We start from the raw sequence: 129,389 nt of genomic DNA, 5'->3' as shown, positions 1-129,389 counted from the left end.
AGAAGGGTGAAGGAAAAGGACTGGAGAGATCTAAGAAAAGGAGTAGATTTTGGGAAAGTTACCCAGAACCGTGGGTCATGGGTGACTTACTGTACAGGATGAGAAGGAAAGACTAATTGTTGGGGACTGCATTGGGCAAGATTCAGAAACCTGAGAGCTTAAAGGTGGAAGACAGGGTAATATGCAAGACAGATATTACTACTAAAACTGTACATGAGTTAATAAGAGTGAGAAGCTAAGTGTATTGTATGCAACAGCTGTGGGAGGGGGCAGTGAAAATAGACGGGAAAGACAATGAAAGATGTAGAAAGCTAAAACGGAGTGAAGCAAAGAGTAATTACAGTGAAGAAATGCTGAGACAGGAGAAATTAACGTAAATTAAGGCGAGGTGGGTGGTGAGAACCAAGGACACGTTGTAGTGCTAGTTCCCACCTGCGGAGTTCTGAGAAACTGGTGTCTGGTGGAAGAATCCAGGTGGCATGTGTGGTTAAACAAGTGCCGAGGTCATGTATGCCATGTTGTAGAGCAAATAACAGAAAAGAAGACAAAAAAGCTCTACAAACTCTTTATCAAATCTCAGTCAAAACGGGACTACAAATCTCACATGAAAAAAACTTGTACATTGACACAATGTAAAGAGACAGACACCCACTGGTAACAAAGTATGGAAAGATATCACATGAAGGAAGTTTCCAGTGCCTGGAAGAGATTACACAGAAAATGGGACTGAACTCAACATCCAATGAAAAAAGAATCACAAAACTACATAAGGTATTCAGACTTATATCGAACAATTATAACAAAAGAAGTTTTTCCATCAATGCCAAATTAAGACACTGTAGTACAGTAGTTACCACAGGCCTTGTACACCTCAGAACAACAGCAATGAAGGGAAGAACAAAAATCAAAGAGATGGAAAAACAGAAGGAAAGATCTACAGGCCAGTTCAGAGAGAGGGGATCTGAATAAACATATTGACAAAAGAACTGTACAAATACAAACAGAGGATTAAAAACAACACCAGGTAAAGAAGGACAAGGTTCTAGAGACACATACAAATTATGCACAAAAACAGACTTACCAAGAATATTTTTTATATCGTTATGACTAATAAAGGGAAAAACAACTGGGTATAGGAAAGCATGGAGGACCTCAAGAAACTAAACATCTCCACAGAAGACATCACAGACAGGAAAAAATACAGAGTAAAAAACTGGAAAACAGAAATTTCAGCAGATATTGAAAGAGAAGAAAATGGGGAAGAACGCTACAGAAGAGAGGAAGAAGAATCACAATGAATATATGAGAAGTTTTTGAAAGACAAATGAAAGAGACAGAAAAAAAGCCTTCAAAATTGATGGTGCTTTACTGCTCTCCTTAAGGGGGTATTAATTAACAATAATTCAATATAATAATAATAACAATAACAATAATAATAATGACACTGTCTCTGTCTCAAGAAACTGATCTTCGAAGATCAGCTGAAGTTATCTCCCATGTCTTACTCTGCCTCTGTCCATGTGAATAACAGTAAAATTTAGGCTTATTTGGGAAAACAGCATCAAAGAAATTGTTTATTACAAATGGAACAACAGTATTATAGATTGCACATGACAAAGATTTATTGTCACAAATTGATGTTATCACCACTCTTGATAAATCCTGTTAATACAGTACAATAAAAAATAATAACACCCGATAAATCTCTGTACACACGCCACATTACCACAAGTGAAAACTACATGGAGTGGAAACAGAGGGAGATACTACAATGCAAAATTGTTTCCATCTTATGACCTTTTTGTTGTTGCTGTGGTAGTCTGAAGATTGGTTTGCTGCAGCTCTCAATACTAATCTATCCTGTGCAAGCCTCATCACCTCCACCTCCACATATCTATTACAACACCCACCCATTTAAACCTGCTAGTTGTCGTGAAGTCTTGATCTATTTCTACAGTTTTTATACCCCTTCCCTTCCAACACACACACACACACACACACACACACACACACACACACACACACACACACACTAGCCACCAAGGAAGAGCCTACAGCTTTGATTCAAACCCCCCCCCCCCCCCCAGTCATACCATCATACCTCCCTAACTATGCTTTGTTCAATACTCCATCTTCCACAATCGCAACGAATTCCTCCATCCTCCATGAGATATATACATCCTAAACACCAATCCTGTAAAACTGTTGTCAACCTTTCTGCCACAACTCTTAGCCCTGCAGAGGTCTTGGTACTTTCTAAAGGCCTCACCTTTAGCCCAAAACCTAAATTCAAGTGTGCTGGACTTGTAAAGGACCTTCTTTCCTTACCTAATCTCTGTAGTGGAAATTTCTTCAATGTGCATTAGGGAGGTATGAGGGTATGACTGGAAGGGGGGGGGGGGGGTGTTGAATCAAAGCTGTAGGCTCTTCCTTGGTGGCTAATGTGTGTGTGTGTTGGAAGGGAAGGGGTATAAAAACTGTAGAAATAGATCAAGACTACGCTCCAGGCTGAACGCTGAAAGGCATAATCAGTCTTAAATGATGATGATGATGCATCCCACTAATAACAGCCAACAAAAACCTCACATAGAACCTTGCTTAAAACAGTTCCAGCCTCCCTCCCACCCTGAACCTCCCCTTCCAGCCAGTCATCTCTTGGTTATCTTTCAGGAATTCGTCACTTCTAACCCGGCCTTACTTTCCTTTCCTAAATCCTCCCTAATGAGACCAACATCACTCCTATGTAACACACAGCTACCCATATCCTGTAAATTAATCCGTGCCTTATCATCTTTCCACAGATAAAAGCTTCATCACAGTGTTCATGAATCATAGTGACTATGTGGCTGAGAGTCTTCACCAACTTTCTAACACCTCTGCATACAAACCTTACAACCATGATCACATCCTAGAATTCCAAGACTCCAGCAGCTCTCCAAGACCTTAAGTCCATCCCATAAAAACTACACAAACCCAACTACACAGGTCTCTCCACTTGTCCAACTGTGGCTGGGTACAATCCTCCCACTGAACATCACATGCAAACCATTGTCTGTAACCTCCCATCCTACAGTGAAGACAATGCTCACTTCCTTCACCGCCTTTCTGCAGTTCCTGTTTTGCTACCACATGACTCCTTGCTGGTTACTATGGATGCAACATCCCCCATGCCCATGGCCTCACTTTCCAAACATCCTCCTGATACCAAACCCATCACCTCTTTCCTAATCCCCTTACCCAATCACATCCTGACCCAAAATTATTTCACTTTTGAAGACCAAGTCACAGGGTGAAATGCCTAAAGCTCGCACCACAAGTATGAAGTGCTATTGATTTGCGGCTTTGACAGAATGGATTGGTAGTCAGGGACTCATTATTGTTACCCAATCATCAGATTGTAAAAATCCTTTCTTGTGCAGATGTACACTTTTTAAATGAAACTGTGCTTACTGACATTAACAAACTAAAAATATGGTAAATCAGAATGTCAGTGGGGTTTGTTGCAGGATTCTAGTACAAGTTGTCAATGAGATACAGTATTTTTAAAAGTTTCCACACCAATACTAGTTTGTGCCACTCAATCTGGGTAGTTACTAGGTATGATGTTGTTTGCTTACAGTGTGTTTGTGTGTGTGGGTAGTTGCTAGGTATGATGTTGTTTGCTTACAGTGTGTTTGTGTGTGTGGGTAGTTGCTAGGTATGATGTTGTTTCCTTGCAGTGTGTTTGCGTGTGTGTTCCTCGAGTTCATTGTGACTTGCAAGTCAGTAAGTGCGTGACAGTCCAATCAGTAGGTCGTGAGTGGACGATGGGATTTACCAACGCAGAAAAAGGTGACATGCTCATGGTGTATGGAGAGTGTACGAAGAATGCAGTTCATTCTTCTACAGTATATGCGGCAATAAATACCAATAAATGTCAAGCATCTCGGCAATCATTTATCAACCTCTTCAACCAGTTATATGGAAGTCATAGCCTAAATCTTAGCAACATAACAGATGAAACAAGTAGTTGATCCACATGTTACCTCTTGCACAATCGCATGTGGAAATGGCATTAATCGGGCAAGTGTCCTATGCATTCTCCATTGACATAGGTTTATCCCTTTCTATAAAGAGCTGCATGGAATTGATCAAGAGAATTGTGTTAACTTCCATACATGGGCATTAAGACAGGATACTCCAGATGTATCATGTATCTTGTTTAGTGGTGAAGGAAATTTTAACAATCGTGGCCTGGTAAAGTGCTGAAATAAGCACAATTGGTCTGTTAACAATTCTCTTTGGCTGTGGCAGGTGGAATGTCAGCATCCTTGGAGTGTAAACGTGTGGTGTGGGGCAGTGAACCATCAGCTCATAGGCCCATTTTTCTTAGAAAGAACACTGAATGTGCACAAGTATCACAGCCTCCTAACAAATCATCTTCCACGGATGCTAGAAGAGATTCCTCTGCAGACTAGGAGCAACTTGTGGTACCAATACGATGGCTGTACAACCCACAGTGCACGGAGTACAACATGGCTTCACAAACTGTTTACAAATCATTAGATTGGATGCAGAGGACCTGTATCTCGGTTGACCCATTCACCAAATTTCATGCCTGCAGACTTTTTTTCTATGGGGAAAGCTGAAATACTGTCTACAAGGGCATACCAAGTACATCTGATGATATGCAATGATGTATTACTGCAGCCTGTCGGATTGTCCCTGCTGAAATACTGGTATGTGTGCAGCAGTCTTTCCATACCAGAATGGGAGCATATACTGTTGCTGCCAGTGGTCATTTTGAACACAGCCTGTGATGGTCAATTGTCTCATTACTGGTCACAATCCACATAACTAGTGTATGGACTTGGACTGTTCTTTGGTGTGTGCTACCTCAGCTAATGTACAAGTGTTGGCGTGGGAACTTTTCAAAATATGATATCTCGTGAATGGCTCACACTAGACTCCTGCAACAAACACCCCTGATAGACTAATTTACCCTACTTTTAGTTAATACCAATAGGCATAGTTTCATTTAAAAAAGTGTATGTTTGCACAAAAAATGCACTTTCTAATATCACTACAATCTGTTGGTTGGTTACTAGCATAAGCCCCCAACTACCAATCCATCGTGTGAAAACCACACATCAATAGCACTTTCCATTTATGCAATGTTTGTGGTGCAGGTTTTAAGCGATTATCCCTGTACAAACAAATCTGTAGTACTGCCATGGGTACTTGCATGGTGCCATCCTATACCAAATTTTTTATCGGCCATCAGAAGTCCTTCCTATCCAGTCAACACCTAAAACCCCTTGTCTGATTCAGAGCAATTGAGACATTTTCATGATCTGGACTCATGGTATAGACTGCTTCTTCCATAACCTAAAAACCTACTCCCAAATCATCTTAACCCGATTATTCTCAACTCAATGCGCCATATCACTAGACGTCGATATCCATAAACACATGTCAAGTGGACCAACCACCAACAGTACCTCCCTCCACTTTGACAGCTGTCACCCATTCCATGTCAAAAAGTCTCTTCCATACAGCCTTGTCGCACGTGGACTCACTATCCCCAGTGGAAAGCAAGAGTTGTCTAAATATGGCAATAGCACTACCAGAGCCACAGTATCCTATCCGTCTCATTCATAAATAGATCTCCCGTGCCATCTCCTCATCTCACACCTGTAACCCTGTTAACCAGACAATGGTCAGCACTCATCTAATCACCCAGGCCTTGAAAAGCTCAACCACATTCTTCACTGGGGCTTTGACTATCTCAGATGGGGTATACTGTACTCAAGATACTACCCACTTCCTGCAAAGTAGTGTTCCACTGCCCGCACAATCTAGAGAACATCCTTGTCCGCCCCTAATCCTGTGAGTGACCCAGGTGCAAGACCTGTCCCACAAATCCACCCACCACCTCCTACAGCAGTCCAGTTGCAGGCATCTCCCACCATATAAAAGGCACGATCATGTGCAAAAGCAACCTGTTAAAAATCAGCTATGCTGCAATTACCTTACAATTTTCCATGTAGGGATGACAAGTAACCAACTGTTCACTCACAGTAATGTCTAGCACCAAACTGTGGCAAACCACAGACTTGACATTCCAGTTGCCAAGAGGCTGTACACCACTTCAACAACTGCTTCACTAGACATACCATTTGGATATTCCCTTCCAGTGCAAGTTTCTCTGAACTACACAGGTGGAAATTGTCTCTCCAGCACATCTAGTGCCATCCACCTGACCTAAACCTCTGCTAATTTGTTTCCCACTGTATCACTTTACCTTTTCTCTTCTGTACACACCAATCTTTTCCCATTCAGACCATGTACTGTCTTCTCCAATCACTCTGCCCCCCCCCCCCCCCCCCCTGCAGCTAGTGCGGGTGTGTACATTTGGGTGTTTGTGTGGTTTCCAAACTAAACCATGTGCATTTTAGATATGTTAGATCCATATACTTTACCTGAAACTAATTCTCTGAGGTACTGAGACTACTGCTTCCTGGCTCAGGGTTTCTATTTTCAGCTAACACAGAAGTATTGTCTACAAGCAAAAGTGTATGGGACAGGATATTTACCAGTGAATCATTCACACTGGACACCAAAAAGACTGTTGTGTGGCATGTAGACAACCCCCGAGATGGTGCACCAAGGCAGTGTGACTGCAGGAGCAGCCAGCAAAAACTCTACACAAAAGATGGTCCAGCACTTCTCAGAGCTTACAGTCAAAAATTATCAGGCAAGGTGTCCATATTATGCAAATTAACGTAGGATTAACAAGTGACAAATGCAGTTACCAAAGCAAATTAGATGATGAGCATGCCATCAGTATTATAGCTCTATAGGAAATGCATTTAGGTGATAATTCAGCAGCTACATGCAAGATTATGCAATATAAAGCAATATCAATACTCCTCTCAATTGTTAGGTGCATCCACAATAAATGAAAAAAGAAACAGCTCCTGGATTATGCTGGCTTAAGCAGTCAGAAAATTAGTGATGTAGAAGTAATTAGGATAAAACTCAAAGGCCTGGTTATTACATCAGTCCACAAATCACCTAACGGAAAGTGTCTGACACTAGTCTTACACACAGCAACTAGACAGCACGTATATGTTTAAGATTTTAATTCCAAAACACAACCCGGAGATACATAAATAGAGACAAAAATAGAGAACCATTGTTCGAATGGATCAACACACAAGATATTATCTAAGTTTGATGCCAAGGAATTTAAAACGTTTTGGGCAGGCAGATGGAAACTGATACAAAACCTGACCCATCCATCTTTTCCACTGATGAGAACAAATTACCACTGAATCACTCAATAGTAGTACTGAAACATTTTTCAAGGAGTGTACATTGGCTCACAAAAGTTATCATTGGTGCTGAAATATCAGTTACAAAATACATTGATAAACCCACATGGAAATTTGAAAAAACTAACTCGATACAATACACCCAGGAAGTGGAGAGCAACACGCACTGGACACCTCAAAAGGCAGAACATTGGGAATTATTGTAGATGTAGCTAAATGGAATATCTGAATGGAAGTAACAAAATAATGTGTACTAGGATGGGACAAACCTGCCCAAGTCCTCTACAAAGGATACCAAGGGTCTAAATAATGTTTTGATAACATTTTGTATTTAAAAATATTTGTGTGTATAAATTGTTCATGTTGATGTAAATTTGACAATTTAAGAAATGGTCATGCTTAGGAACAATGTAAGAAATAGGTGTTATGTAAAAGCCAGCGTGCTTTTGTTTGAAACGAAAATGGTTGTGGGGAGTGGAAAAGGTGCGAAAGGCGAATTGGCGTGCTACCTTGAGCAAGTGCGGGAAGTAAGTCACACAGTTTGTAGGCAGCAGTGATTGATGTAACTCCTTTGTGGAGCAGAAGCTTTGCCTGTAAATTTCCATAAAAATGCCTCGGTTGAAGACTGCAAACAGCTTACAGCATAGCTGCGAGTTGTTGAGCTACTGTATGTAAAACTGAATGAAGCCAAGAAGAGAAATTGAGCCCATACAGCAAGAAACTTGCAGGCCGTAGTGTGGGTAGTGTAGCCGTCATAGCTGTTCGCCACACCCAAGCCTACAACCACCAGATAAGATTTTTTTCTATTTTTACCTTTGTACAGCATGAACCATTAATTTAAACTGTGTTTTAATAATCATTCTTGAACTTTACGGAAACTGGCTCACCCTGTTATTTCATCCTAATCATACATCTGTATAGGGTTCCTTCCTGGTGTTTGATTAATCCGAGTGTCCTGTTTTACAGACTTTTGAAGTGCCAAGTTAATATAAAGAGGCACCATTTAAATTGCTTTAGTGTAAATATTAAAAATTTTTTCATAACTATTGCAAAGTATTATAGTTTGCTTACATAAAATTTAATCAGAGTGAAGCCAAGTTACTAGAACCTGTTAGATGGCTATACAGAATTAGTTCAAAGAATAATAGCTTTTGAAAGTAAATTCCACCAAGAAAGAGGTTTTCTTTAAGTGAAATGTTCAGTTAAAAAGTGTGTGCTTTAGTGTCTAAGTATTTAAGTTTCTTGATTATGGAAAGTGCTTTTCTAAAGGTTGTCCCCCCCACCCCGGCTAATTTTTTTTACCTTCCTTGAAGTTATCTACTGGGCTTTTTCTTTTTTAAAAACATAATGTATAAAGATGTAGCCCAAAATTGTTTAAGTGGTGTAATTTATTTGAAGAGCCAAACTAAACAGTAGCAAGAAAGTAGGCAAAATTCAAATTTCTGCTTCTCCAATACTTCACTATTTCATTGCCAGGATAGGTTGGTGACCATTAAGTACATGTTTTAAACCACTAAATGAACTTGGAAATGAGTTGTCCTAGCTTCAGTATATATTCAGTATATATTCATACTGTGTTTCTATCTAGCCACTGGGTAAGATCTTAGGAAAAGGAGTGAATAGTCCAATTTACTTATCCATTAGACGCAACACACGGTAAATCCTGTAAGAAGGATAACTCTATTGATTATCTTTTCCTATAAACAGGACTATCCTTCCATAGTGTATTTTATTTGGAAACTAAACTAAATTTTAGTAAGAGGGTTATATGTGACAACATAGAGACAGGGTTTCTGTTATTTACGTAAAAGCATACTAATATCATAATGGTAGTGTTATAAGGTCCTATTAATGTGTGGTCATGACATTTGTTAAATGTCTCACCACATTCCTATTGAAACTCTTTACTCTTCTTGTAAATAACACCTATGACAATTTTATACAAATGTCCACTAAGACTTTGCTCATCAATCAGTACTGTTAAGAAATGCTGACTAGCTTTATTTTCAAGAATCTCAAGTTTAAGTTATACGTATTGTTATCCTCCAATAAGAATCATTGGCCGATTCTTCATCTTTGACAGGTTCATCATGCCTGCAATGCAAAACATTATCTTTTGTATTAACATATGAAATCCAACTTTTTAAATTTAATAAATGCTTATACAAACATAAATGATTAATGGAAAATCTCATATAAGATGTGAAACAAATACTAACAAAGAGATAGAGGGGCTGGCCAGTACTTACCTCAGCTCAGTACAGCCGATAGATACACATAAAACAGAACTGAAAATTTACATTCCTAGCTTTCGGAACTTTGTTCCTTCATCAGGGAGGAGAGAGGGGAAAAAAGGGAAGAAGGGAAAGTGGATTCAGTTACTCACAACCCAGGTTATGAAGCAACAGGGAAAGGGCGAAAGAACAGACTCGCGAAATTACAGACCAATTCCCGTAACATCAGTTTGCTGCAGAATTCATGAACATATTCTGGGTTTGAATCTAATCAGTTTCATAGAGACCAATAAGTTTATGTCCACAAATCAGTACAAAGCATCGCTCATGGGCAACTCAGCATGCCCTTTTGTCATATGACGTCTGTTCAAAAAATTCCAGAACTTAGTCCACAAAATTTTCTATGCTTATCTTTTAGTTACTATGGATTGTCTCCTTTGAAATACTCTCCTCCACAATTGATACACTGCTCCCAATATCATTTCCACTTCCAGGAGCAGTCTTGACACACCTCTTGCTGGGTTGCATAAACTGCCGTTTGCGAATTTTCTTTTATCTCATCTACCATTGCAAAACTTCATCCTTTTCAACTTTGGAAATAAAAAGAAGTCTGCAGGGGTCATACTATTCTCGCAAGGAACATCTCATTCTCATTTGTGAGATCCAAAAAGTTTTTTTGGTCTTGACTCATGAGCCGTGGAATGAACTTGGCGGCAACACAATGCATTCCAAGATGCTGTGTCATTTCATAACATGATCCAATTGAAATGTTACATTCTTCTACAATCTCTCGGACAGTGAATCTTCGACTGGAACACACAATTTCGTTGACATTCCTGACACAAGCGTCATCAGGGGACATCTAAGAGCGTCCTGAACAAGGATCATTTTTGACTTTTGTAAAGCCATTTTTAAAACGTGTGAATAATACATAACACCAAGTATGGCTTAAGCACTCATCGCTATAGGCTCCCTGCATCATTTGGTGTGTCTCTGTAAAGGTTTTCTTGAGTTTCACGCAAAATTTAATGCAGATGCATTGCTCCTCTAACTTTGCCATCACAAAATTCACAAACCCAGATTCCATATTTCTTGATTTCCGAGAAGCATTTGACACAGTGCCTCACTGCAGACTCTTAAGAAAGGTACAAGCACATGGAATAGGTTCCCAGACATGTGAGTGGCTCAAAGACTTCTGAAGTAATAGAACCCACTACATTATCCTGACGGTGAGTGTCCATCAGTGACTAGGGTATCATTAGGATCGTTCCAGAGATGTGTGATAGGAGCGCTATTACTCATATTTTCTATGTGCATAACTGATCTGATGGACAAAGTGGACAGTAATCTGTGGTTGTTTGCTGATGATGTTGTGGTGTATGGAAGGTGTCATTGTTGAGTGATTTTGGAGGATAAAAGATGACTTGGACAAAGTTCCCAGTTGGTGTGATAAATGACAGCTAACCCTAAATGTAGAAAAATATAAGTTACTGCAGATGAGTTGGAAAAACAAATCCATAATGCCAGAATCCAGCATTAGTAGTGTCATGAATGAAGAAGTCATATTGTTTCAATATCTGGACATAACGTTGCAATGTGATATGAAATGGAACAAACTTGTGAGGGTCATGGTAGGGAAGGCGAATAATCATCTTTCGTTTGTTGGGTGGATTTTACTGCAGTGTGGCTCAGCTGTGATGGACATCACATATAGGATGCTAGTGTGATCTCTTCTTGAGTACAGTTTGAGTGTCTGGGATCCGCAAGGGGTCGAATTAAAGCAGACATTGAGGTAATTCAGAGGCAGGATACTAGATTTGTTAACAGTAGGTTGAAACAACAACATACAAGTATTATGGAGATGTTTCTGGAACTCAAATGGGAATCCCTGGAGGGATTTTGAGGAACACTGTGCTGACTGCAGAACAATTCTGCTTGCACCAACATACATTATGCATAAGGACCACGAAGATAAGAGACAACAAATTAGGACTCATAGAGAGGCATATAGACATTCACTTTTTCCTCACTCGATTGGCAGATGGAATGGGAAAGGAACTGGCTACAGTCGAATTAAAATTACTTGATAGTTGGCACTTCAAACGCCAATAAGAGTAGTCAGCGTCACACTTGAACTGTCTGCTGTTGCCAAACTCCACCAAAATTGGCCAGTCACTTCCAATTCCTGGTTCAGCATTCTTTCTTGATGTATTTGTATCCCGAATTATGAGCCCGACACTTTTATTATGTATTTCATGACACGCGATAACTACACCAAAAACAACACACATTAACAATGCTAATGAAAGACACACATTTCATTCATAGCACTAACCAAACACTACCGAATATCTCAGCACAAGGTGTAATTCAGTATCATACATATAGTTATCATATTCACAGAGATCATCTTACATTAGATAAGCTTTTCACTACACTGCATGAAACTGAAATTTTTAAGGTTGCAATTCATAGTTGCAACTGGGTCATTACATTCACATATATAAATACTTCATGCAGTGCTGTGGCATAGCACAATGGTTGGCAGATTAATCTAATGTGTAGCATGTCATAGGTTTGAATCTCATCAATGTAGCAAAATTTTTATTTCTAAATCTAACCAAAAGAGTGTGATTATTATTTTCATTCAATTAATTGGTTTAAATGTATTTTTTTTATTTTTAATACTTTGCTGCATCATTTTTCATCATTGTTTTGACTGTTCTGTTTGGTCTCATTTTTCTTCCTGTCATTATTTCTTCATTTGGAATCTGCCTCTGTCATCTATAATCCACGAACAAGTGCCCACACGGGCTGTTCACTGGTTTCTAACATGTCAGCATGTGCAGCTAGTGTAAGGATAGTTACAGGTAACAAATGACATGGAGAAATTTCAGTTTGCTTTCAGCCCTGAAATTGAGTTTTTGTTGTCTTGAGTTTACCCTTAAGGGTTAGCTTTAATCGCCATGAACAAAGCGATCATGATATTAGTACTGCTGCAGACTGTTGACCACAATTTTCTCGGCTGGGTTAGGACACAAGTTTACAGTCAGGGATACAAAACGGGTCGTCTTCCCCAGTTCAGTCACTGGTCACTTTAAATCAATAGTCAACAGAGTATCCAACATTTCTGACATACCTTGCACCAGCCACTAGAAAAATTGCTCTGTGTTAAACATTTAACATAATTTGTGAAGTGAGCCGCTTGTTTGTTGTCACCTGTAACCAAACGGTAGCTGGTAGCGAATGTGGCAACATTGTTGCAGCAAGTGATTGATGTCAACTATCAAGTAATTTTATTCAGACTATTGTAGTGAGACAGGGTACCTTCTGCCATGCACCATATGGTGGCTAGTGGAGTATGTATGTAGATGTGGAATCAGTCTTTCCTTCTCATCCCATCTGGAAAGTCTCCCCTGATCTGCAGTTCTGGGTAACTTTCTCAAAATCTACATTTTTTCCTAGACCTATCCTTCACCCTTCTTCCTTCCACTTCAACCCTTCTGCCTCAAGAATGAGCTACTGGCTCTGAAAGCTCGCCTAATTATAATCTTCTTTTATGTGTGTGTTCTGCCACCACTTAGCGAGTATATTGTTTATCTATCCAATTCAATTATCATTTAATCAAAAGCTGCATTTAACACACCAAGTCTCTTTTACCAATCATTTTTAATATGTCCTACAGAATGTACTGTCTATCCTGTCCTTTTTTGAGATTACTGTTTTGTTGTACTTTTCTACAGGCATCATCTTACTTATTAGGAGTCAGTTCCTTCATGTTGTTGTTGTTGTGGTCTTCAGTCCTGAGACTGGTTTGATGCAGCTCTCCATGATACTCTATCCTGTGCAAGCTTCTTCATCTCCCAGTACCTACTGCAACCTACATCCTTCTGAATCTGCTTAGTGTATTCATCTCTTGGTCTCCCTCTACGATTTTTACCCTCCACGCTGCCCTCCAATGCTAAATTTGTGATCCCTTGATGCCTCAAAACATGTCCTACCAACCGATCTCTTCTTCTAGTCAAGTTGTAGAGCTGCATGTACTCGGGAAAAATTACGGCTGTAGTTTCCCCTTGCTTTCAACCGTTCGCAGTACCAGCACAGCAAGGCCATTTTGGTTAATGTTACAAGGCCAGATCAGTCAATCACCCAGACTGTTGCCCCTGCAACTACTGAAAAGGCTGCTGCCCCTCTTCAGGAAAAACTTGTTTGTCTGGCCTCTCAACAGATACCCCTCCGTTGTGCTTGCACCTACGGTACGGCCATCTGTATCGCTGCGGCACGCAAGCCTCCCCACCAACGGCAAGGTCCATGGTTTGTGGGGGGAGTTCCTTCATAGTCAACAGTTAAGGAATGGGTGGCTGAATTCATATGTGGCATATGTCTCTGTAAGATGACTCATGAACAACTTCCTGGAATTACAATCAAATATGAAAATGCTGAGAAAGAACACAGTGTGATATTGCAAGATCAGTAATTAAAGAGATGTGCAAAACAGTTGATGCCGTGGCCGTACCAGAAAGTGAGTGGCATGTCTGTTGAAGCCTGACTACAACCTAATGTGAAAAACAATTTGGGACAATCTGACACACAACTGATTCTATGCACCAATCTGTTCCCGTGGATGAGAGATGACTGAAATGAAACAGCAGTTGCACAAAAATAGCCAAGGTGACTTCATCGGAGAGAAAGAGTGGTCATTGTTTTCTAGGATGCAAAAGGGATTTGTATTTTAGATTAGCTTGCAAGACTGAAACAATACCTCACAAATACTATGCAAGTATTCTGACTCAACAGGATGAAAAAATATGGAGCCAAGACCCAGGGGGGGAAAAAAAGGTTTATCGTCAGTGAAATGCATATGGTCACAAAGGCACTTTCACAATAGGAAAACTGGGAGTTTCAAGTGTGAAGTCTTCAAATATCTATTCCATTCTCCAGTTTTTTCACATTCTGACTTTAGCTTCTTCTTCTTTTCTTTTTGTATGAATGATTCACTTAAGACTACATGCGTCACACCTCAAAACCGTTTTGTGAGTCAACAACTGGATATGTTTTCACTGCTCTGTCTCTTGTAACTCCGTTGGACATGGAGGTAGCAAATGAGGATGTAGGATGTCCATGACATACTGCTGTGCTGTCAGAGTGACCTGAAGTCATATCCAATGCTGCCCCACACGCCCTCTCCCTGTGTCGTTGTCATACTCACTGACAACTGTCATCGTGGGTCTTGCAGAATGTGACTCACTGCTGATCACATGACAGGTGCAGGTGTGAAAGGGTTACAATGTGCTTGGCGTACATTACAGCAATTCTCCCATGGGCTCGTCAGACACGGTCAACCGGAAGCTTGCTGACAAGCACGCTGCCCTTACGTTCCCAAGCAGTCCAACATGGGGCCACTACCACATCTGAATGTCTCACAAATCTGCATATTGCATAATTCAATCAGCCTGGCAAATGGAGACACACAATTAGGCCCCTTCAAATTTTGTTATGTGCTGATAATGCTGACTCACAGAAGTACAGGGCATCTGTGCCCTTCACAGGGATCACTCAACATCTTACACTCTTCACATCTCTTATAGCTCCTACCATTCATGGTAACAATCCGAGACACAAACAAAGCTAATGCAATCTGGTGGCCTTTGTATCCATTTCAGAGAGTTGCGACTCTCATAATTTACCACTGGTATGCACACTCGTGAAACTATGTTGCTTCAGGGACCTTCCCTTTTTTCTCTTCAAGCAGTTTAGTTCTTTGAATCCATTTTTCTTGTAGCTCAGAATAATTATTTTATTGTGTAGCAAACTTACAGACTAGCATTCTGATCTGAGCTGTCGGAGTCGGCGGTCATGTGTGTGTGAGGTGTGCTTGCTTGTGTGAATGAATGGTGTGTATTTCTATTTCTTTTTCTGATGAAGGTTGTGGCCAAAAGCTTATGTGTAAGTGTCTTAACTGTGCCTGTCTGCATTTTAATGTGCCATCTTTATGGTAATTAGCTTCTTCTTCTTTTCCTACACTGCTGATATTCCAACCTGGAGTTTCCATTGTTTGAACTTACGGTCTACTGTTTTATGTTGCAGTGCACTTCTACAAGTGTAATACACAAATGTTGCCTTAGGAAAGAGTCACAATAACATCCATGTCTACCGTTTGCTATTTTTTACGAAATAGCATGTCACACTCGAAATTTAACTTAGCCAATGAAATAAGTTTGAAGATTTATTGTGTGTAAAAGACACGAGGGCCCACTGTGTGGGAAATGTGTGAAGTTCTGTGCAGAGACGGAGTTATCCACAGACGCGGTAAGTCTGGGGAGCTATACTGGTGTTAAAACATCGCCACCTGCTGGGATGAGGGGCCACTTACTCTGTGGTGGCGCTGTGCCAGCAACGAGCTCGACCCATTGATTAGCACCACAGATGACAATGAGCAACCAGCTGCTTGTCTGTGCAGAGATATAAAATTTATCGATTTTGGACGTCGGGTGACAATCTGTCACATGGAGAACAATGTTTACTCTGGCAATTTTAACACTAATCTAGTGTTCTGCAACATATTAATGTGAAATGTTGTCTATGATGTTGAAGAGTGTAAGTTAAACTGATATCTGAGAATTTGTTGTTTTTGTGGCATTATCTGGAAAATGGCCTCTCTTGCAGCTCCAAGCATAAATGTCAAGTGAAGAAGAATAATTAGCACAGCACACTGGAACCGAGTAGGGATCCGGTTTACTGCTCGGCCACTAAATTAGCATATTGTGTGTACACCAGAAGAGACGCTGTACACACTTGCATATACTACACACACAAGTACAAGCATCGATCAAGCTACTGTGAAACTGCACTCTGTGTGACTCATCACTACATCAGAATACTGTAAATGTGGTGATTCCAGTTTCTTAAGGTCTCTTCCTGTTTGTTTTCATCAGTTGGATCTTATTTTTCAAGTATGTGGGAATCCAATGAGCTGCCTGTTTGGATACATTCTTTCTGTATGTCCCACAAGTTGGATTCTTTGGAGACACATTGTAACAAGAGTATTTAGGATTTTGCCTGGAGATTTCACACTGGGTTCTGTGTGATGTATTCCATCTTTTATTCTTGGACCTAAGATTTTTACTACAATTTTACATTCTTGCTGTTTTCATGTCTTGTGTTGGACAAAGAGTCTCTCTCATGCATAAAGAAATTCTAATTTGATCACTGTTGTACAATGTTAGATTTTAGAGTTCCAGGAAAAATACTTTTAGTTAACTGAGAGACAGTTTGTATTTTCTGAAGTCTGGATTCTATGGCCTTCTTTTCATTATGATGTTCAGTGGTCTTTTCCACCTAACTATTTAAACTCTTTAACACCGAATACTATGTCATTGCCTATATAAGTTCACCCAGTGCCATTTTGGTATCAGCCAAGAATTTTTTCTCCATGTGAAATTAGTAGTCTAATTTTCCTAGCTTGCTCCCTTAATATTTCAAATTGCTTTAGCACATCAGTGATGTTTTTGTCAATTAGTATTATGTCATCGGTGTAGGTTACACAATATAATTCTATCTTTAAGTTTACGTTCTAGTCAGTGTAATAGTGCACCTGCTCTTCTCCATTATCTTACAATTTTCTTAGGGGCATAGTTGAATAGCAATGTGATATGCCATCCCATTTTCATATTCTTATGTCTGTCTTAAATTACACTGCTTGAAAAAAAGTGAGACACTCAGAAGGTGGGGAGAAAACAAATTGAAACATAGCGAATTTAGAACGTATGTAATGTTATTTCAGTCATAACAAAACAGAGTCAAATTTACACAGAACTTATCAGTTTGAGCCCACTTATCAATACAGCAATGCACCCTGTCTGGTCTGGACAGTGCGGGAGGATGTCGTAAAGCTGCTGCATACCCTCCTCAGAAAGGTGATCCACAACTGTTGTAACTGGACATTGCAATCGTGGATACAGGCAGTGGGATGGAGTTGACGTCCATGTTGGTCCCATAATGTTCTATCGGGGACAGATATGGGGATTTTGCTGGCCACAGGAGTATATCAACATCATGCAGACAATTTAAAGAGACACATACTACATGTGGACAAGCACTGGCCCGTTGAAAAATAGCACCACAATAATATTACACACTGCTGTACCATCAGAGTTCCCTCGGCCATTACAAGCCGTGACCTGAAGTCATACCCAATGGCTCCCCACACCATGGGACTGCTTTGTGACCCCCCCCCCCCCCCCAAATGTGGAAGAATGGGACCTCTCCCCATCTCCCCTGGTCACGGTCAAACTTCTCCACGATAGTCATTTGGAGCAGTGCAGGACTGGGACTCATTAGTGAACATAATGTGACACCATTCATTAGCAGTCCGTACTTCTCGATCGTGGCACCACTTCACATGCAGTCATTTGCTTGGGTGTTAATGGCAGCCTATGCGCAGGACGGCAATTCCATAGTCTGGCTGCTCCTAGCTGTATGACACAGCATGTTGCAAGGAGTCTATTACAGTGAACTCCTGTTTATCCGAAATGATCGGGACGGTGGCCGGTTCCAATAACGAAAATTTCAGATAAATCAAAGTCCCCCTTTTTTCGCATGTGAACACTCCAAATTGCATCAATATTGCGAAATACAATCGTAAAACGTGCGTAGGGTATGTAAAACGTTACTGATACCGTTGCAAATAACCCTGCACTTTTTTACTGAAAAAATTGTGTTGACATGTTAAAAAGGCACCAAACTATGATTGAAAACTCAAAGTTTTTAAATGCTGTATAACAAAGCTCGTTTATTTTGCATTCTTACAGAAAAAATCTCCCTTATTTGGCAGCAGGAAAAAACAGGAGTTTTAATTTTATTACCTACTCTTTTGAATAAAAAATAAACTACTGAACAAAATTATGAAACAAATCTAGAGATAACTCAAAGGAACGAAAAGTCTGTCTAGAAGAACTTTCAAGAAAAGTAAAAAAAAAAAACTTTTTAAGTTATGGACATAGAAGTTCTAGGATGCTTCATTAGAGTTTATTTTTTGGTAACGAAGTCACAAATGTCTTTTTTTTTTTTTTGTTTTTTTGCTTGAGAAACTATTCTTGCAACAATACATCTCCAACGTTGAAATCAAACTATTTCAGGATAAATCGTCTCCTCCTATTGGCTGATGTACTCCAGGGCAGTTTGGATCACTTCGTAACAGAATGTGTGAGGAATATTTTTCTCTGATTCATCATCAGAAACATAGTCTTCTGACACTTTATGATCGGTCACAATTTGGACGATTTCATCCTCAGGCACATGAAAAAATGCCATTTTCCATCCACTCTTCAATGTCTTCGAAGTGTGTGTCTTTACAACCAGCTTCTCCAGTAAATTCACCAAAATTATGTCAGCTTGAGTTTCGGTGTTGCCTCCTCCTTCCCACCACTTAGGTTGCCTTACGATCTAAGAGTTTTTTCCAAGACCCAACAAGAGGAAGTGGAGGAATTAGACTCCAAGCTTCAGCAATCAATGAATGACACTTAAAACATCGATTTTTTAAGAGCTTCCACAAAATCATCTGCAGCATCAATCACACCTATTAAGTATTCCAGCATCTTGCGTCTGTAATGTTTTTCCATCGCCTCAAGAATACCTTGGTCCATCGGTTGACATAGAGATGTGACATTTTGTGGGAGAAATACAACTTTGATATCCCCATCTTGCAGATCACCTGGGTGATAAGGAGCATTGTCCACAAGAAGTAGCGCTTTTCAAGGAAATCCATTTCCTGCCATGTAATTTACTACAGCTGGAACAAACACTGATGATGGCACTGTTCATACGTGCCTTAAGACTGATTCGTGTACCTCAGCGGCAAAGCTGGTTGGTTGGTGTCTAAATGCTCTTGGTGTTTTGGATTTGCCAATTAAAGTAAGACACAGTTTATGATTGCCAGTGGCATTACTGCAAGCGAGGACAGTAAATCTTTCTTTGATATTTTTGTATCCGGAAGCAATTTCTTCTTCTTTAGAGGCAAGGGTTTTCGTTGGCAGCATTTTGTAATTCAACCCAGTTTCATCACATTTGTAAAGTTGATTGCCAGTATAACATCCTTTGTCAATGATTGCGTGCAGTTTCTTCTTAAAATCAGCATAGCAGCTTCATCCCCAGATAATGATTTGGCACTGATGGCAATTTCATGAACGCCATGCCGCTTCTTGAAACGATCCTGCCGGCCATTATTTCCGAGGAATTCTTGCTTCTTTCCTTCAATCAGCTCATCAGCTCATTTTGACAAAGTAGAGGACCTGAAACTGACACACCTTTGGCTCTTATTTATTCGTGCCACAAAAATAATGCCTCTTCTAACTGAGGATGTGCACCTTTTCTCACTGTTTTTCAAGATTTCACTGCACTGCCCAATGCTTGGATAGAACAAAATTTTTCAATTCCTGATCGATTTGTCTCCCGATCAGTAATTGTACTCCTACTCTGCAGCAACTTTTGTGGGTGGCTCACCAGCATCAATTCTCTGCAAAGTGTGAAGCTCTTTTTCCAACAAGATCACATTCGTTTTATGTTTCGTGCCCGTAGTCACGTTCAGTGTTCTTTTTACAGACACTCGACTGAGTCCTTTATGGTTTTTGGCCCCTTTTATCTCTGGACACTTTAAGGCACATAGTGGGAGCACAAAACCTCAAATCAGAAACACACAGATGCACAACTTGACAACACTCGAGATGCACTAGACAAACTTTTGACTTTTGAAACCAGGCTGTGGCAGCCATCAAATGAAAGCATTCAATACATCTATGCCATTTCCTCTGTTCTACCCAAGCCCACGTGGCAACACAACAGGGTGTTGTATGTTCACTGTTAAACACTTAACTTTGATGTACCGACAACAAGTGGAAAGTATTAGGCGGCGCGCTCTAATTGTCAGTTTCGACATGGCTATGTTGCGCTGCATAGAACAATACTGTATGTACTGTACTTACAAGGAGTTCCAATAGATGGCAGTGGCATGAAACCATGCAATACGAATAAGAAACACACTAGAGCTTCAACCAACACACGCACAAATTGACAATACTTGGACTTTTGACACGCACCAGTGCACTGATTAGCAGTAGATTGCCAAAAAAACACCAGCAAATGCTTGGCTCCAGGTGCACGCAAATTGAAACTTGTCAAGTGTCAATCTAGCTAGCCAAAAGTGTAGCTGCACGAGAGTTTACTGTACTTGTTCTCAGATGGCAGTCACAGACGTGAACAGGTTACAATGTACTCAGTACACTACACAGTGATGCTCCCTTGTAGTGGTCTGATGTAGTCAACTGGAACATTGATTATGAGTATGCCCTTACTTTCCAACATCAGGCCACTGTCATATCCAAATACTCAAAAAATACAAATGTTGCAAGGTTTAACCAGGCGACCAAATGGACATCCACAATGAGGTTTCTTTCAAACTCTCATCAGATAATGCTGTCTACACCAATATGCAGCACCTTCATATCCTCCAGAGTGATATTCAACATCTGACGCTATTCACATCCCTTATATACCACACGATGCTTGCTAAACAGCAATAAAAGCAAAGAACACTAATGAATAATGAAGGAAAAGACAGACTGTTACTTACCATAAAGAAGATACCTTAGGCTGCAGATGGGCAGAATTAAAAGACACTTACATAAAGCTTTCAGCCACAGCCTTCATCAGTAAGTAGTAATTTGTCTTTTCCAACATTGTTGATATTCCTACTGGAGTTTCCATTGTTTCAAGGACACTGATGCTTTTCTGTGAGTGTTTCCTTTACGATGTTTTCTGCATTTTAGCTTTTTTTAAAAAAAGGAAAAAAAATAAAGAAAGAAAGAAAAAAAAAAAGATTTGTTGCTGGAAAACTTCTGAAGTCCAATAAAGGAGTTACAACAGCCATATATGGTTATCTGGTGGACCTTGCAGAACCAAATTCTAGGGCTGAAATGTACTGTTGACCAATGGGCATTAATCAGAATGAATACTAAATAAAAAATTAAATCCAATTTTACACAAAAACACAGGTTCTATCACTGTTGTTTTTCGTTCTATTTTGCTCTTATGTTTGCTATGACTTGTTAAGCAGAAATTTTCTTTCTATCTATAGAGTTACATTTGCTGTAATGTATCTTACCTGCATGTTGTTTCTTCTTTCTACTCACTCCTGCCCCAATCATGGCAAGCAAGTCATCCTCACTGCATTTGCTTCGTATTGCATCTCTGAAACAACAGTTAAAACACCCGTTAAACAGTACCAGGCAATTACCACACAGTGAAATGTTGGTGCACTAAAAAGGAAGAAAAACTTTGCAGAAATCTTCAACAGTAATCCTGTAGTTTGCAGTAGGCAACAGCAGGATAACAAACCCACTGGACAAGAATGGGAAAGTCATGATAGAAGTTACTTTTATTTTTATAAATAAACAGGTATCTTACACAAATGCTCAAGAGTATACATAGGATCTCGGGCTGAAGAGCTGGAGCAGAAACTGACATTAGTTTTGTTGAAGAGGGAGTAGTGGAACATAGCACAATTTCTTGCAAAATGACGCCAAATTTATTGATAAACTGTTAATTAATTGCCAAGCTCACTAATGTGACCATTTTACAACAGGTACTTACTGCTTGGAGTATATGTGAATTTTCAGGCTTGCCTGATAGATCTGTTGCAAAAACACTTTGGGTTCCCCACCAGATAACATTATGCAAGTCCCTCCCTCAATATTTCAGTGACACAACATTTTGGCATCTTCAGGTGGTGGTGATTTCCACTATCACTGCTGCAAGATGCAACTGGCAATTTCCACGTGACAGCTTTGAAATTTATCATGTGGATGACTATGACCATCATATTTAGAATTCAGAGGATTTCATAGAATACCTGAAGACGCTTAAACTAGAACTTTCAGATCTTTTAGTTAGCTCAAATGTTGTATCATTACTTACAAAAGTGCCCCTGCAGCCCTCATTAGAGGTTATTAGCAGCAAGTTTGAGAAAGAAATTGTGGTGCTGTTTAAACATGTGCATACCTCATCCTATTTCTTATGTAACACCAACTACTTTGATCAAGTGGACAGTGCTCCCATGGGAGATCCTCTATTTCCCTTAGTAAATATCCAACATTCCTCCTTCTGGCAGAATGCTGAAGAGACATTTGTGGTGTGGCCCACATAATACAGACACTACCTATGTTCCTGCAGCATTTGCACTCGCTCCATCTGAATATTCAGTTCACTGTGGAAGTACAATAAGATAGCAGCTTACCATTCCTGGATGTCACGGTTAGAAGAAAAGCTGACAGAACACTGGGGCATAGTCTCTACTGCAAACTGATACATGCAGAGTTATATTTGTGGTCCAAAAGTTGCCATCACCCTGCACAATGTGGTAGTGTCTTACACTCCCTGGCACATAGAGCACACGTAATCTCAGATACCGACAGTCTGCCTGGTGAACTGTAACACCTAAGAACAGTGTTCCAGCAGAATGATTATTCTTGTAAACAGATTTGCAATGTGTTCTGAGCAAAGCAAGTTCAGTGTAGGGATGTAAATGAAGATACTTAGACAAGCACTGCAAATGGCTTTCTTGGCATATTTCAGTGGCATGTTTTCAAAAATAGAAAGAATCGCTAAGAGAAACAGAATCAAGTGTGTTTTTCGTCTACCAGCAAAACTAAGGAATTGTTTGGGTTCAGTTAAAGACAATCTTGACCTTAGAAAACACAGATCATATATAAGATCTGATGCCATTATGGGAAATCTTATATAGGGCAGACACCTCACATTGTGCAAGAACACTGTGTTCAACAGCGCTGACAAAAATGCCACCCAGTAAATTAGTGGTAGCAGAGCACTGCCTGAATACAGGGCACCACACGTTTCCCAAGAGGACTGAAATTTTATCCTCAGCATCATCACTCTAGGATTGTGTTTTTAAGAATGAGGCATGTATCCATACGGTGGGCAATCTTACCAACAGGAATATGGAATTTTGACTAAGGACTGCCCAGAATCCAGCACTGACTGCTATGAAATTAACACAGTAGAAAACAGATCCTCCGATGTATGACCTGATGCAGCACCTTGCAGAGAGTTAATTCAGCTTTTAACCACACGAGTGTCCAGAAGTGCAGTCATTGCCCACAACACATAAGCAGAAGGCTACTATGAATGGCATTTCCATCCAACTGGGAGTGCCTGTCCACACATTCGTACTCCTGCTTCTAGCCTGACAAATTTCAATTCTGCTGTGCGAATATCACCAGTCACATCTTGCAGCAGTGATGACAGGACCCACCACTACCTGAAGATGACGAACAGTTGTGTTGGTGAAATATTGTGAGGCTTGCACAAAGTTATTCAGTGGCAAATCTGAGAAGATTTGTATACATTATTTTTCTGTGACGCAGGTAATGTGCAGCAAAATGTGATAACTTTCTGCATTTGCCTTTTTGTACATTTCAAAATACCCCAAAAATTGGTGATAAACACTGAACATATGACGTAACCAGATGACATACCCCACAGCATGTGCAGCCGTTGGGGCTGAGTGTAAAGGAATGATTGAGCAGTGCAATACTTTCATTTGAGCAAACAGAGCAAATTTCGAAAACATTTTGTAAATATGATCTGTTGTAAATGTAGATGTTACAAAATTATTGTCCCTGCTGTAATCAAGCAAAAGCAGTTCTGATTTTGTGTTTTTTGTTTCTGTCCCTTCTCTTTTTGTTTACAGACATTAGTTAGTAAAGAAAACATAGGTCATTTAATGGCAATGCTGCTATTCTGAAGTTTATACTCATCTACTTGTTATGCAATATGGTAGGTTTTCATTGTACTGTACTTTGCAAGAAATCAAGGAAACTGCAAGACCGGTAAATAAAATAATAAACTTCAATATAAATACATAATTGTTTAACACAATGAAAGAATACTGCCTGCCAAATGCAAGACTCAAATCCCGAATGCCATCACTAAAGTCGCACATGTGTGTCCGTAGCCACAATGATATGAATACTTGACTTGGGTTGGGATGATCAAGTGTGACAGGCCGAGAGGCTCAACCATTGCAAGCATGGCAAGGTACATCATCTGGTGACATTTGTCATTCGCTTTTGACACATTTCCCAACATTTGTATCGTATCCAACATTTGTGATTCCATGTGTCTTGTATTAAATTACTTGTCTCAGGGTCATATACAGTGCTTTGGAGGTTTTTAAATGATAATACGCATCACCCTGTCTGTGTGTGTGCGTGTGTGTGTGTGTGTGTGTGTGTGTGTGTGTGTGTGTGTGTGTTTATGTATATGAATCAAATGCTAACAAAGAGATAGAGGGCCTGGCCAGCTCAGTACAGCCGATAGATACACAAAACAGAACAGAAAATTGACGTATCCTAGCTTTCGGAACTTCGTTCCTTCATCAGGGAGGAGAGAGGGGAAAAAAGGGGAGGAAGGGAAAGTGGATTCAGTTATTCACAATCCAGGTTATGAAGCAACAGGTGAAAGGTAAACAGGGAGGGTAGCAAAGATGGAGGCATGGATGTCAGAGGGAAGCCAAAGATATTCTACTGTAATTACTGTGCCAGCTTCAAACCAAGGAGGATGAATACAGAAGTAAAGAGGTACATAGTATAAAGATAAATGCAACTATGTTGGATGAAAAGATGCATGAATGGCTAAAGAGGAAAGGGAAAGAGGAGAAGACTAAAGAGTAAATGGGAGTGAGGTTGGTTAACATAGGTTCAGTCTAGGGGGATGGCGGGATGAAAGGATGTGTTGGAGTGCAAGTTCCCATCTCCGCAGTTCCGAGGTACTGGTGTTGGGTGGGAGAAGCCAAATGGCACATATGGTGTAGCAGGTTCCTAGGTCCCTAGAATTATGCTGGAGGGCATGCTCCGCTACTGGGTATTGGACATCTCCTAGGCGGACAGTTCGTCTGTGCCCATTCATGCGCTCAGCCAGTTTAGTTGTCGTCATACCAATGTAAAAGGCTGTGCAGTGCAGGCATGTCAGCTGATAAGTGACGTGTTGTCTCACATGTGGGCCTGCCTTGAGTTGTGTATGTTTTACCAGTAGCGGGGCTGGAGTAGTTGGTTGTGGGGGGATGCAAGGGGCAGGTTTTGCATCAGGGTCGGTTACAGGGGTAGGAACCGCTGGGTAAAGAAGGTGGTCTGGGAATATTGTAGGGTTTGACAAGGAAGTTACAGAGGTTAGGGGGTCGGCAAAAGGCAACTCTGTGTGGTGTGGGGAGAATATTGTCAAGGGATGATCTCATTTCAGGGCTTGACTTGAAAATTCATATCCGTGGCGGAGTAATTAGTTGATGTATTTGGGACAGGATAATATTGGGTGACAAGGGGGATGCTTCTGTGTGGTCTGGGGGTAGTAACATTGTTGTTGGGTGGGGAGGAATGTATTGCTTGGGAGATCTGTTTGTGGACAAGGTCTGCAGGATAGTTGTGGGAGAGGAAAGCACTGATATATAATATAATACAGGGAAACATTCCAAATGGGAAAAACATATCTAAAAACAAAGATGATGTAACATACCAAACGAAAGCATTGGTATGTTGATAGACACACAAACAAACACACACACAAAATTCATGCTTTCGCAACCCACAGTTGCTTCATCAGGAAAGAGGGAAGGAGAGGGAAAGACGAAAGGATGTGGGTTTTAAGAGAGGTTAAGGAGTCATTCCAAACCTGGGGGTGGAAAGACTTACCTTAGGGGGCGGGGGGGGGGGGGGGGGGGAAGGACAGGTATACACTCGCACACACACACACACACACACACACACACACACACACACATACACACACCCACACATATATCCATCCGCACATATACAGACACAAGCAGGGTATATGTGCGGATGGATATGTGTGTATGTGTGTGTGTGTGTGTGTGTGTGTGTGTGTGTGTGTGTGTGTGGCATACTGATCTGAACTATGCCGCCTTCAAATGGAAGTTTTTTGATCACTCCTTATTTTGCACCCTGCCACCTTGGCAATATGTACCGCAAATCATCAGACAGACGACCTTCCTGCATGCTTCGAGCATCCCCTGGTGCTGTTCCGAACCAATGCTAATCTTTGTAACTGCGACGAGCAGTGTGCAGATTGCATCTTTGTATCCCACAAAGAGGTGACAGTTCCCAGTGGCATGAATGGTTACTGTTTATTGACTGTCACTGAGTTGGTGAGTCATTTGCTACATTGTGGCCCACCTGTTCACTGCTAAAGCCATGCTAGTCAGTGGTAACCCCTGTCAATGATATCCTGTTGCCCATAGCAGTTCACTCTGCTGATTGTGGTAGTATTTTCCTTGAATAAATCTGCTCACATTACACCTTTGACACTGTGGTACAAGAAAGCCCAATGACTACACACCCTTATAGAATAAGTGTCTCGAGCCATGGGTACCCAGGATATGGCAGTGATAAAATCACCCTGTGATCAACTGTCACACTGCAGCTGTAAGCTGCACCTCCTTTTTCAGAATACTCAGGTTTATTAACTTGAAGTAAATCAGATCTTTTGAAGGAAGATTTAACAAAAAGGGCACATCCAGGAAAGGATGAAACCATGTCTAATTAACTGGCACACAAAATTAATAATTAGTGGTGACAAAGATCCTCTGCAATAAAAAATAATGTCCACTGACTTCATGTATTAGTCTTCAAGTGACAGAATATATGTAACTGTGCCCTTCTTATTTACACTGATTAAACAATGGAAATTCCAGGTAGGAATATCAACAGTGCAGGGAAAGATAGATCACTATTTACCATAAAGAACACAAAGTTGCACACAGGCACAACACACAAGCAAGCACACCGCGTGTGCACGCACGCACGCACACACACACAGAGAAAAAAAAACTGCCAAGTCCAGCAGCTAGAGGCAAGCTGCTGGAGTTGGCAGTCATATGTGTGTGACATGTGCTTGCCTGTGTGTATGAATGTGTGTGTTTCTCTGTATCTCTTTTGCTGATAAAGGCTGTGGCCGAAACCTTTGTGTAAGTGCCTTTTTAATTGTGCCTGTCTACAATGTAACATGTCTCCTCTACAGTAAGCAGCACTCTACCTTTTCCTATATTTTTCATTTACACAGATGTAATTAACAAATCAGAGTCTATTTATTCCAGAGAAGTGACAGTTTGTTCATGACAGTTCAGCACAAATCTGATTTTTTATATACAGCAAGGCTACCTATAAATTATTCTGTGTGCCAGTGTTCATGCTGACTATAGGGATTCACACTGATCATGTGTAATTTGACATCTGGTCCTGTAAACTTACTTCTGCTCAACGTGAAAAATTCTCCACTCCACATTTTGTAATTAACCTTAACATATCAAATAATGCACCCTTCGATATAACTGCTTATTGTCCACTTCCCATCACTCTATTCCCAATGTCAACCCAGCTGACCTCTACTTCTAATCCAAAAACCATGGTTGACTCAATGTTTGCTATCGCAAGCTATTGCAACACAAAAGTGCCAGAGGCACCAGTAATGATATATAATTAAAAATACTAGAAAGTAAGGCTCACCAGTTAGTTCATGCTAAGACAAACACTACAAGTGTCTACAACACTGCGCTCTCACACAAGTACGAGGTCTGAATACATTCCAGTTACGATACACTAAACTATTTCATTCACGGTGGCAATATACATACTCTCTCCCCAATAAACAGAATAGTTATAACTCAATTGTTCACAAGTGTATATTATGACTCTTGCCACAGCTATGCAGTCAGTATACCACAGGCGTGCCATAGAAAGGGATCGGGTTCAATTCCTTGTAGAGCCGGGAAATTCTGCTCGGTGGACAGACTGGAATAGGGTACACACTGCTTGTAGTTCCAGCTGAGGAGCTACTCAAGTGAGAAGTAGTGTCTTCAACTTCTGGAAGTTGATAACAGCCTGGAGAGTTGTATACTGACCCCTTAACTCTCCATAGATATATAGTAGAGAACATCTCTCGAAGAGCATTGCGTGGTCTTCTGGGCCCAATGCAGAGTTCCTTTATCAATGTATATTGTATATCACCACTTGTACACACTCATCAGCACAGTACCATATTGTCTCTTCACGTGGCAAATTTTTATTCCCTTGTTTCCAGATCAACATTTTTCCTCTTCTTCTTCTTCTTCTTCTTTTTTTTCCTTACTATCATTTCTTGTACCACACATATTCCACACGGTTTATGCTCACTCCTTCAATGATACTGCCCATCCTTCTCTAGTGTGCGAGTTGTCCCTGCTTTCCTGCATGTTTGTTGGTTTAAACACCCTTGTTTCAAAAGAGAGTGACAGCTTAGATACAGTCTTGTCAACATTTTGTATTTTTATTTAGCAATTATTGTTTGAGCCTTATAGGCGAATGTCACAAGATATTGTCAACCACTGCATTCACTAGATTGGAATGGGGTTCATGGTAACTTAACAATTCATTTTTTAAGTTGCTGTTATCTTTTTCATCCTATCTTGGACTAGCTTTTCCATACTCCCACTCTATTTTACGTAGTCAAACAGTTATCTGCCCTTGCAAACTTGCTCCTTTACTACCAAGTTAACTAATACTGGGCAGCCTAACAGAAGTTCCAATATCCAGTCTTTCACCACAATTCACCTACACACACTTTTCACTCACTGATTTTCTTTTTTCAATGTCATAAATATTTTGCTTTCACAGACTGCTGTGCTTTGAACATAAAATTGTAGGAACATCTGCCTCACACGTCAGTTTTTTTTTTTATTTATTAAAGAATATGTTCCTTGCTTATTCCTATCTGCTTCTGATACATTTCCATTCTCACTTTTATTTTGTTTTGATCCATTTCTTTTTTCTTTGATAGACAAGTCAAACAACAATGGCAATATGTTGCAGCCCCCTGTGTTTCACCCTACTTACTACGAACTTACTTTTCTTAGCTTTCAATTTTATTAGTCATTTGGTTTTTAAGATACTTAATTGTTTGACCCTGTATTTTTATATCTTATTTTACCTTGGGTTGATAAAGGATTTCTGTTATGCTCACAAAGAGAGAGCTGATTCTTCTCACCCCCCACCCCTTGTACCTTGTCCTGAAACAAACTTATCGCCAAAGTATCTTGCAGTTTTTTTCCTATTATTAATCTCTTAGTCTAGTCATCAATTTAAAAGTGTCAGTTGTTGGTCCCATTGTCTAATAATTTGTACATTTATATACAGGAAGTTCCAATTTTTATTTGGAACATATAGACTCTGATAATCATGAATCACAGTTCAAATGGCTCTGGGCACTATGGGACTTAACATCTGAGCCAAGGCAGGATTCAAACCTGCGACCATAGCAGTCGCGCGGTTCTGGACTGAAGCGCCTAGAACCGCTTGGCAACGGTGGCTGGCGAATCATAGTTACCATCACATGGACAGAAATACTGTGTTAACTTTATTACAACCTAGGGACATAGCTAAAAATGTCTTTACATAATTTCCAGTCCTGATTACTTTCCTTTAATTTAATCTCACAAATAGGTTAGTGTAACATGATGTTGACAGAGGCAAATTATATATACTCACAAATTATTTAGCTAGAGGTATCTGGTTTGTATGTCTGGGAGGGAGGAGGGTGCAAGCTGAAAACTTCAAGAAAAGATTACTCGTTTCATACCTGCTGGATTTAACTGCAGTTTATCTCTTCCATATACCAACCACATACCTAATGTGCATGGCAAACAGTTTAAAAGTATTATTCTATACTCAGCATTTGGAACTATCAGTTTCTTCATGAGAGAGGAAAGAGGGATAAAGTTGGAATTTCACCTCCTGAAGGTAAAATACTGATCAGTCTGTCAGTCTTCTAGTAATTTTATGGTTTCCTCACATGAATTTTCACTTGGACACGATTATTCTATGTTTCATCACTCACCTGAGAGATATCTCTGAATTCCCAAAGAGACACACCTCCAAATTGCCATCAGCTGTTATCCGTAAACGGTTGCACGTGCCACAGAAGTGTTCACTCATTGAGGTAATAAATCCCACACATCCCTTGAAGCCCGGGACATAATATGCCGGCAAAAAGAAATTGTAAGAAAATAGCTACTGCTGTTGTGAAAATACTATAAATGTGTCGCTCACCAAGTGGAGGAAGGAGAAAACGTGCATTAAGGGGAGTTTGAACGCCCTATCCTGACAATGTTAAATTTAGTGACTTAACTTCCCCGTATTTCAGGAACAACTGTAGCCATTGACAAGAAACTTTTACAGCACATTAAACTATATGTTCTGAGTCTTACAATAATTGCATTTCAGCCACTGCTTTTGGAAATACAATTTTTTAATTACACAGTTAAAATTTTGTGTACTTTTTTGTATGTTATTCTAAATCATTTTATTTATACACATTATGTTTTTCTTTTAGTTAAGAAGACTCAGGATACGTATGTTATTACTCCCTGAAAATTTGAATTCGCTACTCGATGTAGTTTCTGAGATTTAGGGAAAAATGCAAGAGAAAATGTAAATTTTCAGGAAGAGTTTTTAAAGTTTTAATAGACTGTAACTCAATATATGCTTAACATTTTATTTTTAGTCACTCAGAAGCACCCTGCACCATACTGTATATCATCCTCTTGATCTTTTTTAAGTTTTTTCTTGTTTTCTTCTTTCTGGACTCCGTAGTGGCCAACTGTGCTGCATACTTTGCTTTACCAATGCAAACCTTGTCCATCCATTCAAATTCTCTGATGCAGTTTGCTCCAGAATTAATTCCCATATGTTGTAGCACTTTCACGCTACCAATGTTGCCATCATTAAAAGCAATAACAGCATAACTGACCCCCACTTTAGTGTCTTCATTACGAGAAAAACATTTTTTGGTCTACATCTACATCTACATCCATACTCCTCAAGCCACCTGACGGTGTAGGGTACCTTGAGTACCTCTATTGGTTCTCCCTTCTATTCCAGTCTCGTATTGTTCGTGGAAAGAAGGATTGTCGGTATGCCTCTGTGCGGGCTCTAATCCCTCTCATTTTATCCTCATGGTCTCTTCGCGAGATATACGTAGGAGGGAGCAATATACTGCTTGACTCCTCGGTGAAGGTATGTTTTCGAAACTTCAACAAAAACCCGTACCGAGCTACTGAGCGTCTCTCCTGCAGAGTCTTCCACTGGAGTTTACCTAACATCTCCGTAACACTTTCACGATTACTAAATGATCCTATAACGAAGCATGCTGCTCTCTGTTGGATCTTCTCTATCTCTTCTATCAACCCTATCTGGTATGGATCCCACACTGCTGAGCAGTATTCAAACAGTGGGCGAACAAGTGTACTGTAACCTAATTCCTTTGTTTTCGGATTGCATTTCCTTAGGATTCTTCCACTGAATCTCAGTCTGGCATCTGATTTACCGACGATCAACTTTATATGATCATTCCATTTTAAATCACTCCTAATGCATACTCCCAGATAATTTATGGAATTAACTGCTTCCAATTGCTGACCTGCTATATTGTAGCTAAACAATATGGGATATTTCTTTCTATGTATTCGCAGCACATTACACTTGTCTACATTGAGATTCAATTGCCATTCCCTGCACCATTCATCAATTCGCTGCAGATCATCCTGCATTTCAGTACAATTTTTCACTGTTGCAACATCTCAATATCACAGCATCATCCGCAAAAAGCCCCAGTGAACTTCCGATGTCATTCACAAGGTCATTTATGTATATTGTGAATAGCAACGGTCCTACGACAATCCCCCGCAGCACACCTGAAATCACTCTTACTTCGGAAGACTTCTCTCCCTTGAGAATGACATGATGCATTCTGTTATCTAGCAACTCTTCAATCCAATCACATAATTGGTCTGATAGTCCATATGCTCTTACTTTGTTCATTAAACGATTGCGGGGAACTGTATCGAACGCCTTGCGGAAGTCAAGAAACACAGCATCTACCTGGGAACCCGTGTCTATGGCCCTCTGAGTCCTGTGGACGAATAGCACGAGCTGGGTTTCACCCGATCGTCTTTTTCGAAACCCATGCTGATTCCTACAGAGTAGATTTCTAGTTTACAGAAAAGTCATAATACTCGAACATAATACATGTTCTAAAATTCTACAACTGATCGATGTTAGAGATATAGGTCTACAGTTCTGCACTTCTGTTCGACGTCCCTTCTTGAAAACGGGGATGACCTGTGCCCTTTTCCAATTCTTTGGAATGCTATGCTCTTGTAGAGACCTACGGTACACTGCTGCAAGAAGGGGGACAAGTTCCTTCGCATACTCTGTGTAAAACTGAACTGGTATCCCATCAGGTCCAGCGGCCTTTCCTCTTTTGAGTGATTTTAATTGTTTCTCTATCCCTCTGTCATCTATTTCAATATCTACCATTTTGTCACCTGTGCGACAATCTAGAGAAGGAACTACAGTGCAGTCTTCCTCTGTGAAACAGCTTTGGAAAAAGACATTTAGTATTTCGGCCTTTAGTCCATCATCCTCTGTTTCAGTACCTTTTTGGTCACAGAGTGTCTGGACATTTTGTTTTGATCCACCTACCGCTTTGACATAAGAGCAAAATTTCTTAGGATTTTCTGCCAAGTCAGTACATAGAACTTTACTTTCGAATTCATTTAACACCTCTCGCATGGCCCTCCTCACATTACATTTCGCTTCGCGTAATTTTTGTTTGTCTGCAAGGTGTTGGCTATGTTTATGTTTGCTGTGAAGTTCCCTTTGCTTCCGCAGCAGATTTCTAACTCGGTTGTTGTACCACGCTGGCTCTTTTCCATCTCTTACGATCTTGCTTGGCACATACTCATCTAACACATATTGTACGATGATTTTGAACTTTGTCCACTGATCCTCAACACCATCTGTACTTAAAACAAAACTTTTGTGTTGAGCCGTCAGGTACTCTGAAATCTGATTTTTGTCACTTTTGCTAACCAGAAAAATCTTCGTACCTTTTTTAATATTTCTATTTACGGCTGAAATCATCGATGCAGCAACTGCTTTATGATCGCTGATTCCCTGTTCTGCATTAACTGTTTCAAATAGTTCAGGTCTGTTTGTCACTAGAAGGTCTAATATGTTATCGCCACGAGTCGGTTCTCTGTTTAACTGCTCAAGGTAGTTTTCAGATAAAGCTCTTAAAAAATTTCACTGGATTCTTTGCCCCTGCCACCCGTTATGAAAGTTTGAGTCTCCCAGTCTGTATCCGGCAAATTAAAATCTCCACCCAGAACTATAACATGGTGGGCAAATCTACTCGAAATATTTTCCAAATTATCCTTCAGGTGCTCAGCCACAACAGCTGCTGAGCCAGGGGGCCTATAGAGACATCCAATTACCATGTCTGAGCCTGCTTTAACCGTGACCTTCACCCAAATTATTTCACATTTCGGATCTCCGTCAATTTCCTTCGATACTATTGCATTTCTTATCGCTTTAAACATGCCTCCCCCTTCACTGTCCAGCCTGTCTCTGCGGTATACATTCCAATCTGAGTTTAGAATTTCATTACTGTTTACATTTGGTTTCAGCCAACTTTCTGTCCCTAGTACTATGTGGGCATTGTGACCGTTTATTAATCAGAGCAGTTCTGGGACCTTTCTATAGACGCTCCTGCAGTTTACTATTAGCACATTAATATTGTTATTCCCTGTTGCATTTTGTCTATTCCTACCTTTCCGCATCTCAGGAGGTGTCTTTTCGGGCCTAGGGAGGGAATTCTCTAACCTAAAAAACCCACATGTGCACTCCACACATACTCCACTACACTTGTAGCTGCTTCCTGCATGTAGTGCACACGTGACCTATTCAGGGGGACCCTACATTTCTCCACCCGATAGCGGAGGTCGAGAAATTTGCACCCCAGATCTCCGCAGAGTGGTCTGAGCCCTTGGTTTAAGCCTTCCACTCGGCTCCAAACCAGAGGACCACTATCGTTTCTGGGAACGATACTGCAAATAGTTAGCTCAGATTCCACCCCACGAGGCTTTCCGCCTTCACCAACTCTGCTAACTGCCTGTAAGAACTGAGGATGACCTCTGAATCCAGACGGCAGGAGTCATTGGTGCCGACATGAGCAACAATTTGCAGTCGGGTGCACCCAGTGCTCTCTATCACTGCCAGCACGGCCTCCTCCACATCTCGGATGAGACCCCCGGCAAGCAGACAGAGTAAACACCGACCTTCTTCCCCGACTTTTCCGCTATTTCCCTAAGGGGCTCCATCACCCGCCTAACGTTGGAGCTCCCAATAACTAATAAACCCCTCCCCCCCATGTGCCTGCTCGGAACTTGCTGAAGGAGTGGCCACATGTCCACTCACAGGCAGAACGGACGATGCCACACGGCCAGCCTCCACACTGACCCTCCGCCTCGTGCGCCACAAACGCCGCTGAACCCGCCACTCCCCTTGCGAACAGAGTGGCCCAACCGCGCCCGGTACCCGCAAAGATGTGTCAACAGCAGGGTCAGTGGGTGAAGCATGTAACACCTGGGGTGTACCATGCAACGCACCAGACTCCCCATTGCCACTACACTCCGAGGCAGCAGCCAGAAGACGGCTAACCACGGCCATCAACACGTTCAGCTGTTCGCGAACAGTGGCCAGCTCCTCCTGTGTCCGTACACAGCAGTCTCACATCCTATCCATCCTAAGAAATCAATTTACTGTAGAGAGTTAATCAACTTATAACTAGACTGCTAATTCACTAAAGGCGGCTGATAGTTGACTAAATTGTGGTTACTAGATACTTCCTGTAGAAAACAATGAAAATAGCACTACCTGTCTCTGGACTGTATTCAAAACAAACACTAGCACTACTGGCACTATGGCTGACTAAACGGACTCTCTCTGACTGTATTCAAAACAAACACAAAATCTATGGAACACTATTACTAGCACTCGACAATTAAAGCTTCCTAAAAGCAAAAACACACGGAAGAAGAAGTGACAAGTAAGAAAAATAGAGTTAACACTTAAACTAGCGTAGCTCGCTGCACAGCAGACGTGACGCAGACGGCAGTTACGATGACACTGACACTATAAGATTATTGAACGACTCATTGGGATTTTGAGTCTGACAATGCAGACACTTCTTCAATAATTCAGGATTGCCAGGTCTCAGTAAACAGGTTTTATGATATCCACAACTGCTGCTGGGATAGAATGTTTATGGCTGTATGACCTGTTTGAGTACTGGGCATTGCGGTAATTGCACCATGAACCAGATCCAGGAGGGCAAAGATGGTGTACTGGTTTATCATCAGCTGACAGTCTCTGGAAGAAGGTAGCCCATACTGCCTGCTTCATTTTCAACAAATCCTCAGTATTATTTCTAATGGCAATCTCATAATACTGTTGTAGTTCATCAATCATGTTGTCTGTCAGCCTGCTTCTTATGGTCTTACCACCTGAAAGTTTCTTGTCTCTCAAACTTTGTTTCAATTTTCTCAATCTGGTACCCATCCTCTTCTGGACATGACCAACACATTCCATTTCTGTGATAAGCTTCTCACCATAAGGCTGAGTGGCTACTACACTGTTATATTTATTTGAGTCTGTCTAACCTAAGAACTTAGTGTAACACACTCCCCTTTAGTTTACAGATCGATTATAAATTTTATCCACACTGGTCACTGTAGCAACAGAATTCTTAGAACTGCAGCTGCACTTCTACCAAGTGCCCCAAAAGCTACTGATATGTCAATCATACCATCGTTTATTTCAGCAGCTTCATTTGCAGCACCCTTAATTGACTCACATGCAGCTGATTTCACAGCAGCTCCAATAAATCCTGCATACTTGTCCATTTTACAAAGTGGGCGTGGCATATACATCACGACACACATTGTTTCTGCTGCAGTGTGTCCTTTGCCAATAGCTCTCAATCCATAAGACCACCTAATATTTATTTTAAAATAATTATCTTTACACTTATCAGAACTCCAAAATGAATGAGTATATTTACAACTGGCAGAATTAATGATAAGTTTCCTGGCTAGTCCATTTGATACCTCAATGTCTTCATGTAAACTAACTGGCCCTCCACATACATACAGCACACACATTCACATAACATCCCTATTAGGATGTGTAAATGTATGAGAATATAACCTAACCTACCGTTTACATGAGGTTTGTTTTGAGATAACTGTGTTATCACTATGTTTTATTTTAATCTTCGAAGCACTAATGGGTGTTTCTCTAGATACTCATGAGTTTGCCAGTATTTCATTGTCTGTAACTTCACACACCACATGCTGAATACAATGTTTCTCTTTATTCAAAATTTTATTACCATGAAACCCACATTTCTTAAAAACACTTCATTTTGGAGTCATACTTTTTGAGAGATTTACCAGTCTATTCGTCACTTTTCCTCGGAAAAACGTTAGCACTTCGATATACAAAGCATGTTTATACTATGAAAAGATACGATACTATTTTTGACACTGCTACCAATACAAACACATAACTTAACCATCATAACAAAGCAATCCACAGCTTTCTACAGGGTAGTCCATTGATAGTGACCGGGTCAAATATCTCACGAAATAAGCATCAAATGAAAAAACTACAAAGAACAAAATTCGTCTAGCTTGAAGGGAGAAACCAGATGGCGCTATGGTTGGCCTGCTAGATGGCGCTGCCATAGGTCAAACTCATATCAACTGCATTTTTTAAAAATAGGAATCCCCATTTTTTATTACATATTCATGTAGTACGTAAAGAAATATGAATGTTTTAGCTGGACCACTTTTTTCGCTTTGTGATAGATGGGGCTGTAATAGTCAAAAATGGTTCAAATGGCTCTGAGCACTATGGGACTTAACTTCTGAGGTCATCAGTCCCCTAGAACTTAGAAATACTTAAACCTAACTAACCTAAGGACATCACACACATCCATGCCCGAGGCAGGATTCGAACCTGCGACCGTAGCGGTCGCGCGTTTCCAGACTGTAGTGCCTAGCACTGCTCTGCCACTCTGGCCAGCTGCTGTAATAGTCACAAACATATAAGTATGTGGTATCACATAACATTCTGCCAGTGCGGACGGTATTTGCTTCGTGATACATTACCCGTGTTAAATTGGACCGTTTACCAATTGCGGAAAAGGTCGATATCGTGTTGATGTATGGTTATTGTGATCAAAATCCCAAGGGGCGTGTGCTATGTATGCTGCTCGGTATCCTGGACGACATCATCGAAGTGTCCGGACCATTCGCCGGATAGTTACATTATTTAAGGAAACAGGAAGTGTCCAGCCACATGTGAAACACCAACCACGACCTGCAACAAAAGATGATGATGCCCTAGTAGGTGTTTTAGCTGCTGGGGCAGCTAATCCACACATCAGTAGCAGACAAATTGCGCAAGAATTGGGAATCTCAAAAACGTCGGTGTTGAGAATGCTACATCAACATCGATTGCACCCGTACCATATTTCTATGCACCAGGAATTGCATGGCGATGACATTGAACGTCATGTACAGTTCTGCTACAGGGCACAAGAGAAATTACAGGATGATGAAAGATTTTTTGCATGCGTTCTATTTAGCGATGAAGCATCATTCACCAGCAGCGGTAACCTAAACTGCCATAATATGCACTATTGGCCAACGGAAAATCTACGATGGCAGTGACAAGTGGAACAGCAGCGACCTTGGCAGGTTAATGTATGGTGTGGCATTAAGGGAGGAAGGATAATTGGCCCCCATTTTATCGATGGCAATCTAAATGGTGCAATGTATGCTGATTGCCTGCGTAATGTTCTACCAATGTTACTACAAGATGTTTCACTGCATGACAGAATGGCGATGTACTTCCAACATGATGGATGTCCGGCACATAGATTGCGTGCGGTTGAAGCAGTATTGAATAGCATATTTCATGACAGGTGGATTGGTCGTCAAAGCACCATACCATGGCCCGCACGTTCACCGGATCTGATGTCCCCAGATTTCTTTCTGTGGGGAAAGTTGAAGGATATTTGCTATCGTGATCCACCGACAATGCCTGACAACATGCGTCAGTGCATTGTCAATGCATGTGCGAACATTACGGAAGGCGAGCTACTCACTGTTGAGAGGAATGTCATTACACGTATTGCCAAAGGCATTGAGGTTGACAGACATCATTTTGAGCATTGATTGCATTAATGTGGTATTCACAGGTAATCACGCCATAACAGCATGCGTTCTTAGAAATGATAAGTTCACAAAGGTACATGTATCACATTGGAACAACCGAAATAAAATGTTCAAATGTGCCTACGTTCTGTATTTTAATTTAAAAAACCTACCTGTTACCAACTGTTCGTCTACAATTATGAGCCATATGTTTGTGACTATTACAGCGCCATCTATCACAAAGCGAAAAAAGTGGTCCAACTAAAACATTCATATTTCTTTACGTATTACACGAATATGTAATAAAAAATGGAGTTCCTATTTTAAAAAACACAGTTGATATCAGTTTGAGCTATGGCAGTGCCTTATAGCAGGCCAACCATTGCGCCAGCTGGTTTCTCCCTTCCAGCTAGACAAATTTCGTTCTTTGTAGTTTTTTCGTTTGACACTTATTTCGTGAGATATTTGGCCCGGTCATGATCAATGGACTACCCTGTATATAAAAAATTACCGATTTTATTAGGTCTTGAAATAATGCATGTAAAAATTTTAACATTTTCAACTGGTGTAGATTATATTTTAGAAAATAAAATAAAATACTTCCCACGCAAGTTTATAAGTAATATACATATCATTTTATTTGGAAAATTGCAAATTTTATAATCAGATAAAAACCCGAAAAAGTGAAAAAGAATATTTTCCCCTTCTAACTCCCCTTAAAGGTACGGAAATGTGCAAGCTTTCGGAGCCAGTGGCTTCTTCTTCTGGCAGATACAATGAAGTAGAAGGAAAAGGGAAGAAAGAAAAGGTTTGTCAAGGTTTAGGAAATGGGGAGAGTTGCAGAAAAGCTACAGAGAAACCCAGGCCAGGACAGACTTACTGAATGGGATGAGAAATATATAACTAAACCAGTCCATCTCTCATACCACCAGCAGATGTGAAGTATTCTTGTGATTGGTAGTAAGTCATAAACATTAAATTATTTTCAGTGTATGTTCATATGTAATACTGCACATACCTTTGAGGTATCATTGGGCCCATTGGGAAGAGGATCGAAATTAGGCCACTGCTTTCTAATTATTTGGAGCATTTCACTAAATGAGACCATCTTCCCATCATTCCATTTGTTGCCGCTGAAAGGCATGAACTCGATAAATCTTACGTCAACATTACTCTCTTTTGTTAACTACACAAAACTGCACACTTCATCTTCATTAAAACCTCGCATTACAACACAATTTATCTGTGGAAGAAAGACACCATTAAAAACTTGGTATCAGATAAAGCATGGTTTAAACAGAGTTTGAAAGACTCTATAGATGAATATCTTAACAGTGGCTGTTAGGCCAGCTTAAATAAGAATGTCTGTTAGATTTCAGTTCTGAGAGCACTTTGTCATAACAGTCAAAATTATGTACTTTTTGTTTGATAAATTTATTAATAGTGCATAACAATGTTTGAGTCTGACAGCGTATCAATTCTGAAAATATTAGCTGTTCCAGTTTGTATTGTATTCACCTAGTTTGACAATCTCCTGACAAACGATCAGGGTATTCAAATGTTTTATATTTTTTATGTTATACTTTCTGGCATGTTACTCACCCATGAGAATCATCTCATGTTTTGGGTCTTGGAACAAAAGCTGAATCTAATCTAATCTAACCTACAAAATAATGTTTCTACAAGTCTGTTGTTATATTTGTATACCTCACTGATTCTGTTAAATTAATCTTTTTCTCTTTTTTTAGAGAATGTCTGAATTTATCTTAGCATGCCAAGCTGTTAACCTTCTTAACAATTTACAAAAATTAAACTGCATACATCTCCAATCTTTTTCCCCACTCCAACGCACACATCTTTTGCTGAAGGTATTATTTTAACTATTACATTAAATTAAGAAGCTTTCTTGAAACTGTGCTGCCATTTGTGAAACAACTTTAAAAGTGTTCTCAAGATGAAAGGTCTTCACAAAAAGAGCATTCAGTATCTGTGCAGGTGGTAACACTGACAGCCTTCATATAAACAAGCCCAAATGGTAGAACATCCTTATTTACACACACACACACACAATGGTACAAAAAAGGAAAAGAGCACACCTTTCATTCAAGCATTGAATATATAAACTGATGAGACAAAACACTATGACCTCCTGTTTGATAATGTGTTTGTCCACTGTTGGAACACAATACAGCAGTGATTTTGTGTGGGACAAGTTCAACAAATTTCAGGTATGTTCCCAGCATTATGTGAGGTATGTTCCCAGCATTATGCAGCACCGCATGTCTAAGCACAGGTCATGTAATTCCCATAAATTGGAGATCAGTGGTTTCTGGGTGCAGAACTGGTATCTGATAGCATCGCAGATGTATTCCATCAGATTCAGAAGGGGTGAATTTGATTCTGGCCTCGTGACACTGAAAGTCATATTGTTCAAACATGTCACCTTCATTAGGGACAGGGTGCGGACAGTGCACAATAATGTTCACACAGAACAAAGCTGTTATGGAGCCTTCAGTTACTACCACAGGACCCACAGAAGACCAGGTGAATGTCCTCCATAGCATAATATTGCTCCCACTGGCCTACGTCTGTAGCAAAGTGCACCTTTCAAGCACCAATTCACTCTGTTGACAGTGTATCTGCACAAAACCGCCAAGCAGGTGTAATGCGAAACATGAATGATTCAACCAGATGACACATTTCTATTGATTCACTGCCCAATCTCAATGCTCCTGAGCCACAGAAATTGTAATTCAACAGTGTTGTCAACATGGGAACATACAGGGGTTGTCTGCAGCAGAGCCCTATGTTTAACAATGTGCAATGAATGGTGTGCTCTGAAATACTCGTGCTTCCACCAGCACTGTGTCATCAGACCTGCCACAGAAATTAGCTTTCTCAGCCGAATGTCATCTTTTTTAAAGGAACCATCCCAGAATTTGTCTTAAATCATTTAGGGAAATCGAGGAAAAGCCAAATTTTGGTGGCCCGATGGGACTCGGGTCCATTGTCCTCTCGAAGGCAAGTCCACTGTCTGACCACTGTGGTGGCATGACCTAGTCTTAATTAAGCCAGAAAATCCTGGGAAATGCTGACATACTTATTGATTTAAGATATAACAATTTAAAACAATCCTTTCATGAATTTCACTACAATTTTCTGCTCTTTTGAAAAAAAATTTCTTTTGACTGTTTTGATATTGTTTAGTATGTTTAAATAATGATGGCAGTCTCTATAAAAGGGCAGTTTGACTTTTAAGTTTAGTTATACTGTTTTAAACTACATCCTTCATCTATTTGTCCACACAGAAGTGCTATAGGATATAACTTGAAGACTATGGTGAGGTGGTGGGGGACAGTCATGTGTTGAGAAGGTGGTGCTGCCAGAAATGAAGTGTGACACTGCATACAGGAAGAATAAAAATACTCTATTCCATATTCATTTACAATCTAATTCTGGCCCCCATATGGTTTTACTTTTCTCCAATAAGAAAAAAGAAATTGTCAGTAACTGTCTTTATAAGGTCTTAAAAGGAAACAAACAATAGAAAATCTAGGCTGGAATAATGACCATATTATAAAAAAGATACATTGCTATTCACAGTATACAGGAGATGTTCGGTCACAGACAAGCACAACAAAAAGACTACTAAACACGTAAGCTTTCGATCAGAAAGTCTTCTTCCAAACTGGACAAAACACACACACACACACACACACACACACACACACACACACACACACACACACACACACACACACACACATGACCGTTGTTTCTCCCATGATGCGCAGTTGCTCCCAGTCTGGCCCTAGCAGCCAGAGACAGTGGTCATGTATGTGTGATTTGCATTTGCGCGCATGTGTGTGTGAGTGTGTGTGTGTGTGTGTGTGTGTGTGTGTGTGTGTGTGTATGTGCATTACTTCTGCAAACCTTTCAGAAAGGACACAGTATGCATTTCATTCAGCAAGATGAGTAATAAACAATATTAGCAATAGTGCATCAAACTTGTTCACTTTCATCTTTGGATTAAACATTCGATTTCAGAGAGTACAGAATTTGGCAGAATCAAATTTTGGGGATATGTGGAACTGGGACAGTGGCATATTTTTCGCCCATTCAACAAACTAAGCACTGCTGATTGCTACTTTTATTGTGTCTGCTGCTGCAATGCATATATGAAACTGTAAGTGCAGCATCTATGATGGAATAAAATGTTATACAAATGAAACAAACTCTCGTTCAGAACATGTTCTCTCATACACAGTCTATTATTTGGTTCTTGTTGATCATTATCAAAGAAAGCAGCAGTGTAAGTAACAAGAAATAGTAGTCTCTTGCCATTGTTTCGCTAATGAGACGATTTCTGTCTCTTTTCTTCTTTCACAAAGAAAAAGGAGCCACAATTGCACTTTGTGTGCCAGTTACTTTCCAATACATTGGCACCAGCTGATCTTATTTAAGAATACTCAACTTTCGTAGCCATACAGCGCATCCTTTGCTTCCTGGCCTAAATCCAAGTTAACTCCCAGCCCCCCTGCCTCCCCCCCCCCCCCCACACACACACACGCCACTCCCCCCCCTCTCCCCCCCCCCCAAATCAGCTAGTTGTGTGCTGTTATCTCACGTCACACCCTAGTCTATGAGTGCCCAGCTGTCTGTCGCCTGACCCCTCTACCTGCACCCCTAGCTAGCCCACAGATGGCTCCCCACTCTCCCACGAGCCACTAAATGCTTCCCTCCAAACCCCTCCCATCTCTCTCCATCTCTCACATTGCCTCAACCCACCCCATCCTACCCCACTCTAAAGCCATACCTCACTCCAGAACACTCACCGTGGGCCAGTAAAGAGCTGGCAGTTGAGCGACCACAGCATAAGGAGACATGCATGCGCATGTGAGAACGTGTGTGTGTGTGTGTGTGTGTGTGTGTGTGTGTGTGAGTGTGCGCGCACGCGTGGGCGCGCGCGCATGTTTTCCCTACAGCTAGAAAAAGAAAGTGCATTCTGGAAGCTTGCCAAGCAATGTACCTTTGTTTGGAAGGTAGAAGGCGAGGTACTGGCGGAAGTAAAGCTGTGAGGACGGGTCGTGAGTCATGCATGGATAGCTCAGATGGTAGAGCACTTGCCCACGAACGGCAAAGGTCCCAAGTTCGACTCTTGGTCCGGCACACGGTGTTTATCTGCCAGGAAGTTTCATATCAGTGCACACTCCACTGCACAGTGAAAATCTCATTCTACATATCTTTTGTTCGTGTGCCTATCGATGAGACAGTGCTTCTGCCTTTTGGTGAGCCATCTCCTTTATTCCTAAATAATTTGTAATTTTCAACAGAAACCTTCCATACGTTATTATTGCATCCTACATTACAGTATGCAATTTCCACAATATGTGGTCATCTGTGAATATAATGGGGGTAACAACTGTAGGAGACCAAAAACTGACTGCAGTAAGCAAGTTCAAGTTACTGTACGCTGCAGTAGTTATGCAGAGGTGAAGAGGGTCACACAGGATAGGCTAGCATGGGCAACTCCATGAAACCAATCTTCAGATGGAAGATCACAACAATAAAAACATTTGATTCAGCATACACCAGACTCCAAACAGCGTACACAACCTGTATGCTCAGAAACACAGAAAATCATATTGGTTCCATCAGCAGAAAACTTCAGCCAGTAATTGATATGGAACACTGTGTCGATTTTGTTCATTAATAAAACCCAAAACTGGGGAGTAATAAGAGAGTATTGTTGTAACTTCTTATCAACCTGGTTACCAAAATACATATTAAGAAGACTGGTAAAGTGTTATTTTAAAGGGGTCACTCCAAAGCACCACGAAAGTATTTGAGCAATGTATAACATTAGAGAATCAGTGCGCAATATTGAAAGCCTATCTACATTATCTATATCTGCATGACTAGTCTGTAATTCACAATTAAATGCTGGCAGAGGGTTCAGAGAACCACCCTCAACCTATTTATCTACCATTCCACTCCCCTACAGCATTTGAGGAAAACCAAACACTTCAATATTTCCGTACAAGCTCTGATTTCTCTTATTTTATTACAAGATCATTTCTCTCTATATAAGAGGGCTCTAACAAAATATTTTCACATTCGGAGGAGAAAGTTGATGATTGAAATTTTAAGAACCTGCTCCAGCAAAATGATTTTGCTTTAATGACTGCCACCCCAATTCACATGCGATATCTGTGGCATGCACTTTCCTGTTTCCCAATAATACAAAATGAGCTGCCCTTCTTTGAACTTTTAAATGATGTCCTCTGTCAGTCCTATCTGGTAAGGATCCCACACCATGCAGAATGCTGCAAAAGAGGACAGACAAGTATAGTTGTAGATAGTCTCTTTAGTAATCCTAATCTTCTAAATGTTTTACTATTAAATCACAGTCTTTTGTTTGCTTTCCCACCGCATTATCTATATGAGCATTCCAATTTAAGTTATTTGTAAATGTAATTCCTAAGTATTCAGTAGACTTCACAGCCTTTAGATCTGCGTGAATTATCATGTAACCAAAATTTAGTAGATGCCTTTTACTACTCATGCGGATGACATAACAATTTTTATTATTTAAGGTCAGTTACCACTTTTTGCATCATATGGATAGGTAGCCTAAATCATTTTGCAGTTCATTTTGATCATCTGATCACTTTACAAGACAGTAAATGATTTGCAGGACTGTAAATGATAGCATCATCTAAGAGGACTGCTCAGATTCTCTCTTAAATTGTTAATGTAGATCAGCAACAGCAGGTGGTCTATAACACTTCCTTGAGGAATGTCAGATATCACTTCTGTTTTACTTGACGATTTTCCATCAATTACTATGAACTGTGACCTTTCTGACAGGAAACCACACATCCAGTTGCACAACTGAGCCAATACGCCATATGATTAGAAAATGCTTGTGAGGAACTGTTTCAAAAAGTCTTCTGGAAATCTACAAATATGGAATCAATTTGAGATCCCAAGTCGACAGCACTTATTACTTTGTGTGACTAAAGAGCTAGCTGTGTTTTAAAAGGTCGATATTTCTGAATCTATCTTGGCTATTTATCAATGAATCATTATCTTTGAGATAATTCATAATATTCAAACACAATATATGTTCCAAAATCCTAATGCAAATCAACACTAGTGATATGAATCTGTTATTTAGTAGATTACTCCTCTTTTCTTTCTTGAGCATTGGTGTGACTTGAGCAACTTTTCAGTCTCTAGGTATGGATCTTTATCAAATGAGTGGCTATATATGATTTCTAATGGAGCTATTGTATCAGCATTCTCTGAAAGAAACATAACTGCTTTATGACACTGAGGAGAGCTACTACTAAGTTACTCACAGTTGCAGTTGTTCTTGATTTGAATACTGCAATATTTACTTTGTTGTCTTTGGTGAAGAAATTTCAGAAATCCGTGTTTAGTAACCCTGCTTTAGTAGCACTGTCATCAGTAACATTACCACAGCTATTGCGCAGTGAAGGTATTGGTTGCGTCTTGCCATTGGTGTACTACACATGCAACCAGAACCTCTTTGGATTTTCTTCCAGATTTCAAAACGAAGTTTCACTATGGGAACTATTAAACACATCTTGCACTGAAACCCACCCTAAGTTTCGAGCTTCAGTAAAACATCGCTAATCTTGGAGATTTTGCATTCTTTTAAACTTTTACATGCTTTTTTTCATTGCTTCTGCAGCTGAGTTTTGACATATTTTGTGCACCATCCTTTTAATTTATTTTGTATCCTTTCAATTTATTTGGTATATATCTCTTAATTGATGTCGATACTATTTCTCTGAATTTAAACCATGTCTGGTCTACTCTTACATAGTCAGACTTGAAGGAGTGGAGACTTAGTAGAGACCGTCTCCTTGGAAGGCATCAAGTTAATTTTTATCTGCTTTCTCATTAAATGCCCTATTGTGTAGGGCTGAAAATTAATAGAGATAAGGCAAACAGAATGTGCAAAGTAAGTGGAAATTACTCATCTCTTCCCCGATTACAGTGCAATAGAAGATACTACAAGATGTTGACAGATTTCCATATCTCGGTAGCTTTATATGTAATAATGAGGTCACAGATGCAGAAATCACCAGCAGAACTGGAAAATCAGTCCATATGGCAATTAGGTCTGTAATATGTCGACAAAGCTTTGACTGTACTCCTTTATCGTTTATATGTGTGAGACTTGGAAAATGACAGTAAAATCAGCACACAGTCTCCATATTTTTCACCAACAATGCTAGAGATGAATTCTGAAGATGTTAACCCAACCAAGTTACAAACGATGAAGTGCTGAGAATACAACGTCTAGACAGCCTGCACAAAATTATTGTTGAAAGAAGACTGAAGATTGCAGGTTATGTTCTACGCATGTAAGGTGGAAGAATCCCAAAATCAACACTGTTGTGGAAATCAATGGACAGATACAGATGTACAGGAAGTCCTTCTAACACCTGGAACTTTTGCAATGAATCTTCAATGCATGGACTTGGAGAAAGGTGAGAACTTGGCAGCTGATCGAGTGAACTAGTGGAAACCAGTTCCTTGTATGGTACACAGCAAATCTGAGTAGGTTAGTAAGTAAGTAATTAAGTAAAGTAAGTACAACTGGGGATTTTGCAAAATTGTTGGATGATCAATATTATTGTCTAGATTTGACACTGTTGGACTTCTACCTTTTCCTTGATGTGTATTCTTCAAATTGTGAGTTTTATGAGAAAGCTGATAGGTACTTACCAATCAACATTCCCTCACACGAACTGACATTGTCTCTTTGTAAATTCTACTGTGCTAACAATTATCTACTGAGAATCCTCGACTAGGTCTCCGCAGCTCAAATGAGCCAGTTTCTTCTAAATTTCTGTCTTTGGCTATAATTGTCTTCCAAGTATGGTGACACAACATCCTGTCATGAAACTTTTGCCTTTACACTTGTTTACTTTTCTGGAAACTGCCTCTTTCTACACTGTGCACTAAATACATTATGTGAGTAACGCCCAATCTCCAACAACCAATCGTGAACTGTAAACAGTTGTAAACTCTATCAGGGCACATAACAAACAATTAACATTTGTGTTTTAGTGTTCTAAGCTGTGAGGTCATCAGCGGACAAATAATTTTAGTACCTATTCCTGGACAGCCGGAGTGGCCGTGCGGTGATAGGTGCTACAGTCTGGAACCGAGTGACCGCTACGTTCACAGGTTCAAATCCTGCCTCCGGCATGGATGTGTGTGATGTCCTTAGGTTAGTTAGGTTTAATTAGTTCTAAGTTCTAGGCGACTGATGACCTCAGAAGTTAAGTCGCATAGTGCTCAGAGCCATTTGAGCCTATTCCTGATGTGCTGTTGTTTGGAACAACAACTGACATGATCCAAAATATTACTTTCTTTTATTATAGCTTCACTTTTATTTTGTCTAATGATTACTACTTTCAGTATCAAATTCCATCATCAAGCCACTATATGATCAGAAAGCATAGTGTTTCGTTAAAATATTGTTTAATAAACAGATTACCATTATATCATCATTCCTTAAAGTAATGTCCAAAGTGGAAGGACAGATGATTAATTTTGAGTGTATACAAAAGTCAGAGTGCTGAACTGGATATGATAGAAGGAAAACCAGAAGGGCAGTGAGAGACGGGTGCCTTCTATCACCTTACTTCCATAATATGTTCATCAAGGAAGTAATAACAACAACAAAGAAAAGATGACAAGAATCAAAAGGTAATTTCTGGAATACTCCAAGGAAATGTGATAAGACCATTACATTTACAATGTATATAAATGATCCAGTAGAAAGTGTCAGAGGCTCCTTAATATTGTTCACAGATACTACACTTGTCCATCAGAAAGTAGCAACAACAGAAGACAGAATCAATTTGCACAATGACCTGCAGAGGATTGGTGAATGATGCAGGCTCTGGCAGTTGACCCCGCACATAAATAAATGTAACATATCACACACACACACACACACACACACACACACACACACACACACACACACACACACACACAGGAAAAGAAATCCAATACTGTACAACTTCACTATTAATGACAAATTGCTGGAAACAGAATCTACCATAAAATATCTAGAAGTAACTATCCAGAGCAACCTTAAAGTGGAATGACCACATAAAACAGCAATAGAAAAGCAGATGCCAGACTAAGATTCACAGGAAGAATCTTAAGTGAATGTAAATTACCCCTGTGTCCTTACCCAGTAGGACTGACAGAAGAGAGAAAGAAGATCCAACGAAGTCTGGAGTGTTTTGTCACAGGATCATTTAGTCACTGTGAGATCATTACAGAGATGCTCAGCAACTCCAGTGGTAGATGCCATAAGAGAGCAGTTGTGCATCACGGAAAGATTTACTACCCAAATTTCGAGAGAGTAGTTTCCGAGAAGAGTCTGACAACATAATAGTTTCTCTCATATACAATTCACGAAATGATCACGAGAAGAAAATTTGAGAAGTTAAGAGCTAATACAGAAGCGTACTGACAGTCATTCTTCCCAAGCACTGTTCACAAGTGGAACAAGGCGGAGGGGATCAGTTGGTGGCATGAGACGTACCCCCTGCCACACACAGTTAAGTGGTTTTTGGAGTATGATGTCGATATGGAAACTTAATTGCATGCATATACACTGCAGATTGACAACATCGCAATAGTAAATCAGAGTAGGAACTAAATAAAATGTTTCAGGCCTTAAATCAAGAAGTGGTAAAACTAAAGCTAAAAATGAATACAAAGAAGACAAAAGTTATGGCTACAGACAAGAAAGGAGGTGGAGGTAGGACTGACACAAGAACAGGCAATGAGCAACTCATGAAAGGGACTGAAATTCACTATCTCAGTAGCATTTTGCAAGAAAACAATCAATATTTCAAGGCATTCAAGAAAAGAAAAGCACAGGTGAAGAGTTCCTTCCAAAATAAGAAGAAGCTGCAACTGAATAAACATATCAGCTTCCACATTAAGAAAATATTTGTAAAGACTTTTGTGTGGAGTGTTCTGACACACAGATGCAAAATCTGTACATTAGAAAAGCCAAAGAAAGCTCGCCTCAAACCTGCTGAAATGTGGTTCTGGAGGAGAAGTACAAGAACTAGCTGCATTGACAGAAAAGTTAAAGGAAATAGGAGACAAGAAAGAACCACTGAAAGTTATAGGCCAGGGCAAAGCAAAATACACTGGACACTTAACTGGAGACGATAATCTTTTAAAAAACATTTCTGAAGGCAAGATCGTAGGTAAGAAAACAAGGGGATGACTGAGAACATCCTACTTAAACAATATGATCAATGAATGGGATTTTCTTCACACATGGAGATGAAGACAACTGCTGAAGAGAGAAAGCTGTGGCTGCAGAGACAAGGTTTAACCTTTTGGAAGAGTAAGGACAAACTAATACAAAATATGAGTCTGCATGGTAGCTACATATGGAATAAATGACAACTTCTTGTGTGCAGTCATCAAGTCACTTACCCCTGTAGGTGTCTTATCTACTAAAAGTAAAGGTCACTGTTGTGCTTTCAATAGATGTGAACTGCACCCTGAAAATGGTATGTCTAGTTTGCAGTTGTACAGAAGCTTTTTATTTTGCAAAATGGTTCAAATGGCTCTAAGCAGTATGGGACTTAACGTCTGAGATCATCAGTCCCCCAGACTTAGAACTACTTAAACCTAACTAACCTAAGGACATCCCTGCCTGAGACAGGATTCGAACCCGCGACCGTAGCAGCAGCACGGTTCCGGACTGAAGTGCCTAGAACCGCTTGGCCACAGTGGTCAGCTTTTATTCTGCAAAGAAATTTTTGATAATAAGATGAACTGATGCTGGTACTTGCTACTGAAACCAGTAGTACTTAGACACAACAAAAGTGTGACTACAGAATTAAGAATAATTTTTCCAAACAATCGAGTATTTTTTCAAAACAACACCACAATAGAGGAAACTTATTTTAAACTAAAGACACAAAAGAAAAAAAGAGAAACTGTAAAGATCTTGAGTCTCATAAGACTCTCTTGGGAGGAAAATATAAGATATTTAATTGGTAAACTTGCAAGGCATACTTTTTTATGTTGTATAAACTATGAAACTGTTAGCATCGTCAGCTAAAATTTACTTCTTCTGTCTTAATATACCTTCCTTCACTTACAGCTGCAGTGTGGAGACAGGGGTGAGGGTGGGAGCGGTGATGGGGGCGAGGGTGAGGGCGTACTGCTTTAAAATGGTGATTCTTGTATTGATATTCTTAACAACAGATTTATATCTTTTGCTTATGAAAGTCTGCATGCGATGACAGCTGCACTAGTAATACCTTCACAGGGTCGTATTCAAGTTGCAAGGCTAGATCTATGCCAGCCATGACACGCTCCCAGCCTTTCCTCCTCGTGATCTGGTTGTAGCGTTGGGACTGCAGGGTGTCTAAGCTGATGTTCAGACCGTCAAGCCCTGCCCTCTGCAAGGCAACCAGCTGTCTTGTCAACATGAGGCCATCGGTTGTCATTAAGACACTTTCGAGATCTTTTATTTTCTTCAAGGCACCTGTGAAACAGCAAATTATTCTAAAGAAACTGAAACAAATAATTTGTAACATTGCTGCTGCATATGAAACAAACCTCCAGTTGATAAATTGAAAATACAAATTCCTTAAAAGTTAACTGTACTTTTGCCCTAATACAAAGAGATAAGAAGGGTTAATAAACTGAATTGAAGAATGCAAGTTAAGATAGCAATGAAAAAATAATTAGAGGCATGAGATCACCTACTGCAACAGGGAAATGGGAATCAATATGAACCATTACCCAGCTACTGTCAACTGATTCCATGTCTCCATGCACACTGTATAAACCACTGTGGGTTGTACGACAAAGTACATTGTTGTACCACACATTATGGTTTTTCCCCATTCAATGCTCATGTGGAGTGTGGGAAGAATGATTCTTTAAATGGTTCTGTGCATGCTGTAATTAATCTTGCCTTCATGGTCCCTATAGGAGTGATACATATGTGGTTACTGTATAATCCCTAAATACCTCACTTAATACAGGTTCCTGAAATTTCATAAGTTGGGTTTTGTCATATATTTGGCGTCTATCTTCACTTGTCTGGCATTTCCAATTTTTAGTAGCTTCTTGATGCTCTCCCATGCATCAAATTAATCTATGATCAATCATGCTACACTATTTTGTATACATTCAATGTCTGCCATTAGCCTTATTTGTTATGGGTCATACTTAACCAATATTCTAGAATGGGCCACACAAGTATTTTGTAAGCAATGTCCTCTATAGACTGATTACATTTTCCAGTATCTTACCAATGAATTGAAGTCTGCATTCTGCTTTGCCTACAAGTGAGTCTATGTCACCATTTCATTTCATCCAGATATTTGTATGAGTTGACCAATTAAAACTGTGATTATTTGATAATGTAGTCATACAATACTGTCTTTTATTTGTTTTGTGATGTGCTCCAATTTACATTTCTGAAAACTTAAACTCAGTTGCCTATCTTTGGACCAATTTGAAATGTTATGATCTGACTCAAATTTGTGCAGATTTTTTTCAGGCAATAATTCATTATAGACAACTCTATCATCCAGGAAAAGTATGAGGCTCCTTATAATATCGTCTTCCAGAACATTAAGGTACAACATTAATATAATGGTATAAATTGCTATAAATGTATAAATAAGTTTATAAGTGTGTAAAATACATTGAACTATTTGTTACAAAAAAACATTGTACTGGTATACTCAGCAAGATGTTAAATCAGCAGATAGCTACATTTTATGTTCAACATTTTGTGTACAGCATATATGCTGGAAAGGATTTATACCCAAATTAAAGAAATCTGAAGAAATGGTAGGGTGTCTCTGGAAAAAAAATCCATAAAAACTCATACAGTCCAATTTGCTATTATGTCACTGTTACTGAAATATAATACAAAGTAACTGAATTCGATGAACATTCTCAGAGTGCAATATGCCTCAGAGTGAATGCACAGTAATGTCAACATTATTTTTCAAGGCTATGTTTGTGAAAATGGATGAAAGCAAACCACACATTTTGTTCTCAATCTGCGGAAGCATTATGCACTGTGAAACACTGTACTGCTGTTCTACATAAAAGCTGTCTCATTGCCAACATCTTTCCCCTGCTGGCTGTTCTACACTTCTCATCACTGATTCAACATGTTGTAAGATATTTTATGCTGTATGACACCACAGTCCAATCTGGTTAGGATAGCATAAAAATAATATATGAATTTCAGTATTGAAACTGGAACAGCAGAACAGCTCTCATCACACTGGATATCAAATCGAGGTTGGATTACAGCCATGGGTACATCATTTCATGCTACTCAACTGTATGACATATGTCAGAGTTCATCAACTGTAGTGGCTGGCGACTGGTGGCTGGCGACTGGTGGCATAGCGATCTCTTGGCATCCAGTGAACAGACGTTCTACACAGGTGACAGATTTGAAGAAAATGCTGGATACGGCAACAGTGGAACACTCTCTGTATCGAGGTAGCTCAGTACAGCTCAGGTGATGTGTAGTCTTGCATTATCTTGTTAAAAGATAACATCATGGAGCCCTTGAGAATAGGGCACAGCGATAGGCCTTAACAAAACACAAATGCAATGGCTGCTGTCCAAATTACTGGCTATGTGAACCAGAGGTTGTGACATGTATCCAGTTGCACCCCATACCATAACATCACATGCTGGACCCGCATGAGAATGACAGGTACAATGTGGCCAGGTCTGTTGGCATCAGAGCCTCCACACACGAGTACATCAATTGTGACGATGTTGCAGAACCGAGACTCATCTGATACGATGACACAGTGCCATTCCTGTGTCTGGCATTGTTGTCAGTTGCACCGCTGTCAGTTCACCTCTCTCTAGAGCTGCATTAAGGGCTAGACAGTCTGTGCTGCTCCAGATGCCATCACATTGTCTGTGTGGATACTTGTCTCACTGTATACAAGCCCACTTCCTGACTAAATGTACACAACTTCACTGCAGGATCACGTACGCATGAGTGAACACTTGTCTGCCCTCTCAGGTGCTAGTTGGGTGGCACTACTGAGGCCCTGCAAGGCATTTAGCATGGTCCTCCTGAACCTACCAATTCTATGTTCGCACAAAATGAGATTCTGAGCAATGCAAGCAGCAATATAGTGAAACAATAAACCAGAGCCTCAGCAGACCATGAGCCTGCCACTGCCAAATCTGGAATGCTGATAAACATTTCTCCTTCTTCCATTATGCTTAACACGGACTTCGTGTAAACAACCGACACTGAAATAGAATTTCTGAATGAGAAACCTGCTCCATAAGCTTTTTCTTGCATACAGAATATGCATGGGAGTGCTGAAAAGTAATGCCTCTGAATTTTTTATTCTGTTCTCAATATCGGTCGAGGTATGACACGTCACGCATATTACTTGGTCAACTTTCCCACTTCACTGACTCGTGGCACACCCCCCTCCCGCAAACAGATGGAGTCGCAATAGGCAGCCCACTCTGACCAGAGATTGTGAATATGTTTACGGTGCACTTCGAGGAAGAGGCGCTGATGTCATCCAAATGGAAATCCATCTTCTTCTTCTTCTTCTTCTTCTTCTTCTGTTATGTGGATAACACACTTGTCATCTGGCCTCATGGAAGAGACAAACTTCTTGACTTCTTTGTACATCTGAACTCCACACGCCACAAAATCAAATTCACTATGGAGACCAAAGAAGAAGGAAGACTACCATTCCTGCACATCATAGTCAGGAGAATAATGGACAGCACCCTGTGCCACAGCGTGTATCTGACTCTATAAAACACATAAACTCAGTTCTCCCTATGGCACTGTGAATAATTTCAATAACAAAAAGTGAGATGAATGTTGCAGCGTACATTTAATTTCCACTTTGGCTTTGCATTCAAGATCAGTCTTACCTGAGAGTGCAACATTACATCTTTGGTTAATTTAATTATATGTTCATTAGATTTTGGTTATAAGGCACGTTTTGCTGCCTAATGTTTCATCTCCAAATACTGGAAACAATCCATGGAGGAAGAGGAGTATGTAAGACATTGGTGGACCAGGTTGGAAGAATCTGAGAATTTCAATACTCTGTAGAAGACCTCAATCATTTGAAAATAACTTTCAGACCTTGTGGCTATTCTAACAGATGTACATAAGGCACTACATTCTAAAATATTTGCATCTTTCACTGAAAAACAAGCAACTAGAGGAAAAGTTCTCTTGCCATTTGTAAAAACAGTCACAGATCGCGACCTCCAAGTGCTATGAAGAGAAGGTATTGACGCAGTGCTTAAACCAAACTGAAGACCACAACAGCAGCCATACTCAAGTAAATTGCTATGCAGTAGTTTCAGTGAATTTGACAATGATGTGGCTGCTTTCATGGTGGCCCAGTCATATTGTGGGGTAGGGAATGCCAGTGACAGGGCTGGAATTGTAGGTGACAGATGGATTTTTGGCAAAGCCTTGTATCAATACCTCCTTAAATATTGAGCTGAAAAACTGTAAAAAACATTCATACAGCAAAATCACACAAAAAAATTTCCTATTTCTGCAGGTATTGTGCCTTCTGTTTCTTTTTCATTACAAAAACATATTGATTCAAGTTTATAAAGTCACAACTATGTCACTGTGATTTGTGTAACACACATTCTGGAACATGTTCCAGGAATGTCATGAAACAGACAGCTTTAAATACTTACTCTAACTCATCTTTCAAGACTTGCATGCCAACAACAACACCATCTATCCAATCTGTTTTTATTTCACTTTCATGTAAAGATTTCTCCACAAAGGATATCGTCTGCCATGTAGGCAGTGCAAGAGGAAATTCCACACTCACATTTGGGTAATCAAGTGGATTCTGTGTCTTGTCAGAACCAAGTACAATCAACCCAATTTCATCTTTACCACTGGTAAATATCTGGAAACATATTAAATGGTAAAAATAAGTTTTGTTTATAACAAGTTGTATACCAATAAAAACATCACACACAGATATTCTTTATAAAATTATTTAATTGGATAGATAAAAAATCTACTCACCAAGCAGTGGCAGAACACACACATAAAAGACTGTTGTGATAGGCAAGCGTTTGGAGCCAGTGACTCCTTCTTCAGGCTGAAGGGTTGCAGGGGAAGCAAGAAGGGTGAAGGAAAAGGACTGGAGAGGTCTAAGAAAAGGGGTAGATTTTGAGAAAGTTACCCACAACCGTGGGTCATGGGTGACTTACCGTACAGGATGAGAAGGAAAGACTAATTGTTGGGGACTGCATCCGGCAAGATTCGGAAACCTGAGAGCTTAAAGGTGGAAGACAGGGTAATATGCAAGACAGAGATTACTACTAAAACTGTACATGAGTTAATAAGAGTGAGAAGCTAAGAGTATTGTATGCAACAGCTGTGGGAGGGGGCAGTGAAAATAGACGGAAAAGACAATGAAAGATGTAGAAAGCTAAATCGGAGTGAAGCAAAGAGTAATTACAGTGAAGAAAAGCTGAGACAGGAGAAATTAACGTAAATTAAGGCAAGGTGGGTGGTGAGAACCATGGACACGTTGTAGTGCTAGTTCCCACCTGCGGAGTTCTGAGAAACTGGTGTCTGGCGGAAGAATCCAGGTGGCATGTGTGGTGAAACAAGTGCCGAGGTCACGTATGCCATGTTGTAGAGCATGCTCTGCAACAGGATTTGGCGAGTTTCCAGTATATACACTATGCCTGTGCCCATTTATCCTAACTGATAATTTGGTGGTAGTCATGCAGATGTAGAAAGCTGAACAGTGTTTACATAATAGCTGGTATATGACATGTGTCGTTTCTATTTTTCGCCTGATCCGCAGTTCTGGGTGACTTTCTCAAAATCTACACCTTTTCCTGGAACTCTCCAGGCCTTTTCCTTTACCCTTCTTCCTTCCCCTTCAACACTTCTGTCTGGAGGAGCCACAGGCTCCGAAAGCTTGCCAATCACAACAGTCTTTTATGTGTATGTTCTGCTGCCGCTTGGTGAGTAGATTTTTTATCTATTCAATTAAATAATTTTATCAATAATTTATTGTTTATGTTGTTATAGTTACTCTTTATAACCTACTTAAAATACATCACGTACCCTCCTCTCCACAATTCTTCGAACACATAGTTTTGCCTTTTGTAAAAAATCACTGCATTTCTGTATAACATACTTGGAGTCAAAGTGTCCAACATCTATTACAATTATAAACAGAAGAAAGAAAGTCATTGTATTTATTGGCAGTATTACGCAATCAAATATTTTGAAAGAGTTCCAGTGGTATAAATTTACAATATCTTACAAATAAATATATACGTTTATTCTTTAAATCAATTCTTAGCAATAACATAATAGTATAAATTGCAGAATCAATATAGCCAATTTTAATGTAATGACTGCAATACAAATACAAAATAACAGCGGTAAGTTATAACAAATGAGAGAGAGAGAGAGAGAGAGAGAGAGAGAGGCATTTAGACAATGTTTCATTACAGTGTGAAACTTATTAGAATTAAAATGAAGACATAGTGAATTATTACATTCCAAAAATAATAATTATTGTGTTCTTTCACCCCAAAATAATACTTTCATTAGCTAATATACACTTTTAATTTCAGAAATTTTTACAACAGCTCTGGACTTCACTGCCTCGATGAATTTATTACATGTGTCAATGAATGAGGGTTGATAACACTGCTCTAGTCATTCAATTGTTCATCATGTGATATTCGCAATGTTCTTAATAACTTCTTATGTAAAGTTCCATCATCAAAAAGATAATCTACGTAAGTTTTAAAAGTCGCGAATCTTTAAACAACAACTTGAAAATGGGTATATCAGTATTTTGTATACTTTCTAGCATTGCTAGATTTACTTTTAAATTTTAAAGTATATGAGCAGATTGAGCGACTTTCCATCCAGAAAATTTGCTGTTGGCAAGGCCTCACTACAAAGATAAATGGTCTTTCCGGAGTCAAATGCAAAAAAAATTCATAAATACCAGCATTGTAAGTGATACAAACAGGTATTAAGCAACGGGCATAAATATCGTTCTGCTTGACGAGAAAAAAAAGTAGGTAGATGAAAGAGTAAATTGGGTGCAAGGATTGAACATAAACTCACCCAAATTGCAAAGGTTTTTAAAAAAAAAAAAAAAAAAAAAAAAAAAAAAAAAAAAAAAAAAAAAAAAAAAAAAAAAAAAAAAAAAAAAACAAGAGGGTCACTGCTCAAGAATTGAGAACTGCCCCCCCCCCCCTTTCTTTTACAGGCCTGCTTTCACTTTTCAGATGAGACCATGTCCCGCATATGTGAAGAAAATAGCCAATATGTAAAGAGAATTACAGATAAAAAGTTTTCTAGAATGAGATTTTCACTCTGCAGCATAGTGTGCACTGATATGAAACTCCCTGGCAGATTAAAACTGTGTGCTGGACCAAGACTCAAACTTGGTGATCGTAACCCCAGACCTGTGTTGCCGTTTTGGGAGGTAGATCTCGTATCTGTAAAGAGGAGATGACAGTTAGGGAACAATGGGCGAGCAGCTGCCATCAATTTTTGATGGTGCAGAACCCACAATAGTGGAACTGCTGCCTAGTCCAAAGGCACCTGTTACCAGTCTTACCCCACAATAGTGTATCGAATCCAGACGTAATGTCGAAGCTGATAAAAAGTCATATGAGAGATTCCTGTAATCTAGGTGTGACTGCACCAATGCTGCATACAGCCATATCAAAGTAGAGTGGACCACACCGCGGTCGGTGTCGCTGAGGCATAGAAGAGCATTCAGGTGCGACCTACATGTCTGCTTTAGTTGACAAAGATGGGGAAGCCATGTCATCTAGTCATCAAAGACCGGTCCTAAAAAACACAATGACAGAAATGCATAACGTAGGTCATGGCAGCCAAAAAATGGATGCTATGAGTGAAAGCCCAGGATTGTGCTTGGTGTATTGCTCCCTGCATTCTGCCTCCAGCAATAGCCGTCGCGGACGAACAAAAAAGATGGGGACACCATATGTCATGCAGCTGCCGCCAGATCATTGATAGCCACAAAAAGGAGAGCGACACTCAAAACAGAACCTTGTGCAAGCCCATTCTCCTGCAGGGGGGGATGCTACAGGAGGCACCAACCTGTACCCAAAAAGTGTGACATGGAAGAAAGTTCTGGATAAAAATCAGGAGTGGGCCATGGAGGCCCCACTCCTTTAAGGTGGCAAGGACGTTATGGCACCATGTGGTATCATAAGATATATATGCAGATCAATGAAAACTGCAACAAGGAACTGATGCTGAGCAAAAGCTGTTCAGATAGCACACTTCAAGTGGACTAAATTATCTTCAGTAGAGCGCCCTTGGCGAAAAGCACCCTGGATCGAAGCCAAAGATCCGGGGATTCAAGGACACAATACAGCCTTCGACTAACCATATGTTCAAGTAACTTGCAGGACACTGAGTAAACAATCTGGACGACAGCTGTCCGTTTGAAGAGGCAATTTATCTGATTTCAAAATTGGAATAACGGCATTTTCTCGCTACTGGGAAGAGAATTCTGCATTGCACCAGGGATGGTTAAAGAAAGGCCAGGTACATTGACAGAAAAATTTGCAACACCAAAAAATAATTAATGTAGAGTAATGAAATACCAGGAATATATTTGTTGAGACAACGTATGTAAAGTGATTAATGTTGCAAGATCAGAGATCAATGTGAGTGTGAGATAAGCCACTGCAAATGTAAATGTAAATGCTGGTACGCTGTTGTACACGTGTCATGTGTCAGTTTGTGGGATGGAGTTCCATGCCTGTTGCACTTGGTTGGCCAATATAAGGACAGTTAATGATGTTTGTGGATGGGTTGAAGCTGTCATCAGATGATGTCCAATATGTGCTCGATTGGAGGTAGAGCTGGTTATCGAGCAAGCCAAGGCAATATGTTGACACACTATAGCATGTTGGCTTACAACAGCAGTATGTGAGCAAGTGTTATCCTGTAGGAAAACACCTCCTGGAATGCTGTTTGTGAATGGCAGCACAACAGGTCAAATAACCAGACGGACATACAAATTTGCAGTCAGCGTTCGTGGGATTCAGACAGACAGTTTTGTCAGTGGAAAAGCGAAAGCCATTGTCGATGCTCCAGGAGTAAGACAATCAAGACATTGCTGAAGATGCCACTAAGTGAGACAGGTTCATAGAGAACTGCAATAGATGGCAAAATCATCAAAAAAAAGGGAGCCGGAGATGCCCAGTGGGAGACAGGCCATTATAGGGTTAATGGCGATAGCAAAGAGAATGACACTCAGAATGGAACCCTGAGACACACCATTTTCCTGGATAAAGGTGTCCGACAAGGCAGACCCTCCATGCACCTCGAAAACTCGGTCTTTTAAAAATGTCTGAAGGAAACAGGGTAGGTGGCCACGGAAGCCCCACATGTGAAGAGTATGGAGGGTACTAGCTCTCTAGCAGGTGTCATAGGCCTTCTCCAAATCGAAAAACACAGCAACAGTCTGGGATTTCTGCAGAAAACCATTCTTGACATGGGTGGGCAAAATAATGAGACGGTCAACTGCAGAATGCCGTGTTGAAAGCCACACTGTGCATCCATCAAAAATTGTGAGACTCGAGCCACCATATCATCCGGGCATGAATCATATGTCCCATCACCTTGCGAACACACTGGTAAGAGAGATGGAGTGGTAGCTAGAAGGAAGAGTGTGTGTGTGTGTGTGTGTGTGTGTGTGTGTGTGTGTGTGTGTGTGTGTGTTTTTGTGTGTGTGTGTGTGTGTGTGTGTGGGTGTGGGTGTCAGAGAGAGAGAGAGAGAGAGAGAGAGAGAGAGAGAGAGAGAGAAAGAGAGAGAGAGAGAGAGAGCTAATTTTGGCAAGAGCTGGATTTCCATCAATAAACTGAGTTGAAGTCTGCTGTTGTGGTCTTCATCCAACTACTGCTTTGGTGCATCTCACCAGCCTATTCCAGCCTTTGTAAGCCTCTTCATCTCTGCATAGTATTTCAACCTAAATCCATTTAGAATGGTGAACCACCATTCAGAGAATAACTTTTTAACAACACAGTTTGACTTCTGTAAAGGCTTCTATACTGAGAATCCAACATAATATCTCACAAATTCATTTCCAGTAGAATTAAATAGTGGAAATTATCCCCTCTGTCGTCTTGCCAAAGCCTTTGACTGTTTAGATTAAAAAATTCTGTGAGGGGGAGCTAAAATAGTATGGCATTAAAAGTCCTCCCCTTGCATGGATTGAGTTGTACTTTAACTACAGAAAATGGAAGGTCACATTAACAAATGATAAGACAGGAATAAGATTAAACTCAAAAAGGGAGAACATAAAATATGGTGTGGCACACAGTGTTTGCTGCCAAGTCCACAAAAATGATTTACTTGGGGCACTGGAGGGCTTTGGAAAAACTCTAATGTTTTGCAGTGTCACAAACTTATTGATGCAAGATCTAAACTCATCCATACCAGAAACATCCAGGAGAATAACAGAACAGGCTTGTACTGATCCACAGGTACCAGCTTAATGCCTAAAAACTTGTATTGTGCAGTTCTAAAGAAATAAAAGTGACTTACAGATACGAATATCAAAAGCAGGGATAAATGGGCAGTTAGGCTCCCGTGTTCTAAGTTCCTGGGTATGCAGATACCACTCACGTGTGAGACCAGCATGTGAGTCAGCTAACCGAGAAGCTCAGTTCCGCCCATTTTGTGCTTAGAAATCTCTTACTGTATCAAACTGGACAAAGGATTGCTAACACACTTTCACTCAGTTTACTCATATGGCATAATCTTCTGAGGTACTTCAGCTAAGCGGAAAAAAATATTTATTCTACATGTTGAAAAAGCTTCTTCAGGGACCCATGGATTCTCACACTTACATGCCTATAGAAGTTATATTCCCTAATGGTATTTGTGATTAATAACAAGAGTTAGTTTAAGATGAACTCAGCAATTCAGAACTGCAATACTAGAAGCAAAAATAATTTCCATATATAAAAACCTGAAATCAGGGTTGCCACAAGTTTCTCCAAGTGAAATTCCCTGATATTTCTCTGATTCCACAGACACGTTTTAGAATTTTTCCCCGACAAATTTTGAGGTCTCAAGGGGAGGTAAAGACATAAGTCGACAAAAGAATGTAAGGGCTTTGTATTTCTCCCCCATTTTGTTTTAGGGCGCAAAAACACCTAGGGTCATATGTGTCCATGCCAAAACTGTGAAACACAAAGATGAAGAGAGGAGTTAAAAATGACTACATGTCAACGTTTAATGACAGAAGAGAGGACAGCTACAAACAGGGACGTGGAGAAAGGTCTATGAAGTACGCAATAGGGAAATGGAGGCCCAGAACTAAAAATTAAATGGCCTTCACCATATTGCTACAACTGATAAAAAGTAAAACACAGTCGACAGCCCACGCATTGTTCACTAAAACGGACAATAACTCAGATGGCAAACCCAAACGGGAATGTAAATGGTAAAAAAAACAAGGGCATCCCCTCAGGAAACGGCAGACAGTTAAAAGTTGGGTGCAATGTGCACAAAGTAGTAGGGGAGCACCACTTAACAAATGGTGATGACTAAAAAGGCAGTGCCCAATATGCAACCTAGTTAAAATGACCTCCTCGCCACAGGAGGACTGAGAGGTGGTTGTCCAAGCCACTGGGAGAGGCTTAATAACCCAGAGCTTATTCCTATGAATGGAGGACCAGTGGCGATGCCAAAGTGACATCACCTCCTGACAGAAAGCAACAAGAGATCATCAGAGGGAATGCAAGAATTATTGGGCTGAAGTACGAGGAATGCAGCTTTGGCAGCAGTATCAGCAACCTCTTGGACCGATATGACCTGGAACCCACATAAACATCACAGTGGCTCCATAAAAAGTGAGCAAGTGGAAGCTTTCCTGGAACCGGTGCACTAAGGGATGGACAGTCTACAGTGCACAGAGGCTTTGAAGGGTGCCAAGAGAGTCTGAGCAGTGACACAGTTGAAAAGAGTATGTCACCAGATGTACTCCATGATCTGATACAGGGTGAAGAGCTCTGCTGTAAATACTGAGCAATGTGCTGGAAGTCAGTACCAAAAAATGTTGGTTGACGTTGAAGGCACACCCGACACCATGGTCAGTCCAAGAGCCACCAGTGTACACAAAGATACTATTGCAAAATTCCATGCATAGGTCATGAAACTGAAGGCAATAGACTGAGCCTGGTGCAGTGCCTTTAGAAAGTGAATGAAGGTCAAGGTGAAGATGGGCTGCCGCACAAAGCCAAGATTGTGAAGGGTTCACACCCATCGAAAAAGCTGCAGGGAGCATGAAGTGGGAGGACCAAGATAGTTTTGTATAAAGCAGGAGCCTCAGGAATTTTGTAGTGTCAATGAATGGAAGAGCAACAGGCCCAAGATGTAAAAATGGTGGGAGAAACCAGCTGTGCTGCCAGAAATTCATACAAATGTTTTTGTCAGTAGAAAAACGAAAGATACTGTCGATGCTGCGTGAGTAAAGACGACCGAGACATTGCTGAAGACACCACTCAATGAGACAGGTTCATGGAGAACAGCAGTAGATAGCAAAATTGTCAACAAAAAGAGAGCTGGAGATGCCCGGCAGGAGACAGGCCATTGTAGGGATAATGGCGACAGCAAAGACGACGACACTCAGGACAGAACCCTGAGGTACACCATTTTCCTGGATAAAAGTGTCCGAGGAGGCAGACCCCATACGTACTTCGAAAACTCGTCTTTTAAAAATTCCTCAAGGAGGTGGGGCAGTTGGCCCCATGTGTAGAGAGTACAAATGATACTAGTCCTCCAACAAATGTTGTAGGCTTTCTCCAAATTGAAAAACACAGCCAGTCTGGGACTCCCACAGAAAACCATTCATGACATGGGTAAACAAAGTGGGTGATAGCCAGAAGGAAGTTGTTTGTCCTTACCAGGCTTAGGTGTGGGTATGACAGTGGCTTCACGACAGTGGCAGGAAAACATGCCCTCTGCCCAGGTCCGGTTGTCCGTATTAAGCAAAAAGTGCTTGCCCTCAAGAGAAATGTGCTGCAACATTTGAAAGTTAACAGTGTCTGGTCCAGGGCAGAGGATTGAGATGAAGTGAGAGCGTGACCTAGCTTCCTCATAGTGAAGGCAGCACAGTAACACTCACGATTCTAAGAAATCCAGCCCTTGCCGAAATTAGCTCTCTCTCTCTCTCTCTCTCTCTCTCTCTCTCTCTCTCTCTCTCTGACACCCACACACACACACACACAAAAACACACACACACACACACACACACACACACACACACACACACTCTCTTCCTTCTAGCTACCACTCCATCTCTCTTACCAGTGTGTTCGTAAGGTGATGGGACATATGATTCATGCCCAGATGATATGGTGGCTCGAGTCTCACAATTTTTGATGGATGCACAGTGTGGCTTTCAACACGGCATTCTGCAGTTGACTGTCTCATTATTTTGCCCACCCATGTCAAGAATGGTTTTCTGCAGAAATCCCAGACTGTTGCCGTGTTTTTCGATTTGGAGAAGGCCTATGACACCTGCTAGAGAGCTAGTACCCTCCATACTCTTCACATGTGGGGCTTCCGTGGCCACCTACCCTGTTTCCTTCAGACATTTTTAAAAGACCGAGTTTTCGAGGTGCATGGAGGGTCTGCCTTGTCGGACACCTTTATCCAGGAAAATGGTGTGTCTCAGGGTTCCATTCTGAGTGTCATTCTCTTTGCTATCGCCATTAACCCTATAATGGCCTGTCTCCCACTGGGCATCTCCGGCTCCCTTTTTTTGACGATTTTGCCTTCTATTGCAGTTCTCTATGAACCTGTCTCACTTAGTGGCATCTTCAGCAATGTCTTGATTGTCTTTACTCCTGGAGCATCGACAATGGCTTTCGCTTTTCCACTGACAAAACTGTCTGTCTGAATCCCACGAATGCTGACTGCAAATTTGTATGTCCGTCTGGTTATTTGACCTGTTGTGCTGCCATTCACAAACAGCATTCCAGGAGGTGTTTTCCTACAGGATAACACTTGCTCACATACTGCTGTTGTAAGCCAACATGCTATAGTGTGTCAACATATTGCCTTGGCTTGCTCGATAACCAGCTCTACCTCCAATCGAGCACATATTGGACATCATCTGATGACAGCTTCAACCCATCCACAAACATCATTAACTGTCCTTATATTGGCCAACCAAGTGCAACAGGCATGGAACTCCATCCCACAAACTGACACATGACACGTGTACAACAGCGTACCAGCATTTACATTTACATTTGCAGTGGCTTATCTCACACTCACATTGATCTCTGATCTTGCAACATTAATCACTTTACATACGTTGTCTCAACAAATATATTCCTGGTATTTCATTACTCTACATTAATTATTTTTTGGTGTTGCAAATTTTTCTGTCAATGTACCTGGCCTTTCTTTAACCATCCCTGGTGCAATGCAGAATTCTCTTCCCAGTAGCGAGAAAATGCCGTTATTCCAATTTTGAAATCAGATAAATTGCCTCTTCAAACGGACAGCTGTCGTCCAGATTGTTTACTCAGTGTCCTGCAAGTTACTTGAACATATGGTTAGTCGAAGGCTGTATTGTGTCCTTGAATCCCCGGATCTTTGGCTTCGATCCAGGGTGCTTTTCGCCAAGGGCGCTCTACTGAAGATAATTTAGTCCACTTGAAGTGTGCTATCTGAACAGCTTTTGCTCAACATCAATTCCTTGTTGCAGTTTTCATTGATCTGCGTATATATCTTATGATACCACATGGTGCCATAACGTCCTTGCCACCTTAAAGGAGTGGGGCCTCCATGGCCCACTCCTGATTTTTATCCAGAACTTTCTTCCATGTCACACTTTTTGGGTACAGGTTGGTGCCTCCTGTAGCATCCTCCCCTGCAGGAGAAGGGGCTTGCACAAGGTTCTGTTTTGAGTGTCGCTCTCCTTTTTGTGGCTATCAGTGATCTGGCGGCAGCTGCATGACATATGGTGTCCCCATCTTTTTTGTTCGTCCGCGACGGCTATTGCTGGAGGCAGAATGCAGGGAGCAATACACCAAGCACAATCCTGGGCTTTCACTCATAGCATCCATTTTTTGGCTGCCATGACCTACATTATGCATTTCTGTCATTGTGTTTTTTAGGACCGGTCTTTGATGCCTAGTTGACATGGCTTCCCCGTCTTTGTCAACTAAAGCAGACATGTAGGTCGCACCTGAATGCTCTTCTATGCCTCAGCGACACCGACCGCGGTGTGGTCCACTCTACTTTGATATGGCTGTATGCAGCATTGGTGCAGTCACACCTAGAGTACAGGAATCTCTCATATGACTTTTTATCAGCTTCGACATTACGTCTGGATTCGATACACTATTGTGGGGTAAGACTGGTAACAGGTGCCTTTTTACTAGGCAGCAGTTCCACTATTGTGGGTTCTGCACCATCAAAAATTGATGGCAGCTGCTCGCCCATTGTACACTAACTGTCATCTCCTCTTTCCAGATACGAGATCTACCTCCCAAAACGGCAACACAGGTCTGGGGTTACGATCACCAAGTTTGAGTCTTGGTCCAGCACACAGTTTTAATCTGCCAGGAAGTTTCATATCAGTGCACACTACGCTGCAGAGTGAAAATCTCATTCTAGAAAACTTTTTATCTGTAATTCTCTTTACATATTGGCTATTTTCTTCACATATGGGGGACATGATCTCAACTGAAAAGTGAACACCCAATTTACTCTTTCATCTACCTAGTTTTCTTCTCGTCAAGCAGAACGATATTTATGCCCGTTGCTTAATACCTGTTTGTATCACTTACAATGCTGGTATTTATGTATTTTTTAGCATTTGACTCCGGAAAGACCATTTTTCTTCGTAGTGAGGTCTTGCCAACAGCAAATTTTCTGGATGGAAAGTCGCTCAATCTGCTCATATACTTTAAAATTTAAAAGTAAATCTAGCAATGCTAGAATCTACAAAATACTGATATACCCATTTTCAAGTTGTTGTTTAAAGATTTGTGAGTTTTAAAACTTACGTAGATTATCTTTTTGATTATAGAACTTTACATAAGAAGTTATTAAGAACATTGCGAATATCACATGACGAACAATTGAATGACTGAAGCAGTGTTATCAACCCTCATTCATTGACACATGTAATAAATTCGTCGAAGCAGTGAAGTTCAGAGCTGTTGTAAAAATTTCTGAAATTAAAAGTATATATTACCTAATGAAAGTATTATTTTGGGGTGAAAGAACACAATAATTATTATTTTTGGAATGTAATAATTCACTATGGCTTCATTTTAATTCTAATAAGTTTCACACTGTAATGAAACATTGTCTAAATGCCTCTCTCTCTCTCTCTCTCTCTCTCTCTCTCTCTCTCTCTCATTTGTTATAACTTACCGCTGTTATTTTGTATTTGTATTGCAGTCATTACATTAAAATTGGCTATATTGATTCTGCAATTTATACTATTATGTTATTGCTAAGAACTGATTTAAAGAATAAATGTATATATTTATTTGTAAGATATTGTAAAATTATACCACTGGAACTCTTTCAAAATATTTGATTGCTTAATACTGCCAATAAATACAATGACTTTCTTTCTTCTGTTTATAATTGTAATAGATGTTGGACACTTTGACTCCAAGTATGTTATACAGAAACGCAGTGATTTTTTACAAAAGGCAAAACTATGTGTTCGAAGAATTGTGGAGAGGAGGGTACGTGATGTATTTTAAGTAGGTTATAAAGAGTAACTATAACAACATAAACAATAAATTATTGATAAAATTATTTAATTGAATAGATAAAAAATCTACTCACCAAGCGGCAGCAGAACATACACATAAAAGACTGTTGTGATTGGCAAGCTTTCGGAGCCTGTGGCTCCTCCAGACAGAAGTGTTGAAGGGGAAGGAAGAAGGGTAAAGGAAAAGGCCTGGAGAGTTCCAGGAAAAGGTGTAGATTTTGAGAAAGTCACCCAGAACTGCGGATCAGGCGAAAAATAGAAACGACACATGTCATATACCAGCTATTATGTAAACACTGTTCAGCTTTCTACATCTGCATGACTACCACCAAATTATCAGTTAGGATAAATGGGCACAGGCATAGTGTATATACTGGAAACTCGCAATATCCTGTTGCAGAGCATGCTCTACAACATGGCATACGTGACCTCGGCACTTGTCTCACCACACATGAAACCTGGATTCTTCCGCCAGACACCAGTTTCTCAGAACTCCGCAGGTGGGAACTAGCACTACAACGTGTCCATGTTTCTCACCACCCACCTTGCCTTAATTTACGTTAATTTCTCCTGTCTCAGCTTTTCTTCACTGTAATTACTCTTTGCTTCACTCCGTTTTAGCTTTCTACATCTTTCATTGTCTTTTCCATCTATTTTCACTGCCCCCTCCCACAGCTGTTGCATACAATACTCTTAGCTTCTCACTCTTATTAACTCATGTACAGTTTTAGTAGTAATCTCTGTCTTGCATATTACCCTGTCTTCCACCTTTAAGCTCTCAGGTTTCCGAATCTTGCCGGATGCAGTCCCCAACAATTAGTCTTTCCTTCTCATCCTGTACGGTAAGTCACCCATGACCCACGGTTGTGGGTAACTTTCTCAAAATCTACCCCTTTTCTTAGACCTCTCCAGTCCTTTTCCTTCACCCTTCTTGCTTTCCCTGCAACCCTTCAGCCTGAAGAAGGAGTCACTGGCTCCAAACGCTTGCCTATCACAACAGTCTTTTATGTGTGTGTTCTGCCACTGCTTGGTGAGTAGATTTTTTATCTATCCAATTAAATAATTTTATAAAGAGTATCTGTGTGTGATGTTTTTATTGGTATACAACTTGTTATAAACAAAACTTATTTTTACCATTTAATATGTTTCCAGATATTTACCAGTGGTAAAGATGAAATTGGGTTGATTGTACTTGGTTCTGACAAGACACAGAATCCACTTGATTACCCAAATGTGAGTGTGGAATTTCCTCTTGCACTGCCTACATGGCAGATGATATCCTTTGTGGAGAAATCTTTACATGAAAGTGAAATAAAAGCAGATTGGATAGATGGTGTTGTTGTTGGCATGCAAGTCTTGAAAGATGAGCTAGAGTAAGTATTTAAAGCTGTCTGTTTCTTGACATTCCTGGAACATGTTCCAGAATGTGTGTTACACAAATCACAGTGACATAGTTGTGACTTTATAAACTTGAATCAATATGTTTTTGTAATGAAAAAGAAACAGAAGGCACAATACCTGCAGAAATAGGAAATTATCCACATAACAGAAGAAGAAGAAGAAGAAGAAGAAGATGGATTTCCATTTAGATGACATCAGGGCCTCTTCCTCGAAGTGCACCGTAGACATATTCACAATCTCTGGTCAGAGTGGGCTGCCTATTGTGACTCCATCTGTTTGCGGGAGGGGGATGTGCCACGAGTCAGTGAAGTGGGAAAGTTGACCAAGTAATATGCGTGAAGTGTCATACCTTGACCGATATTGAGAACAGAATAAAAAATTCAGAGGCATTACTTTTCAGCACTCCCATGCATATTCTGTATGCAAGAAAAGCTTATGGAGCAGGTTTCTCATTCAGAAATTCTATTTCAGTGTTGGTTGTTTACACGAAGACCGTGTTAAGCATAATGGAAGAAGGAGAAATGTTTATAAGCATTCCAGATTTGGCAGTGGCAGGCTCATGGTCTGCTGGGGCTCTGGTTTATTGTTTCACTATATTGCTGCTTGCATTGCTCAGAATCTCATTTTGTGCGAACATAGAATTGGTAGGTTCAGGAGGACCATGCTAAATGCCTTGCAGGGCCTCAGTAGTGCCACCCAACTAGCACCTGAGAGGGCAGACAAGTGTTCACTCATGCGTACGTGATCCTGCAGTGAAGTTGTGTACATTTAGTCAGGAAGTGGGCTTGTATACAGTGAGACAAGTATCCACACAGACAATGTGATGGCATCTGGAGCAGCATAGACTGTCAAGCCCTTAATGCAGCTCTAGAGAGAGGTGAACCGACAGCAGTGCAACTGACAACAATGCCAGACACAGGAATGGCACTGTGTCATCGTATCAGATGAGTCTCGGTTCTGCAACATCGTCACAATTGATGTACTCGTGTGTGGAGGCTCTGATGCCAACAGACCTGGCCAGATTGTACCTGTCATTCACATGCGGGTCCAGCATGTGATGTGATGGTATGGGGTGCAACTGGATACATGTCACAACCTCTGGTTCACATAGCCAGTAATTTGGACAGCAGCCATTGCATTTGTGTTTTGTTAAGGCCTATCGCTGTGCCCTATTCTCAAGGGCTCCGTGATGTTATCTTTTAACAAGATAATGCAAGACTACACATCACCTGAGCTGTACTGAGCTACCTCGATACAGAGAGTGTTCCACTGTTGCCGTATCCAGCATTTTCTTCAAATCTGTCACCTGTGTAGAACGTCTGTTCACTGGATGCCAAGAGATGGCTATGCCACCAGTCGCCAGCCACCAGTCGCCAGCCACTACAGTTGATGAACTCTGACATATGACATACAGTTGAGTAGCATGAAATGATGTACCCATGGCTGTAATCCAACCTCGATTTGATATCCAGTGTGATGAGAGCTGTTCTGCTGTTCCAGTTTCAATACTGAAATTCATATATTATTTTTATGCTATCCTAACCAGATTGGACTGTGGTGTCATACAGCATAAAATATCTTACAACATGTTGAATCAGTGATGAGAAGTGTAGAACAGCCAGCAGGGGAAAGATGTTGGCAATGAGACAGCTTTTATGTAGAACAGCAGTACAGTGTTTCACAGTGCATAATGCTTCCGCAGATTGAGAACAAAATGTGTGGTTTGCTTTCATCCATTTTCACAAACATAGCCTTGAAAAATAATGTTGACATTACTGTGCATTTCACTCTGAGGCATATTGCACTCTGAGAATGTTCATCGAATTCAGTTACTTTGTATTATATTTCAGTAACAGTGACATAATAGCAAATTGGACTGTATGAGTTTTTATGGATTTTTTTTCCAGAAACACCTTACCATTTCTTCAGATTTCTTTAATTTGGGTATAAATCCTTTCCAGCATATATGCTGTACACAAAATGTTGAACATAAAATGTAGCTATCTGCTGATTTAACATCTTGCTGAGTATACCAGTACAATGTTTTGTTGTAACAAGTAGTTCAATGTATTTTACACACTTATAAAATTATTTATACAGTTATAGCAATTTATACCATTATATTAATGTTGTACCTTAATGTTCTGGAAGACGATATTATAAGGAGCCTCATACTTTTCCTGGATGATAGAGTTGTCTATAATGAATTATTGCCTGAAAAAAATCTGCACAAATTTGAGTCAGATCATAACATTTCAAATTGGTCCAAAGATAGGCAACTGAGTTTAAGTTTTCAGAAATGTAAATTGGAGCACATCACAAAACAAATAAAAGACAGTATTGTATGACTACATTATCAAATAATCACAGTTTTAATTGGTCAACTCATACAAATATCTGGATGAAACGAAATGGTGACATAGACTCACTTGTAGGCAAAGCAGAATGCAGACTTCAATTCATTGGTAAGATACTGGAAAATGTAATCAGTCTATAGAGGACATTGCTTACAAAATACTTGTGTGGCCCATTCTAGAATATTGCTTAAGTATGACCCATAACAAATAAGGCTAATGGCAGACATTGAATGTATACAAAATAGTGTAGCATGATTGATCATAGATTTATTTGATGCATGGGAGAGCATCAAGAAGCTACTAAAAATTGGAAATGCCAGACAAGTGAAGATAGACGCCAAATATATGACAAAACCCAACTTATGAAATTTCAGGAACCTGTATTAAGTGAGGTATTTAGGGATTATACAATAACCGCATATGTATCACTCCTATAGGGACCATGAAGGCAAGATTAATTACAGCATGCACAGAACCATTTAAAGAATCATTCTTCCCACACTCCACATGAGCATTGAATGGGGAAAAACCATAATGTGTGGTACAACAATGTACTTTGTCGTACAACCCACAGTGGTTTATACAGTGTGCATGGAGACATGGAATCAGTTGACAGTAGCTGGGTAATGGTTCATATTGATTCCCATTTCCCTGTTGCAGTAGGTGATCTCATGCCTCTAATTATTTTTTCATTGCTATCTTAACTTGCATTCTTCAATTCAGTTTATTAACCCTTCTTATCTCTTTGTATTAGGGCAAAAGTACAGTTAACTTTTAAGGAATTTGTATTTTCAATTTATCAACTGGAGGTTTGTTTCATATGCAGCAGCAATGTTACAAATTATTTGTTTCAGTTTCTTTAGAGTAATTTGCTGTTTCACAGGTGCCTTGAAGAAAATAAAAGATCTCGAAAGTGTCTTAATGACAACCGATGGCCTCATGTTGACAAGACAGCTGGTTGCCTTGCAGAGGGCAGGGCTTGACGGTCTGAACATCAGCTTAGACACCCTGCAGTCCCAACGCTACAACCAGATCACGAGGAGGAAAGGCTGGGAGCGTGTCATGGCTGGCATAGATCTAGCCTTGCAACTTGAATACGACCCTGTGAAGGTATTACTAGTGCAGCTGTCATCGCATGCAGACTTTCATAAGCAAAAGATATAAATCTGTTGTTAAGAATATCAATACAAGAATCACCATTTTAAAGCAGTACGCCCTCACCCTCGCCCCCATCACCGCTCCCACCCTCACCCCTGTCTCCACACTGCAGCTGTAAGTGAAGGAAGGTATATTAAGACAGAAGAAGTAAATTTTAGCTGACGATGCTAACAGTTTCATAGTTTATACAACATAAAAAAGTATGCCTTGCAAGTTTACCAATTAAATATCTTATATTTTCCTCCCAAGAGAGTCTTATGAGACTCAAGATCTTTACAGTTTCTCTTTTTTTCTTTTGTGTCTTTAGTTTAAAATAAGTTTCCTCTATTGTGGTGTTGTTTTGAAAAAATACTCGATTGTTTGGAAAAATTATTCTTAATTCTGTAGTCACACTTTTGTTGTGTCTAAGTACTACTGGTTTCAGTAGCAAGTACCAGCATCAGTTCATCTTATTATCAAAAATTTCTTTGCAGAATAAAAGCTGACCACTGTGGCCAAGCGGTTCTAGGCACTTCAGTCCGGAACCGTGCTGCTGCTACGGTCGCGGGTTCGAATCCTGTCTCAGGCTGGGATGTCCTTAGGTTAGTTAGGTTTAAGTAGTTCTAAGTCTGGGGGACTGATGAACTCAGACGTTAAGTCCCATACTGCTTAGAGCCATTTGAACCATTTTGCAAAATAAAAAGCTTCTGTACAACTGCAAACTAGACATACCATTTTCAGGGTGCAGTTCACATCTATTGAAAGCACAACAGTGACCTTTACTTTTAGTAGATAAGACACCTACAGGGGTAAGTGACTTGATGACTGCACACAAGAAGTTGTCATTTATTCCATATGTAGCTACCATGCAGACTCATATTTTGTATTAGTTTGTCCTTACTCTTCCAAAAGGTTAAACCTTGTCTCTGCAGCCACAGCTTTCTCTCTTCAGCAGTTGTCTTCATCTCCATGTGTGAAGAAAATCCCATTCATTGATCATATTGTTTAAGTAGGATGTTCTCAGTCATCCCCTTGTTTTCTTACCTACGATCTTGCCTTCAGAAATGTTTTTTAAAAGATTATCGTCTCCAGTTAAGTGTCCAGTGTATTTTGCTTTGCCCTGGCCTATAACTTTCAGTGGTTCTTTCTTGTCTCCTATTTCCTTTAACTTTTCTGTCAATGCAGCTAGTTCTTGTACTTCTCCTCCAGAACCACATTTCAGCAGGTTTGAGGCGAGCTTTCTTTGGCTTTTCTAATGTACAGATTTTGCATCTGTGTGTCAGAACACTCCACACAAAAGTATTTACAAATATTTTCTTAATGTGGAAGCTGATATGTTTATTCAGTTGCAGCTTCTTCTTATTTTGGAAGGAACTCTTCACCTGTGCTTTTCTTTTCTTGAATGCCTTGAAATATTGATTGTTTTCTTGCAAAATGCTACTGAGATAGTGAATTTCAGTCCCTTTCATGAGTTGCTCATTGCCTGTTCTTGTGTCAGTCCTACCTCCACCTCCTTTCTTGTCTGTAGCCATAACTTTTGTCTTCTTTGTATTCATTTTTAGCTTTAGTTTTACCACTTCTTGATTTAAGGCCTGAAACATTTTATTTAGTTCCTACTCTGATTTACTATTGCGATGTTGTCAATCTGCAGTGTATATGCATGCAATTAAGTTTCCATATCGACATCATACTCCAAAAACCACTTAACTGTGTGTGGCAGGGGGTACGTCTCATGCCACCAACTGATCCCCTCCGCCTTGTTCCACTTGTGAACAGTGCTTGGGAAGAATGACTGTCAGTACGCTTCTGTATTAGCTCTTAACTTCTCAAATTTTCTTCTCGTGATCATTTCGTGAATTGTATATGAGAGAAACTATTATGTTGTCAGACTCTTCTCGGAAACTACTCTCTCGAAATTTGGGTAGTAAATCTTTCCGTGATGCACAACTGCTCTCTTATGGCATCTACCACTAGAGTTGCTGAGCATATCTGTAATGATGTCACAGCGAATAAATGATCCTGTGACAAAACACTCCGCACTTCATTGTATCTTCTTTCTCTCTTCTGTCAGTCCTACTGGGTAAGGACACAGAGGTAATTTACATTCACTTAAGATTCTTCCTGTGAATCTTAGTCTGGCATCTGCTTTTCTATTGCTGTTTTATGTGGTCATTCCTCTTTAAGGTTGCTCTGGATAGTTACTTCTAGATATTTTATGGTAGATTCTGTTTCCAGCAATTTGTCATTAATAGTGTAGTTGTACAGTATTGACAGTATTGGATTTCTTTTCCTGTGTGTGTGTGTGTGTGTGTGTGTGTGTGTGTGTGTGTGATATGTTACATTTATTTATGTGCAGGGTCAACTGCCAGAGCCTGCATCATTCACCAATCCTCTGCAGGTCATTGTGCAAATTGATACTGTCTTCTGTTGTTGCTACTTTCTGATGGACAAGTGTAGTACCTGTGAACAATATTAAGGAGCCTCTGACACTTTCTACTGGATCATTTATATACATTGTAAATGTAATGGTCCTATCGCATTTCCTTGGAGTATTCCAGAAATTACCTTTTGATTCTTGTCATCTTTTCTTTGTTGTTGTTATTACTTCCTTGATGAACATATTAAGGAAGTAAGGTGATAGAAGGCACCCGTCTCTCACTGCCCTTCTGGTTTTCCTTCTTTCATATCCGGTTCAGTACTCTGACTTTTGTATATACTCAAAATTAATCATCTGCCCTTCCACTTTGGACATTACTTTAAGGAATGATGATATAATGGTAATCTGTTTATTAAACAATATTTTAACGATACACTATGCTTTCTGATCATATAGTGGCTTGATGATGGAATTTGATACTGAAATTAGTAATCATTAGACAAAATAAAAGTGAAGCTATAATAAAAGAAAGTAATATTTTGGATCATGTCAGTTGTTGTTCCAAACAACAGCACGTCAGGAATAGGTTCAAATGGCTCTGAGCACTATGCGACTTAACTTCTGAGGTCATCAGTCGCCTAGAACTTAGAACTAATTAAACCTAACTAACCTAAGGACATCACACACATCCATGCCTGAGGCAGGATTCGAACCTGTGAACGTAGCGGTCATTCGGTTCCAGACTGTAGCGCCTAGAACCGCACGGCCACTCCGGCTGTCCAGGAATAGGTACTAAATTATTTGTCCGCTGATGACCTCACAGCTTAGAACACTAAAACACAAATGTTAATTGTTTGTTATGTGCCCTGGTAGAGTTTACAACTGTTTACAGTTCACGATTGGCTGTTGGAGATTGGGCGTTAATCACATAGTGTATTTAGTGCACAGTGCAGAAAAAGGCAGAGTCCAGAAAAGTAAACAAATGTAAAGGCAAAAGTTTCATGACAGGATGTTGTGTCACCATACTTGGAAGACAATTATAGCCAAAGACAGAAATTTAAAAGAAACTGGCTCATTTGAGCTGCGGAGACCTAGTCGAGGATTCTCAGTAGATAATTGTTAGCACAGTAGAATTTACAAAGAGACAATGTCAGTTCGTGTGAGGGAATGCTGATTGGTAAGTACCTATCACCTTTCTCATAAAACTCACAATTTGAAGAATACACATCAAGGAAAAGGTTGAAGTCCAAGAGTGTCAAATATAGACAATAATATGGATCATCCAACAGTTTTGCAAAATCCCCAGTTGTACTTACTTTACTTACTTACTTACTTACTTACTAACTTACTCAGATTTGCTGTGTACCATACAAGGAACTGGTTTCCACTAGTTCACTCGATCAGCTGCCAAGTTCTCACCTTCCTCCAAGTTTGTGTCCATGTATTGAAGATTCATTGCAAAAGTTCCAAGTGTTAAAAGGTCTTCCTGTACATCTGTATCTGTCCATTGATTTCCACAACAGTGTTGATTTTGGGATTCTTCCACCTTACATGTGTAGAACATAACCTGCAATCTTCAGTCTTCTTTCAACAATAATTTTGTGCAGGCTGTCTAGACGTCGTATTCTCAGCACTTCATCGTTTGTAACTTGGTTGGGTTAACATCTTCAGAATTCATCTCTAGCATTGTTGGTGAAAAATATGGAGACTGTGTGCTGATTTTACTGACATTTCCCAAGTCTCACACATATAAACGATAAAGGAGTACAGTCAAAGATTTGTTGACATATTACAGACCTAATTGCCATATGGACTGATTTTCCAGTTCTGCTGGTGATTTCTGCATCTGTGACCTCATTATTACATATAAAGCTACCGAGATATGGAAATCTGTCAACATCTTGTAGTATCTTCTATTGCACTGTAATCAGGGAAGAGACGAGTAATTTCCACTTACTTTGCACATTCTGTTTGCCTTATCTCTATTAATTTTCAGCCCTACACAATAGGGCATTTAATGAGAAAGCAGATAAAAATTAACTTGATGCCTTCCAAGGAGACGGTCTCTACTAAGTCTCTACTCCTTCAAGTCTGACTATGTAAGTGTAGACCAGACATGGTTTAAATTCAGAGAAATAGTATCGACATCAATTAAGAGATATATACCAAATAAATTGGAAGGATACCAAATAAATTAAAAGGGTGGTGCACAAAATATGTCAAAACTCAGCTGCAGAAGCAATGAAAAAAAGCATGTCAAAGTTTAAAAGAATGCAAAATCTCCAAGATTAGCGATGTTTTACTGAAGCTCGAAACTTAGGGTGGGTTTCAGTGCAAGATGTGTTTAATAGTTCCCATAGTGAAACATCGTTTTGAAATCTGGAAGAAAATCCAAAGAGGTTCTGGTTGCATGTGTAGTACACCAATGGCAAGACACAACCAATACCTTCACTGCGCAATAGCTGTGGTAATGTTACTGATGACAGTGCTACTAAAGCAGGGTTACTAAACACGGATTTCTGAAATTTCTTCACCAAAGACAACAAAGTAAATATTGCAGTATTCAAATCAAGAACAACTGCAACTGTGAGTAACTTAGTAGTAGCTCTCCTCAGTGTCATAAAGCAGTTATGTTTCTTTCAGAGAATGCTGATACAATAGCTCCATTAGAAATCATATATAGCCACTCATTTGATAAAGATCCATACTTAGAGACTGAAAAGTTGCTCAGGTCACACCAATGCTCAAGAAAGAAAAGAGGAGTAATCTACTAAATAACAGACTCATATCACTAATGTTGATTTGCATTAGGATTTTGGAACATATATTGTGTTTGAATATTATGAATTATCTCAAAGATAATGATTCATTGATAAATAGCCAAGATAGATTCAGAAATATCGACCTTTTAAAACACAGCTAGCTCTTTAGTCACACAAAGTAATAAGTGCTGTCGACTGAGGATCTCAAATTGATTCCATATTTGTAGATTTCCAGAAGACTTTTTGAAACAGTTCCTCACAAGCATTTTCTAATCATATTGTGTGCCTAGGGAGTATTGTCTCAGTTGTGCAACTGGATGTGTGGTTTCCTGTCAGAAAAATTGATGGAAAATCATCAAGTAAAACAGAAGTGATATCTGACATTCCTCAAGGAAGTGTTACAGACCACCTGCTGTTGCCGATCTACATTAACAATTTAAGAGAGAATCTGAGCAGTCCTCTTAGATGATGCTATCATTTACAGTCTTGCAAATCATTTACTGTCTTGTAAAGTGATCAGATGATCAAAATGAACTGCAAAATGATTTAGGCTATCTATCCATATGATGCAAAAAGTGGTAACTGACCTTAAATAATAAAAATTGTTATGTCATCCGCTTGAGTAGTAAAAGGCATCTACTAAATTTTGGTTACATGATAATTCACGCAGATCTAAAGGCTGTGAAGTCTACTGAATACTTAGGAATTACATTTACAAATAACTTAAATTGGAATGCTCACATAGATAATGCGGTGGGAAAGCAAACAAAAGACTGTGATTTAATAGTAAAACATTTAGAAGATTATGATTACTAAAGAGACTATCTACAACTATACTTGTCTGTCCTCTTTTGGAGTATTCTGCATGGTGTGGGATCCTTACCAGATAGGACTGACAGAGGACATCATTTAAAAGTTCAAAGAAGGGCAGCTCATTTTGTTTTATTGGGAAACAGGAAAGTGCATGCCACAGATATCGCATGTGAATTGGGGTGGCAGTCATTAAAGCAAAATCATTTTGCTGGAGCAGGTTCTTAAAATTTCAATCATCAACTTTCTCCTCCGAATGTGAAAATATTTTGTTAGAGCCCTCTTACATAGGGAGAAATGATCATTGTAATAAAATAAGAGGAATCAGAGCTTGTACGGAAATATTGAAGTGTTTGGTTTTCCTCAAATGCTGTAGGGAGGTGGAATGGTAGATAAATAGGTTGAGGGTGGTTCTCTGAACCCTCTGCCAGCATTTAATTGTGAATTACAGACTAGTCATGCAGATATAGATAGTGTATATAGGCTTTCAATATTGTGCACTGATTCTCTAATTTTATACATTGCTCAAATACTTTCGTGGCGCTTTGGAGTGATCCCTTTAAAATAACACTTTACCAGTCTTCTTAATATGTATTTTGGTAACCAGGTTGATAAGAAGTTACAACAATACTCTCTTATTACTCCCCAGTTTTGGGTTATATTAATGAACAAGATCGCCGCAGTGTTCCATAACAATTACGGGCTGAAGTTTGCTGCTGATGGAACCAATATGATTTTCTGTGTTTCCGAGCATACAGGTTGTGTATGCTGTTTGGAGTCTGGTGTATGCTGAATCAAATGTTTTTATTGTTGTGATCTTCCATCTGAAGATTGGTTTCATGGAGTTGCCCATGCTAGCTTATCCTGTGTGAACCTCTTCACCTCTGCGTAACTACTGCAGTGTACAATAACTTGAACTTGCTTACTGCAGTCAGTTTTTGGTCTCCTACAGTTGTTACCCCCATTATATTCACAGATGACCACATATTGTGGAAATTGCATATTGTAATGTAGGATGCAATAATAACGTACGGAAAGTTTCTGTTGAAAATTACGAATTATTTAGGAATAAAGGAGATGGCTCACCAAAAGGCAGAAGCACTGTCTCATCGATAGGCACAAGAACAAAAGGTATGTAGAATGAGATTGGAGTGTGCACTGATATGAAACTTCCTGGCAGATTAAAACTGTGTGCCGGACCAAGAGTCAAACTTGGGACCTTTGCCTTTTGTGGGCAAGTGCTCTACCATCTGAGCTATCCATGCACGACTCACGACCCGTCCTCACAGCTTTACTTCCACCAGTACCTCGCCTTCTACCTTCCAAACTAAAAGGTACGTTGCTTGGCGAGCTTCCAGAATGCACTTTCTTTTTCTAGCTGTAGGGAAAACATGCGCACGCGCGCACACACACACACACACACACACACACACACTCACATGCGCATGTCTCCTTATGCTGTGGTCGCTCAACTGCCAGCTCTTTACTGGCCCACGGTGAGTGTTCTGGAGTGAGGTGGGGCTTTAGAGTAGGGTAGGATGGGGTGGGTTGAGGCAATGTGAGAGATGGAGAGAGATGGGAGGGGTTTGGAGGGAAGCATTTAGTGGCTCGTGGGAGAGTGGGGAGCCATCTGTGGGCTAGCTAGGGGTACAGGTAGAGGGGTCAGGCGACAGACAGCTGGGCACTCATAGACTAGGGTGTGACGTGAGATAACAGCACACAACTAGCTGATTTGGGTGGTGGCGAGAGGGGGGGGAGCGGCGTGTGTGTGTGTGTGTGAAGGGGGGGGGGGGGGGGGCAGGGGCGCTGGGAGTTAACTTGGATTTAGGCCAGGAAGCAAAGGATGTGCTGTATGGCTACGAAAGTTGAGTATTCTTAAATAAGATCAGCTGGTGCCAATGTATTGGAAAGTAACTGGCACACAAAGTGCAATTGTGGCTTCTTTTTCTTTATGAATTTTGAGTAGTCTGCAGGGCAAATTGAATTAGGAGGATCGGGCATTTGTGTGGGTCTAGGAAAGTAAATTGTAGAGCCAGATAAAAGGCGCGCAAGACAGGAGGGGTACTACTACTCATCACTGCTGTATCGTGCTACTAGTACGTGTCAGCGTGAGTGCACCGAGAGTGGTGTTGCCGTACATGCGTCTTTAAATTGGTCACCGACTGATCATTGCAGGCTGGCTGCTGGATTCCGTCTCTGGGAGCCAAGCGTGCGGCGCGGTCCCTGCCGTGCCATCTGCTGATGACTCGCACATATATAAGTGTGGAACAGTGCTGACTGACTCTCTGTGTGATTCTAGTTTGTAATGTGCACATCAGTGTTCTGTGTCTTGTTGAGTCCTTAGAGGCATATTGTTTGGAGGTTATTATTAAAGCCATATTTGTGCGACTTGGATCACACTTCAGTATTTATTTATTTATTTAATTATTTATTTATTTCTTGTTCCATAGATCCAGTTAGTGAGTCAATCACAAGGATATAGAATGTGTCAAATTGTACAGGTTTCAATTTAAACTTACAATAAATACAAGGGCAATTCAATGGCAAATTGTACATAGTTTAAGTAAGACATACTATAAATACAGTAACAGATACACTGTCAGCTAGACAACATAACAACCGTTTGACAGAAAAAGGAGTTTCAAATAAAGGTTAAAGATAAGAGCACAAAGTTAAATCAGATATTAGGCCTACAAGAGTAAATACATGTACAGCCAATCTGCTGTTGCAAAAAGTGTGCTAATGCCCAAATGCACAATAAAATCAATTGAACTACTTCTAGACACAATAAGTTTAGTGATGGTATACATTTTATTTCAGGTATTCATCCACAGTATAATAAGATTTCTCTGTCAGGTAATCTTTGAGAACTAGTTTAAATTTTGGCAGTTCTGTATGAACACATTTGATATGTAGTGGTAGAGCATTGAACAACTTAATGCTGGAGTAGTAAACTCCTTTTTGTACCAGAGTGAGACGTTTCATTTCTAAATGTAGATTGTTTTTGTTTCTGGTGTTATAACCATGGAATTTACTGTTGTCTTGGTAGATGGAATAATTTTTGCACACAAAGGTCAGCAAGGAAAAAATAAACTGTGAGGCAGTTGTTAGGATACCTATCTTCCGAAACAAGTGCCTGCAAGAGTGTCTTTGATGGACCCCACACATTATTCTGATTGCTTTTTTTTGGATGGTGAAAACTTTTTTTGCAAGTGGTTGGTTCCCCCAGAATATGATAGCATATGACATCAATGAGTGGAAGTTGCCAAAGTAGGCAACCTTAAAAGAGTCAACTTCAGCCACTGAAGAAATTACCCGTAATGAAAATGTTGCCGAGCTAAGTCTTTTACATAGATGAAGAATGTGAACTGACCAATTACATTTACTGTCTATGTAAGCACCCAGAATTTTGTGTCTTCAACTTTCTGTATTGGTTGATCTCTACATTTTATGTCAATTTCATCGGGATTACTATGTGATGTATGGAACCTCATATAATGAGTTTTATCTGCATTGAGTGAGAGACCATTTGAGGAGAACCAATTTATGATGTCATTAAAAACAGTATTTGTAGTTTTTTCAAGATCATCATCAATCAAATCGTCAATTAGAATTGTGGTATCATCGGCAAACAGGGTAAATTTGCTGTTTGTCTCAGAACAAAGAGGAAGATCATTAATAAAGATGAGGAAAAGCAGTGGGCGCAAAACGGAGCCTTGAGGCACACCACACGTTATCGTGCCCCATTCAGACGAGGCAGGTTCTCCAGAAGAGCCATTTAGCATTACAGTCTGCTTCCGATCCTGTAGATATGATTGTAGCCGCAAGCCAACAGTACCACCTAAACCATAGTATTCTGCCTTTTTCCAAAGAATTTGGTGGTTTACACAGTCAAAAGCTTTCATAAGATCGCAAAAAATACCCACTGGAGACATTTTTTTGTTAATGGCTTCCAGAACTTGGTTGCTGAAAGAGAATATTGCCTGTTCACTACAAAGACCGGCACGAAAACCAAACTGATTTTTGCTTAAGATACTATGGTAGTTGAGATGGTCTACAATCCTCCTGTGCACGAGTTTTTCTAGAATTTTCGAGAAGGTAGTTAATAGGGATATTGGGCGATAGTTTGTAACAATGCTTTTATCCCCTTTTTTAAAGAGAGGAATCACTACAGCCAACTTAAGTCTGTCAGGGACAATCCCATCTTGTAGGGATGCATTGTATATGTTGCATAAGATGGGACTAACAAATTTATAACAGTGTTTCAGAATTTTACTAGAAATATTGTCCACACCAGCAGAATTTTTATTTTTTAATGATCTAATTACTCTTATGACTTCGCTTACAGTAACTGGAGATAAGGATAACTGTGGGATTCTGTTGCTAATAGCTTTCTGTAGGAGGGACAATGATTCTTCCATGGAACCATTACAGCCTGTCTTCTCTGCTGCTCTCAAAAAGTGGTTATTAAATATTTCTGCAACCAACTCAGGTTTCTTAATGATACTGTCCCCTGTTTTAATCTCTACCTGAGACATGTTCCCTGTTGTCCTGCCAGTTTCCCTCTTTATTACATTCCATATAGTTTTAATTTTATTTTCTGAGCTTTCAATTTCTGATTTTATGCACATATTTTTAGATTTATTTATAACCTTCTTGAGAATGCTACAGTAAAGTTTGTAGTGTTGTCGTTTCTTTGGATCATTACAAGTCCTGAGAGAACTTTATAACATTCTCTTTGTTCTACAAGATGTTGTTATCCCTGTAGTGATCCAAGACTTCTTGGCATTGCCTATATGACTATTTCTAACTACTTTTTTGGGAAAGATGGACTCAAATACAGACATGAATTCATTTAAAAATGAATTGTACTTTTTGTTTACATCTGTTTCCCTATAAACTCGGCTCCAGTCTATCTATTTTAGGCTATCATTGAATTTTTTAAGGCCCTGTTCATTTATTATCCTAAAAGATTTCCAAGAATGCTCGGAACTGTTGCACACACTGATGTAATTGAGCCTAAGCAATTGACCACCATGATCAGAAACGCCAAGGATTGGATGTACAGTGATCTCATTCCATGTAGACTTATCTATAAATATATTATCTATCAGACTTTTACTGTTAACAGTAACCCGAGTTGGGAAATCTACTATTGCCATCAGATTATAAGACTCCATTAAATGTACTAAATCAGCTTTACTATTGCTCTCATTTAGGAAATCAACATTAAAGTCACCAGAAATTATCAAGTTCTTGGACTTTGAGTACAGTATGGATAATGAAGAATCTAAGTGCTCAAGAAATACATTCAAATTCCCTGAGGGAGTTCTATACAGTGCTAACACTACAGCCGTGAAGTCATTTACAGTAATCTCAACACCACATACTTCAATTTGTTGCTCTATACAATGGCTCTTTAAATCTAATGCATTGTAAGATATGTTGTTTTTTACATAAATTACCACTCCACATTCTTCCATGATGGTTCTTGAGTAATGCGCTGCCTGACACACAGTATTACTTGGTTAGTACATCACCACAAACATATGCACCGGGAATGTACATCCTTTGACAGTTTGCTATGTCTCTCTCTTCTAGGACTGACATGGTAGCTGCCTTGCATTTCTTAATGACTCTGACCTTGTCAACCACAAACCGAATCTTAGTACAGTCACGATTTCCCTGAAGAGATTACATGACAGCAGAGACTTGTAAAATTGTGTTACCCATTTCTCTAGCCAGTGAAGATTCATTCTATACCTTCAGATACAGTGTCATGTAGGAGTAGAACAGCAAGAAATACGGAGCTCCTCTAACAGTAATGACAGTTTATCACCTCCCAACACTACATGTGCCAATGTTTCAGTGCATTTTTGAATATGTTTGTTAACAGATTCATCAACACAACAAAAATTTACGATCTCAGTAGCATCTTATTTCTTAACTCATACTTTACTATTCATCAGAATCTTCATTGCTGCTCTTTGATTCGTCAGAGCTCCCTGCTGTACTTTGTTTTATTTCATAGTTAGAATTAGTTGAAATACCACCTACCGTATTTACTCAAATCTAAGCCGCACTCAAACCTGAAAAATGAGACTCGAAATAAAGGAAGGAAAAAAAAAATTCCTGAATCTAAGCTGCACCTGAAATTTGAGACTCGAAGTTCAAGGGGAGAGAAAAGTTTTAGGCCGCACCTCCAAATCGAAACAAAGTCGGTCCATTGTAATATGAGACACAACTTAGGTCGAATGATTGACGATACAGCTACAGTAGTTTGGTTCGAGTCATAAGCTTAGCAGTTAAGCTTTACCAGGTAGCCTTTGCTATGCGTTGGGCGCTCCGTCCGTATTTATACTGGTACCCTTCCTTTTTCACATGCATCGTCTGGTTTGAATCGATTGCTTATTTTGCTTTGATCTGATAAGTGCCGTTTTCCTTGTTATAGGCGTTTATGTCACTCTAAGCTGAAAATGCATTACTGTACTGTGTCATGCATTGTTTGTCGCATTCTGATAGTGCGTGTTTGCGGACTGTCGTCGCTCGCGGCATGGCTTGCTTTTGTGCACGCTACCGCCGCCTACAATTAAAAAAAAAAAAGAGAGAGAGAGAGAGAGAAAGAAATCATCTCATTAGCGGAACAATGGCAAGAGACTACTATTTCTTGTTACTTACACTGCTGCTTTCTTTGATAATGATCAACAAGAACCAAATAATAGACTGCGTATGATAGAACATGTTCTGAACGAGAGTTAGGCGAAAACTTTTCCTCCATTTGAAAATCTTTGCGGCCGCTTCTTTAGTACATCAAATTCTGCACAGAAATTAGAGTCATCTTAGATTTAAAAATCTAGTCAGTTGCCGTGCTTCATTTCTGACTGTATCACTATTAGGCATAAGAATAATATGAATATAAACATGACACGATATGTATATCCTTCCGCGTTTGCTGTTGTCTCACTCTAGTTTCGTAGTTTATTAGGCAGACAGGATTTAAATAAGATAGCAGCAAACATGAAAGAATACGTGGCAAAATGTTTATATTCGTATTACTCTTATGATGAAGAGAATACTGCATGTGATTCACATTTCATCAGGTTCCTATTAGCAACCATCTCTTCTCACAGGTAGGAATAAATTCAGAACGTAGAGTTGGCCATATTGACAAACATCCCAAACAGTCTTGCCAGTCGGATTTTCGTAATACATTGAAGTTCTGCTACATTCGAAGATGAACAATACGGAATTTGTATTTACTTCGTTGGATAATGTATGAAAATTGTCTTCCACCTTTTTTCTTAATTTATTTACTGACACAGAGGTTTTGGCGCCAGTATTTATCTTTGTGCCTACGAAGCATGCCTGTGTAGCGCTACATATATTCGACGGCAGAAGTTAGTTGTGGCAGCACCTACCGACATTTTTCAGAACTTCCACTTGCTTTGCACTCGAATCTAAGCCGCAGGTGGTTTTTTGGATTACAAAAACCGGAAAAAAAGTGCGGCTTAGATTTGAGTAAATACGGTACATCCTCTCCTTTGGATTCAACTTCTTAAGTATTATCTTTCAAGTCAACACCTGCTAATCTGTGAGACCGAAATGATGAGCCATACTACTCTATTTCACTGTGCCTGTTTGTTTCATTTGTATAACATTTTATTCCATCATAGATGCTGCACTTACAGTTTCATATATGCATTGCAGCAGCAGACACAATAAAAGTAGCAATCAGCAGTGCTTAGTTTGTTGAATGGGTAAAAAATACGCCATTGTCCCAGTTCCACATATCCCCAAAATTTGATTCTGCCAAATTCTGTACTCTCTGAAATCGAATGTTTAATCCAAAGATGAAAGTGAACAAGTTTGATGCAGTATTGCTAATATTGTTTATTACTCATCTTGCTGAATGAAATGCATACCATGTCCTTTCTGAAAGGTTTGCAGAATTAATGCACATACCAGTTTTCTAAAAACTTACATTGAGATTGTGCTCTCCTCCCTCTTGTACAAATTAGTAGAGCCCTTCGGATTACTCCACAATATGCCTCTTGGCAAGGTGGTAACGACAGTATTATCAAATGATAGATTGGCACTCACTGTATAGTGTAGATGTTGTGTTGCAGGCAGGGGGAAAAAAAAAAAAAATACACCACCTATTAAACACGTAAGCTTTTGGTGCAACCCCCCCCCCCCCCCTTCCCACACACACACACACACACACACACACACACACACACACACACACACACACACACACACGACCGTTGTTTCTCCCATGATGATGCGCAACGGTCGTGTGTGTGTGTGTGTGTGTGTGTGTGTGTGTGTGTGTGTGTGTGTGTGTGTGTGTTTTGTCCACTTTGGAAGAAGACTTTCTGATCGAAAGCTTATGTGTTTAGTAGTCTTTTTTGTTGTGCTTGTCTGTGACCTAACATCTCCTGTATACAGTGAATAGCAATGTATCTTTTTTATAATATGGTCATTATTCCAGCCCAGATTTTCTATTGTTTGTTTCCTTTTAAGACCTTATAAAGACAGTTACTGACAATTTCTTTTTTCTTATTGGAGAAAAGTAAAACCATATGGGGGCCAGACGAAGATTGTAAATGAATATGGAATAGAGTATTTTTATTTTCCCTGTATGCAGTGTCAATAACGTCACCTCACACACTTAATTTCTGGCAGCACCTCCTTCTCAACACATGACTGTCCCCCACCACCTCACCATAGTCTTCAAGTTATATCCTATAGCACTTCTGGGTGGACAAATAGATGAAGGATGTAGTTTAAAACAGTATAACTAAACTTAAAAGTCAAACTGCCCTTTTATAGAGACTGCCATCATTATTTAAACATAATAAACAACATCAAAACAGTCAAAAGAATTTTTTTTTCAAAAGAGCAGAAAATTGTAGTGAAATTCATGAAAGGATTGTTTTAAATTGTTATATCTTAAATCAATAAGTATGTCAGCATTTCCCAGGATTTTCTGGCTTAATTAAGACTAGGTCATGCCACCACAGTGGTCAGACAGTGGACTTGCCTTCGAGAGGACAACGGACCCGAGTCCCATCGGGCCATCAAAATTTGGGTTTTCCTTGATTTCCCTAAAGGATTTAAGACAAATGCTGGGATGGTTCCTTTGAAAAAGATGACATTCGGCTGAGGAAGCTAATTTCTGTGGCACGTCTGATGACACAGTGCTGGTGGAAGCACGAGTATTTCAGAGCACACCATTCATTGCACATTGTTAAACATAGGGCTCTGCTGCAGACAACCCCCGTATGTTCCCATGTTGACAACACTGCTGAATTACAATTTCTGTGGCTCAGGAGCATTGAGACTGGGCAGTGAATCAATAGAAATGTGTCATCTGGTTGAATCATTCGTGTTTCGCATTACACCTGCTTGACGGTTTTGTGCACATACACCGTCAACAGAGTGAATTGGTGCTTGAAAGGTGCACTTTGCTACAGACTTAGGCCAGTGGGAGCAATATTATGCTATGGAGGACATTCACCTGGTCTTCTGTGGGTCCTGTGGTAGTAACTGAAGGCTCCATAACAGCTTTGTTCTGTGTGAACATTATTGTGCACTGTCCACACCCTGTCTCTAATGAAGGTGACATGTTTCAACAATATGACTTTCAGTGTCACGAGGCCAGAATCAAATTCACCCCTTCTGAATCTGATGGAATACATCTGTGATGCTATCAGATACCAGTTCTGCACCCAGAAACCACTGATCTCCAATTTATGGGAATTACATGACCTGTGCTTACACATGCGGTGCTGCATAATGCTGGGAACATACCTCACATAATGCTGGGAACATACCTGAAATTTGTTGAACTTGTCCCACACAAAATCACTGCTGTATTGTGTTCCAACAGTGGACAAACACATTATCAAACAGGAGGTCATAGTGTTTTGTCTCATCAGTTTATATATTCAATGCTTGAATGAAAGGTGTGCTCTTTTCCTTTTTTCTGCCATTGCGTGTATGTGTAAAGCAGGATGTTCTACCATTTGGGTTTGTTTATATGAAGGCTGTCAGTATTACCACCTGCACAGATACTAAATGCTCCTTTTGTGAAGACCTTTTATCTTGAGAACACTTTTAACCTTGTTTCACAAATGGCAGCACAGTTTCAAGAAAGCTTCTTAATTTAATGTAATAGTTAAAATAATACCTTCAGCAAAAGATGTGTGCGTTGGAGTGGGGAAAAAGATTGGAGATGTATGTAGTTTAATTTTCGTAAATTGTTAAGAAGGTTAACAGCTTGGCATGCTAAGATAAATTCAGACATTCTCCAAAAGGAGAGAAAAAGATTAATTTAACAGAATCAGTGAGGTATACAAATATAACAACAGACTTGTAGAACCATTATTTTGTAGGTTAGATTAGATTAGATTCAGCTTTTGTTCCAAGACCCAAAACATGAGATGATTCTCATGGGTGAGTAACATGCCAGAAAGTATAACATAAAAAATATAAAACATTTGAATACCCTGATCATTTGTCAGGAGATTGTCAAACTAGGTGAATACAATACAAACTGGAACAGCTTTTTTTTTCAGAATTGATACGCTGTCAGACTGAAATATTGTTATGCACTATTAATAAATTTATCAAACAAAAATACATAATCTTGACTGTTATGACAAAGTGCTCTCAGAACTGAAATCTAACAGACATTCTTATTTAAGCTGGCCTAACAGCCACTGTTAAGATATTCATCTATAGAGTAGGATGAGTTGTCTATCAAAAAGTCTTTCAAACTCTGATTAAACCATGCTTTATCTGATACCAAGTTTTTAATGGTGTCTTTCTTCCACAGATAAATTGTGTTGTAATGCGAGGTTTTAATGAAGATGAAGTGTGCAGTTTTGTGGAATTAACAAAAGAGGAAAATGTTGATGTAAGATTTATTGAGTACATGCCTTTCAGCGGCAACAAATGGAATGATGGGAAGATGGTCTCATTTAATGAAATGCTCCAAATAATTAGAAAGCAGTGGCCTAATTTTGATCCTCTTCCCAATGGGCCCAATGATACCTCAAAGGTACATGCAGTATTACATATGAACATACATTGAAAATAATTTAATATTTATGACTTACTACCAATCACAAGAATACTTCACATCTGCTGGTGGTATGAGAGATGGACTGGTTTAGTTACATATTTCTCATCCCATTCAGTAAGTCTGTCCTGGCCTGGGTTTCTCTGCAGCTTTTCTGCAACTCTCCCCATTTCCTAAACCTTGACAAGCCTTTTCTTTCTTCCCTTTTCCTTCCCCTTCATTGTTTCTGCCAGAAGAAGAAGCCACTGGCTCCGAAAGCTTGCACATTTCCATAACTTTAAGAGGAGTTAGAAGGGGAAAACATTCTTTTTCACTTTTTTGGGTTTTTATCTGATTATAAAATTTGCAATTTTCCAAATAAAATGATATGTATATTACTTATAAACTTGCATGGGAAGTATTTTATTTTATTTTCTAAAATATAATCTACACCAGTTGAAAATGTTAAAATTTTTACATGCATTACTTCAAGACCTAATAAAATCGGTAATTTTTTATATACAGGGTAGACCATTGATCGTGACCAGGCCAAATTTCTCATGAAATAAGTGTCAAACGAAAAAACTACAAAGAACGAAATTTGTCTAGCTCGAAGGGGGAAACCAGCTGGCGCAATGGTTGGCCTGCTATAAGGCACTGCCATAGCTCAAACTGATATCAACTGTGTTTTTTAAAATAGGAACCCCATTTTTTATTACATATTCGTGTAATACGTAATATCTTAGAAGAAAGATTAAGAAAAGGCAAACCTACGTTTCTAGCATTTGTAGACTTAGAGAAAGCTTTTGACAATGTTGACTGGAATACTTTCTTTCAAATTCTAAAGGTGGCAGGGGTAAAATACAGGGAGCGAAAGGCTATTTACAATTTGTACAGAAACCAGATAGCAGTTATAAGAGTCGAGGGACATGAAAGGGAAGCAGTGGTTGGGAAGGGAGTAAGACAGGGTTGTAGCCTCTCCCCGATGTTGTTCAATCTGTATATTGAGCAAGCAGTAAAGGAAACAAAAGAAAAATTCGGAGTAGGTATTAAAATTCATGGAGAAGAAATAAAAACTTTGAGGTTCGTCGATGACATTGTAATTCTGTCAGAGACAGCAAAGGACTTGGAAGAGCAGTTGAATGGAATGGGCAGTGTCTTGAAAGGAGGATATAAGATGAACATCAACAAAGGCAAAACAAGGATAATGGAATGTAGTCTAATTAAGTCGGGTGATGCTGAGGGAATTAGATTAGGAAATGAGGCACTTAAAGTAGTAAAGGAGTTTTGCTATTTGGGAGCAAAATAACTGATGATGGTCGAAGTAGAGAGGATATAAAATGTAGGCTGGCAATGGCAAGGAAAGCGTTTCTGAAGAAGAGAAATTTGTTAACATCCAGTATTGATTTAAGTGTCAGGAAGTCATTTCTGAAAGTATTCGTATGGAGTGTAGCCATGTATGGAAGTGAAACATGGACGATAAATAGTTTGGACAAGAAGAGAATAGAAGCTTTCGAAATGTGGTGCTACAGAAGAATGCAGAAGATTAGATGGGTAGATCACATAACTAATGAGGAAGTATTGAATAGGATTGGGGAGAAAAGACGTTTGTGGCACAACTTGACCAGAAGAAGGGATCGGTTGGTAGGACATGTTCTGAGGCATCAAGGGATCACCAATTTAGTATTGGAGGGCAGCGTGGAGGGTAAAAATCATAGAGGGAGACCAAGAGATGAATACACTAAGCAGATTCAGAAGGATGTAGGTTGCAGTAGGTACTGGGAGATGAAAAAGCTTGCACAGGATTGAGTAGCATGGAGAGCTGCATCAAACCAGTCTCAGGACTGAAGACCACAACAACAACAACGTAAAGAAATATGAATGTTTTAGTTGGACCACTTTTTTCGCTTTGTGATAGATGGCGCTGTAATAGTCACAAACATATGTCTCATAATTTTAGACGAACAGTTGGTAACAGGTAGGTTTTTTAAATTAAAATACAGAACGTAGGTACATTTGAACATTTTATTTCGGTTGTTCCAATGTGATACATGTACCTTTGTGAACTTATCATTTCTGAGAATGCATGTTGTTACGGCATGATTACCTGTGAATACCACATTAATGCAATAAATGCTCAAAATGATGTCTGTCAACCTCAATGCCTTTGGCAATACGTGTAACAACATTCCTCTCAACAGTGAGTAGTTCGCCTTCCGTAATGTTTGCACATGCATTGACAATGCACTGACGCATGTTGTCAGGCATTGTCGGTGGATCACGATAGCAAATATCCTTCAACTTTCCCCACAGAAAGAAATCCAGGTACGTCAGATCCGGTGAACGTGCGGGCCATGGTATGGTGCTTTGACGACCAATCCACCTGTCATGAAATATGCTATTCAATACTGCTTCAACCGCACACAAACTATGTGCCGGACATCCATCATTTTGGAGGTACATCGCCATTCTGTCATGCAGTGAAACATCTAGTAGTAACATTGGTAGAACATTACGCAGGAAATCAGCATACATTGCACCATTTAAATTTCCATCGATAAAATGGGGGCCAATTATCCTTCCTCCCTTAATGCCACACCATACATTAACCTGCCAAGGTCGCTGCTGTTCCACTTGTCACTGCCATCGTAGATTTTCCGTTGCCCAATAGTGAATATTATGGCGGTTTAGGTTACCGCTGTTGGTGAATGATGCTTCATCGCTAAATAGAAAGCACGCAAAAAATCTTTCATCGTCCCGTAATTTCTCTTATGCCCAGTGGCAGAACTGTACATGACATCCAAAGTCATCGCCATGCAATTCCTGGTGCATAGAAATATGGTACGGGTGCAATCGATGTTGATGTAGCATTCTCAACACCGACGTTTTTGAGATTCCCAATTCTCGCGCAATTTTTCTGCTACTGATGTGTGGATAAGCTGCCCCAGCAGCTAAAACACCTACTAGGGCATCATCATTTGTTGCAGGTCATGGTTGATGTTTCACATGTGGCTGGACACTTCCTGTTTCCTTAAATAATGTAACTATCCAGCAAATGGTCCGGACACTTCGATGATGTCGTCCAGGATACCGAGCAGCATACATAGCACACGCCCCTTGGGCATTTTGATCACAACAGCCATACATCAACACGATATCAACCTTTTCCGCAATTGGTAAACGGTACATTTTAACACGGGTAATGTATCACGAAGCAAATACCGTCCGCACTGGCAGAATGTTATGTGATACCACATACTTATATGTTTGTGACTATTACAGCAGCTGGCCGGAGTGGCCGAGCGGTGCTAGGCGCTACAGTCTGGAAATGCGCGACCGCTACGGTCGCAGGTTCGAATCCTGCCTCGGGCATGGATGTGTGTGATGTCCTTAGGTTAGTTAGGTTTAAGTAGTTCTAAGTTCTAGGGGACTGATGACCTCAGAAGTTAAGTCCCATAGTGCTCAGAGCCATTTGAACCATTTTTGACTATTACAGCCCCATCTATCACAAAGCGAAAAAAAGTGGTCAAGCTAAAACATTCATATTTCTTTACGTACTACATGAATATGTAATAAAAAATGGGAATTCCTATTTTTAAAAAATGCAGTTGATATGAGTTTGACCTATGGCAGCGCTATCTAGCAGGCCAACCATAGCGCTATCTGGTTTCTCCCTTCAAGCTAGACGAATTTCGTTCTTTGTAGTTTTTTCATTTGATGCTTATTTCGTGAGATATTTGACCCGGTCACTATCAATGGACCACCCTGTAGAAAGCTGTGGATTGCTGTTTTATAAAGGTTAAATTATGTGTTTGTATTGGTAGCACTGTCAAAAATAGTATCGTATCTTTTCATAGTATAAACATGCTTTGTATATCGAAGTGCTAACGTTTTTCCGAGGAAAAGTGACGAATAGACTGGTAAATCCCTCAAAAAGTATGACTCCAAAATGAAGTGTTTTTAAGAAATGTGGGTTTCATGGTAATACATTTTTGAATAAAGAGAAACATTGTGTTCAGCATGTGGTGTGTGAAGTTACAGACAATGAAATACTGGCAAACTCATGAGTATCTAGAGAAACACCCATTAGTGCTTCGAAGATTAAAATGAAACATAGTGATAACACAGTTATCTCAAAACAAAACTCATGTAAACGGTAGGTTAGGTTATATTCTGCTACATTTACATATCCTAACAGGGGTGTTATGTGAATGTGTGTGCTGTATGTATGTGGAGGGCCAGTTAGTTTACATGAAGACATTGAGGTATCAAATGGACTAGCCAGGAAACTTATCATTAATTCTGCCAGTTGTAAATATACTCATTCACTTTGGAGTTCTGATAAGTGTAAAGATAATTATTTTAAAATAAATATTAGGTGGTTTTATGGATTGAGAGCTATTGGCAAAGGACACACTGCAGCAGAAACAATGTGTGTCGTGATGTATATGCCACGCCCACTTTCTAAAATGGACAAGTATGCAGGATTTATTGGAGCTGCTGTGAAATCTGCTGCATGTGAGTCAATTAAGGGTGCTGCAAATGAAGCTGCTGAAATAAACGATGGTATGATTGACATATCAGTAGCTTTTGGGGCACTTGGTAGAAGCGCAGCTGCAGTTCTAAGAATTCTGTTGCTACAGTGACCAGTGTGGATACTGGAAAGCTAATAGATTTCCAGATTTTAACCAAACATTGTTATAAGTATAAATCAGGGAATGAAGATGGGCATATTTGTGAAAGAAATTATGAAGGACAACTAGTCGTACGGAGGCCCGTGCAGCTGTTGAAATTTATAATCGATCTGTAAACTAAAGGGGAGTGTGTTACACTAAGTTCTTAAGTTATGCAGACTCAAATGCATATAACAGTGTAGTAGCCACTCAGCCTTATGGTGAGAAGCTTGTCACAGAAATGGAATGTGTTGGTCATGCCCAGAAGAGGATGGGTACCAGATATAGGAAGTTGAAACAAAGTTTGAGAGACAAGACACTTTCAGGTGGTAAGACCATATGAAGCAGGCTGACAGACAACATGATTGATGAACTACAACAGTATTATGAGATTGCCATTAGAAATAATACTGAGGATTTGTTGAAAATGAAGCAGGCAGTATGGGCTACCTTCTTCCAGAGACTGTCAGCTGATGATAAACCAGTACACCATCTTTGCCCTCCTGGATCTGGTTCATGGTGCAATTACCGCAATGCCCAGTACTCAAACAGGTCATACAGCCATAAACATTCTATCCCAGCAGCAGTTGTGGATATCATAAAACCTGTTTACAGAGACCTGGCAATCCTGAATTATTGAAGAAGTGTCTGCATTGTCAGACTCAAAATCCCAATGAGTCGTTCAATAATCTTATAGTGTCAATGTCATCATAACTGCCGTCTGCGTCACGTCTGCTGTGCAGCAAGCTACGCTAGTTTAAGTATTAACTCTATTTTTCTTACTTGTCACTTCTTCTTCCGTGTGTTTTTGCTTTTAGGAAGCTTTAATTGTCGAGTGCTAGTAATAGTGTTCCATAGATTTTGTGTTTGTTTTGAATACAGTCAGAGAGAGTCCGTTTAGTCAGCCATAGTGCCAGTAGTGCTAGTGTTTGTTTTGAATACAGTCCAGAGACAGGTAGTGCTATTTTCATTGTTTTCTACAGGAAGTATCTAGTAACCACAATTTAGTCAACTATCAGCCGCCTTTAGTGAATTAGCAGTCTAGTTATAAGTTGATTAACTCTCTACAGTAAATTGATTTCTTAGGATGGATAGGATGTGAGACTGCTGTGTACGGACACAGGAGGAGCTGGCCACTGTTCGCGAACAGCTGAACGTGTTGATGGCCGTGGTTAGCCGTCTTCTGGCTGCTGCCTCGGAGTGTAGTGGCAGTGGGGAGTCTGGTGCATTGCATGGTACACCCCAGGTGTTACATGCTTCACCCACTGACCCTGCTGTCGACACATCTTTGCGGGTACCTCTTCCCAAGGGGAGTGGCGGGTTCAGCGGCGTTCGCGGCGCACGAGGCGGAGGGTCAGTGTGGAGGCTGGCCGTGTGGCATCGCCCGTTCTGCCTGTGAGTGGACATGTGGCCACTCCTTCAGCAAGGTCCGAGCAGGCACATGGGGGGAGGGGTTTATTAGTTATTGGGAGCTCCAACGTTAGGCGGGTGATGGAGCCCCTTAGGGAAATAGCGAAAAGGTCGGGGAAGAAGGTCAGTGTTCACTCTGTCTGCTTGCCGGGGGTCTCATCTGAGATGTGGAGGAGGCCGTGCCGGCAGTGATAGAGAACACTGGGTGCACCCGACTGCAAATTGTTGCTCATGTCGGCACCAATGACTCCTGCCGTCTGGGTTCAGAGGTCATCCTCAGTTCGTACAGGCGGTTAGCGGAGTTGTTGAAGGCGGAAAGCCTCGCGGGGTGGAATCTGAGCTAGCTATTTGTAGTATCATTCCCAGAACCAATAGTGGTGGTCCTCTGGTTTGGAGCCGAGTGGAAGGCTTGAACCAGGGACTCAGACGATTCTGCGGAGATCTGGGGTGCAAATTTCTCGACCTCCGCTATCGGGTGGCGAAATGTAGGGTCCCCCTGAATAGGTCACGCGTGCACTACATGCAGGAAGTGGCTACAAGGGTAGCAGAGTATATGTGGAGTGCACATGTGGGTTTTTAGGTTAGAGAATTCCCTCCCTAGGCCCGACAAGACACCTCCTGAGATGCAGCAAGGTAGGAGTAGACAAAATGCAACAGGGAATAACAATACTAATATGCTAATAGTAAACTGCAGGAGCATCTATAGAAAGGTCCCAGAACTGCTCTCATTAATAAGCGGTCACAATGCCCACGTAGTACTAGGGACAGAAAGTTGGCTGAAACCAGATGTAAACAGTATGAAATTCTAAACTCAGATTGGAATGTATACCGGAGAGACAGGCTGGACAGTGAAGGGGGAGGCATGTTTAAAGTGATAAGAAGTGCAATAGTATCGAAGGAAATTGACGGAGATCCAAAATGTGAAATAATTTGGGTGAAGGTCACGGTTAAAGCAGGCTCAGACATGGTAATTGGATGTCTCTATAGGCCCCCTGGCTCAGCAGCTGTTGTGGCTGAGCACCTGAAGGATAATTTGGAAAATATTTTGAGTAGATTTTCCCAACATGTTATAGTTCTGGGTGGAAATTTTAATTTGCCGGATATAGACTGGGAGACTCAAACTTTCATAACGGGTGGCAGGGACAAAGAATCCAGTGAAATTTTTTAAGAGCTTTATCTGAAAACTACCTTGAGCAGTTAAACAGAGAACCGACTCGTGGCGATAACATATTAGACCTTCTAGTGACAAACAGACCCGAACTATTTGAAACAGTTAACGCAGAACAGGGAATCAGTGATCATAAAGCGGTTACTGCATCGATGATTTCAGCCGTAAATAGAAATATTAAAAAAGGTACGAAGATTTTTCTGGTTAGCAAAAGTGACAAAAATCAGATTTCAGAGTACCTGATGGCTCAACACAAAAGTTTTGTTTTAAGTACAGATGGTGTAGAGGATCAGTGGACAAAGATCAAAACCATCGTACAATATGCGTTAGATGAGTATGTGCCAAGCAAGATCGTAAGAGATGGAAAGACGCCAGCGTGGTACAACAACCGAGTTAGAAAACTGCTGTGGAAGCAAAGGGAACTTCACAGCAAACATAAACATAGCCAACACCTTGCAGACAAACAAAAATTACGCGAAGCGAAATGTAATGTGAGGAGGGCCATGCGAGAGGCGTTAAATGAATTCGAAAGTAAAGTTCTATGTACTGACTTGGCAGAAAATCCTAAGAAATTTTGCCCTTATGTGAAAGCGGTAGGTGGATCAAAACAAAATGTCCAGACACTCTGTGACCAAAAAGGTACTGAAACAGAGGATGATGGACTAAAGGCCGAAATACTAAATGTCTTTTTCCAAAGCTGTTTCACAGAGGAAGACTGCACTGTAGTTCCTTCTCTAGATTGTCGCACAGATGACAAAATGGTAGATATTGAAATAGATGACCGAGGGATAGATAAACAATTAAAATCACTCAAAAGAGGAAAGGCCGCTGGACCTGATGGGATACCAGTTCAATTTTACACAGAGTATGTGAAGGAACTTGCCCCCATTCTTGCAGCAGTGTACCGTAGGTCTCTACAAGAGTGTAGCGTTCCAAAGAATTGGAAAAGGGCACAGGTCATCCCTGTTTTCAAGAAGGGACGTCGAACAGATGTGCAGAACTATAGACCTATATCTCTAACGTCAATCAGTAGTAGAATTTTAGAACATGTATTATGTTCGAGTATTATGACTTTTCTGTAAACTAGAAATCTACTCTGTAGGAATCAGCATGGGTTTCGAAAAAGACGATTGTGTGAAACCCAGCTCGCGTTATTCGTCCACGAGACTCAGAGGGCCATAGACACGGGTTCCCACGTAGATGCTGTGTTTCTTGACTTCCGCAAGGCGTTCGATACAGTTCCCCGCAATCGTTTAATGAACAAAGTAAGAGCATATGGACTATCAGACCAATTACGTTATTGGATTGAAGAGTTGCTAGATAACAGAACGCAGCATGTCATTCTCAATGGAGAGAAGTCTTCCGAAGTAAGAGTGATTTCAGGTGTGCTGCAGGGGAGTGTCGTAGGACCGTTGCTATTCACAATATACACAAATGACCTTGTGAATGACATCGGAAGTTCACTGAAGCTTTTTGCGGATGATGTTGTGGTATATCGAGAGGTTGCAACAATGGAAAATTGTACTGATATGCAGGATGATCTGCACCGAATTGATGCATGGTGCAGGGAATGGCAATTGAATCTCAATGTAGACAAGTGTAATGTGCTGCGAATACATAGAAAGAAAGATCCCATATCATTTAGCTACAATATAGCAGGTCAGCAATTGGAAGCAGTTAATTCCATAAATTACCTGGGAGTATGCATTAGGAGTGATTTAAAATGGAATGATCATATAAAGTTGATCGTCGGTAAATCAGATGTCAGACTGAGATTCATTGAAAGAATCCTAAGGAAATGCAATCCGAAAACAAAGGAATTAGGTTACAGTACACTTGTTCGCCCACTGTTTGAATACTGCTCAGCAGTGTGGGGTCCGTATCAGATAGGGTTGATAGAAGAGATAGAGAAGATCAAACAGAGAGCAGCATGCTTCGTTATAGGATCATTTAGTAATCATGAAAGCATTACGGAGATGTTAGATAAACTCCAGTGGAAGACTCTGCGGGAGAGACGCTCAGTAGCTCGGTACGGGCTTTTGTTGAAGTTTCGAGAACATACCTACACCGAGGAGTCAAGCAGTATATTGCTCCCTCCTACGTATATCTCGCGAAGAGACCATGAGGATAAAATGAGAGAGATTAGAGCCCGCACAGAGGCATACCGACAATCCTTCTTTCCACGAACAATACGAGACTGGAATAGAAGGGAGAACCAATAGAGGTACTCAAGGTACCCTACACCGTCAGGTGGCTTGAGGAGTATGGATGTAGATGTAGATGTAGACCAAAAAATGATTTTCTTGTAATGAAGACACTAAAGTGGGGGTCAGTCATGCTGTTATTGCTTTTAATGATGGCAACATTGGTAGCGTGAAAGTGCTACAACATATGGGAATTAATTCTGGAGCAAACTGCATCAGAGAATTTGAATGGATGGACAAGGTTTGCACTGGTAAAGCAGAGTATGCAGCACAGTTGGCCACTACGGAGTCCAGAAAGAAGAAAACAAGAAAAAACTTAAAAAAAGATCAAGAGGATGATATACAGTATGGTGCAGGGTGCTTCTGAGTGACTAAAAATAAAATGTTAAGCATATATTGAGTTACAGTGTATTAAAACTTTAAAAACTCTTCCTGAAAATTTACATTTTCTCTTGCACTTTTCCCTAAATCTCAGAAACTACTTCGAGTAGCGAATTCAAATTTTCAGGGAGTAATAACATATGTATCCTGAGTCTTCTGAACTAAAAGAAGAACATAATGTTATGTATAAATAAAATGATTTAGAATAACATACAAAAAAGTACACAAAATTTTAACTGTGTAATTAAAAAATTGTATTTCCAAAAGCAGTGGCTGAAATTCAATTATTGTAAGACTCAGAACATATAGTTTAATGTCCTGTAAAAGTTTCTTGTCAATGGCTACAGTTGTTCCTGAAATACGGGGAAGTTAAGTCACTAAATTTAACATTGTCAGGATTGGGTGTTCAAACTCCCCTTAATGCACGTTTTCTCCTTCCTCCACTTGGTGAGCAACACATTTATAGTATTTTCACAACAGCAGTAGCTATTTTCTTACAATTTCTTTTTGCAGGCATACCATGTCCCGGGCTTCAAGGGATGCGTGGGATTTATTACCTCAATGAGTGAACACTTCTGTGGCACATGCAACCATTTACGGATAACAGCTGATGGCAATTTGGAGGTGTGTCTCTTTGGGAATTCAGAGATATCTCTCAGGTGAGTGATGAAACATAGAATAATCATGTCCAAGTGAAAATTCATGTGAGGAAACCATAAAATTACTAGAAGACTGACAGACTGATCAGTATTTTACCTTCAGGAGGTGAAATTCTAAAACTTCTTATAGACACATTCGTTCCTCTTGTCCTCACATTAGTCGTGGAGTCCGAGTGACCTTTCAGACCTTCAGGAACTTATCCCTCTTTCCTCTCTCATGAAGGAACTGATAGTTCCAAATGCTGAGTATAGAATAATACTTTCAAACTGTTTGCCATGCACATTAGGTATGTGGTTGGTATATGGAAGAGATAAACTGCAGTTAAATCCAGCAGGTATGAAATGAGTTATCTTTTCTTGAAGTTTTCAGCTTGCACCCTCCTCCCTCCCAGACATACAAACCAGATACCTCTAGCTAAATAATTTGTGAGTATATATAATTTGCCTCTGTCAACATCATGTTACACTAACCTATTTGTGAGATTAAATTAAAGGAAAGTAATCAGAACTGGAAATTATGTAAAGACATTTTTAGCTATGTCGCTAGGTTTTAATAAAGTTAACACAGTATTTCTGTCCATGTGATGGTAACTATGATTTGCCAGCCACTGTTGCCGAGCGGTTCTAGGCACTTCAGTCCAGAACCGCGCGACTGCTACGGTCGGAGGTTTGAATCCTGCCTTGGCTCAGATGTTAAGTCCCATAGTGCCCAGAGCCATTTGAACTGTGATTCATGATTATCAGAGTCTATATGTTCCAAATAAAAATTGGAACTTCATGTGTATAAATGTACAAATTATTAGACAATGGGACCAACAACTGACACTTTTAAATTGATGACTAGACTAAGAGATTAATAATAGGTAAAATACTGCAAGATACTTGGCGATAAGTTTGTTTCAGGACAAGGTAAGGGGGGTGGGGGGCGGGAAGAATCAGCTCTCTCTTTGTGAGCATACCAGGAATCCTTTATCAACCCAAGGTAAAATAAGATATAAAAATACAGGGTCAAACAACTAATTTAAGTATCTTAAAAACCAAATGACTAATAAAAGTGGAAGCTAAGAAAAGTAAGTTCGTAGTAAGTAGGGTGAAACACAGGGGGCTGCAACATATTGCCATTGTTGTTTGACTTGTCTATCAAAGAAAAAAGAAATGGATCAAAACAAAATAAAAATGAGAATGGAAATGTATCAGAAGCAGATAGGAATAAGCAAGGAACATATTCTTTAATAAATAATTAAAAAAAAGAGACTGACATGTGAGGCAGATGTTCCTACAATTTTATGTTCAAAGCACAGCAGTCTGTGAAAGCAAAATATTTATGACATTGAAAAAAGAAAATCAGTGAGTGAAAAGTGTGTGTAGGTGAACTGTGGTGAAAGACTGGATATTGGAGCTTCTGTTAGGCTGCCCAGTATTAGTTAACTTGGTAGTAAAGGAGCAAGTTTGCAAGGGCAGATAACTGTTTGGCTACGTAAAAGAGAGTGGGAGTATGGAAAAGCTAGTCCAAGATAGGATGAAAAAGATAACAGCAACTTAAAAAATGAATTGATAAGTTACCATGAACCCCATTCCAATCTAGTGAATGCAGTGGTTGACAATATCTTGTGACATTCGCCTATAAGGCTCAAACAATAATTGCTAAATAAAAATACAAAATGTTGACAAGACTGTATCTAAGCTGTCACTCTCTTTTGAAACAAGGGTGTTTAAACCAACAAACACGCAGGAAAGCAGAGACAACTCGCACACTAGAGAAGGATGGGCAGTATCATTGAAGCAGTGAGCATAAACCATGTGGAATATGTGTGGTACAAGAAATGATAGTAAGAAAAAAAAAGAAGAAGAAGAAGAAGAGGAAAAATGTTGATCTGGAAACAAGGGAATAAAAATTTGCCATGTGAAGAGACAAAATGGTACTGTGCTGATGAGTGTGTACAAGTGGTGATATACAATATACATTGATAAAGGAACTCTGCATTGGGCCCAGAAGACCACGCAATGTTCTTCGAGAGATGTCCTCTACTATATATCTATGGAGAGTTAGGGGATCAGTACACAACTCTCCAGGCTGTTATCAACTTCCAGAAGTTGAAGACACTACTTCTCACTTGAGTAGCTCCTCAGCTGGAACTACAAGCAGAGTGTACCCTATTCCAGTCTGTCCACCGAGCAGAATTTCCCAGCTCTACAAGGAATTGAACCTGATCCCTTTCTATGGCACGCCTGTGGCATACTGACTGCATAGCTGTGGCAAGAGTCATAATATACACTTGTGAACAATTGAGTTATAACTATTCTGTTTATTGGGGAGAGAGTATGTATATTTCCAACGTGAATGAAATAGTTTAGTGTATCGTAACTGGAATGTATTCAGACCTCGTACTTGTTGTGTGAGAGCGCAGTGTCTTAGACACTTGTAGTGTTTGTCTTAGCATGAACTAACCGGTGAGCCTTACTTTCTAGTATTTTTAATTATATATCATTACTGGTGCCTCTGGCACTTATGTGTTGCAATAGCAATAGCTTGCAATAGCAAACATTGAGTCAACCATGGTTTTTGGATTAGAAGTAGAGGTCAGCTGGGTTGACAGTGGGAATAGAGTGATGGGAAGTGGACAATAAGCAGTTATATTGAAGAGTGCATTATTTGATATGTTAAGGTTAATTACAAAACGTGGATTGGAGAATTTTTCACGTTGAGCAGAAGTAAGTTTACAGGACCAGATGTCAAATTACACATGATCAGTGTGAATCCCTATAGTCAGCATGAACACTGGCACACAGAATAATTTATAGGTAGTCTTGCTCTATATAAAAAATCAGATTTGTGCTGAACTGTCATGAACAAACTGTCACTTCTCTGGAATAAATAGACTCTGATTTGTTAATTACATCTGTGTAAATGAAAAATATAGGAAAACATAGATTGCTGCTTACTGTAAAGGAGACATGTTACATTGTAGACAAGCACAATTATAGAGGCACTTACATAAAGCTTTCGGCCACAGCCTTCATCAGCAAAAGAGATACAGAGAAACACACACATTCATACACACAGGCAAGCACATGTCACACACATATGACTGTCAACTCCAGCAGCTTGCCCCTAGCTGCTGGACTTGGCAGTTTTTTTTTTTTTCTCTGTGTGTGTGTGCGTGCATGCGTGCGCGTGCGGTAGGCTTGCTTGTGTGTTGTGCCTGTGTGCAACTTTGTTTTCTTTACGGTAAATAGTGATCTATCTTTCCCTGCACTGTTGATATTCCTACCTGGAATTTCCATTGTTTAATATGTAAATATTTAAAGAAGGACACAGTTACATATATTCTGTCACTTGAAGACTAATACATGAAGTCAGTGGACATTATTTTTTATTGCAGAGGATCTTTGTCACCACTAATTATTAATTTTGTGTTCCAGTTAATTAGACATGCTTTCATCCTTTCCTGGATGTGCTCTTTTTGTTAAATCTTCCTTCAAAAATCCGATTTACTTCAAATTAATAAACCTGAGTATTCTGAAAAAGGAGGTGCAGCTTACAGCTGCAGTGTGACAGTTGAACACAGGGTGATTTTATCACTGCCATATCGTGGGTACCCATGGCTCGAGACACTTATTCTATAAGGGTGTGTAGTCATTGGGCTTTCTTGTACCACAGTGTCAAAGGTGTACTGTAAGCAGATTTATTCAAGGAAAATACTACCACAGTCAGCAGAGTGAACTGCTATGGGCAACAGGATATCATTGACAGGGGTTACCACTGACTAGCATGGCTTTATCAGCGAACAGGTGGGCCACAATGTAGCAAATGACTCACCAACTCAGTGACAGTCAATAAACAGTAACCATTCATGCCACTGGGAACTGTCACCTCTTTGTGGGATACAAACATGCAATCTGCACACTGCTCGTCACACTTACAAAGATTAGCATTGGTTCGGAACAGCACCAGGGGATGCTCGAAGCATGCAGGAAGGTCGTCTGTCTGATGATTTGCGGTACATATTGCCAAGGTGGCAGGGAGCAAAATAAGGAGTGATCAAAAAAACTTCCATTTGAAGGCTGCATAGTTCAGATCAGTATGCCACACACACACACACACACACACACACACACACACACACACACACACAAAACAGACACACACACACACACACACACACACACACATACACACATATCCATCCGCACATATACCCTGCTTGTGTCTGTATATGTGCGGATGGATATATGTGTGTGTGTGTGTGTGTGGGTGCGAGTGTATACCTGTCCTTTTTCCCCCCTAAGGTAAATCTTTCCACTCCCAGGATTGGAATGACTCCTTACCCTCTCCCTTAAAACCCACATCCTTTCGTCTTTCCCTCTCCTTCCCTCTTCCCTGATGAAGCAACTGTGGGTTGCGAAAGCTTGAATTTTGTGTGTGTGTTTGTTTGTGTATCTATCAACATACCAACGCTTTCGTTTGGTAAGTTACATCATCTTTGTTTTTAGATATATTTTTCCCATTTGGAATGTTTCCCTGTATTATATTATATATCAGTGCTTTCCTCTCCCACTACTATCCTGCAGACCTTGTCCACAAACAGATCTCCCAAGCAATACATTCCTCCCCACCCAACAACAATGTTACTACCCCCAGACCACACAGAAGCATCCCCCTTGTCACCCAATATTATCCTGGCCTCGAATACATCAACTAATTACTCCGCCACGGATATGAATTTCTCAAGTCAAGCCCTGAAATGAGATCATCCCTTGACAATATTCTCCCCACACCACCCAGAGTTGCCTTTTGCCGACCCCCTAACCTCCGTAACATCCTTGTCAAACCCTACAATATTCCCAGACCACCTTCTCTACCCAGCGGTTCCTACCCCTGTAACCGACCACGATGCAAAACCTGCCCCATGCATCCCCCCACAACCAACTACTCCAGCCCCGCTACTGGTAAAACATACACAACTCAAGGCAGGGCCACATGTGAGACAACACGTCATTTATCAACTGACATACCTGCACTGCACAGCCTTTTTCATTGGTATGACGACAACTAAACTGGCTGAGCGCATGAATGGGCACAGACGAACTGTCCGCCTAGGAGATGTCCAATACCCAGTAGCGGAGCATGCTCTCCAGCATAATTCTAGGGACCTAGGAACCTGCTACACCATATGTGCCATTTGGCTTCTCCCGCCCAACACCAGTACCTTGGAACTGCGGAGATGGGAACTTGCACTCCAACACATCCTTTCATCCCGCCATCCCCCTGGACTGAACCTACGTTAACCAACCTCACTCCCATTTACTCTTTAGTCTTCTCCTCTTTCCCTTTCCTCTTTAGCCATTCATGCATCTTTTCATCCTACATAGTTGTGTTTATCTTTATACTATGTGCCTCTTTACTTCTGTATTCATCCTCCTTGGTTTGAAGCTGGCACAGTAATTACAGCCACCTTGGCTTCCCTCTGACATCCATGCCTCCATCTTTGCTACCCTTCCTGTTTACCTTTCCCCTGTTGCTTCATAACCTGGGTTGTGAATAACTGAATCCACTTTCCCTTCTTCCCCTTTTTTCCCCTCTCTCCTCCCTGATGAAGGAACGAAGTTCCGAAAGCTAGGATACGTCAATTTTCTGTTCTGTTTTGTGTATCTATCGGCTGTACTGAGCTGAGGTAAGTACTGGTCAGGCCCTCTATCTCTTTGTTAGTATTTGTTTCGTATATATAAACACACACACACACAGACAGGATGATGCGTATTAACATTTAAAAACCTCCAAAGCACTGTAGATGACCCTGAGACAAGTAATTTAATACAAGACACATGGGATCATAAATGTTGGATACGATACAAATGTTGGGAAATGTGTCAAAAGCGAATGACAAATGTCACCAGATGATGTACCTTGCCATGCTTGCAGTGGTTGAGCCTCTCGGTCTTTCACACTTGATCATCCCAACCCAAGTCAAGTATTCATATCATTGTGGCTACCGACACACATGTGCGACTTTAGTGATGGTGTTCAGGATTTGAGTCTTGCATCTGGCAGGCAGTATTTTTTCATTGTGTTAAACAATTATGTATTTATATTGAAGTTTATTATTTTATTTACCGGTCTTGCAGTTTCCTTGATTTCTTGCAAAGTACAGTACAATGAAAACCTACCATATTGCATAACAAGTAGATGAGTATAAACTTCAGAATAGCATCATCGCCATTAAATGACCTATGTTTTCTTTACTAACTAATGTCTGTAAACAAAAAGAGAAGGGACAGAAGCAAAAAACACAAAATCAGAACTGCTTTTGCCTGATTACAGCAGGGACAATAATTTTGTAACATCTACATTTACAACAGATCATATTTACAAAATGTTTTCGAAATTTGCTCTGTTTGCTCAAATGAAAGTATTGCACTGCTCAATCATTCCTTTACACTCAACCCCAACTGCTGCACATGCTGTGGGGTATGTCATCTGGTTACGTCATATGTTCAGTGTTTCTCACCAATTTTTGGGGTATTTTGAAATGTACAAAAAGGCAAATGCAGAAAGTTATGACATTTTGCTGCACATTACCTCCGTCACAGAAAAATAAAGTATACAAATCTTCTCAGATTTGCCACTGAATAATTTTGTGCAAGCCTCACAATATTTCACCAACACAACTGTTCATCATCTTCAGGTAGTGGTGGGTCCTGTCATCACTGCTGCAAGATGTGGCTGGTGATATTCGCACAGCAGAATTGAAATTTGTCAGGCTAGAAGCAGGAGTACGAATGTGTGGACAGGCACTCCCAGTTGGATGGAAATTCCATTCATAGTAGCCTTCTGCTTATGTGTTGTGGGCAATGACTGCAATGCTGGACACTCGTGTGGTTAAAAGCTGAATTAACTCTCTGCAAGGTGCTTAATCAAAATTCCATATTCCTGTTGGTAAGATTGCCCATCGTATGGATACATGCCTCATTCTTAAAAACACAATCCTAGAGTGATGATGCTGAGGATAAAATGTCAGTCCTCTTGGGAAACGTGTGGTGCCCTGTATTCAGGCAGTGCTCTGCTACCACTAATTTACTGGGTGGCATTTTTGTCAGCGCTGTTGAACACAGTGTTCTTGCACAATGTGAGGTGTCTGCCCTATATAAGATTTCCCATAATGGCATCAGATCTTATATATGATCTGTGTTTTCTAAGGTCAAGATTGTCTTTAACTGAACACAAACAATTCCTTAGTTTTGCTGGTAGACGAAAAACACACTTGATTCTGTTTCTCTTAGCGATTCTTCCTATTTTTGAAAACATGCCACTGAAATATGGCAAAAAAGCCATTTGCAGTGCTTGTCTAAGTATCTTCATTTACATCCCTACACTGAACTTGCTTTGCTCAGAACACATTTCAAATCTGTTTACAAGAATAAACATTCTGCTGGAACACTGTTCTTAGGTGTTACAGTTCACCAGGCAGACTGTCGGTATCTGAGATCACGTGTGCTCTATGTGCCAGGGAGTGTAAGACACTACCACATTGTGCAGGGTGACGGCAACTTTTGGACCGCAAATATAACTCTGCGTGTATCAGTTTTCAGTAGAGACTATGCCCCAGTGTTCTGTCAGATTTTCTTCTAACCGTGACATCCAGGAATGGTAAGCTGCTATCTTTTTGTACTTCCACAGTGAACTGAATATTCAGATGGAGCGAGTGCAAATGCTGCAGGAACATAGGTAGTGTCTGTATTATGTGGGCCACACCACAAATGTCTCTTCAGCATTCTGCCAGAAGGAGGAATGTTGGATATTTACTAAGGGAAATAGAGGATCTCCCATGGGAACACTGTCCACTTGATCAAAGTAGTTGGTGTTACATAAGAAATAGGATGAGGTATGCACATGTTTAAACAGCACCACAATTTCTTTCTCAAACTTGCTGCTAATAACCTCTAATGAGGGCTGCAGGGGAACTTTTGTAAGTAATGATACAACATTTGAGCTAACTAAAAGATCTGAAAGTTCTAGTTTAAGCATCTTCAGGTATTCTATGAAATCCTCTGAATTCTAAATATGATGGTCATAGTCATCCACATGATAAATTTCAAAGCTGTCACGTGGAAATTGCCAGTTGCATCTTGCAGCAGTGATAGTGGAAATCACCACCACCTGAAGATGCCAAAACGTTGTGTCACTGAAATATTGAGGGAGGGACTTGCATAATGTTATCTGGTGGGGAACCCAAAGTGTTTTTGCAACAGATCTATCAGGCAAGCCTGAAAATTCACATATACTCCAAGCAGTAAGTACCTGTTGTAAAATGGTCACATTAGTGAGCTTGGCAATTAATTAACAGTTTATCAATAAATTTGGCTTCATTTTGCAAGAAATTGTGCTGTGTTCCACTACTCCCTCTTCAACAAAACTAATGTCACTTTCTGCTCCACCTCTTCAGCCCGAGATCTTACGTATACTCTTGAGCATTTGTGTAAGATACTTGTTTATTTATAAAAATAAAAGTAACTTCTATCATGACTTTCCCATTTTGTCCAGTGGGTTTGTTATCCTGCTGTTGCCTACTGCAGACTACAGGATTACTGTTGAAGATATCTGCAAAGTTTTTCTTCCTTTTTAGTGTACCAACATTTCACTGTGTGGTAATTGCCTGGTACTGTTTAACGGGTGTTTTAACTGTTGTTTCAGAGATGCAATACGAAGCAAATGCAGTGAGGATGACTTGCTTGCCATGATTGGGGCAGCAGTGAGAAGAAAGAAGAAACAACATGCAGGTAAGATACATTACAGCAAATGTAACTCTATAGATAGAAAGAAAATTTCTGCTTAACAAGTCATAGCAAACATAAGAGCAAAATAGAATGAAAAACAACAGTGATAGAACCTGTGTTTTTTGTGTAAAATTGGATTTAATTTTTTATTTAGTATTCATTCTGATTAATGCCCATTGGTCAACAGTACATTTCAGCCCTAGAATTTGGTTCTGCAAGGTCCACCAGATAACCATATATGGCTGTTGTAACTCCTTTATTGGACTTCAGAAGTTTTCCAGCAACAAATCTTTTTTTCTTTCTTTCTTTCTTTCTTTTTTTTTTTTTTCTTTTTTAAAAAAAAGCTAAAATGCAGAAAACATCATAAAGGAAACACTCACAGAAAAGCATCAGTGTCCTTGAAACAATGGAAACTCCAGTAGGAATATCAACAATGTTGGAAAAGACAGATTACTACTTACTGATGAAGGCTGTGGCTGAAAGCTTTATGTAAGTGTCTTTTAATTCTGCCCATCTGCAGCCTAAGGTATCTTCTTTATGGTAAGTAACAGGCTGTCTTTTCCTTCATTATTCATTAGTGTTCTTTGTTTTTATTGCTGTTTAGCAAGCATTGTGTGGTATATAAGGGATGCGAATAGCGTCAGATGTTGAATCATCACTCTGGAGGATATGAAGGTGCTGCATATTGGTGTGAGACAGCATTATCTGATGAGAGTTTGAAAGAAACCTCATTGTGGATGTCCATTTGGTCGCCTGGTTAAACCTTGCAACATCTGTATTTTTGGAGTATTTGGATCTGACAGTGGCCTGATGTTGGAAAGTAAGGGCATACTCATCATCAATGTTCCAGTTGACTACATCAGACCACTACAAGGGAGCATCACTGTGTAGTGTACTGAGTACATTGTAACCTGTTCACGTCTGTGACTGCCATCTGAGAAAAAGTACAGTAAACTCTCGTGCAGCTACACTTTTGGCTAGCTAGATTGACACTTGACAAGTTTTAATTTGCGTGCACCTGGAGCCAAGTATTTGCTGGTGTTTTTTGGCAATCTACTGCTAATCAGTGTACTGGTGCATGTCAAAAGTCCAAGTATCGTCAATTCGTGCGTGTGTTGGTTGAAGCTCTAGTGTGTTTCTTATTTGTATTGCATGGTTTCATGCCTCTGCCATCTATTGGAACTCCTTGTAAGTACAGTACATACAGTATTGTTCTATGCAACGCAACATAGCCCTGTCGAAACCGACAATTAGAGTGCGCCGCCTAACACTTTCCACTTGTTGTCGGTACATCAAAGCTGAGTGTTTAACAGTGAACGTACAACACCCTGTTGTGTTGCCACATGGGCTTGGGTAGAACAGAGGAAATGGCATAGATGTATTGAATGCTTTCATTTGATGGCTGCCACAGCCTTGTTTCAAAAGTCAAAAGTTTGTCTAGTGCATCTCGAGTGTTGTCAAGTTGTGCATCTGTGTGTTTCTGATTTGAGGTTTTGTGCTCCCACTATGTGCCTTAAAGTGTCCAGAGATAAAAGGGGCCAAAAACCATAAAGGACTCAGTCGAGTGTCTGTAAAAAGAACACTGAACGTGACTATGGGCATGAAACATAAAACGAATGTGATCTTGTTGGAAAAAGAGCTTCACTCTTTGCAGAGAATTGATGCTGGTGAGCCACCCACAGAAGTGGCTGCAGAGTAGGAGTACAATTACTGATCGGAAGACAAATCGATCAGGAATTGAAAAATTTTGTTCCATCCAAACATTGGGCAGCGCAGTGAAATCTTGAAAAACAATGAGAAAAGGTGCACATCCTCAGTTAGAAGAGGCATTATTTTTGTGGCACGAATAAATAAGAGCCAAAGGTGTGTCAGTTTCAGGTCCTCTACTTTGTCAAAATGAGCTGATGAGCTGATTGAAGGAAAGGAGCAAGAATTCCTCGGAAGTAATGGCCGGCAGGATCGTTTCAAGAAGCGGCATGGCATCCATGAAATTGCCATCAGTGCCAAATCATTATCTGGGGATGAAGCTGCTATGCTGATTTTAAGAAGAAACTGCACACAATCATTGACAAAGGAGGTTATACTGGCAATCAACTTTACAAATGTGATGAAATTGGGTTGAATTACAAAATCCTGCTAACGAAAACCCTTGCCTCTAAAGAAGAAGAAATGGCTTCCGGATCCAAAAAAATCAAAGATATATTTATTGTCCTTGCTTGCGGTAATGCCACTGGCAATCATAAACTGTGTTTTACTTTAATTGGCAAATCCAAAACACCAAGAGCATTTAGACACCAACCAACCAGCTTTGCCACTGAGGTACACGAATCAGTCTTAAGGCATGTATGAACAGTGCCATCTTCAGAGAGTGGTTCCAGGCAGAGTTTGTTCCAGCTGTAGTAAATTACATGGCAGGAAATGGACTTCCTTGAAAAGCGCTACTTCTTGTGGACAATGCTCCTTCTCACCCAGGTGATCTGCAAGATGGGGATATCAAAGTTGTATTTCTCCCACAAAATGTCACATCTCTATGTCAACCGATGGACCAAGGCATTCTTGAGGCGATGGAAAAACATTACAGACGCAAGATGCTGGAATACTTAATAGATGTGATTGATGCTGCAGATGATTTTGTGGAAGCTCTTAAAAAATCGATGTTTTAAGTGTCATTCATTGATTGCTGAAGCTTGGAGTCTAATTCCTCCACTTCCTCTTGTTAGGTCTTGGAAAAAACTCTTAGATCGTAAGGCAACCTAAGTGGTGGGAAGGAGGAGGCAACACCGAAACTCAAGCTGACATAATTTTGGTGAATTTACTGGAGAAGCTGGTTGTAAAGACACACACTTCAGAGACATTGAAGAGTGGATGGAAAATGGCATTTTTTCATGTGACTGAGCATGAAATCGTCCAAAATGTGACTCATCATAAAGCGTCAGAAGACTATGTTTCGGATGATGAATCAGAGAAAAATATTCCTCACACATTCTGTTACAAAGTGATCCAAACTGCCCTGGAGTACATCAGCCAACAGGAGGAGACGATTTATCCTGAAATAGTTTGATTTCAACATTGGAGATGTATTGTTGCAGCAATAGTTTCTCAAGCAAAAAAACAAAAAAAAAAAAAAAAAAAAAAAACATTTGTGACTTCGTTACCAAAAAATAAACTCTAATGAAGCATCCTAGAACTTCTATGTCCATAACTTAAAAAGTTTTTTTTTTTTACTTTTCTTGAGAGTTCCTCTAGACAGACTTTTCGTTCCTTTGAGTAATCTCTAGATTTGTTTCATAATTTTGTTCAGTAGTTTATTTTTTATTAAAAAGAGTAGGTAATAAAATTAAAACTCCTGTTTTTTTCCTGCTGCCAAATAAGGGAGATTTTTTCTGTAAGAATGCAAAATAAATGAGCTTTGTTATACAGCATTTAAAAACTTTGAGTTTTCAATCACAGTTTGGTGCCTTTTTAACATGTCAACACAATTTCTTCAGTAAAAAAGTGCAGGGTTAATTGCAACCGTATCAGTAACGTTTTACATACCCTACGCACGTGTTACGATCGTATTTCACAATATTGACGCAATTTGGAGTGTTCACATATGAAAACAGGGGGACTCTGATTTATCTGAAATTTTCGTTATCAGAACCGGCCACCGTCCCAATCATTTCGGATAAACAGGAGTTCACTGCAATAGACTCCTTGCAACATGCTGTGTCATGCAGCTAGGAGCAGCCAGACTATGGAATTGCCGTCCTGCGCATAGGCTGCCATTAACACCCAAGCAAATGACTGCATGTGAAGTGGTACCATGATCGAGAAGTACGGACTGCTAATGAATGGCGTCACATTATGTTCACTAATGAGTCCCAGTCCTGCACTGCTCCAAATGACTATCGTGGAGAAGTTTGACAGTGACCCGGGGAGATGGGGAGAGGTCCCATTCTTACACATTTTGCGGGGGGGGGGGGGGTCACAAAGGAGTCCCATGGTGTGGGGAGCCATTGGGTATGACTTCAGGTCACGGCTTGTAATGGCCGAGGGAACTCTGATGGTACAGCAGTGTGTAATAGTATTGTGGTGCTATTTTTCAACAGGCCAGTGCTTGTCCACATGTAGTATGTGTCTCTTTAAATTGTCTGCGTGATGTTGATATACTCCTGTGGCCAGCAAAATCCCCATATCTGTCCCCGATAGAACATTATGGGACCAACATGGACGTCAACTCCATCCCACTGCCTGTATCCATGATTGCAATGTCCAGTTACAACAGTTGTGGATCACCTTTCTCAGGAGGGTATGCAGCAGCTTTACGACATCCTCCCGCACTGTCCGGGCCAGACAGGGTGCATTGCTGTATTGATAAGTGGGCTCAAACTGATAAGTTCCGTGTAAATTTGACTCTGTTTTGTTATCACTGAAATAACATCACATACCCTCTAAATTCGCTATGTTTCAATTTGTTTTCTCCCCACCTTCTGAGTGTCTCACTTTTTTTCAAGCAGTGTAATTTAAGACAGACATAAGAATATGAAAATGGGATGGCATATCACATTGCTATTCAACTATACCCCTAACAAAATTGTAAGATAATGGAGAAGAGGAGGTGCACTATTACACTGACTAGAACGTAAACTTAAAGATAGAATTATATTGTGTAACCTATACCGATGACATAATACTAATTGACAAAAACATCACTGATGTGCTAAAGCAATTTGAAATATTAAGGGAGCAAGCTAGGAAAATTGGACTACTAATTTCACCTGGAGAAAAAATTCTTGGCTGATACCAAAATGGCACTGGGTGAACTTATATAGGAAATGACATAGTATTCGGTGTTAAAGAGTTTAAATAGTTAGGTGAAAAAGACCACTGAACATCATAATGAAAAAAGGCCATAGAATCCAGACTTCAGAAAATACAAACTGTCTCTCAGTTAACTAAAAGTATTTTTCCTGGAACTCTAAAATCTAACATTGTACAACAGTGATCAAATTAGAATTTCTTTATGCATGAGAGAGACTCTTTGTCCAACACAAGACATGAAAACAGCAAGAATGTAAAATTGTAGTAAAAATCTTAGGTCCAAGAATAAAAGATGGAATACATCACACAGAACCCAATGTGAAATCTCCAGGCAAAATCCTAAAAACTCTTGTTACAATGTGTCTCCAAAGAATCCAACTTGTGGGACATACAGAAAGAATGTATCCAAACAGGCAGCTCATTGGATTCCCACATACTTGAAAAATAAGATCCAACTGATGAAAACAAACAGGAAGAGACCTTAAGAAATTGGAATCACCACATTTACAGTATTCTGATGTAGTGATGAGTCACACAGTGCAGTTTCACAGTAGCTTGATCGATGCTTGTACTTGTGTGTGTAGTATATGCAAGTGTGCACAGCGTCTCTTCAGGTTGTGGGGCGGCAGAAACGTTTGGAAAAAGTATTAAATCTGATTGCTGGATAATTGCTTGCCTGTAGATAGAGTTTCTAGCTTTTAGAATGTTGTTATTGCTGTCTTTTGCCGTTCTCAACACTGGCTCTCTATTTACTCCGTGACCCCCAGAAAGTGATTTAATAAAACTTGGAGCCAGTAAATAGATATCCTAGTGCCCACTTTACCTGAGAATGTTCTTATAGCTGCAGCTTATAGCTCTGAGGAATTAGGAGATTGTCCGGGATTTCTAATCAAAAACGGTTTTCCAAAATAGTTGAGTATATTCTGAAATTCACTAATAAAAACCACAAGTATCCCTACAACCTAACTAACAGAACAGTTCAGAGTCTAATGCGCTGATGCAACTATAAATGTCCGAATCAAATGTTAAAAAGAATGCTCGCCAAAATTTGATGAAAATATTTCATCAAACGCCACGCAAAATATTTGGTAGAATGACTGTCCCGCGACGGCACGTGAAAATACGACAAAACAGAAACTGAAGCTAGATAATGAAAATCATTCCAGAATTAACACTTCACATAAAATGTTTTCATGGTTCCGCATATCTCTAGTAACTTAATACGGCACCCGAGGCTGTTTGTAGCAGATACACTGATGCGACGCGACTACCGACACATATGGCGTGTCATTCAGCGTCTGGAGAGAACTGGGGCCTTGCTTCCTCGCGCAGTGTTCTTATATATAAAGCCGCGGTGCGGACGGCTGAGGGATCGCCTGATCAAATCCGCTCTCCCGACTAGCCGCTGGGCTAGTAACGCACCACTTCAAGATACATAATAATTTATAGCTTCTTTGGCTGATGGCCGAAGAAGCTCTTAATTTAAACGTGCATTCAGCACGCAGGTAAGTATTGATAATAAAATTTTGACGTGACTAAGTTAAATACTTTGGGCGAGAGAATTAATCTAATTACCCTGCACGCAGCAGATGAGCTCTGAACTGTCCCTTTTGAGATCCGCTATCGCTATAATTTTATAGGTATTAAAAAGAAACTTTACACATCTTCATAATCATAGCGGACCTCCAACCTATTTAAATCTAAACATCCTAGCCTTATTTACTAGCCTACTTAATCTATCTTGCTTCCTTCAGTTTTGAGATGAAAACCACAAAATCATGAATTTCCACTAAAGTCTTAATTTGTGAAATCCAAAGTACTATTTTTATTAAATCATTATGAAAGATGAATCTAAATATAAATTTTGAAGTCTCTAGCTCTTTTCTGTTGCGCCAATGATTTTTCCAGAAAAACGTCCAAATCTCGGAAATGGCTGAAGTTATTGAACTGATATTTAACACACATTAATTTAGTATTATTTCTGACATGCTAGAAAAGTTTTAGTTCATTTGCTTGATTTTTAAGGTATTGCGCAACATTTATGACGTCAGAGCTAGTTACAGCAGACTGGGTGGCACATAATGGAAACTGACGTGAATTTACAACAGCGTGAGTAGGCTGCTTCCCTACATCACCCTCTACTTAAATTTTTTGTTTATGAATGTTAATGAATGAAAAAAAAAATTTAATTACAAAAAGGGAAGCAAGAGTACAGTTTAACTCCCTATGAAAAATCAAAATCGAAATATAAACCTGTAGAAACATTAAAGAAAACTTATTACCTACATTAATTATTTAAATTGTAGGCATGTTCACTGCCTTTTTAAACAATGTCATTACTCAAAATTTTAAGCAAAGTCAACGAAATATTTTGACATACATATTGCCTTAGACAAACAAACACATATAAATTGAAAAATTATGAAAATTTTAACTACATTAAATACATTTTTACATACACAAATTCAAAGAAAATAACATGATACATAAACAGATGATTATCTCTTAGCAGTCTTTTCTAAACCTGAAAGAAAAGTTCACAAATAATTTTTTTACACATGTGGTTGTAGCCGCTTTGGCTGGCGTCCTACACTTCCATTCACAAGGGTAGAGGAGGGGAAGTTGCTATGGTGTGCGTCCTTCTCGATCTCTCTAAATTACATGGGGGAAAGGGGAGGGGTCACTGTGAGTTGTGTCCAAGTCACTCCACGCTTTCACGCAGCTACCAGGCTGCCATTATCTGGTTTGTCCTGTAGAACAAACAAAAAGAGTGCCTCAGACTCTGTTCACTTAAAATCTAAGGGTGGGTCACAATGAAATGGGGATATATACATTTTATCCTTCAGTATGCTACTGGAACAAAGTTAACAGAATTTTTTTTTTTTTTTTTAGTATTACTCTCGTGGTTACTTAACTGTCATAAAATCGTTAAACAAATGGCTCAAAACGCCGTTAGTCACGTACTGGAGAAAATTTATGCTCCTAAGGCATACAATCATAAATCATATTTAATCTGAATTTATTATTTCTGGGCCGGAATACTGAACCAATGCTCGGTACATTCCTGACAAATCTGTATTTTATTCACTTAGCTGACTCATCTTCGATTACCTTATTCTTAGAGATAGTATGAGTATGATTAGTGGTTGTTTTCTCAGCTTCTTTGTACATGTGAGTAGCTTTTGGTAATAGTACAGTTGTGAGTGTTCAAAACACACTACGTTTAGTTGACTACAAAATCCACTTATTGGCCCTCTGCTGTTGTCAGTTCCACATCTGCATTTAGGTACTTACTTACTTTGAAGTGTATTTATGCTGAGCTAAAATAAGGTTTCACGTCTGTCATTATGTTACTTATTTACTTTGCTAGTGTATGAACTTATTTAACACTCACTGTATTAACATTTAAAGCATAGGATAGCACATTTATTTCATAGTCATAGTGTATTGCAGCTGATTAGTTTGCTCACGTGGCAATCCATTTCCACTCGATCGGACGCTGAAACCTCAGGTAGTCTCTCTCAGACCTACCACTAAACTGCATCAAATAATTATGGACGAGCGTAATGCTAAATTCCTTAAACCTATAGGACACCATGAGCTGCTCTGTCTCATCTAACATAAGGGTACCTATGGTCGCATTCACGCCTCCAACTCATAACCTCAATATGTGTAGGTGTATCCTGTCACACACTACACTAAAATAATGGCCAGCTCCAACCTTATAAATACTTCAGGGACGTGTCCTTCACGTCTCAACCACAAACACTGCTCAATTCCATTACACTGCCTTTCCTTGCTATACCAGGTGAGTTTATCCTTACAACTTATCTGCATATTTTTCATAACACTAAGCAATCTCTTTCTTACTATTTATTAGTTAGCTCTAATGCATACACTAGGTTTCACTACCACTTCAGATCCTGCTTGTACATGAATTCATATATCCTTTTAAATTACTGTTGGTGGACCATTTCCAACAAAACAACACTTTGTACTTATTATATTACCAGGGTACTATACATACTTGTTACTCAAATACATTTTATCTTAATTACGTCATACTTCTCTATTGTTTGTCACTATTAGGTTTGTCACATTAGGTATTTTTTTTTTCTAATCGGTAGATAGAATGGTTACATAACTCATGGCTTGATAGCCATGACAGAAAATTTTAGTATTTGGAAAGAAAAGGTCGAAATTTTTGGGGATAGGAAAGAGGAAGAATGAGTGAGACCTGAAAGGGAAAGAAGATCTCACACAGCTGGGACTGCACAGCTGCCACACTGTGTAGAGGTTACAGAACAACCTCCTCCCTACAGCATTCATTGGTTTAATGCTGTAAAGAAGAGTTATAACGGAAAATTTTATGTGTTGTAAGAAGATATCAAAATTTTTTGTAGATAGGATAGATGAAGAGGGAGTGAGACCTGAAAGGGAAAGAAGATCTCACACAGCTGGGACTGCACAGCTGCCACACTGTGTAGAGGTTACAGAACAACCTCCTCCCTACAGCATTCATTGGTTAAATGCTGTAAAGAAGAGTTAGAAATTTTAGGTGGATAGAAAAGATGAAAAATGAGTGAGACCTGAAAGGGAAAGAAGATCTCACACAGCTGGGACTGCACAGCTGCCACACTGTGTAGAGGTTACAGAACAACCTCCTCCCTACAGCATTCATTCACTACCTATGAATTTCTTTAGGTCAATCACGTTCCTGAGACCTAATAGCTTCTTACTTTTAGGGTACTCTAGCCTATATGCATTGGCATGTGGTTTTCCTATGATCCTGAAAGGTCCTTGGTATACGAACATGAATTTTTTTGTTTCTGCATTTACTTTCTTTGATTTTTCTTTGGTTTTGACAAGGACTAATTGACCTATTTCAAAGCTAGTAGGTACAGCTTTCGCGTCATGACGCTTCTTCCTTTCCAACGCTCTTTTTCTCATATTAGCCCTAGCCTTTAGTTTCTTCTCGTCTGTGGATATTTGCGTTAGAATAGGGAATTCTACCATATCTGCAATCACATTGTGCGGTTCTTGGCCAAACATCAATTCGCAAGGTGCAAAACCAGTTGCATCATGTCTTAAGTTGTTAATTACATTCTCAAAATACTTAATGTGCTCTGCCCAACTTGAGTGTTTCCGAGCACAATAAGTTCTGCAAAGCCTATTCAATTCCCTCATAATACGTTCACTCATATTTCCTTGGGGGAAATACGCAGATATTTTCAGATGTTTCACGCCGGCCTTATCTAGACATTCCTTAAATCTATCAGAAGTAAATTGAGGTCCATTGTCTGACAGCAAATTCTTCGGAACGCCAACGTTCACGAAGAAATCTTTTTCCAACTTTTCAACCAATGTTTTTGCATTTGCTCTTTTAATTGGGTATAGTTTAACATATTTACTGAATCCATCCACCACAACAAAAACATGGGTGCAACCACCTCTCGAAACAGGAAGAGGGCCAAACAAGTCACAAGCCAGTAATTCTAGGGTTTCAGTTGGCTCTACTGAATGCATATCCCCTTGTATTCTGGTGTTGGCAGCACGAACTTTCTGGTACACTACACACGATGCTAGACGCTTGGTCACACGGCGGTACATGTTGTCAAACACAACCTTCTCTTGTAATTTTGCAATGCACTTCTTTGCACCGTAGTGCCCATACCTCAGGTGTACATAGTCGATTAGTAAGTCTACATGTTGTGAGGGAAAGCACAGCTTCCACTCAGAAACACCTACCTTCTTCCTTCTAAACAGAATACCTTTATGCAGACAATAGTATTGTGAAACCTTAGGATAGTTCGCATTCCCTAAATAGCTCTTCACTAATTTCAGTTGGTCATCTGCATTCTGCTCACATCTCAAGTTCTTAATCACCTTCGTTAATGCACTTTCTTCCTTTACTTCGTGCAATGCAAACATTCGAACTTCATTTAGGTCGGTGGCTGTAATTCCCGCGTCATCACAGAGCTCTGCACTTCTAGATAACCCATCAGCTACCAGATTGTCTTTCCCTTGAATATATCTAACCTCAAGGTCAAACTGCTGGAGATACAATGACCATCTTACCAAACGAGAATTCCTCAACTTACAGGTCTTTAAAAAGGTCAAAGCCTTATGGTCACTGTAAACTATTATCTTGTGACCTAATAGATACTGCTCAAACTTCTGTACCCCAAATACAATTGCCAACGCTTCTAGTTCTGAGATGCCATAATTTCTCTCTGCTGCCTGTAAAGATCGACTTGCGAAAGCTATAGTCTTGTGCACTTCTTGTTCGTTCTCTATTTCTACCTGGAATATCTCCACCGCTATACCATAGCCACTAGCATCAACAGACATACAGAAAGGTTTTTCAAAGTCAGGATGATGCAAAATTGGACTATTAATTAAAGACTGTTTAAGCACCTCAAACGCCTGTTGACATTCTGCTGTCCAAACCCAAGGGGTATTCTTTTTCAGCAGGAGGTGAAGACAGGGAGCATTAAAAGCCTGATCACTAACAAAACGCCTATAGAAGCCGAAAAGACCGAACATTGATCTCAACTGCTTCTTGTTTCTGGGAGCCTCAAATTTTTCAATGACTGCTAGCTTGCCTGGGTCAGGCAGAATACCTTTTCCACTTATCCTATATCCCAAGAAACCTATTTCCTCTTTAACGCACTCTGTCTTTTCAATCTTTAGTTTCATGCCACCTTTCTCAATAGCCTCTAACACTTCCTCTAATAAAGCTATGTGTTCTTCCCAGGTAGGAGTTGCTATTAACAGATCATCTACGTAGACTGTTATTTTATTGCTTAAAGCTGGTCCTAAAACATGGCACATCACACGTACAAAGGCACAAACAGAGATATTAAGTCCGAAAGGTACCACACGGTATTGGTAACAAACTCCTTCGTACAAGAAAGCTGTGTACTTCCTTGAACTTTCCGCCAGTGGCAAATTCCAATACCCACACGTGATGTCCATAGAAGTTAAGAATTTTACTCCCCGGAATTTTTGCAGTAACTCGTCCATGTTCTGCGGTCTATCACTTTCCCTAATCACTATTTCATTCAACCAACGAGCGTCCAAGACCAATCTGACACTCCCGTCTCTTTTTGGTACAACAACAAGAGGATTATTGTACTCACTGACCGCTTTTTCAATCACACCCCACTCTAGCATTCTCTGTATCTCCTTCCGAACTGCCTCCTTCCTAGCTACATGTATTTGGTATGGCTTCCTGAAAAACACTTGGCCAGGTTTCACTTTTAATTGACATTCATAACCTTTAACTATGCCAGGTCGATCTGAAAATACCTTATGATGCCTTTTTAGAACCTGTCTTAGTTCTTCCTTTTGATTGCCTGAAATCCTATCGATTTCCTGCAATTTAGCTTCTATTTTGTCTAAAATAATTGCTTCTTCTTCTTCTTCTGTGTTCAGCTTATTGTTATTAAGATTAACACCTTCGTCCCAATATCTCCTGTTTTTCAGAACTCGTGTAGGCAGCTCCCAAGTTTCATGATCAGTTACTACATGTTTATCACTAAAAGGTACTATAATTACTCCGGTTATTGGCAAGACCATTTTTAACTGGCTTCTTTCAAAGTCAACAACACTCTGATATTTTGACAAGAAATCTATGCCAATTAAAACCTCAATACTGAGATTGTTTACAATTAAACATTGATGATCAATTAAATTACCATTAATGTTAAAGGGTAGTAAAGCTTCTTGCTTTACTGTTTTTGACACCTTGCCAGTAGCACCAATTATTCTTAGTCCTGATACCCTCATTACAGTAAGTTTGTCTTTACCAGGTAATGCATCAAAGAAGGACTGAGATATTGCACTCACCTCACTTCCACTGTCTAAGAGACAACGTACATTGATACCCAACATATTCGCTATTATTATAGGGTGGCTTATTCTAGGTTGTACAGGTGGTTCCTCACATTCATCTAGTAGTTCCTTTTGGATTTGTCTCCAACTAAAGCGATCGACATCTGTCTTCATTACATTTAGGTCACAGTGTGTAGGGGTTTCCTGAATTACATTTTCAGCTGCCTTTTCCAGTCGGTCTATTAATTTTAAATCGAAACACCGCACGACTTCATTACATTTAGTTTGCTGAACATGACCCAAATTACTGTAGTCTGAGCGATTCTGCGCCTCCAGACCGGGCATAACATTAGTTACAGCTAAACCACTTTCACCATTATCGTCGGTTTCCTTCTCAAGTGACAACTGGTCACAGCTACTGGGCTCATCGACCCCAAACAGCCTACCCTCTACATTCCCACTTATCTCCTGTCCTAAATCTATTAGTACATTATCAACATCCTGCACAGGCACTTTAGATAAGAGCACATCATCCTCATCGTAAATATAAGCATGAATTTCTTCTGCTTCTTCACCTGTCAATTCAGTATTTTGTAGCTCATCCCTACTGTTACACTGCTGCGCCTTCTCTTTCTCTTCCCACTTAGAAAGCGTCTCTAACACGGTATCTATCAAATACTGTGAGTGATCTAATATTTCTGTTGTATCCTTAGGTGCTACCGACTCTTCATCCACATGTTCAGTTTGAGTATTCTGATCTGTCTTACCAATTCCCTTAACTACTGGCATAGGAAAAGTAACCGCCTGGTGAGCGCCAGTGTCCTCATAGACGGGAACTAGTTTTCCTGCCTCGGCATACTACTGTTTCCTTTAGTTTCATTATAGTTAACTGGCATAGCCTTACTTTCCGTACTGTTGTTTGCATGCATATTTCTGTTTGGAACAAAATTATTATCCCTTGGACGCCATTGTTGGTTCTGATAATTATTTCCCCAATTCCTATCTCTCTTAGGATTACGAACACCTACTGTTCTGATGTTTACATTGCCATTTTGCTCGTTCCTAAAATTACTACTATTATTGGTATTGGCATTTCTGTTATTACGTGCTTGCTCCTCATTGGCAGCAACACGTTCTACACGTTCCAAATATTCAATGAAACGATCCAGATTGTCTCTAGGGGCTGATATAATTCTAGTTTGCCAGTACCATGGCAGTTTGGCTTCCAGACCTAGTATAATCATTTCAGGTTTCAGCTTTTCCGCCAAATGTGACAAACGTGAAATCCATGACCTAGCAAACTCTTTAATAGATTCCTTGCCTGCATTGAAGCGTTTTCCACTCCAAAATTCTCTCAACACTTCATTTTGCTTATTGCTAGACCAATATTCATTAATAAAAGCTGTTTTAAATTCCGCTAATGTTTTACATTTCAACATAACATCAGCTGACCAACGCATGGCGTCACCTGCTAAATGGCTTCTAATAAATGAGATTTTCTCTCGCTCAGACCAAGTTGGTGGAATCACATCTTCAAAATCGTTCCAGAAATCTAGCGGGTGGATATTTTTATCTGGATCGAACCGCAAGAACTGCCGACACCCAATAAAAGCGGCGTTTGCAGCTACAACTTGTTGTATACTACCATTACCAGAAGTTACTGAAGCTATTTTACTCTCAATGTTAGCAATGTTAGTACTGATATTTTCTACTTTCATTTCAACATTATCTACTCTTTGCACAATATGAGTAGTGTCAGTTTTGATTGCTTCTACTTCTGCTTGACATATGTTTACTTTTATATTAACATCTTTAAATCTATCTGAGCACAGTTCAGATTCCGCCTCGATCTTTTCTGTTAACTTGTGCTCCAGCTTCGCATCTTCCATTTGGAAGTCCTTGCGAACCTCAGCGACTTCGGATTTTATTGTCTTATACATTTCAGAAAACTGTTGAGCAACCTTTTTCTTAATATCCTCATGATTGCAATCAATTTTATAATTCAAACTGTCTAGATCCTCTTTCAACTTATTGCAACCAGCCTTGAAGGTATCGTCCATTACCTCCAATTGTTTATTAAAATTTGTTTGGGTGGCCAAAATTTCAGACTTTAATTCAGCGTTCATTCTAGCATTACTGGCTGACATTTCAGCATTACTGCTTTTGACCTGTTCACTTATTTCAGACTTTAATTCAGCTGTCATTTGTGCATTACTGGCTGACATTTTTCCATTACTGGCAGCTATTGCTTGTAATATAACATTTAGATCAACAGCCCCAGCATCTTTGGGTTGCTCACGAGCTGGCTTTTTATCACACTCATGTGACGAAAAACTAGCTCCAACACCAGAATCATCAAAACTAAATGAAACTTCTGATTGATTAGTCATATCTAACTTCTCCTTCTTAAACTCTACCATCTCTGATGACTGTTTCATTTTTAATTCATCAGACAAACTATCATCCAATAAATTTACAATTTCTACTTTCCGCTTTACTACAGGGGTCTCTATTATTGAATCATTGCCCCTTCGCACACTATTGTCAGGAGACAATACTTCATTTTTCACTTTAACATTACTACTTTCATGCATATTTACACTCGAACCGTTGTCTGGATTTACAGTTCCCTCAACAGACATAGGTTCTGATTTAAGTTTAACCTCAGTTTCTTTTGGCGGTTCCATCGCCGACAGTCTTTTAGTGCAGGTTAGTAAAATTTTTAACAGCTTTTCACTTAACTTAGTTCCTTCTGCACGACGTATGGCGTTGCCGGCGCGGCGTACCAGGATTCCTGATGCGACGTGGCACGTTGAACTGCAGACGGCTCTCCGACGGCTGTTGTGTGTTTGCGTGGCCCGCGATTGCAGGCTCTGCGCCGGCTGCTCCAGCGGACGACTGCGGTACGGCGAAAACTGGTTTCTCGCGATGCCGGCAGCACCGCTAGACTCAGTGCCAGCTCCGTCAATCCAGAGGCGTTGTTAATCCAATTGCGTCGTCCACATGCACACGTAACACTTTCACTGTTTTATACTCAGTTGCTTGTCGCATTCCACTCGCGAATCCGAATAGTTAAAAATCACTTTCACTTAGTTGATTTCCCGGCCGATGCACCATATGTGGGGCGGCGGAAACGTTTGGAAAAAGTATTAAATCTGATTGCTGGATAATTGCTTGCCTGTAGATAGAGTTTCTAGCTTTTAGAATGTTGTTATTGCTGTCTTTTGCCGTTCTCAACACTGGCTCTCTATTTACTCCGTGACCCCCAGAAAGTGATTTAATAAAACTTGGAGCCAGTAAATAGATATCCTAGTGCCCACTTTACCTGAGAATGTTCTTATAGCTGCAGCTTATAGCTCTGAGGAATTAGGAGATTGTCCGGGATTTCTAATCAAAAACGGTTTTCCAAAATAGTTGAGTATATTCTGAAATTCACTAATAAAAACCACAAGTATCCCTACAACCTAACTAACAGAACAGTTCAGAGTCTAATGCGCAGATGCAACTATAAATGTCCGAATCAAATGTTAAAAAGAATGCTCGCCAAAATTTGATGAAAATATTTCATCAAACGCCACGCAAAATATTTGGTAGAATGACTGTCCCGCGACGGCACGTGAAAATACGACAAAACGGAAACTGAAGCTAGATAATGAAAATCATTCCAGAATTAACACTTCACATAAAATGTTTTCATGGTTCCGCATATCTCTAGTAACTTAATACGGCACCCGAGGCTGTTTGTAGCAGATACACTGATGCGACGCGACTACCGACACATATGGCGTGTCATTCAGCGTCTGGAGAGAACTGGGGCCTTGCTTCCTCGCGCAGTGTTCTTATATATAAAGCCGCGGTGCGGACGGCTAAGGGATCGCCTGATCAAATCCGCTCTCCCGACTAGCCGCTGGGCTAGTAACGCACCACTTCAAGATACATAATAATTTATAGCTTCTTTGGCTGATGGCCGAAGAAGCTCTTAATTTAAACGTGCATTCAGCACGCAGGTAAGTATTGATAATAAAATTTTGACGTGACTAAGTTAAATACTTTGGGCGAGAGAATTAATCTAATTACCCTGCACGCAGCAGATGAGCTCTGAACTGTCCCTTTTGAGATCCGCTATCGCTATAATTTTATAGGTATTAAAAAGAAACTTTACACATCTTCATAATCATAGCGGACCTCCAACCTATTTAAATCTAAACATCCTAGCCTTATTTACTAGCCTACTTAATCTATCTTGCTTCCTTCAGTTTTGAGATGAAAACCACAAAATCATGAATTTCCACTAAAGTCTTAATTTGTGAAATCCAAAGTACTATTTTTATTAAATCATTATAAAAGATGAATCTAAATATAAATTTTGAAGTCTCTAGCTCTTTTCTGTTGCGCCAATGATTTTTCCAGAAAAACGTCCAAATCTCGGAAATGGCTGAAGTTATCGAACTGATATTTAACACACATTAATTTAGTATTATTTCTGACATGCTAGAAAAGTTTTAGTTCATTTGCTTGATTTTTGAGGTATTGCGCAACATTTATGACGTCAGAGCTAGTTACAGCAGACTGGCTGGCACATAATGGAAACTGATGCGAATTTACAACAGCGTGAGTAGGCTGCTTCCCTACAAGGTGCACTCACGATATGCTAATTCAGTGGCCGAGCAGTAAACCGGATCCCTACTTGGTTCCAGTGTGCTGTGCTAATTATTCTTCTTCACTTGACATTTATGCTTGGAGCTGCAAGAGAGGCCATTTTCCAGATAATGCCACAAAAACAACAAATTCTCAGATATCAGTTTAACTTACACTCTTCAACATCATAGACAACATTTCAAATTTAATATGTTGCAGAACACTTATTTCATTGGCTAAGTTAAATTTCGAGTGTGACATGCTATTTCGTAAAAAATAGCAAACGGTAGACATGGATGTTGTTGTGACTCTTTCCTAAGGCAACATTTGTGTATTACACTTGTAGAAGTGCACTGCAATATAAAACAGTAGACCGTAAGTTCAAACAATTGAAACTCCAGGTTGGAATATCAGTAGTGTAGGAAACGATAGAGTGCTAATTACCATAAAGATGGCACGTTAAAATGCAGACAGGCACAGTTAAGACACTTACACATAAGCTTTTGGCCACAACCTTTATCAGAAAAAGAAATAGAAATACACACCATTCATTCACACAAGCAAGCACACCTCACACACACATGACCGCCAACTCTGACAGCTCAGACCAGAATGCTAGTCTGTAAGTTTGCTACACAATAAAATAATTATTCTGAGCTACAAGAAAAATGGATTCAAAGAACTTAACTGCTTGAAGAAAAAAAAGGGAAGCTCCCTAAAGCAACATAGTTTCACGAGTGTGCATACCAGTGGTAAATTATGAGAGTTGCAACTCTCTGAAATGGATACAAAGGCCACCAGATTGCATTAGCTTTGTTTCTGTCTCGGATTGTTACCATGAATGGTAGGAGCTATAAGAGATGTGAAGAGTGTAAGATGTTGAGTGATCCCTGTGAAGGACACAGATGCCCTGTACTTCTGTGAGTCAGCATTATCAGTGCGTAACAAAATTTGAAGGGGCCTAATTGTGTGTCTCCATTTGCCTGGCTGATTGAATTATGCAATATGCAGATTTGTGAGACATTCAGATGTGGTAGTGTCCCCATGTTGGACTGCTTGGGAACGTAAGGGCAGCATGCTTGTCAGCAAGCTTCCGGTTGACCGTGTCTGACGAGCCCATGGGAGAATTGCTGTAATGTACGCCGAGCACATTGTAACGCTTTCACACCTGCACCTGTCATGTGATCAGCAGTGAGTCACATTCTGCAAGACCCGCGATGACAGTTGTCAGTGAGTATGACAACGACATAGGGACAGGGCATGTGGGGCAGCATTGGATATGACTTCAGGTCACTCTGACAGCACAGCAGTATGTCATGGACATCCTGCATCCTCATTTGCTACCTCCATGTCCAACGGAGTTACAAGAGACAGAGCAGTGAAAACATATCCAGTTGTTGACTCACAAAACGGTTTTGAGCTGTGACGCATGTAGTCTTAAGTGAATCATTCATACAAAAAGAAAAGAAGAAGAAGCTAAAGTCAGAATGTGAAAAAATTGGAGAATAAAATAGATATTTGAAGACTTCACACTTGAAACTCCCAGTTTTCCTATTGTGAAAGTGCCTTTATGACCATATGCATTTCACTGACGATAAACTTTTTTTTTTCCCTCTGGGTCTTGGCTCCATATTTTTTCATCCAGTTGAGTCAGAATACTTGCATAGTATTTGTGAGGTATTGTTTCAGTCTTGCAAGCTAATCTAAAATACAAATCCCTTTTGCATCCTAGAAAACAATGACCACTCTTTCTCTCCGATGAAGTCACCTTGGCTATTTTTGTGCGACTGCTATTTCATTTCGGTCGTCTCTCTTCCAAGGGAACAGATTGGTGCATAGAATCAATTGTGTATCAGATTGTCCCAAATTGTTTTTCACATTAGGTTGTAGTCAGGCTTCAACACACATGCCACTCGCTTTCTGGTATGGCCACGGCATCAACTGTTTTGCACATCTTTTTAATTACTGATCTTGACATATCACACTGTGTTCTTTCTCAGCATTTTCATATTTGATTGTAATTCTAGGAAGTTGTTCATGAGTCATCTTACAGAGACATATGCCACATATCAATTCAGCCACCCATTCCTTAACTGTTGACTACGAAGGAACTCCCCCCATGAACCATGGACCTTGCCATTGGTGGGGAGGCTTGCGTGCCTCAGCGATACAGATGGCCGTACCGTAAGTGCAACCACAACGGAGGGGTATCTGTTGAGAGGCCAGACAAACATGTGGTTCCTGAAGAGGTGCAGCAGCCTTTTCAGTAGTTGCAGGGGCAACAGTCTGGATGATTGACTGATCTGGCCTTGTAACATTAACCAAAATGGCCTTGCTGTGCTGGTACTGCGAACGGCTGAAAGCAAGGGGAAACTACAGCCGTAATTTTTCCCGAGGACATGCAGCTCTACAACTTGACTAGAAGAAGAGATCGGTTGCTAGGACATGTTTTGAGGCATCAAGGGATCACAAATTTACCATTGGAGGGCAGCATGGAGGGTAAAAATCGTAGAGGGAGACCAAGAGATGAATACACTAAGCAGATTCAGAAGGATGTAGGTTGCAGTAGGTACTGGGAGATGAAGAAGCTTGCACAGGATAGAGTAGCATGGAGAGCTGCATCAAACCAGTCTCAGGACTGAAGACCACAACAACAACAACAACAACAACATGAAGGAACTGACTCCTAATAAGTAAGATGATGCCTGTAGAAAAGTACAACAAAACAGTAATCTCAAAAAAGTTCAGGATAGACAGTACATTCTGTAGGACATATTAAAAATTATTGGTAAAAGAGACTTGGTGTATTAAATGCAGCTTTTGATTACATGATAATTGAATTGGATAGATAAACAATCTACTTGCTAAGTGGCGGCAGAACACACACATAAAAGAAGATTATAATTAAGCAAGCTTTCAGAGCGAGTAGCTCATTCTTCAGGCAGAAGGGTTGAAATGGAAGGAAGAGGGGTGAAGGATAGGTCTAGGAAAAAGGGTAGATTTTGAGAAAGTTACCCAGAACCGCAGATCAGGGGAGACTTTCCAGATGGGATGAGAAGGAAAGACTGATTCCACATCTACATACATACTCCACTAGCCACCATATGGTGCATGGCAGAAGGTACCCTGTCTCACTACAATAGTCTGAATAAAATTACTTGATAGTTGACATCAATCACTTGCTGCAACAATGTTGCCACATTGGCTACCAGCTACCGTTTGGTTACAGGTGACAACAAACAAGCGGTTCACTTCACAAATTATGTTAAATGTTTAACACAGAGCAATTTTTCTAGTGGCTGGT

At 40.0% G+C, this 129,389-nt stretch overlaps 1 protein-coding gene and 1 pseudogene across 1 annotated transcript; one reads left to right on the top strand and one right to left on the bottom strand.

Annotated features, from left to right (window-relative positions):
- Positions 1–9,354: 9,354 nt before the first annotated feature.
- LOC124722811 lies at positions 9,355–66,730 on the bottom strand (annotated as a pseudogene).
- A 738-nt stretch (positions 66,731–67,468) lies between these two features.
- Positions 67,469–110,930, top strand: LOC124722810 (molybdenum cofactor biosynthesis protein 1-like). The gene is made up of 8 exons (XM_047247939.1): positions 67,469–67,597; positions 68,779–68,999; positions 70,935–70,971; positions 72,285–72,494; positions 89,314–89,538; positions 99,888–100,033; positions 108,726–108,811; positions 110,728–110,930. Exons 1-8 carry the CDS (start codon positions 67,469–67,471, stop codon positions 110,928–110,930), a joined length of 1,257 nt encoding a protein of 418 aa, XP_047103895.1.
- Positions 110,931–129,389: the final 18,459 nt, after the last annotated feature.

This window comes from Schistocerca piceifrons, chromosome X, assembly GCF_021461385.2.
Source record: "Schistocerca piceifrons isolate TAMUIC-IGC-003096 chromosome X, iqSchPice1.1, whole genome shotgun sequence".
NCBI classification, from domain to species: Eukaryota; Metazoa; Arthropoda; class Insecta; order Orthoptera; family Acrididae; genus Schistocerca; species Schistocerca piceifrons.
This window is presented reverse-complemented; position numbering and strand designations above follow the sequence as displayed.

Coding starts and splice junctions, on each gene's coding strand:
- LOC124722810 (XM_047247939.1), top strand. CDS start 67,469: ATGACTTTCTTTCTTCTGTTTATAATTGTAATAGATGTTGGACACTTT. Junction 69,000..70,934: donor GTCTTGAAAGATGAGCTAGA/GTAAGTATTTAA, acceptor TTTTTTTTCCAG/AAACACCTTACCATTTCTTC. Junction 89,539..99,887: donor GGCCCAATGATACCTCAAAG/GTACATGCAGTA, acceptor TTCTTTTTGCAG/GCATACCATGTCCCGGGCTT.